The sequence below is a fragment of the Conger conger genome, chromosome 14 (assembly GCF_963514075.1).
Source record: "Conger conger chromosome 14, fConCon1.1, whole genome shotgun sequence".
Taxonomy (NCBI): domain Eukaryota; kingdom Metazoa; phylum Chordata; class Actinopteri; order Anguilliformes; family Congridae; genus Conger; species Conger conger.
The window spans coordinates 24730196-24874374 of NC_083773.1; the positions used below are offsets into that span (position 1 = coordinate 24730196).

The window sequence follows — 144179 nt, forward strand, 5'->3', positions numbered from 1 at the left end:
ATTACTTTTATTACTATCAATGCCAAATTTTGCTGCATTAGTTTTATGAAGAGGCTACATTGTGATTAATTTTTCCAAGGATTTATGTATGTTAAAAGTAGAAAGACAAGATGATAAAAAATAGTTGAATAGTTTTAGCAGATTTATGCATGACATTTAAAATCCCTTTATACTGTTTTTTTTACACACAGAGGGCTGGTTAGGCTAGTCACACTGTGACCTGTCTGTGAACCTTAAGAGAAGTTTGTTCAACATGAAAATGTATCAAAATAAGGGGAGCTTTAGGTTCAAAACGGTGACCTCCAATTGCCCCAGCCATGTTTTCTAAACAATCTTGTAGAAAGTATCCCTGCATTGTAGCAGGCAACCAAATAACTAATGCATTTCACTTTGATGTGTTGCAGTGCAACCAGGAATTTCTACCTTTGTATTACAGACGCTTAATTAGATGACGCCTGGTGCTAATGCCTCTCTTGTATGTGAGTGATATTTGTAAATGTTTTTTGCCCTGTTTTTTGGCTATTTCAACATAAGATGTGGTATCTCCCACATCTGTGGCCTGTTCATTGCCAGTTCAGTGTGGCAGTGGCTACCAATCACCAGTCTGGGCAGCCCAAAGTTGCAGCTGCAGCCGTTTTCCTTGAACCTTGAACCTCACATCAAACCATGGTACAGTCTGCATTTTTACCTCAACAGATACAACGCTACAGGGAGAACTGCATTCACACTCCATCAGACAACATAACCACAACATGAAATGTATAATTTTCTTTTAAGTCTGAACAGAGGAAGAACCACTGTCTTTCCTCACCACAAAATAAATGATGTTCTGATCTAAGAACCACATTACAACACTGCATCTTCACCCCCACTCGCAACTGAACCACAACACACTAATGTCAAAGGATAGTAGCTATGTTGCATAGTTCACAGTGTGATCATTCCTATCACTCAACATATTGTTGTATTTTATTTTAAATTGTATTTTCTCATTTCTTCATCTCAGGACAGAGAGGATTGTGGTTATACAAAATAGATTAAATTCTATATAACCACTCTACTATACTTGGTTGAATGTGGCTGAGTTTAATAACCATAATTCTATTTAATTACTGACTGTACAGTCTGTCATGGTAAGCTTTGAAAGAACCAACAAATGTCGGAATTGTATAATTTGACCTTTGTATGGATGTAGAAGTCTTGAAACTTGCATATGGAAACTTTCATGTGTTGCCACCATTCAGTTTATATGAACTTTATAGATTAATTAAATATTCTAAAAAGAAATAATAAAGACATTAAGTAATAAAGAAATAAATCAGAAATGGCACAAACATTTCCTCTTTTTTTTTCCTCTGGGAAGCCAAAAGGGCAAGATCAAGATTAAGGTTTAGTGTTGGGTAGACTATTGTTGCCAAAATGAGAAATTATAACCTTCGTCAGACAGTGGAATTACAACTGTGTGACTAAACCCACCCAGTACCTTTGATGTGGAGGAAATGATCCAAAGCATATAATTGGACACGGCAGGTATAAACAGTCAAGGGAAATAAACTTTAGTGTTAAGCTGTCTATATGGATGCTGAATTAATCCAAGTTTAATCAAAGCTAGACAATGTTTTCATCCAAAAGATTATTTTTTGCCATGAGAGCATTAATAATGATGCTTCTCTTTTATGTTATTCCTATTAATCAGAAATGTTCGTTGATGCAGTCTTGATGAGAGACAATGGTTGGCAGTTGCTCTGTTATTTTAATTTCTCTTATTTCTGTCATCTAAAAGGCTATTTACATATGGCTTGGTTTCATGTTTCCAGGGCTTCTTTTCTATTCAGTTGGATATGACTGTTGATTTCTGAGAAATGGGCTCATCACTGTCTGCCTGAAGCTAACAGTAGAAATATTGCAACACCTGTAGCTGAATATACCTGCAGCTTCAGATAGTCCCAATGGGCCCCTGCTGTTCTGGCCTTGAGGAAAGTTTACCCGAATTGCATCCATATACAATATGTCAACCTTCATGAATGGAAGTTATATAAGATAGAACCTATGCAATTTAATGCAAAGTACAGTAAATTATTGCTATGGGTGAATCTCTTCATAGATACTGCACCAAATACTTGTGTATTGTTGCTAAGGAAGGTAAATGCTCTTGTTGTAGACTTCAGTTCCCAGCTTGAAGACACAAGTATGCTTGGAGGTGCATAGGAGGACCAGGGGGTGTCGAGGAGAAGAAGGAGGTGCAGGAGGTGCAAGGGGAGGAAAGGACAGCACCCCTGAACTGAAGGGCAGGTGTGCCACCCACCATTCACATTTCACCTTCATATTATGTTTGTTGTCTATTTGACTCCATTCAGTGTTTGACATCTCAAAAAAAAAAGTTAATCTTTTTTCAACCTTTTTCTTTATGATTTTTCTCATTTTTTAAAACATAAACATGAATAAACCATGCTATGTGTAATAAACTTTGCATACAAAGGTGTTGTGTGGGGTTAGTTTTACCCTCTGTACTTGTATAAAATGTAAGAAAATATACAGTATATTCTGGTGGCACTTTACCATGTCAAACTTTCACTTACCTCAGGCTCTAAAATGAGATGTTACTCAGATGTTTCATATTTATGAAAGACATAAATAAGAGATAGGAGACAATAAGAAGGCGACAATCTTTCTATTATAATAATTTTGTGTCAATCCAAACTGTCGGGTTCAGTTTGAAAAAGCAGTCATAAAATCTTAACATATAATATGAGGGTTAAACAGATTAATGCTTGTTAATATTATTCCATGCAGTAGGGCAGCATTCTCCAGGCCACTGTGTGAGTTTGTTACTCGGTTCCAGTTACAATCTCATCTCAGTGTTTCCTGCATTGAAAAAAGGAATATAGCCTTGTATGGATTCATTACTAACTGGCCACATTTAATTGGGATTTATTGACATATTTTCTGTTGAAGTATCAAGTAGTTTGAATAATTATGAATTTATGCTTTTCGACAATGTTTTTTTTCTGTATACTCCCAGAATAGAATGGGATGTGGAGCTGTCAAATAATACCCTGTGACCCTGAAAATGTGAATTATGTAATGAAAGCTTTAAAATGTACTACCTCAACAACACAAAAGTGTATCTGCTGGTAATATACCACACTGTAAAATAACTAACACTGGCAAATTGGACTGACATAAGCTCATCGATTAGCACAGATCTTCGGGTATCTGATGTACTTAAAGGATTAAGTCATTGATTAAATTAAGTGCACACATGTAATGCGCATTAGTTTCTGACTGACCAGATGAGCCAATAACATATCACCCAATCCTCTTGGCAGCTCTTGTTGAAGTACCTTGAAAAGAGGCTGGATTGAATAATATCTGTTAACATTGTTTTGAACACATACTGACAAGCAGGAAGTAATCCGAGTCAGGCAGATATTCTGTTTGGGCTTGTAAGAGAGTGATTCATAAACAGAACCAGTTGAAATTCTTGTAGTGCTTTATCCTTATCTAATTAACCATTTTTTATAGATGAAAAATATTCTTTACTCCCTTAACCAGCAATAATGTTAACAAACCCACAATGCACCTTCCCAGAGCAGCAAACACTATTTAAAAGACACTGGAAGGTACTAATAAAGGCACAATATAAAGGTAAATTAAGCCGCAAATAGTATAGTAAAATATACATTGCTCAACAATACTAGTAACCATGATTATTATCAAGTTATTTAGAGATGGCTGTATACAGGGGGACCAGTATACTAAAATCCTTCTACGGGTTAAACAGAGAGGAACAATAGAGAGAGGTCCAGTCTTGAGGCTAAATTGCTCAGTGCTAAAATCTGCTTTTGCAGTGTGATTTCCTTTTACAATGGTTCAGCTCAGCTACTTTTTCTTCTATTCTGACATCTGATTAAATGTTTACAGCCTTCAAGCATAGGCCTGTTGGTTTTGCACAGGATTAATGAAAGAAGGAAAATGCACAGCTTTAAGCTACTGATATCTCCAAAATAAGTTATTATTATTATTATTATTATTATTATTATTATTATTATTATTATTATTATTATTATAAAGCCTTATGGGTCTCTGGTAAAGAGTGTTGAAACATTGGCCTTTTAGGAATAAATGTATTTTTGTAGCTGAGATGAATCGGTGTATGATTTTATGTGTCAGTATATTGTAAAATTCATGCAAAATGACCCATGTAAGCATTTTGCCTAGTCCAGACATGTACACCTCCTTGTCCAAATTGCAAGAATGCATTTCAGTTCTTTCTCTGGCGACCCTGACACAGGTTTTGCCTGTTTTTTTTGTTGTTGCAGGTCTTGTGGGTGCATTTCTGTGGCTGGGCCTCTTGTGTGTCAGCCTCACTGCCAATCTGGTTTTCACCTCCTTCATGTGCAGTTGGAGGTGAGCCAATAAGGGAAGCTGAGGGATGAAATGAGGGGCAGAATTGTCCCATGAGCCTCCACTGATGTGCAAAATCAAGGGAGAACTATTTATTTGTTCATGAAAACTAAATATCTGTGTGCACTAGACTGATGTGTACTGGCATTGATGTAATTAATTAAGGTTCTGAAATATTAATGCTGTAATTTCTCAAATAATATTCTATAATATAATATTATAATATATTATATTCTATAATATAATATTTCTATTCTACACATGCATGCATAAAATGTACATTTATGATCTAAGCACTTCACAGATTGTGTAATATTTTGAAACATATACAAACCTGGCAATTCTATCTTTATATATCTTTTTATAGGCCAACACACTCACAGCAAAAACTGTAATAGGGCTTTGGTTGATTTGTAATTACTCCATGTGTGCATTGCAGACTCTTCTGTATATGAGTTGTATATGAATGGCATATGTTTTCAAAGGGCAGAAATAAGTAAAGAAAATCCAATAAGCATTTTACTTCCCCAAAATGTTTTCAGTGTAACCATACATGTTCCTTAAAAGATATAAAATTAAATATTTATATTTTTAGTCTGAAATGTATTCCCCTTCAGAAAATAATTCCACAAATAATGTCATGGTGTGCCTTTCACAAGATGACCCAACTTTTTATGATCTTCAAATACAACTTCCTTCTGGGAAATGTAAACAATTAGATTTTTTTTTTTTAACTACTCATCATTTTGGTTATACTAGCAGTCTTTTTTTGTAAAAAATTGTTTTTTCTTCCGATGCCAAACTTCAATCAAATATGTTGCTTGAAAATATTGAGGTTGAAAAGGTTGAAAATCGTTAGATAGGAATTTTGTCTGAATGTATCAGAGCTTCCAAATGTAAATGGATTAAATGTTTCAGAGAGACTTGCTCACACTATGTAATCAGAGGGTGTTTATCTTCTCCTGCCCTTGATATTGTCATGTGTCATTGAATGACAATATTGCATTTCACTAAATGACATTGGTAGTATTAAAAATAATTTCTACATATTATTTCTTAACCATACTGTAGTTTTTTATGAAATTCAACAACTAAGTATTTAAACTGCATTACAATTCTGTACCTTAAAACATGCAAATATCAATAAGTTACCATACAATCTACCTATAAAATCAGGAAATGCAGAATTCACCTGAAATAGAACTGTTACATTTTTCTTTTATTAAGTTCTTGCTTATTTCTCCATTGGTGATAGGTCATTCAGGAACTGTTGAGCAATGTCATATTAACTAAGAACGCTTGAACACAAAATAAAATCTGAATGATGGTGTTCATATATATAGTGGTTTATTGCTTATTGTTTTCTATGGCATATTCACATAATTCCAAATATGAGTTTTCTCACCTCATCCACTTCTGTCTTCTAATGCCTTTATGGGAAAGGCTTTGCAATTGTACAGCAGAATCAATTCCATACAACAGCTGAGACTTGAGATGCAAGAATATATTTATTATGGTTTACCTCCACTGTCAGTTATTCTCAGTATTAACTGGAGATCCTTCATTCACTCTGACCGCATTATGAGCTGTTTAGAGTGTGCTGTAATATGAACTTCAACGTTTTATTGGGAAGACAAATCAAAACAAGCCAAATCTTGAAATGGCTGTTACGCTCCATTAAACAAAGGAGCTCCACACAGTTCATAAAAGGTTACATGTGAACACAGAAGTACCTTATCTCTCCTCAGTCCATAGTGTGCAGTGTTACTTGACATGATGGAATTTATTAATCATAGTAATTATATCTACACGCACTAAGCACTTTTATTAGGTAGATCAGCTTTTTAATGCAAATAAAATATTGAATCAGCCAATCATGTGGCAGCAACTGAATGCATACAAGCATGCAAACATAGAGGTTCAGATGTTTTTCAGACCGGTGAATGGTGAAGAAATGGGATCTAAGTGACTTGGAATGATCGTTGAATGATTGTTGGTGCCAGTCAGAGTGGTTTGAGTGTCTTAGAAACTGCTGATCTCCTGGGATTTTCATGCACAACAGTCTCTAGAGTTTGCAGAGAATGGTGTGAAAAACAAAAAACATCCAGTGAGCAGCAGTTCTGCAGGCAAAAATGAGAGAGGTTAGAGGAGAATGGCCAGACTTGGTGACAAGCTGACAGGAAGGTGACAGGTATGCAAATAACTACACATCACAACAGTGGTATGCAGAAGACAAATAAGTAAAAAATAATAATTAAAAAAAAAACCTAATAAACCTTTATCAAACCCAAGGTCACTTTGCATAGAATATATTGTGGGTAAAAATATATTTTACCACAGAATTTAGGGTGAGAAGCAAGTAGATAACCTTTATGTTTTTGTCATTCAGGTAACATGAATTGTCTCATGTCATCTCTTCCGTGATGCCTGGAGATTTTCTTTTCAAAAGGAGAAATGAACTTGGCATGAAGTAAGTGACAAGTGACGTCCTGTCACAAAGGTATTTCACCAAGATTGCATCACTCTTAGGTTTTTCTTTTTTTATTCTATTGAATTACATTGCAAATAAAAACAAAACAAGCCCTAAAAAGAGATTTTGATAACTAAAACCAAATACATTAGCCTTCCTGACAATTTGAGATAGTCTCTTAAAATGTGAACTTTAGATATTTTAATTGATCATGCAAACAACTTTTGTGAAAAGGCCTTTAAATTATATATGCAAAAGTATAAATTCACTGATTCAAAAGCTGCTTTTGCTCTCACAACTGTGTTCACATGGTTCCAAAATACAGAAATATTTTCCTGCCAACTGAAACCCGCTCTCCCTTTCCTTATTGTTTTGTTTTATACATACATGGGAATAAATAATTTCCTGCAAATCAGTTTTGGTAAGTGAAATTCCAAAGTAATATTTCCATGTTATTGTCTTCAGAGAGAATGATACTGATTTGTGATACTAACATTAGCTGTGGATAGGAGACAGATAGAATCAAATGTAACAGCTCTGTAATTTAACTTCTGAAAATCTGTGTTGGATTTCAAGTTTGAATGAGTTTGCTTCATATAAACTGTACCACAATTAATATAAATATTGTGCAACTGTAATAAAAATTAGAACACATATGCTACCAGTTTCAGGTGGAATTTCAGCACAATGTGAAACTTAATACTATCTTGATCATTGAAAACATATTTAAATATGAATTTTATTCATGTATTTATTTGTCACACAGAATAAATTATTTTCTTTTATTTATTTATTTTGTTCATGTCCTTGTAAAATTGCTTTTTGGAACCTGTAACTTTTCTTACTAGATTGCTTTACTATCTTTTGCTATACCTTTGTTTTAGTATGCCACTTTTCTAAGCACTTTTGTAATCTAGAGAATCATACATATATCCTGACTGTAAGTAATTGGGGTTAATATTTGTGTGGGGGAAATTACAATAAATATTCTGAATAGAAAATAAAATTTAATTCAGCAGCCAAAGGAAGTCCGCAGGAAGGAGTGGTGCTGGCGCACTGAATTCGTTATTTGCAGGGTCTGCTCGGTTCCCTATCACTTGTTCGAGGGAGACAGTCTGTCTGCTGAGGCCAGGTTATGATTATCTCAGGTCTTCCACAGCCAGGGTTTGCATGCCTCACGGTATGTGGGTGGAGATCCCAAAGCTGCCAGTTTAGCATTTATCCCCCCTCAATCTTAACGTAGAGTGAATTCCCCTTGTAGACAGGAAGAACACGATTGCGCAGCAGTACTGTAACATTACAAAATGACCACAATAAGCACCTGATTGAGAGACTCAACCCGAACCACCAATTCATTTCAGCTGGTTATTGCTCCACTGTTGAGAGTGGATATGTGGTTTGTTTTGCCGACTGTATTATGGGCCAGTCAGAGGTATATGTAATAGTTTCCTCATCTAGATTTGTGAATAGATATATGTAAATCCTGCTAGGGGCTATATAAATGTTCTGCTTACTTAAATCAACAGATCGATTCGTTTAAAAAATGCCGTAATCAACTTGGCGGCATGATCTTCTAATAAAAGTCGAATTTAAGGGCATTACCAAGAAGGCTCATTTAGGTCTTGCCGAATGAGACGCTGGCTCATTGACCCTAATTGCCGTTTGTGGTCGGGGGTAAACATAATTCAGTTTAGCTCCTTCTGTCTAAAGTATAATGACACATGGGGATACATTTAGAGATAACTGTGCCCAATATTAGAACAAACCAACAACAGTCAACAAATGATAAACTACAAGTTTGTGATAGTGCCTAAAGCGCAATTTTGATACATTTTGTGATTCTGTAACCTTGTGTGTGCGTGCGTGCGTGCCTGCGTGCGTGAGTGATTTCTCTTGAATGGTGATACATGATTACTGACTGGGAATTTCCTCGTTGCGAAATCAGCAGGTTAGTACTTGCCATGTATAGTGGCTTTATGGATTACGTTCTTGGTCAGATGTAAAAGTACTACATACAGGTTTTCACAATTCAAACAAATGGCATATGCCAAAGTAAATGATTCTGTGATTCTGCGCATAAAATGCGCGCTTCAGCGACATGACATAAATCACATAACTGCTTTTAATGCATTGCTCAATAGTATTAACATTCGTTACAACAAAAAAAAATTCTGTTTTGCAAGTAAAAACAGACGCTTCTCCCTTGCGTGCCTGCAGTAGTCTTTTCCATAAAAAAAACGTTTACTGATTATTGATATTTTATTGCAGGTAAATGCTATATTTACGCATTTACAAAATGTGCATGTAATATTAACATATGTCATAATAATGGCACTACTACGACTATAAAATAATAATAATAACAATAATAGCCTAATAATAATACTAATAATAATGACTATGATGATATTAATCATTATATATTTTTGTTGGGGCTTTTTTTATTGAATGCACCTTTGAATGTAGGTCGAACGTATGGCATATGGCATCAGTTATAGTGTCTGTGGTTTGCGTTCTTAAGGAAAATATAATTTTCTCCAATCATATGAATTAATGCATTTGATTACGGGGTTCCCAATCTCTAGGAGACCGATTCAATGTATTATATTAGTTTTCTGTGACCCAACCGTCAAATCAACCGTGTGTATTGCAACCCACTGTCTGGGAATCGCTGAAGAGTCCGGTAAAACATGATACACACCAGTAATGTAAATAGGCTACGACTGCCGATATAGAGGTCACTGAGGTACGAGCACGTACCCAGGTTCAAAGTCAAATATTCACTTCGAAAAGAAGACGTTTACATTCCGTTGTGCAATTATTTCCATGATACAGCGTAATTTGTTTATTGTACATTGCAACGGGAGCACAAGCAATGGGCAGTGCCTTGTCATAACATATGAATGACCGTCGCGTGAACCTAAACAAACATTAAAGCGTCTTTTGACCAGAAGGATGTCGAAAGTTGAATGAAACACGTTTTCACCTACTCCGAGGATTTTCTGTGGGAGGGGTTTACCCACTCCAATGTAACCACCGGGACGTTGTTTGATATGCCATTCCATGCAAGTGTCTCTTACAAAATAAGCCGTCCTGCTGGCTTGCTGCCTTCACTGCTGTTTGAGAAGAAAGATGGACAGGTTTCAGGACAGTGAGGACTGCTGTGGCCAGCAGAATCCAGACTGCACTGAGGGCACCCAGGATTTGGACTCCATCAGTAGTCCGGGCTCAGGCGATGGCATAGGGCAGAAGGGGGAGGAACTGCCCGCTTCTCAAAAGCCCCCCTATTCATACGTTGCCCTTATCGCAATGGCTATCAAGGAGAGCCAGGAGAAGAGGCTGACACTCAGTGGGATTTATCAGTTCATCATCACCAAGTTCCCCTATTACGAGAAAAATAAAAAGGGGTGGCAAAACAGTATCCGGCACAACTTGAGTCTGAACGAATGCTTCGTTAAGGTACCCAGGGAAGGTGGTGGGGAGAGGAAAGGAAATTTTTGGTGTTTGGATCCTGCTTTTGATGATATGTTCGATAAAGGGAATTACAGACGCCGGAGACGAGTTAAGAGGCTGTACAAATCTCCGTCTGTTCCGTTCTTGCCGGGGAAGCCGTATCTCAACTACCCCGATGGCTACTACTTGCACCAGAATCCTAAGTACTTGCAGACGCCCTTCGTCGGCAGCTCATGGTCTCTTCCCCAGGCCACTCCCTTGGGCCAATCCACATCTGTGAACTACCAGCACTTACAGTCCGCCAGCGGAGACACCAGTCCGGCGTCCTCAGATGGGTTTGCCAATTCTTCAGTGAACTGTTACCACAGCCATCTACACTCGTCATACGGTTCTTACTACCGGCACCCGAATGTCCTCGTGTCTCACAACAGTAGCCCGTACACAGGCATCAACCAGTCAATCAGTCCAGGCGCAGGGTCCGCTGGTACCTATCACCAAGTATCGTGTGCGTGGCAGCCAGACATGTCGATAATGCATTACTAGTTGGACTTGAATTTTTGAGTTATTTTGTGGTGAATATGCACTCGGTTCTATGTGTATTTTGTGTTAACTGTTCTTTTGCGTTCATGTCATAACTGGCTTTCACAGAGCAGAGGAGGAACTGCCTTGCACAAATTGCGATGAAGTTTAACATTGCATTCACTAGTTTACATTAGTTTTCTCCGGAACTTGATTCGCATTAAGGACCGACTTCTATTGTTCAGCAAATAGTTTCTCAATTGGCTGCGACATGCATTTAATTACTTTAAAATGTGTTTAAAATGTTATTGTGATTCGTAGCTAAATCTGTTTTACAGAACGCCATACAACGTTGTTGCATCGTTTCCCGTCGATTTCGAACTTTATTTTATTTATTTGACTTCAGTGTAACGGCTACATGGTTTGTTTTATTAATTGTAGCAGACAGTCAAATAGTCGTAAAGTTGGCAATTGTGTCGAGTTTTCTTTTTTAGAACCAAAAGGTCTAAAGATTTCTTATATTTTTAATAAAATAAAATAAAATCAAGGTTTATGCGCTACTGAGGTCTGCGAATCTTACCGCGTGGTAGCCTGTCTTGTGAGATTGAGATTGCAACGGTGACAGTTTTCTTTGTTTGTACAGGTTTAGTTGTCTTGGCATTTGTAGGCGATTATAATTGAATACTGTACCATTTTCTGGAACAAAACGTTTGTTTTAAATACATTTAAAATGTTTACAGGGTTCCATTTATACCATCGGCTATTTGTAATAAAATATGTGCAAACATATTTTAACGGATTACTGTTTTTATTTAGAACTGTTGGTTTATATGGTTTCTTGACTCATTTAAACTGTGCCTGTGTTATTGTTATTGTGAGTGTCAATGCTCACCAGTTTTAGCGGCGCTTGTGAGTTTCGGTTCTACGATAGAAGTGATAAAGTTGGTTTACTCATTCAACTGTTCACAAATGCAGAATATCGCCGGGATATAGGCTAAATGAGATATGATAATCAAGATAATAATCCCAGTCAATTATAATTGGACGCAAAGACATTGTACAGCTTTCAATGGAAATGGCAAAATACAATTATCTAAAAGAAAATCAATGTTAAATGCTGATTAAGCTCTACAATGTCATCGATTCGTGAAATTCTTGGTAGGTGAATGTATTAAACATTTGTTTGAGCGCATATCCACAGAAGGAGGGAAGCGCCACCTGGTGCACAATTTTTAATTGTGCAGCCAAGTTCTAGCTTTCATAACAGGGCTCGTCGTGACTACACCGTATATTTCCTAGGCAACATTACAACAATGTATAACTTATCATGCAATCTAATAATAATAATGAAAATAATAATAATAATAATAATAATAATAATAATAATAATAATAATAAGAAGAAGAAGAAGAAGAAGAAGAATGCGTTGTTCATAATACAAAAATGCCAATTAATTATTAATTGGGGCAGCCTATAATCTAGTGGCTGAGGTGCTTGCCTGGGACTCTGAAGGTTGGTGGTTCAAGCCCCAGTGCAACCACAATAAGATCTGCACAGCAGTTGGGCATTTGAGCAAGGCCCTTAACCCCTCATTGCTCCAGGGGGATTGGCCCTGGCTAAGTCTTATCAACTGTAAGTCGCTTTGGATAAAAGCTAAATAACTGCAATATATATAATGTAATAATTTGCCGATTTAATAGCACTGTAGCATACTGTAATTGAAGTAAATTGCTTCAAAGCAAAGGTCAGATACAACTAAAAGTGTAAGTTCATCATATGGTCTTGATTGACATTGTCCAGAATCTGCCTACTAACAACATGAAGCAGTTTTACATGTGGACATGTAGTCCACTCCACTGCGGGGAGGAGACGAATGTACGAAAGAAGGATGTATTTTTCGAGTATTGGGACGCACCCCCACAGTCAGTATTAAAACTGGCGGTATATACAGACATTTTCACCAGGTGGCGCTGTGGCACGACTGAGGCCGGCGTGATGCAGCCTATTTCCGTTTGGTGGCACAGTCAGACTTGTTTATCACAACGATGGGGGTTACTGTCGCATGGGCAGTTCTGAGGTTTAATGAGGAACTAGGTACACATGCAAAGGTAGGAAGTTTGTAATAGTAGTCATCTACAAGCAGTCGTTTTTACAAGGCAGTTGGTTTACCTGCAGGAAGAAAATGGATAAGGTGAGTCTTTTCTTCAACTCAAATATTTAATCTTAGCGAATTAATGTCATGTTTAGCTACGTAACAATATGTACCTGAAGTAAATATTGATCAGTAGATATTCAATTCCATAATTCCGCTGCTACTGCATCGCGTGATGCTGCACATGCATTTTGCACAAACAGAGTGAATGATGAAATGTTATTTTACCTTACTAAAACCATTAAAGCCATTGTTCTTATATCTTGTTGCTTTTACACGAACGCATAGGTTTCACGAAGTACTTTTGTCTCGCGAATTTGCAAGAAACCCCTAGGGTATTTCCCGCAGGAATCTTTAGGGTACTTTTACTTACACCAATAACTTTAATTTGTTTGCAGTTTTTTATGAATGCATTATTATGACCGAAAACAAGTAGTAGCCTTCTACATAATTTGCCCTTTGCCTTTTGCTATTCCTTATTACTGATGGCATAACACCTGCAGGAGTTTTGGGACAACTGCATTTATGGTTACAGCTAATACCGTGTCATCATTCTGTCAGTCAGCCCAGCAGGCTTTGTTCCTGCAGTGACACTGCAGGCTGACAGGATATACATTTTCCCATTGTTTTCATTTGTTGAAAATGCATTCTTTATTCCTTGGCAACATTTAACTGTGTACCATTCACCGAAACACTGAAAATGTTTTTTTTTTAAAGTTTCTTTACTGAAGGTCAGTAGTCTCTGCACTGAGGAAAAAGCGTGCAAGAAAATAACATGCCATACTTGCATTAGATATGGAAAAATGCCACTTCAGGTTTGAAGGAATGTTTTACATGATGCTCTCAAACATTTACCGATCAGAGGTGAATTTGTACTTTCAATAATTCAATCAAAACGTCTGTAACTGCTATAGAGTTTAACAGGCACCCATGACAGGTATGCGTTACATCTCTGTGGATTTGTACTGGAAAGATACATTTCTTGTCTAGTCTTGTTCTGTATTATTGTATCTTAGATCACACTGTGGTTCACAAAGATAAAGTAAAAAAAAATGATTTAACTAATTAGTAAAGCACGTAGGGATTCATGTCTTCTTTGCTTTACCAAAAATAAGGTAACTCACACATTCACGACCAAGGGGGGCCAAAAGGTTTTCCAAAAAGTTGGAGTTTTCCAAAAAGTTGCAACCTTCTGTGAACATGCAAGTGTATCACAGTCATCACCCATTATTTCCTCAGCACAGTTATTTGTACATATTTATATATCACATCCTGTTGAGAATACAGTTCCACATTTAGGAGACAAGCTGAGAAGAGTGATAAACACAGCATAGTTATAGATGCAGGGGGAGGGGGCCAGTGCAATGTAAAAAATACATGGTACAGCAAACACACCCAGCCCTTCCACTCATTACCCATATGAGCCGTGTGTTTACATTGCACAACTGCACAACTTTGAGCCTTTATGCCTTTTCTTCTTGAGGTTCTTATTTGCCTCTCATTATTGAGGAAAAGATATGATTTCCTTGAAACCAATCAGGAAATAAGTTGTCATCTCATTGATATCACATCATCGGTGTTTTTTCACCTAGCAAGTGCCAATCTGCCAAATCATTCTACAAATTGGATTCTTTTTTAAAACATTTCGCAGAAAGATATTCCATCAGTGTTCTGTTAATGTGTTGCATTGCACAAGACTGAAATTATCAATCCTAGCAGTAACCAGTTCTATCTTAGTCAATCACAAAATGAACCCATTACCTTAAATGGATTATTCCTTTGCCAATTCAAGTTTTAGTTGGAATTTTAAAAATATGTTTTAAGCTTTTTACATTGTTGCCAGCCTTTTAGATTTTAAAGTAATTCATATCAAATAAAAACAACGTTATGCATTTCCACGGAAATCATCTTTGGCATTATGCGGTCAGATCTGTATAAAGGGTAACATTCTAGTTTTGAGATTAACTTGGAGGAAAAATGTGTGCTTGTACGTTTCATAAGCATTCTTTAGATGTAATGATGTAACTGAAATGTTTTACTTATGAAGAAAGAACATTAATATAATATGTTACTTTTTTGTGTAGTGGTCAACGGAATGGTATGCACAATATATACAGAATGATGGTTAAGGGTGTTTTCAGAATAAGCAATGCTACTTGTATTTTATCATGAGAATTCATATTTTAATGATCGTTACTATAATTTGAATAAGGGTTTTACATAGGCTGTGGAAATTGTGAGGATTTTGGGTGTTCCCGATTAAATACGCTTCAGTAGGTCAAACAAATGAATTCAGATCCAGAAGCTTGTATTCAGAAAATAACATAAATGCCATGGGTGTTCTGCCATATTTGGTGAAAAAAAAGTACTAAATAACTAGATTGTAAGAAAATATTGTTCATACTTCAAAAACTATTGGCCAGTACTGAGCTATACAGTGAGATCCCAGCATGTGGAATGCACTTTACTTCATTAATGATTCAATGAAATCAAACAAAATGACTCATTTCTCAAACAACACATTTATTTCAAAAATATGTGTGATTTCAGTACTTTGTGTAAAGGCACTAAGCTTTCTTAAATAATGTCTTATTATATCAGCACGCATTGCACATTGGAACAGATTTTAGACCGTTCTTTCAAAGATGATCTTTCCCAGTCCTCTGGATACTTTGGTCTGCTCTTATGGTCTGTCCTCTTCAAACCACAGGCTTTCAATGAGGTTCCAGTCCAGAGATTGCAAAATGGTGGTTTTGTTGTCAGTTGACCATTTCTTCCATGTTTTACCGGTGTGTACTTGGGAAGCCATTGTCTTTTCTGGATCATACGTTTCAGCAGGGGCAGCTAGGTTTTTTACTAAATGTCCTGGCACTGCTAACGTTTGTGTTGCTTTTGACCTTCACAAGCAAAATCTATTTATCTATCTATCTGTAATCCCTAATCCATCTTCCTCACAGTGCACAAGGGCAAGAAACACCTCTAATGGGCAGGTGTACAACTGTTCCAGTCATTTTAAATATTTTAATGATTTGTCTAATAGTGTTGGTAGTATATTTAATTTATTTGTATTTAATTTTGTGCCCGTTGCCTAATTTGTATAAGGCATCAGCCATTTGTCTCATTTAATTTGTGTGATTTTTGCCTTTCCATATAGTGATTAATGAATGGCAAATTAATTTTACATGTAGGGGCGACATGGCTCAGGCAGTAAGAGCAGTCATCTGGCAATCCCCCGCCCGGGCTGTGTCGAAGTATCCCTGAGCAAGACACCTAAACCCCAAATGCTCCTGACGAGCTGGTCGGTGCCTTGCATGGCAGCCAGTCGCCATCGGTGTGTGAGTGTGTGTATGAATGGGTAGATGAGAAGCATCAATTGTACAGCGCTTTGGATAAAGGCGCTATATAAATGCCAACCATTTACCATTTACATGTGCGTTACCTCTTTTCTATTCCTCAGTGAAAAATAAATCCGTGTTAGGCCTTAATCCATTTACTTAGGACAGAGATGAACTTTAAACAGTGGAATGTTAATGCAGATTTAATTTTGTTTGATTTATTTGAAATAAAATAATTACTTGCTAATAAAATATCTCTGCAGTTTTATTAGACTGAAATAATATCGTTTTCATCATATCAGTAAAAGATATAGTTCATTGTCTGTGTTTATTATTTTACACAGTCTTTTTTGCTCTTTACCAAGAGTGCCACTAATTGACTGTATAATAAGGATAATTCTGCTTTTACAAAATAATGCTCTTAATTGGTTTGTGTAGTCTCCTCTCCAAGTTTGGAGTCCAAGTTTTCAAGAAAAAATAAAAAACATTTTAGGGAGTAAGCCCCTCAGTGTGAGTGGGAGTGGATATTAACTTCACTGTTCAGAAGTGTGCATGTTTCTTCATCTCAAGGACAGATAAGTGGCATGTATTGAAAGGTGTTTCTATGGTGATAGGAGTCCATTTTAGGGGTCAGGCAGGTGATACTGGCAGAGGGTCTGATTTTTAATGGGTTCTTCTTCTTTATATTATTTCAGTTTAATTGATTCATTGACTTTTTGTTGGCTAAAATGTGAGGGCAAACAGAAATGATAGGGGAAAACATGTACTGTGTTTGGTTACACCGCTAATGACAGAAGTAGTTTAGCAATAGTGACACAGAAAAGAGAGAGGGCTCATCTTGGTTTCTTCTTGCTTGGGTAGCAGGAGATGAGTGGGATGAAGTAGTAACCACCCTGTGCCTCAATCCCATATATTTTGGGAAAGCTCAGAATCCCTGAATAGGCACTGTGAGGAACAGCGACACTCTCTCTGTCATTTTGAATGAGCGCCACCATTAATCCAAGGAATGTTTAAAACTAAAACTGTGTTTTGTTTGTTTGGGTTTTTTTGGGGGGGTGTGGGGAGGAAGGGGGTGCTGACACAATTTTGCACAGAGTCTGTGCAGTCCCCTGGTTTCCCCCTCCAGTGCTGTTTGTTTCGAAACTTGTGTGTTACCGTAAGTGGCTGTAGCTCGTCTGTGTATTTGACTACTCTGTGGTGACTGGTGGGAGGAGTTGGGCATGGAGGGTGTTGGGGTGGGGGGGTGGGGGGGGCTGCAGCTTTATTTGGCTGTGTACTCTGAGTTTCTGTTCTGCACCCTGACTTCCTGTTTTGTTTTTCACCGGCTATGCTGTTGCTCTTTCTGACTGTGCGCTGCTCTGAACACCTGACCGCAGACTGACGGTCGTGTCAGAAGGACAGCTTTAAGCGCACAACAGTTGTGGTTCGTGGCCTTTTTTTCCACTTACCATGAACAATGCATGAATTACCTGACATTTTCAATGGGGTTTGGCATTGAAACCTTGATCTAATCACCCCAGGTATAACCTGCTTAGTGTTAATTACAGATACAATAGTGATGGGAGGCCACCACCAGGGTATGACTAAATTCCTCAAGAATGTTAGAAATGTAGCGATACCAGGCTCCAGAGCTGGCAGTGGTAGTGCAGAACTGCACTTCTAGTTGACAGCTGAACTTAATGTACAATAGGTCATTTCGGACAAGAGAGGAATTGCAGCAACAAACACTGTTTATCCCACCCCTTCCCTGTGAACGCACTGCTGTTGAAACACCATTGGCTGTGGCAATTAGCACCAATTTTCAACCAATGAGCTTGAATTATTGTACAGCTATACAATGTTCATAAATATATGTTCAAAAACTGCATATTTTGAAACCCGAATATAAGGACTTTAAACGCAGGCAGAGGGGGAGTCAACATGTCAGTGAGCGTTTTTCAATGATAGAAAAGGATTTACAATGGGGGTGACATGGGGGCGACAGGGACATGGTCAGGGGGATTGAACCCTGTTGCCGGTTCAATCCCCCGCCCGGGCTGTGTCAAAGTGTCCCTGAGCAAGACACCTAACCCCCAAATGGTCCTGACGAGCTGGTCTGTGCCTTGCATGGCAGCCAATCGGCATCGGTGTGTGAGTGTGTGTATGAATGGGTGAATGAGAAGCATCAATTGTACAGCGCTTTGGATGAAGGCGCTATATAAATGCCATCAAAAAAAAACAATGGTCTTGTAACAATGTGTTAACACAAAAATCATGTACATATTGTACCTTTAATAACATGTCTCTAGGAAAATTGTAAATGGAAGTAATTCCATGTAATATTTGAAAGTTTAGAAGTCAGTATCAAAGTAAATGTCAGACATTATCAGCTTGAGTTTTCGTGCCACTGGACATGGGCTTACAGCTATGTTATGAAATATCAGATATTCAGATTGAGGTTAATTTTGATGATAAAAAACCCCCAAAACAAAACAGATTCAGAAATATTTTTTAAAATCTATCAGTTGTTATGGTGTTTTCCCTTAACGGCCGACACACATCAGCTTTCTCTTCCTGGTTTTAGTATGTAAAACACCAGCAAAATTATCGCAAAGAGTAGTGACATCGTTTAAAAAAAAAGTCCCTAACCCCACCCCCAGAGTGCTCCAGAGCCCAATGGTCATGATCAACATTAGCAATCTGATCATTAGCCTCAACACAGAGGTGTATTAAGGTGTATATCTGATAATGAGACAAACACATGCATCATTTCACGTTTAGCTTGCAAAAAACAGTTCTTTGACTCTAAAATATGGATACTTCAACCAATTTTTTCTTTACTTGAATCAGTATGGAACACAAACCAAAAGCTCCAAGATGAAAAGCTCAAAAACACGATAACTATGTGTGTGGGCCTTTAACTGAGTGAATAATTTGCAGGTCATTTTCTTCCAAGGTTGAAAATCGAACGTATTCTCACATTTGAAAATCAAAATGTGGAGTAGGTCATAAGAAGGTAAACTTTGTTTCTGTTTTTATAATTATTTACTTTGAAAGTAGTTTGGTCTTCTGGGGGTATGATTATTCATTAATAATTCATTCATATATATCACTGAAAAAAGTATACATCCTAATTCCATGGTTTCATTGATATTTTCTTGTGGATTTTGATATCCGCTCTGTCAGCATGTCATGTAGACAATGAGAAACATGTGACCCTGGTGCAAAGATCATAAATGTTTTTCAGATTGTTGTTGAAGTTGTAAGTGGGTGGGGATGGTAGTTATACTTTTGAGTGGGTAGTGAGAGGCATGTGGGTTCATTGTGTTAATTCTAAGTTCTGCCTTTGGCAACAAATATGCATATCAGTTTTATACATGTATGTATATGTAAATCTGTTGAATGAAGACAGACAGCCTTTAAGTTAAAGTCTGAATCAAATGACGCTCACATGCGCTTGAAGCTTTTTAGGGCAGCTGTGACTGACAAGATCATTGAGAAGATCATTGTTCAATTCATGTTTATTTATATGTTTAAAATAAAGGCCATGGTATTATATTCAAAATGTTGTTTTCAGGTTTAAAAAGAGTAAGCCCTAACCCATCTGAAGGGCAGATAGGACCTTCATTCCCACATCCTCTTGAAGTAGTAGTTACAAGCTGATGGCTGTTTCTGTCATATAATAATTATTATGCTCACTATGGAGCTACTAAATCATGTTGTAATATGCAGGTTCATTAGACGAGACTGGCTAATGCCGCATTGAAATAATAATTTTGAGCAGTTATTGTTTGTAAGTAATCTGTAGTTTGCCATTTTGAGTTGACTGCTATTGACCAGTGATGGAACAGGTGCGTTCACATATTTTCTAGCTTTGAAGGTGATATCAAAATACATTAATTTCAATATTTAATCCATTGTAATTAGAATCAATGCTTACATTGATGTGCCAAGTGTGTTAATTTATGAAAAGTCCAGAGGGAGTCTTCCCTCATGCCATGAAATGCAGTTACTGATTGTATCGCACAACTCGCATACTATTTTCCCTAAAATAAATAATAATTAATTGCAGGTGAATTATAGTTTATTGTCCATTTAATGAAGTACATTTGTAAATTAGAGTTCACAGTGTCACAAATCCAGATATTTCTGATGTGACTGTTTCAAATGACCATTTTAGAATTAAATTTTTATTCTTTGTCATGGACACATTATGCATTATCTCTCCTGTTAACTTGTTCATCCTCCCCATAGGCTATGAAATTATGTTAAAAAGATAAAAAGCATGTTAAAATAAAACTGGAAGAAATGTCACTGTTGGAATAAGAGTCCAATCATGGTTTCACTTTCAGCTACTCTGATCAGGTTCCTCTTTCCGATAGATGGGTGAGAGTAACTGAAAACAGCCCGTGTTAGAGAAAGAATGTGAAAATAGAGTTTCAGCTTTTATGTTTGGCAGAATCATTCAGTAAAATGTGTACAGTAAAATGTGATGTTTTTACATCAATGTAAGTAACATTCACCTTATAGTCCCTAATATTTATATGTAAAGAGAATTACAAAGAATATTATGATGTAAAAACTCTTACTATTAACTGTTAACTGTTTGACCAAACATGCCTGGACTGCTAACTGTCTACTTTCTACTGTCTACAGAATATTCAGAGAACCATTGATTGCAGCACAATTGACTTGTACTGTATTGAAGTATACAGATATCTGTTAGACACCCTCTAGACCCTTTCAACTCCCCCTGCTCAGAGAGAACCATCTGCTGCACTGGGTTATTTGAACCAGATAATGAATCAAGCAGGGATGACATGCAGAGAGAGAATATCTAATTAATGTGTCTTTCTCCCAGAGCACAACCCTGCCCTGTATCTCTCCAATCAGAGGGATCCAGGGACGTGGTAGGCAGTCTGAGAATAGCACAAGGGACTTGTTCTAAGGGGACACTGTCGCGGTTCTTATACATAGAGGCATTACTTAATGATTAGTTGTATTTTATGATGAACAATATTTTGTTGCTATTTTGTTCTATTTTGTTGCTATTTATCTGTTGCTAATTTCTCACAATGCCAGCTCTGTTATTCTGACTTGTTGCAAGTTAGGAAGGTGTGTTAATTCCCTTAATACACCTCTGTGTTGAGGCTTGTTTGTTAGTGCACACACTTCTGCACCAGCCGGTTTGTGTAAATGTTTAATCAGAGGTGTCAGTTCTGTAGTCTTTTTTGTAACAGCTGTGGATTTTAGGTTAATAGAGACACACAAAGCACGTCCAGGCCATGTGGTTTACAGAGATGCTAAAGGCACATTAGGGGACACTAGGCTCATCAGCACTAGTTGCTTTGATAGTGTGTTTACTATATCGCCCTGTAATGGTGTCACGGCTTCCTCTGTCATCTTGTCTCATGCGCTGCTGCTGTCTAAGCTCATGCCTTGGCCCTTATCAGCAGTTAGGCTGTGCAACAGGATGTGTGCCCTGAGGTAAATAAGAGACATCTTGAGGTTTTTTTGTGAATGAAATGACAATTATATATTAATTTAGAATGGAACAAACTGGGATGGAAGTGGGTTGGGCTGTTTGTTTGTAGAATTGTGTATTAAGAAATGGCAAGTTATGTGGGGATGTAAATGAAAAAACTGCCAGTATCCACCTGAATCTATGCATATTGTGGTAAAATGTATTTTTCAATATTGCCTGTGTCGTGGAACTTTATACATAAGTTTTGTTTTAAAAATTGACGCTCCAGTTTGCTGATATGTAAGTTGGAGACTGAAAATATATGGCAGACTGAGAGGAACGTCCACTTTTTTATGCACACATCAGAACCACTTCAGCATCACTGATGTACATACAGTGCTGTAGCCATACCGCTATCCAATAAAGGCTTGGACTGGAGCTATGACTCATGGGAAGGCTTTTCCCAGAACATCTATAAAAAGGCACACGTTGTAATGCATTAGGGCACTGTTATAGATTTTCCCTCTGTCTATAGACCTGTGCCAAGGGATTTCAAATGCTGGAATTAACAACATGACAAGTAAAGAAAACCCTCCATAATAAGCAAATAACATATTTGCTTGTTTGAAAAATGTGTGATCACTGTCAATGGTGAAAATTGTTTTTGTTGCATGAAATTTAGTGTCTCTTATGGTTAAGCATGTTTTACTTTATCACATCTGAATCATAATGTCCGGGAATTTTTCTTGGTTTTAAGTGGAATATTTTATTGTAGCTTACAGTATATGTGGTAGTGCTTTGCAAACAGTAAAATGTATTTTGCTTGCCACAGTATGCAAAACATTTATATTTACCATCCCATATAGGCATACTGTGTGGGTGTAATGCCAGTGTTTAAATGGGGATGTGGCAGACACACTGCCTGTTATGTGGTGATAAGACGGATAGCTTACAGACAAGATGGGAGAAAGTCATAGGAAATTGGAAAATATGATCCCTTATGATCTGTGAAGACTGTTGTTGACGTACAATGTGAGGTCAGGCTTCTTATCTGTTCTGGGGCATGGGCTGTATTTCATTTGTAAGGGATCATCCTACATCTACATTTTTAAATTCCGTTTTTTGTATTGCATGGGGTGGCGCCAAAATAAAAAAAATAAGTAAATTAAAAAAAATAATAATAATAATTAAAAAAAATAATATAATTTATATTTACCATTTAAGAATCTGTAGTCATTTGTCATTTATAATTTCTGTGGTGTTTTAGCACAAAATTCTATTTGTTGCGACAGATTTGAATATTGTCAAAAATATACCTTGTTTATAATTTGTATTGTGTCCAGAATGATAGGCTTTGTTTTTTTATTTTGACAGTAGCTCCAGTCCGCAAGGAGAATTCTCTTGGCCTTCACTCATGGATTTTTGCATATTTAGAAAAAGGTGTCATTGACACACAAAAAAAGTTCTGGTAATTCTGTCAGTTAGGACTGCCAGAGAGCCCGTCTAATCTGTCAACATATTTTGTCTCACTTGGGTATTTTTGTAACCGATTTTGTCAGATCTGCTTAGCCAGTTTCAGGTTATTGTTTTAATGCATGTTTCTGTATTGGGCCAGACAGTTATTATGTGCAGTGAAAGGTCTCATACTTGCAGAAGTGACTGACGACCAATACATACAATTCACAGTTACAATAACTGGTATATAGGCATGTGGAGATTTGTGGTCAAAAGAAAATAACTCCAAAGCACCTTTACTATCCATTTAACTCAATTATTATTGTAGTACTATTATGCGGTGTATATGTGGGTGCGTGCGTGTGAGAGAGAGCAAACATTTTGAGACGGTCCCTATGCGTTCGAAAAGTCAGGTCTATTGGGTGGTTGCAGCAGCAAAAGGAGGCAAGCGTTGTGCAGTTTTGCACTTCTCCCCTCCCGGTTGACGAGAAACGAAACGCCATCGCCAAGTTCCTTCTATCACTTTCTTGGCTTTAGAGTCCGACAATCTACAGGAATTCGTCCGTTTTTGAGGAGTGTGAGAATCATATTACAGCGAGATACAGTGGGCCGTATCGTCTGAGTTTATACTGAATGCTAAGCAACGGCAGTACTACTTGCTGTAGAGAGATGGGTAACTAGCTAAATGGACCGTACGGCTAATCATCTTGAGCGAAGGCAAGTGACAAATATTCTTATTCATGATTAACAAGACGGTGTTTTAACTATTTTAGTGAAATGTTGATTATTATAGCATTATATTCATTGCTTTGAATATTGATGCTGAGTACTGACATTTCGATCAGACGAAGAAGCACATTGTTTTTATTCAGCGCAGTTATTTCAATAGCTAAGATTCCTGTGCTCTATTCGGAGCCAAATATGTCGCTTCTCGGTTTAATCCGTGCGTTTGTCGATTTTTCACATTCATTTGTTTTGCATTAAAATGGAACTTGAGCCCTTTGCAGTGATGACGGTTCATTGTAAAGTTCAAATGACAGTATATTTCCATGTGCGGTTTATGCTTCGGCTATTCTGGGGACGAAATGGTATACTCGCAGCAATGCAAAACTCTCTAAATCTTAACCTGTGTTCCATGTAGTGTCTCTCAGGCGTTGCAGTTGATATTGCCATTGGAGGTCATTGCTGGTGATGTGCAGATTATAATGTAACCATTAACTTTCCGAGTTGTATTGAGTTTAAAACCGAGGTAGGCTACACAAGCGTTACACTTTTCTTCCTACACACTATATATATATATATATATATATATATATATATATATATATATATATATATATATATATAATGCTACATTTCCTGATGATAATCAGCACGAAGTCATGATGACTTCGTGCTGATTATCATCAGGAAATGTAGCATTATACATTTAATTGTTTTGCTTAATTTTGAAACTTTAATGGAAGGGTCGGTATGTAACAATCCCTTGATTACTTACATAGACAACTCATCTACGTAGTAGATTTATACAGTATCATTATATATAGTATACGAAAGAGTTACTGAAGGAAGGTTACCCCCTACCTCGGATTTAAACCTGTAGCGGCAGAGTTGGTTAAGTTCACTTCCTTAACCACCGTGCTGCTGTCTGCATTGGCTTGCCGTCTTACTAGACCTCAGCCATGTCTTTGCATGTGAATGATCCTGCAAATAAAAATAACGTGGATGAATCTACATTGTTTATTAAGAGGGTGTGTGGAGAGTGAAATTAAACTGGCTTCCTCTTCTGTGGAAGAGAGGCAAAAGTGGGTGATTCTTCCTCCATCCCTCCTCCTTTTATCCAGTCGTTCTCCATTTGCCTTCTGCTGTTTTCCCACCAGTCTTCTTATCAACTCATGCACTTCCTCTGCAAATATTTTCTTTATGATTTTGGGGCAGAAAGTGTAGACTAATGTTGCAATCAGAACAGACAGTTACCGGTAAGTCATGCACATGTTGCAAAGGCACGGCTAAAGAGGATGTAGCTTACTGCACCTTGGATAGCAGGTATGGCTACAGCACTGTGCATGTATGCTGGATGTGCTGGAAAGCTGAGGAAAATGTTTGCGACAACAGAGGCAAATAAATGGCTCTTTAAGTGGCATTGAAAGTTCACCTGACGGAGCCAATTGTCGCACCCAGATGGGAAAGAACATTGGGCACTCATTTTTGTCTTTTTTGATTTTTATTTTTGCATTTCTACGGCATCCGCTTGATAGCATCATTGCAGAGATCTCTATTCTCCATCTGTAGATTTGCAGTTAATTCTGATGTTTTTCAATGATAGCCTTTTGTTTGTTTGTTAGGGAAGATGAGGACACTCATGCCAACTTGTCCTTCGTCAGAGCTTTAATCTCATAGCCTGGTGGGAGATCTGTGCACTTGTTGTCTGCAGCAGAATGTCAGCATTGTCAGCAGGAATTACCCCCCGGATTTCTGCTTTTTTTACAAGCAGAATTGCAAGCAGTTAAAATTAATTGTTTTAGGAGCCACATGATTAGTTTCCCTCAAAACGGAGGTTAATGGAGAGCACTTCCATGGCCTGAAGACCTGTCCTGCCTCTTCCATTTCAGGAGATGCTTTTCCCTGTCATTGATTTATTGTGTGGGCCCCACATTATTAAAGAGAAGAGAGATTCAGGCACCGCAGTGTGGGTGTAAATGGTCCTTTTTATTATGGTCATGAAACGGCAGCTCAAATTAGTTCTATAAGGAAGTGTAACCCTGATAGAGTGTTTGCGGTAACATTTGGCAAATCAGCCTTTTATACCTTGATGTTTTTGGGTGTATGTTATTGGCGTGTCCACCTACAATTGCTTTAATTGGAGGCCTTTTTTTCTGCGAGTCTGAATTTCAAGTCTCAGTTTGATGTGCTGGTTAAATGATAATGGATTAATGGGAAGTGAACTCAGATTTTGGGGGACTGTCCTTTATGGTATATAATGGGTTGTGTATTTATCAGGTCTCGAGGCTCATTGTGCTGGGATGTGATTCTTTACCATGTAGTCCCCCACATACCTGGGCCAAGTACATGATTCTTTTGGATTCTCAAAAGGTGCAAACCCTGCCTTCTGGTTATCTTGTTTGCCTCAGTTGCACAAATCAAGCTTAAAAATAAAAGGATTTGAATCCAAAGTAACTACCCTGGTCAGGTCCCCCCTTCATCGATTGGCCTGCCACTTTGTGAGTGACATGGGTTCAGTTGGCTGGTGTAAGCCTACCTCATTGGTATGCTAGCACATCTTTAAGAACTAGAATTATGGCTGTTGATCTCCTCGTGTGTATTCGCTCTCAAACTGTGCTGTTGCTGTAGTTCAGGGAGCTGCAGTATGGACAGTGTATGCCTCATCCTTAGCAAGTATGTGTTGTGAACTGGGAAAAGTCATTACTCTAATATAGCTTTACTCCTATTGGCAATTTAGAATACAGTCCTTCGGTTCATTACACAGGAGAAGGTTACTGAATTGGGTTACACGTCTCTTTAAGAGATCACCATCCGTGGGTTAGGCCTAGTTTGTCAACCTGCCGGTCGGTCCCTTCTCTGGTAGAGATTAAATTGACGAATAATACCATGAAATTCGATCCAATGGAATCACAAATAAGAGGGACAATCATTGAAACAGCAGGAGCCAGTGTAGAGGACACCACAGGCTGTATTATGAAACTCAGTGTGAGAGAATTAGGCTAATTCAAACAGGATCAAACTTTCTCAGAGGAGAAGGGGCAGTTCTGGTTACCTCAAGGTAAGCTGTAGCCATCTGTTCTCTCTCCCTCCCACAGAAGTGTTTAATTAACCAGGAATGTTCTGGAACAAGACCATTGATATTCCTGGAATAGGGTCCACTCCCTGACTGGCGTCTGTGGTATTTCATCCAAACATGGACATTTGGGCTGTGTGTCCCACTGCTTATCTATGTCCCTGGGTCTCTTCTCCCACAAGCAGATCATGTTTTTTTTCACCGGCGGGAGGCTCTGAGAGAGAGGTGCTAGTAGGGCATGTCCCTAATCTCACCTAGGTTCTCGCACATGCCCTAGCCCTACCCGTCTGCCTCTTAAGCTCAAACATGCCGTTTCCCACAAGCTGTTGGACTTCTGTGAAAGTTGAAGAAAACCCCCACCTCCCTGTATAACGCAAATGTTTTTCTTTTGACAGATTATGATATTGGTATGCTGTTTGAGTTTGGAAGTGAGACAGTCTGGTTTCCTTTGTGAATACATTTCCATTGGATGAATACATTAAACACTTTGAGGCATACTATACAGGACTTTCACTTTGAACCTACAACCTGTGTCTGTGTACGCTTCTGCCAGTCCTTGCTTGCCTGTCGGTCTTTCTTATTCTAAAAAGTGGGATGTTTCTGGGTGTGACCCTATTTTCTTTGTGGTGCGTGTCTGGAAAGTATGTGGATAATCAGAGATGAAGAGGAAACGTGTGCATTGGCCACTACCATGGCATATTTTCAGCTGAGTTAGTGCTGGAGCAATAAGGTTGCCTTGGTGGCTAAACTAGCACAAACCAAGTGTCTGGTCCACGTTCAGTAATTTGTGGTAGCTAGCTGCCATTATTAGCAAAATAAATTCAGTAATGCTGGCTGTTATAATTACAGTAGAGCTTGAGTTTTACAATGGGAGAGGCATATGACTTTGCGGTAATAGATGGACTATGTAAAGATGCAACAAAAAAAAAATTAAAGTGACAATGAAATGATGTACAGTACTTGTGAATATGCATGCTTATGTTACAGAATTGTTGTGCTTGCAGACAGGCTAGAGCAGAAAGCCCCATCAGTGCAGTGCTAGCAGTGGCTAGAGTAGGTCAGTTTCATCACCGCTAAGCTAAAGCTAGCTACCCCATGATTTTTCTGCAAATGACAGTTAAGTAGGAGTTGTTGGCAGCAGTTGCAATATGATGTTACAAGGCTACCTTCATTGCTTGCCCGAGCAAAATATCTTGAAATTTTGTCGGCGCGTGAGCCTTGTGATATTGGGGGTGTAGACGGGGTTGAGAACAGATACCTTTTTGGTTGTAAACACAGGAGCGATGGAAGGGAAGAAGCTGCTTAAGTAAGGTTTCCCTTTCGATTCTTGGGAAAAAAGGTGTCTTGATGATATGCTTCCTCTTTGTATAAGGAGAACCCACACATATGATAATAGTCCTTTCACGAAACCGTGTGAATGATTCTCCTGTCTGTCTGTCCAGCAGCTGACCTGGTTGTAGATGAGTGGCAGTCACCATGCCGCCAGGGGTCCACGCCATGCTGGATATCTGGGAGAACGAGAGCCAGCAGATCCAGGTGGACTTCCTGCTGCCCACTGGGATCTACCTGTGCCTCCCCGTGTCACGCAGTGACACCATCAGCACCATCAAAAAGGTCAGGAAGAATCTTCTGGAACAGCAACTCCCTGCTAGCAGTTGGCCCGAGGCTCTCACCATTGGTTGGTCCTTTAGCTGACAGTGCAGTTTCAGGCCTGGGCTATATCATAAGCCCACTGTGACGGGACTTGGAGTCTGTCCACTGGCAGGGCACAAGGAGAGGGTTTCAGTTGGTCAGGGTTGCTCTGTAGAAGCAGAAAAATGTAGGAGCATGCTAATGCAACCCAATTAGTAGATTTAATCCTAAAGTATATTTCCAGTACACATAGTCAGAGCTGTACACTGTAGAGCCCTGCTGCGGTTTGAGCTGCTGTCAGCGGTATGCTAGGTGCCCACTGGGCTCATGTTAGGTGCGATGTGCCTCCCCTCAAGTCAGGGCTAGCTAAACCGTCACTGGCTCCCAGGTGAGTGTGCTGGAGGTGGTGGACCTGTCCCGGCTACAGGGAGGTACACCGGTGACTGGAGGGACAGTTGCCAGTTCCAGAGTGGGAGGGGAGAAAAGTTAAAAAGTAATGTGTCGGCTGAGTGCTGCAGGTGAAGCTTGTGGTGGTGGAGGGGATGGAGGAAGTGTGTTCGTGGGGGGAGGGAAATGGGTGGTGTGTGGGTGGGGAGGGGGTGGTAGCAGGCTGCATTTGATGTCTGTTTGATGGCTGAATGGAGTGGTAGCTGCAGAGAGCAGGGTGGGGGGAAAGGTTATTGAATTGACATTGGGTCCCAGACTGCATTTCCTGATGGGTTTAATGTGAATGGTTCTTTGTTTGTTCAGCTTGATCAGGCAAATAATAATAGGGTAAAAATAGTCTCTAAGTGACATGTTGCACAGAGTGCTGGCATCGCTGCAGGACAGATTCTGTCTTTGATACCCACTGTCCTGCCTTTACCATCATCTAATTTCACTCTAATCAGACAGGAAGCGGTGTCATGTGCTTCCTTTTCTGATAAATGATGAATGGGTCTGCTGCTGCTCTTAAGTTCTGTTATTGTTGTTCTCTGTGGAAGGCTATTGGGCTGTTTGACGGTTCCGTGATTTGGTATCACACATGTTTTTCTACATGTGCACATGTGAACAGTTATTAATGTCAAACTTTGTTGTTCCTGTTCACATGCAACGGCATTCTTCTCTTTTCCACTTTTGAAACAAGAAAACGTTTCTGAGAATACTGCACACAATTGTTTTTTTTTTAAAAGGTAGAAACTTTTGGTTTCTATTATTAAGGAAGTGTGTAGAAACACATTGTTGCATACCAGCCACACTTACATTTTGGGGAACTTTTGGGAGAACTGTGTGGTTAAGTACAATAAACCACCAGCATAAGTTACCAGAAGTTATTGTATGTGGCTGTTATTTTCTCATGCACTTGTTTCAAATTGCTGCATTGTACACTAGTATACAATGTAGTTTCAAATATTAGTAGCTTACAGTTCAATATAGTGCGGCCGAAATATTTTTCTCAGTGGTGCACTGACCAACTTTCCTCAATGAAGAATGACTAATATGATGGTGAATCATATTTACCATCCACGTGATTTACAGATAATTTTTCTGGAGCATCTGTACCACAGCAATCAGACAGTACTTGAGACATGGCAGTGTAGAGGGTACTGGCATGGCAGTTATTTTAAAGGGATAAGGAAAGTGTTGCAAATGACCCTTTCCCCATCTGCATGGCTTCCCTTAGACGGTATGGCGTAACGCGAAGAGCGAGCCCCTCTTCAGCGTGCTGGGCGATCCAGACGCCTACGTCTTCACCTGCATCAACCAGACGGCCGAGCAGGAGGAGCTGGAGGATGAGCAGCGCCGTCTCTGTGACGTCCGGCCCTTCTTCGCCATCCTGCGGCTGGTGGCCCGTGAGGGAGACCGCGTGGAGAAGCTGATCAACTCTCAGATCAGCCTGCTCATCGGCAAAGGTCTGCTCCCCCACCCCTCCCCACCCCAAACTCTCAAGAACACAAAAGACCTTTTATCCAAAGCGCTGGTCACCAAAGAGCTGGTCACCAAAACGCTAACCGAACCACTAACCAGAGAACTGTTCACCAAAGAGCTACGAACCAAACGGCTGCCCTGGTGTAAAATTCAGCTGTGACCAGCCTGAAATACCAGCTACCAGCTATTTGAAAACATAGCTTGAGCTGGGTATGGAGCTGGTTTAACTAAGCAAAACTTAAGCTACCATAACAGCTGCAAACCAAAGAGCTTTTCTACTTACTGTAAACGTTCACCCTTTTTGTATGCATCTCATTTGAGGTTCAACTTCCTTGCGTATCGAAAATACAATCATTAAACCACAGGGGAAAGCATGCTGTGTGGTGGTAGGTGTGTTAACCATTAGTTTAATGTAATTCAATAATTCTATGTAATTAAAATACACTAGAAATATTTGTACATTTGTGTAGATATTGGTGCATCATTTGAGATGTACTGTAAGTAATCTGATTCCCGTCTTATTGATTTCTATCTATGTCCTTTTTAATACCGTTTTCTTGTATGAATAGCAGTTTTTGTTGTAGTTGTCCAGTCCATTACCCTTAACTGCTTAATATGAAGCATAACCTTGCATTCGCTGTTGCTATGGGTGCAGCTGCTGCAGTGTCGTCTGCTCCAGCAGTCTCAAGTGGAAGTGCCGTTGTTTTCATTGCTGCCATATTTCTGCTTTTACCAGGCCTGCATGAGTTTGACTCCCTGAAGAACCACGAAGTGAACGAGTTCCGCTCCAAGATGCGGTCCTTCTGTGAGGAGCAGGCGCTGGACCGCCAGCGACTGCACTGGCAGCAGTGGATGGAGTACAGCTTCCCCTGCGACCTCGAACCCTGCGTCTTACTGCCCCAGACCGGGAGCCTGAAGGTGCGCAGCACCAAGAAGATCATCATCAACGTCAAGTTTGAAGGAAGCGACGTGAGTCCTCCTAATTCTGCCAGCTGTCTGGGTCTCTTGGGTGTTCCTGTAATACCGAACTGAAACTTTCATGACAGAACCTTGTTTCCTGATTTAAACCTGTTTCTGACTGCTTACAGGCTGAACCATTATTAACGTTATGTCTGTATTACTGCTTATTCATTTTGAATGGCCCTGCTAGGAAAGCTTCATGCTTCAGCTGGACCCTCAGGATGCTCCAGTGTCTCTGATGCGGAGTGCACTGAAGAAGAAGGCCACTGTTTTCAGACCCATGAAGCAGGAGAAACCGGAGGACTACACGCTGCAGGTCAGCAGCAGGTGGGAGTTCATGTACGGCAAATACCCCCTGTGCCAGTTCAAAGTGAGTAACCCAGGACCCGTGCGCAAAACCTTCTGTGTGTGTGCGTACGCATGTGTATGTATGTGGGTCTATGCGTGTGTGTGTGTGTGTGTGTGCATGTGAGTATGTGTGTGCGTGTGTGTGTGCGGAAGTATGTATGTGGGTGTGTGTGTGCGCCTGTGCATGCGTATGTGTGTCTGTGTCTGTCTGTATGTGTGTGTGACTGTGTGTGGCTGTGTCTGTATTTGTGTATGTGTGTGCACACTTATGTGTGTGTGCCTGTGTGTCTGTCTGTGCTGTGCCAGCTCAGTTCTCTGTGGTAAATTGCGCCAGCCAGTCGAGACATTGCTGAAATTGAAACAGCAGTACCTGCAGTGATGAGTCATATATTTACCAGCTTGGAGAAGTGGTGCAGCCTCATTGGTTGGCCCATTTACGCTATTGTGCTCCACAGCATTTATTTTTGCATTTGAAATCTCACAAGAATGTTTGAAAACATTTGAAAGGAGTTTATCAGGAATGATGTGGATAGTAATGATTATTACTCATGCTGATTGAAGAACTGAATTCTGAACTTTGCCTTATTAAAATCCATTCAATTTCTCCCCCTCTCAGTACATATTCACCTGCTTGCATAGCGGCCTGACCCCACACCTGACCATGGTGCACCACTCCACTATCGTCAAGTACCAGGAGGAGCAGGGCGGCCTGAATGGCCAAGTCTCCAAATCCCGGTCTTCATCGAAACCCCCCCCATTGCCCCTCAAGAAGGTGATCACCATGATGTTTTTCCACTTGTTCAAAGTTTAACCAACATTCTGGACTTTGAAATAGCAGAGTAACCCGTCAGTCCATCCGGTGGAAACGCATTGCGTGCTAGTTTACTCATTTACGCGTCTGCCATCACCGGGGACAGGGTTTGGGTCAGGCGGTTTTCTTTGGCCTTTTCCTGGCCTCCTGAAAAACAGGGCTGCATGTCTGTAGGATCATTGATGGCTGTCTTCAGACGAAATTTCACATGAGGTGTGGCAGTGGCATACAGCAGATGGCTCTGAGCGGCCTCCCACCGGCCTTACTGATTATGTTATGCACTGTGGCACCATGGCAAAGTAACTGTAGAAATTTTATTTCTAGCAGAACACTGAAATGCTCGATTGTGAGCTTAAATTGTGATAACTGGTGAAGCTCTTTGTTCTTGAATTTTTTGCTAAATGAACCTCAACGGTGTGTATTGTATAGTTTGAATTTGTGTCATGCCATGAAGAAATAACTGAAAAGCCCATCTTAAAAGCCTGTTTTGTTTAGGAGTTTGCACTGTTCCTCATTTCAGCTTTTCACTGGCTTAGCAAAGCTCAGGGGTGTCAAAACATATCTCACCCTCTGGTTTAGTCTGGTGTAAAAAATATAAGCGTTTATTAAAGACAAAGCCAGTCTGGTTCTGCAGTGATTTAAGTTATTTAAATGTGCTTGTAAGGTAAATAGAGTCCGCTCCAAAAGTAGAGGAACAGCAAGGCCAATTCCTTTCTTTACACTGAAGACAATCGAGTCTGTTGTCGAAAGATGTACATGAGATGACCGATCTGTATTTCAGATTTTATTTCCTGGTATTTTTATCTAGATTTGTTAAACATATTCGAACATATGACCTTTCGTTCATCTCAACCCCAAAGGTATTTAGTGTATGAAATGAGCAAAGGAATCGGCCTTTTGGACGGTACTGTACATGGGGAAACTGTCATTGATAATCCACCTTGTTTTCCAAACAGCAAACTACATCCTCCCTCTGGTCCATTCAGGAGCCATTCTGCATCCACTTGGTGCAAGGCAGCAGGGTGAACGCGGATGAAGGAATGAAGGTGGGTGGTTTTGCTCGCTCGTCGCCTTCAGCAAAGCTGTTTACTGACACCCTGTCTTTAGAAGGTGGGAGGAGAAGATGCACGCTTCCGATGATATGGTCATGTGACCCGACCACATATTTCCCATAATTCATCAGAAGCGGTTTGTTGAAACTTTTCAAAACAGGAAGTGGGGAGAAGCTAGCCTTAGCACCTCCCTGTTAGGCCATGATTCTTAGAAAAGGGCAGAATTTTTGTCACTAGTTCTCCGTACCACTCTAACCCCTCTTCTGCGGTTAGTCTTTTTTAAACTGTTTCTTTTTTTAAGATAAAAAAGGGGCGGGGAAAGAGTGGAGGAAAATGTGAAGGCCGGATGTAGGGGTTGTGCATACATGCTCGTATGTGCTGAGAAAGACTTGAGAAAGCTGTTGAAGATTTACAATGGGAGTTGTAGTAGAATGGTTGCACCCTCCCCTGTCTTACAGTAGTAAACCACACAGCATGGAGCTGCATCTGTGAAAAGTGTGTCAAAAGGGAATCTGCACACATGAGCAAAATGGAGAAATTAGGCTGACATGTCATGCAAAGTTCTCCTCTAGCTTGGTTGTAAGATTGTGTTTAGTTATCATAGTCTGCCTGTTTTTTTTTTTTTTTTTACATGATGGTGGGGTCAATGGGTTTGTGACAGTGAGCTTCCTGCAGAACGCTTTCATTTTGCGCAGGTTTAGCCCTCCCAGGTTGGTATTGACCAGATTGTGCCCCCAGCCATTTTCAGGAGGACTTCCGCCATTTGCCGCATTGGCATTCTGTTACAGTCCCCTCAGACCTAGCCGCAGTGCCAGCCAGACCGCGCAGCCAGACGACCTTCAACTGACATTGAGAGCAGCATTCAGGGCCTTCACGGTCATAGAGATTTTAATCAGTTCACAGAACTAGCAGGGCCGATGGGATGGCGTGATCGGAGGGGAGGGGCTTTTGACGAACGCACTGCCACGTGTGAACAGTGAGCTTCTGTCCTCTGTAGACCACAACGGACTCCCTTGACTGGAGGCCTTTAAAGGCCAGTTACTGATCGCTGTATTGTTAATGCACAGACTAATGGTTTTCATCAAGCTCCATTTCATAAGTTATTTGGCTGGCACTTTTATCCAAAGCGACTTGCAGTTGATTAGACTGGCAGGGGCCAGTCCCTCTAGGAGCAACGTTGGGTTAATGGCATTGCTGATGGGTCCAGCAGCTGCACTGATTGAATCACCAACCTTTTGGGTCCCAGTCAAGCGCCTTAGCCACTAGGTGGTATGCAAACCACTTGGCTTCACAAGAACATTTCAGGAGACCCAGGAAAAGATGTGGTCACCCTCTGGAACTCTCTCCAAAACTCTTCCTGTCTTTCCATTTTCAAAATACCTCAAAATTCACCTTTTTAAAGCTGCTTTTAATGTTTCATTTAATGTCTCTGTCTATACTTTGATTTAAAAAGAAATGTGTGCCATTTTATTGTATTTTAATCATTGTATCACTTTTATGTAAAGTGTCTTTGAGTACCTTGAAAAACGCTCTATAAATGAAATATATTATTATTATTATTATTATTATTATTATTATTCATGCCATCCAGGAAAAGGCATCCATTCCCAGAGTTGTGTACTGCGGATTGGATGGCGGAAAACAAATGCCACAGCATCGTGCTGGTTGATGGTTGATGGTGATGGAGGGTATTGCCTGCCGGTTTGTCTGTAATGGCTAGGCTGCTGCTTTAACGGTACTTCTCTTGGATCTTGTCTCCAGTTGGTGGTCCAGGCAGGCCTCTTCCATGGCGGCGAGCTGCTCTGTAAAATGGTGACCAGCAACGAGGTGAGCGTGTGCTCTGAGCCGCTGTGGGACCAGAAGCTGGAGTTTGACATCAGCGTGGGGGACCTGCCACGCATGACCAAGCTCTGCTTTGCACTGTACGCTGTCATCGAGAAGAGCAAGAAGCCACGCTCCACCAAGAAGAAGAACAAGAAAGCTGTGAGTCCTGGAAATAATTGTGAATAATAGCTGACGGAGTGAGGCGTTCACTGAAATGCAATCTGTTACCGTTTCATCTACAGATCTTATTGGAGTTCATAGGGAAAAAAACTCCTGATTTTTCATACATTGAACAATAAATGTGGAACAACCCTTTGTGCCTTTCAAATGATTCTGAGAAGAGAAAGATGATATATTAATTTAATGTAAGTTACTGTAGTTGAAAGCAGAAAGACAGGCAGTGGGCATTTGTATTGTGGAACATTCAAGCCTGTACAGTCTTGTTAAGAGGGTAAATGCAAAATATGTCCTCACAAGTTCTTCATAAGCTTTAGCAGATAAAGTGCTTTCTGAATGTTTTGTGTGATGCACGTATCGTCACTCAGTGTAATACGCAGGCATAATTGCGTAAAATAAGCATTAATGGTGTCAGGTCAGAAACACTGCCATGGCCTTCTGAGCAGTTATATAATGTGATAGTCCCAGAAGCTGTCAGTTTCTGTTTTTGGTTTGTGTCTTTTTTTTACTGTATGAGTCTCTCTTTCTCTCTCTCATTCCCCTACTTTCTCAGGCATTCACTCTCTCTCTCCCTCAGTCTCCCTCTTCATGTTTGTTGTTCGGCCGATGAAACTGCCAGCTGCAACTGGGGTCAAAAATGTTTGATCCGATAGAAGCCAGCACCTGCCCTTACTAACACCTGCAAATGCTTTTCCTTAGAAACAGTTACTAAGTGTTGAGGATTGTGGAATTTGTGAGCAACTTAAATAAAGTTAAACATTGATCTGGTTCAGGCGGCAGAAATGAAAAATATCCGAAACAAGAGGGCGAAAGTTGAGCCGTCACACATTGAGTAACGAGGCTTGGGCCAAATAAAATAAAAAAATAAAAAATAAAAAACTACCCCGAATTAGCGTTTCCCTGTATATTAGCAAGTGGTTGCTCGGAAGCAGGAGATTGGGGATGTGACAGAAATGGCACCTTCTGATACCGCAGATGCCGGTCTGCCAGTGTTCTGACTGGCTCCACTTCCCCATAATGTGAGCTAAGTGGAGAAGTCTGGGTGAAACCAGTGCGAAGGAACAAACACATCTCAAGACGTCAGTGACAGTATTTTTCTGTTTTGTAGGCTTGCTTTTGCTCTGTTAGCACACAGCTGCTGTCTCTTGTTGTCTGGAGTTGTCTGGCATGTTTTGTACAGTTCCAGTGTATCGACAGATCTCGTTTTTACTCATTTACTCAAACTTAATTTGATATGATCTGATTCATTGGAACATGATTATTTTTGGTTATTTGGTATTATACTCTCAACGCTTTACACTTTCAAAAGACAAATGAAAATAAGTTATTGCAATATGCTAGGTTTAGATATTTGATGTCTAAGATGTTTTGAATGGCTTGTAAGATTAACAAAGTCTACTTCATCACAGATGAAGGGGTCACCTTTGGGGTTTCATATTAAACAGTTATCACTCATAGTAGTAGTACATAGTAGTGACGTGAGCTGTCCAGGTTGTTGTTTTGAAAGTTTGCGCTTTGATTTTCATCTTACTCTTACTCATTTCACAAACCGTTTCTGAACCTCGTTGCCATTCCTCACTCTAAACTTTCATGTGTATTAAAGGAAAAACTATTTTGCAAAACGTAAATGACCGTTTGACTCACAGTGTGGACATTGAATAATTTGTAAAGCTGCAGAGGCGGACATGTTTCCATGTTACGTTTTCTTTGCCGGTCCCTGCAGGATTGCTCTTTATCTTGGGTGAACACTATGGTGTTTGACTACAAGGACCAGCTGAAGACTGGAGAGTACTCCCTTTCCACTTGGCCATCAATTCCAGGTACTTTACTGAGGGAAGCCTCTCCCATGGGTAAAAACACCAAGGCATCCCCCGTTCTGTCACGAACCCTACATCTAGGATTTAAAATTGGCTGTATTTATAAAAATGTGCAAAACTAGACACTGAGACTTGGAGCGGCCACATGTGTGAAGTGGAACATTATACGGGACTCGAATAAAGAGTGGAGACAGTTTCTGAGTGTGCTTGATGAGTATATCTTGAACCTATCCTGAAAAAGTAATCTTGAGCTGGCCAGTTGAGGACTGCTGTGCCCTTTTTGTGTTTCAGTATATGTAACATGATGAATTAATTTCATCCTCATTTAGATGTCAACCTGGGGTTCTGGTTATGATGAAGGATATTTCAGATTATATGAGATATACATTACTTGAATTCTGCTGGTGAACTTTAGATAATGATACGATATGACCTGCTATTATTGTTGGACAAGCAGCGTACCTGAGGTTCTGGTTTTTCATTCTTATGGAGGGGGATATTGAAACGTGGGTATATTACTTTATTAAAAATGGTTATGTGAGAAGCAATGCTTAAGATTCCTTTCTTTCCAAGAGGAAAGCTAATACGATCAACAGGGGAAATGGAGAAACTTTGTTTGATTTGAAACTTTGATTAACTACGTATACACCACTTGCATTGACTAAAAAACTGAAGTTCACTGATCTGTTGGAGCAGTTGGTATTAGGACACAGGGAGTGCTGTGATTCAGCCCTCTGGTGGAGAGAAGTGACCATATTTAGAGATCTGTGGTGTGTTTGCAGATGATAAAAGTGACCTGCTGAACCCCATGGGCACTGTGGAGATCAACCCCAACACCGACAGCACAGCTGGACTCTTAATCCGCTTCCCAAATATCAGACCCCATCCCATCTACTACCCTCCCCTTGACAAGGTAGGCCCCATCACAGCGGTCTGCTCATGCTCACCTTCCTGTGATTCTGTGTGTCAGTGTTGCAGTTATCTTCATTATCTCTGTTCTCACCACTGATTAGTTTATTTTCATTTTGTTCTGTTGCACTTTACGTCTCTGTCTATCTTGCATATTTGAGCAGTCCGCAGACTAAACTAAACTAAAATGGTAAAATCTTAAACATCCAGTGTTGTGATGCACTCAGTGGCAGCGTGTTTGAAAGAGTAACCGACTAAAAGCTGTGTACTGTGTACACTGTAAGCAAAGGCTTTTGACAAAGGGCAGTGTGCTATAACTGTGAGCTAAGTAACACTGTAAACATTGTAACACATAAAAAAATTTGTTAGCCAGAGCAATAAAAATCTGTGGTTCCATGTTAAAGGCTGTGGCCTGGTGGCCTATATTTATGGTCAACATAGGTGAAAAAGGAGACCTCAATGACTGTTGAGAGGGGAGATTTGTGTTGGGCATGTTTGGTGGGAAAGTGACAAGTGCAACTTTCAGGTGTTTCATGAGAAACTCATAGACCTCTGATGGAAAGACATTGTCAGCAAAGGTTAACCGTGGGGGGGGGGGATATCCTTCACGATTGTGAGATACTATATTCTATGCATATAAAGAGATATTGCACACTAGCAGTGGTGACCCTTGACACTGTGTTCTTGGATGCAGTATGCCATATATATGGTTTATGGTGGCCTGGAGTCAGCCAAGCAGAATTTTGTTTTAATCAGAGCCACTTTGTAAGTGTGTGTGTATGTGACAGAAATTATGAGAGTTCATTTAGATATTTGATGTACAAATATGAAATTATCTATATGAGTGCAACTGATTTCTTGTTAAACCTCCTCTGTTTTGGCAGATAAGTGACATGGATAGCAAGACTGTGGTCACCAAAGAAGAGGTAATCAATTTCATGATGTCATCCAACAATACTGTGTTTAATTTACAATATCAGCACAGTAAAATGGCACTTTGCCATCGTGTGTCAGCCATGCACATACAATGATATAAAATGATGTACTTAGTGATGTTAGAGACTTATGCGTGGGTTATGTCCAAGTCACACATTTGACCCAGTAAGAGTGTTTGGCCATGGCACTGCAGAGCTTTTAGATTAGTTCAGTAAGTTTCCATCTTGATCTTCTAGCACTTTTATGTATCACTTGTATCTTCATTTTGATGTTGTTCTTTTATTGTCTCTCATACAGTAATGTCCTGTAATTGTGCCTCACTTCTAGCTTAAGACTATTGCTAAAGCAATAGTTTTACTGACTTCGACTAAAGACTTAGCCATGGATTTTATTGTGTGAACCAGACTTGATGTTTCTTACGATGACATTTGGTATGGACTTATTGTACATCACTTTGGATAAAAGCGCCTGCCAACGATAATACATTTGAATATAATGAGTCATGAAGACTTAATTCATTCACACTCATGTTTACTAGAATAAGCCGACTGCCAGTTCAATGGAAGTGTCACAGATGGATGTACAGGCCATAGAACAGTAGAAGTAGGGATATTTACTTACTAGCTGAACCATCCCGAGAAGTCCATCATTTCCTTCAGTGCACTATCCTCTTCACAGCGCATGAAACTGACTGAGATTGTGGAGAATAAGAACTACACAGAGTTCTTTGAGGACGACAAGGAGGTGTTGTGGAAGCTACGCTACGAGTTGCGTGACAAGTTCCCAGAGAGCCTGTCCAAACTGCTCCTCATCACCAAGTGGAGCAAACACGAGGACGTGGCACAGGTGGGGCGTCTGCAGCTCACCCACCGGGCAGCCTCTTTCATTGGTCAGGCGGCCATTTTGCACATTCAGAAACTAACACTTTACTACATATTCGCTGTTCGCTGGGTTTAGCCTTGCAGTTTTCTCAGCTCTATGTGTGCTATTACTGTGTATATAAACTGGGAAAGGTTCATGCATACTCCTATATGCCTATGAGGCTTTAGGCGTTCAGGATTTGGCAGGGTGTATTCTACCTCATAAGGCTGAATTAAGTTAATTATGTTCAAATGATTTTTATCAGGGAAAAAGGAATAAAACTGTAAAAATCTGCCTTTGCTCTCAGCATGAGCCCAGTGTGTAGCTTGTTCAGAGGACCGACCAGACTAGATTAACCTGCTTTCTGCAAAGTTCACAGGCAGCAGTCATACTGCAGTCCATCCAACATTAACAAGTCTTTAATGTTCTCCGTCACGTTTGCCTCCTGCCCAGATGGTGGCGATGTTGCGCAAGTGGCCCGACCTTCCTGCCCTGCATGCGCTGGAGCTGCTGGACTACAGCTTTCCAGACCGGAATGTCCGCTCCTTCACCATCAGGTGTCTCCGAAAACTCAGGCAGGTTTATCTGATGTTTCAGTTCCACTGCTGTACATTTGAACAGGTCCCTCATATCTCCCTATAAACATCCTTCATTTTCCCATAAGCTTTTCTAATAAAATGTCTTTCAGGTATTCTTGTGAAAGTGATTTGGGGATAGTCTTGTTTGTATTTATGTTTGCTCAGCTCAGTCTGCTTTTTAAATGAGTCAGGGTTATTCTGTTCCTTTTCCTCTGCAGTGATAAGGAACTGCTGCAATACTTGCTGCAACTAGCTCAAGTTTTGAAATATGAGCCATACTTGGACTGTGACTTATCAAGGTTTCTTCTGGAAAGAGCCCTCTCCAACAAGAAAATTGGCCATTTCTTGTTTTGGCATCTCAGGTACACTTTACTGCTTTACAGTTGTGTGGATACATTGTGTTTGATACAGTAGCAGCTCTACCAGGACTGGAAGTGAGCAGTTGCTCGCTCTGATGAGACAGTGAGTTGCAGGGAAGTGATGCTTCCTGCAACCTGCAGGTCACTCTTCAATCTGACTGTGATTACCTGTCACATTACCCGGGAGTTTGAGCTGGAGGGGTGAGGGGGTTTCTTCTAGTTTTACTGTGGAGGAGTGATGTCTTTGGTCACTAGAGTCCTTCCCTGCAGTCTCTCTGCCTGTGTTGACTGCGTAAGTTTACCCCTCCCCCAAAAAAAGAAAAAACTGTGACTGCAACTCAGATAGTAGACTGCTTTAGAGGAGGGCGGTAACGTGCTGCCAAAATTGACAGTGCATGTTTCAGCAATGGGTCAGGCCTTCGGGAATACAAGTTGGGACTCAGAATTGGGTGGGGAAACATTTCTTTTTTTCTGTTGAGACAGAGTAAGGTTGCACCAGGTCCGTGTTTTCCTGCAGGTCAGAAATGCACGTGTCCTCCGTCAGCCTGCGCTTTGGACTCATACTTGAAGCCTACTGCCGGGGAAGCACCAATCACATGAAGATTTTAATGAAGCAGGTGAGTCACAGGAAGGGCCAATCAGGCCAGGCGTAGAAAGCACCAATCAGGTGAGGTTCAGAAATGGCCAATCAGGAGAGACACAGAAAGAACGTATTGGGTGAGGCACAGTAAGGGCCTGTCAGGATTGTGCCATTACCAAATCTGGCAAGCTGGACTGCCAATTTACTTAATGGGCCAGAGTATCCTATTACTTAGAGTGGGTGCAAGTTAGACCTCTGCCAAAGTGTGTTGAAAGACTCTTAATGCATTATTTTTATTATTGTTATTGCACTGCAGCCAAAATGCACTGGTCCATTTACAATATAATTTATTAATGTATTTATTTATATCATATAAATAGAAGTATATTAAAGTGTTTATAAAATATTATTTTATTAAACACAGTTAAATGGTACATGTGCATAATGCCAGGGGTCCTGTATACTGCATTACATTACTGGCATTTTTATCCAGTGAGCTTTTGCATTTGGTGCATAGTATTCATATATATACAGCTGGATATATACTGTGTCAATGCAGGTTAAGTAACATGGACAAGGGTGCAAAGGCAGTGTCTTACCTGGGAATCGAGGTTACAAGGTTTAGGTTACAAGAAAAGTTGATTTACCATTACAAGAGGTGAACAGTGTGGGGGCGTTCCTCAATCCGATGTGGCTCTTTTCTCTCCATTTCCAGAACGAAGCCCTGAACAAGATGAAGTCCCTGAACGACTTTGTGAAGTCGGGCTCTCAGAAGAGCTCCAGCTCTCGGGCTCTGATCACGGGAGACATGAAGCAGTGCATCAAGCAGGAGTCCTTCCAGGAGGCGCTGTCCGACCTCCTGTCCCCCCTCAACCCCAGCCTCATCCTCTCCCAGATCTGGTGCGGGCCCACCTCCCTCCCTCACCGCTAGATTTACACTTCCTCTGAAGCTCCAGTGTCTGTGGCCTCCAATATAATCATTTAAGCTATCGTGAACCTTCGTCGTACCGTATATGATAACCCGTTTTCTTCTTTTTGTAATTTAATAAGCATTTGAAATCTGAACCAAGTAATCAATTTGTGATCTTAGGTTGAAATTTAGTGTGGACATTTGAATATTCAGTCCTGCTGCAACTCTACAACTCAGCCATGTGTGGTTTCCACTGTCCCATGTTCCCCAGCACCCTGCCTGTTCACACAGGTCACTGCAGCCTTAGTGCTGAGTCACTCATTAACTGCGCTGATCTGCAGTGCACTTCCTCAACATGTCCACACTTTTAGCTGATGCAGGTTAGTTTCAGGTTCATTTCAGGAATTCAGCAAGTCTGACAGCTGGGGTGTGCCTTTTGTGTTATCGTGGTGTACTATCAGCCAAGGCTGGGTGCATCCCTCTTTCCACGCTATGAGGAACTACACGCTATGAGGAACTACAAGATTGAATGCTTGGCTGCCCTGTAAGGTTGACTTGCGATTTTTGGCTTTTTGAAAGCTGAATGTGATGGCTTCATCTGTGAGTGACTCACAACACATGCAGAGTGTTCAAAACACTGATTCCTTGATGACCATGGTCAGAAAGTGCATGTATGGCTGGCACTTTTGGTAGAGAATGACAGGGACAGGGACTCTCCAACTCAACTGTACAAACAATCAATATGCCAGCCACTCTCAGATCATATCAGGGGTTATATGCTGATATAGTGCATTTAAAACAAGGAACTTTGATGCTGGCAACATATTTTAGAGGTAGGTGGATAAATAGCACAATAATTATGGTACGTTAAAATATATAGGGCATTTTGCTCTTAGTCACTTAAAACATTGAGTTTGCAGATATATAGTGCGTGTTGGTGTGGTGAGTGACCTGCTGAGCTTCTGTGGTTTTACACTAGCCTTGTTTATGAGATTTCTCTCGACACATCCGTGGTGAATTTGCCGTGCGTGTGCTTCAGTCCGGACAGGTGCAAGTACATGGACTCCAAGATGAAGCCCCTGTGGCTGGTGTATAAGAACGACAGGGTACAGGGGGATCCTGTGGGCATCATCTTCAAGAATGGCGATGGTGAGAGACACTGTGAAAACCCAAGAAATAAGTCTAACCTTTATTTAGTATTTTAGCCTCATAATTGGCTAAAGAGCTAAATGAGACAAAAAATATTGCTAAATGAGATGAGACAATTTTACTCATTTCAGGATTTACCAACGGGATGAGACAATTTCACTTTTCAACCAAAACAACTAGTGAAAAACAATTTTTTTTAAAAAGGTCTCATTCCAAGACTGAAAGACACTTTTTTGCAGTATGGCAGTTTTGCATCTTCCAGAAATGAATCATGGATGAAAATACCCAATCCTGCACACATGACTGCCAGCTTATTTCTTTAAGCAAATTAAAACGAGCAGCAGGGAACAACAAAACCGCTAGTAGTAGAAGTAAACAGTTAGAAATACAAGTGCTTTTGTGTCGGTAATTTATTTAAATTGATGTTTTATCGCAGTTTATCATCACACGTGGTTTTTTCTGTGACTCAGATCTTCGACAGGACATGTTGACGCTCCAGATGATTCAGCTAATGGAGGTTCTGTGGAAGAAGGAGGGGCTGGATCTGAGGTGTGTGTACCTGACGTTGTGATGTCATTTACGAATGCGCTCAAACTGTAAAGAGAAACGTGGTGCCATGTCCGTTTCTCCTTCAGGATGTCGTGCCATTAGGCGTGGCACTGGGTTTGGCTGCTGCTCAGAGCAGTTCAGACAAACAGAATTACCCTGGTGGTGCTACACCTGAATAAATTCCACCCCCCTCATTTGCCTCTCAGTAAAGTTTGTTATATTCACTGTGGGGGTTTGCCAGTGTGCTACATTACTTTTTGCAGTCAGCTTTCTCTTTAATGCGCCTGAATGCTCCAGGCCAGGAGAGGGTGTGCCTCCGTTTTATGGGTGTCTCGGTAATTGCAGGATGATCCCTTACGGCTGCCTTTCGACCGGGAACAAGACGGGCCTCATTGAGGTGGTGAAGAACTCGGACACCATCGCCAACATCCAGCGCAACAACAGCAACAGTGCTGCCACCGCGGCCTTCAACAAGGACGCCCTGCTCAACTGGCTAAAGTCCAAGAACCCGGGGTGAGTCTGATATAACCCCGGGGTGAGTGATATGACCCGGGGTGAGTCTGATCTGAACCCCGGGTGAGTCTGATATGACCCCGCGCTGAGTCTGATATGACTCCGGGGTGAGTCTGATCTGAGTCTACACCTGGTCCCAGATCTGTCCTCCCGGGTGCTGCATCCGGGCCACTCCACTTCCCCGCTTTTCCCTTCGAGGGGGGAAATCCCTCCCCCCATCTGGAGTGACTAATCCGTCTATGTCTGTATTAATTCCACAACAGCAGAAGCTGTTTTCGTGTGAGCTGAAAGCGCTGTGGGGAGCGGGTCTGTAGCTCATTCTCATGGAGCTGCAGTGGAGTATTATTCATGCGCGTATAGATCAGCCCGGGGCGATTAAAGCGCTGAGTCAGGGTGCTGTGCAGTGGAAGCAGGCTGTGTGTGCTCTTTGTGAGTGACCTTTCTGTGAGGAGCACACTGGTGTGCAGCTGGAGGGGGCTCGGCTGCCCTACACTCTGGCCCCCGTCGCTGGACTTTGCTGAATCCTCGGGGGTAAATTATAAATTTGGCCGCTCTCTGCGGTCACGCCTGCTGCTCCGGTTTCACGTCGTGAGGAATGAAGTGTCGTAACCTCGTCCTCACAAGAGCGCTTTTGTTATCGCTGTGCGGGTGAGCTCGCCGGCCGCGCGTCTCGCGTTTCCAGGCTCTTCTCAGAAACGAGCCGTTGGTGTTCCGCGTGCAGGAGGGCGGGCGGGCGCTGGGACGCGGGGGCAGCCTCTGCCGACTCCCGCAGAGGTCAGGCTGGGAAACACGGGGCCTGTGATCCATAAGGCTCGTATGACAATGTTCCAGTGCGGGCCCAAGATGGCCGGCCGGGCTTGTGGGACTGAAACCCCAGCCAGTCGATAATGCCGATGAGAGGCTACACAACAGGGAGTGTGTCCTGGGGTCCTGCAAGGGCCTGCAGTGTGATTACACACTGAAAGTGACGGATGTATCACAACGCGATGCTTCAGTCCTTATTGTTTATATGCATGCGATAAGTTAACCGTTATTGCAGATTTTAAAAAAAAAGTACACAATCCACACAGAAAATGTAGACCTTTCCTACCATTTTATACACTCCACACACACATATCCACTCATACATATAGAGAGACACACACACACACACACACATAGATAAACCTTTGACCTTTTCCTTATTGTGATAAAGAGATTGAAGTTAGTCACTCAGCATCACCTGAGCAAGGAAACAGGGTGTGACGTGTCCCTCTTGCACCTTTCTGCCTTCAGGGACAAACTGGACCAGGCCATTGAAGAATTCACTCTGTCCTGTGCTGGCTACTGTGTAGCCACTTATGTCCTGGGGATCGGAGATCGGCACAGTGACAACATCATGGTCAGGGAGACCGGCCAGGTGGGGGCGCTATTTTGCCTTTTGTTGAAAGGTTTTTTGGGGAGGGGTTTAGTTCAGGCTTGTTTTTTGTTTTTTTTGTAGAGCATCTTTGTGATGGTGTCTGTAAGAAGCAAAATTTAATTTGAATTGATTTATGCAGATCAATGTAATGCACGGTCGTGTTTTGTAATGCAGACTCTTCTTGTCACATTTCCATCTGTACATAGGGAAGTAGATTTGTTTGACCTTCCCAGAAATACAGCAGTGGCTGTATTTCTGTTGTACATATATTAACCACAGTGTAGTCATGGAAGGGCGTTGGCTTGTGTGTGTGAGTCGCCTGATAACCCCGTTAGCCACCAATTGATTATTTTGCTAATGCAGTTACTTCAGTCACCATAAGAGGGCTGTTCTTCTATTTAATTTTCAGTTTCCACCCTGTTCTGACACTGTACATTCTTATGTTTCAGCTGTTCCACATAGACTTTGGTCACTTTCTGGGAAACTTCAAGAGCAAGTTTGGGATCAACAGAGAACGTGTTCCTTTCATCCTGACATACGACTTTGTCCATGTCATCCAGCAGGGGAGGACCAACAACAGTGAGAAGTTCGAAAGGTCCTTTGAAATTTCTCCACTTCCCAAGTTTTCGGTTGATTTCTGCACCCCACAATGATTTATATTGTTACATGTTATCTTTAAAAAAGGAATACATCTTCAGTTCTACGCAGTACGCAGATCTAACACAGTAGAAGTATGTAAAATATCATTTCTGGATGCATTCTAGAATTGGCCTCCCGGTAGCGGAATAGAGCGATGGTACCAGAGAGTTTTATGAACAACAGTGGCAAATAGTGCTGGATGTAAAAACCATCTGGGTCTCGGCAAGTGACGCTTGTTAGGATCAGCAGCACTGAAGTTCAGCATCTTCTGTGGAGTGAGCTGAACTGTGTCGTGCGTCCTGTGCGTTACAGGTTCCGTGAGTGCTGTGAGCAGGCCTACAAGATCCTGTGTCGAAACGCGACCCTGTTTGTCAACCTGTTCGCTCTGATGAGGGCCGCAGGGCTCCCTGAGCTCAGCTCCTCTAAGGACATACAGTACCTCAAGGTAAGCGACTCACACATATCCCCTGCCTATTTCTGACTGCAGGGGCCTGTGAGAAAAAGACCGTCAGTGAATCACTGAAGGCAGTGCGCCTAAAGAGGATGTATTTTTAGGACACACTTTGAGCAGTTGAAACGCTTAGGATGAGGTCCCCAAGGAGGCTCCTCCAGTGATTTTGGTCTCCGGTGATAATCATTATCAATGACATGTTGGAGTCATCACACAGACGTAATGAACACAAACCTTTTTCCTGGTGCAGAAGTTAGATATTAGTATGATTTGAGTTAAACTGTTTCCATTGCTCTACCTCTGTCGTAGGACTCCTTAGCTCTTGGGAAGTCGGAGGAAGAGGCCCTGAAGAATTTCAAAGTGAAATTTAACGAGGCTCTGCGGGAAAGCTGGAAGACGAAGGTGAACTGGATGGTTCACAGCGTTGCCAAAGACAACCGATGAAGGACATTTTCCAAAAGGTGCGGGCCGGCGTGCTCAGAAAACACACCGTGCTCCTGCCACCTGGTATTAGGACACCTGCAGTGTTGCCCTGTTTTATTCATCACACTGTACCATTACTCACTTTAATAATGTCTAGGAATGTTTACATTGGCAATATGTGTTTAGTGGTTGACAGTGTTGTTTTGTTCATGAGAAAAGCAAATGGATGAAAAATGACCAAAGTTTAAATAAATTATCACTGGGGTATTTAAAAAAACACTTGTGGTGTTTGATATTGTTTACATCCGTTATGGATGAAGTCATTTTTATTCTCTATTTATTTGTACCTTTGTTACTGTTTATTTTTTTTTGTGTTTTTTTTTGTTTTGTTTGTTGTTGTTTTTTACATTTGTTGCCATTAAAATTTCATACTTAAGATTTTCTGAAAAAAACGTTGAAGGAAACTATTTTAAAACAGTTTGTAAAGGTGCACTTAATCATATTTGCAGGCATATCAATATGTTTTTGAATATGCTATTAATACGATTTTTACAAAGAAACAGTTGAGCCAGGCCTTATGAAGCTATATTGTATTTGTGTGAGAGACTTGAAGTCTCAGATTGAGTTTTCTCTGATTTCTGCCTGATCTGCATGCACAAACTGACCCTGCGGATCCTCTTTGGGGGGGGGGGGGGTTATTGTTACAGACTGTACTTGCAGAGCTTGATTATCCCAGGTCAGTTGAAATGATCTTGGCTTTGTGTGGTGCCAGTTATATACTGTAAATGCTCCAATATCATTTATTTCTGTGTGCTAATAACTGATCCATCTGATGAAATGATATTTATTGATATTGATTTATTGATACTGTCATGTTCTTAGACTTTTTTTAGCCCTAGAATCACTGTTGGATAAGCCAAATCGTATTAAGGATGGTATTTCAGTTGCACTGTATTGACATTTGTTTTATTTTGTCATATTACTTTCAAATGTTTTTATTTGTATTCATGTTTTATCCGGTAGGATGTGTGTGCATGTGTGTGAGAGAGAGTGAGAGTGAGAGTGAGAGTGAGAGTGAGAGTGAGAGAGTGAGAGAGTGAGAGAGAGAGAGTGTCGAAGATCAGGATGAGGATCAAAGCCAAAATGTAGTATTTTAATGATTTTTTTTGTTGCCAATGAGACCAAATGCAAATGTGAAAACAGAAGAAGGGAGGTGGTTGATACAAAGTAGCATATTGTTGTTGCATTAGACTGGCATTGAAATGACCACAGCTCAGTTTCATTGCTAAAAACACCACACGCATTACCTGCGTGAGCAGGCCTCCAGGCAGTGTCTCCAGTACAGGGTGTAATCCCAGCCTGGCTCCAGGCGTCTTTAAACACTGTGTCTTTTGCTAGTTTGCTGCAACGGTGTAGTTATGCAGTGGAGCATGACGCTTAATTGTTGATATTCTTGTGAATTTATTTGTGCCTTTGTAGGACTTTTTGACAAAATAAAGGAGTCTTCTCTCGACCACTCCTGACCCAAGGCCAGCTTTGAATTTTGAGCAATGTTTACGAAGCCTGTACTGTATGCAGTGGTCTCAAAGCCGGGTGTGCGCTCCTCTCCACCACCTTTCTGTACATTTCACTGCACCATTATTCATTCCGGATTGTTCCATTACATTGTGTCAATGCCATGCCCTCGAACTGAAGTGTAACGTGCATACAACGATCAAATAAAAAGCATCTGGTTTTTAACGTTTTTACTCATGAGACAAGAACAAGAAACATGTTAAAACCTGGTCAACGCTTTTGGCTTGCTTTATTTGCCCATGTTCTTGTGGCAAAGTTTGTGTTGCATCAACGCAGTGAAAGGTTTTCGGATGCATGTAGGAAAATAAGGTACAGGTACAGTTCAAACCGCTAGAACTGATTAGGTTTCAGAACCAGAGAGCCACGAATCTGTGCTCCATAATTAAAAAACTCCTATAAATGATGATACTTATTGTGCACATTATTATCAGTCTTGAAGTTGAAAACAAAGTAGGAAATTTGGCAGCATTTAAAATGTTGATTAAAATGAATTTCAGTATTTCCAATAAGTAGTGATATTTTCCTAAATTAGCAGTCAGATTATGGTCAGAATCCAAAGAATATGTATATTGCAATCATATTTGAGGCTGACCTATTATACATTGGCCAATATTAAAATCTCTTCCGCACCACCTGGTGGTTGACCAAGCACATGACCTGACAAGTTCCCCATTTTAGTTGTACCACAGACAATCTCAAGAACAAATGTCTAACTCCCATCTCGGGCCTGTTTTTACTGGCTGATTCAGTTACTGGCAGTTAACAGAGATGTGAACTTGAACTGATTTTTCTTTTTTTACATGAAAAAGCTGGGGTTTTTAATATAGTTTATTGTGATGATATTGCATTTTATTAATGCTATAGAAGTATTTTTGTCTTAAAATAAATTCACCAAAATGATCCATCCAACAATGGACCAGTCATTTAGTTTAGAAATCAAGAACATATGTGATTGTACAGTGATCATGACCACTTTCTGACCATACAGTATGTGACCAAACTTAAGGCACAGTCTATTTCCTTTCCTGATCAACTTCCGAAGTCCAAGTATAGTGTAGACTGAGATTGTGGGGTGCTGACTAGTATTTATGCAACAAAATGGTACTTTGGTCATGTGAATATGTATATTCTACACTTTGCACTAGCATGAAATGATTCCAGCTTGTTTTAGTCTTATGTGAAAGAATCCTCAGAATAAAGCAAATGGGTTCATGATGACAGGATAGAGATGTGGTCTCTGCTGTATCAGAATTTGAAAGTGGATGAGTAGGAGTGTTAAATATTTTTATATTGTATCACTTTTTATATTGTATCACTTGAAATTGGTGTGTTGCACATCGATTCCTTATGCATTTGTCTACCTTATAACGTATTAGTGCGAATGCATTAAATATACATCCATTTCTCAACGTGACATAAGAAGCATGCACAAAACAGTTTTAAGGACACTCATTCAATGATGATACACACACATGGTTTAATTTCAATTGCTTTCATGCATCATGCGAATGGCTGGAATTTGACATTGTGTGCACTCCAGACTGCAAGAATAGGTTCGAGATCGAGAGAAGGTTTTAAATCTCAATTTACATCTGACTTGAATTTGCATCTATTCGTTTGGTTAAACTTGAAAATCCCGTCACTTCTTCCGGACATTCCATCACCGGAACTCCTTAGCTGCTCCTCAACAACAACCGGTACTCATTTGCGTTAGGAAATATTTTGTCCAAAACAGCTCTGGTTTGCTCGCAGGCCAAAGGCGGACGTACACCGAGTCAAACATCTGGCAGCATTACAATATCTACCCGGTCACCACACTTCTATTTACCATAGAATTGTTCTGTGCTCTTAACCGATGGTCGGGATGTGACCCCGGAACAGGACGCAACCCCAGAACGACAACAAACCATTCAATCTGGACCGGGAGAGGTAAGCAGCTTGATTGCTATTGTCTCGATGATCGGACCATTTTAATGCATGGAAATCTCTCCCATGAGGGAATTAAGTAACGTTTGCATTGAATCTTACACATGGTCATTTCACCGAGAACGTTTCCACTGCAACAATGCAGTTGCTGTGTCGTTAATGGTAACATTGCCTGTCATGGGAACTTCATTCAGGCTTTTCGTCCCCTATTGCCTGCCAGCTTGCAGGCTTTGTTGAAATGAGACACGCGTATACTTAGCTAGCTAGGTAGTTAACACTAACTAGCTCGCTGTATGTAACATTTTGACTGCGTAGACACGTAGAGATGATTTGGACGATATTAATATTTTGTGCCATCTACCCACTTAAACTACCGGTAATTGTATCGATTTGATCAACTACCAGGCAGTTGGGAACCGCCTGTGTTGGTTAGCTGTGATAGCTAGCTGAAAGCTACTGAGCTACCTCGATAACCTCATTGGTTTGCGTGTTTCACTTGTAAAACTTGCTTGCTAGCTAACTTGTCGGATTTACCTGTGCGCTCAGTAGTAGTCGCGGTTTTTTTTTCTTGTGCTAATAACTAGCTAACAAACAAAAAGGCAAAAACCTAGCCGTGCGTCTGCTAACTTCTATTTCTTGGCCAGAAATTCCACATATTATGCCTGTGTTCGCAAAGCGCGTGGATGTTCTACATTTTAGCTAGCTTACGGGAACTGTTAACTATAATTAGCTACTATGTTTGAAGAATCTTAAGAAACTATGATTGGGTGATGCAGCTCGCTATATTGATTTTGAAATGAAGTTAGCATTGCCACTACACTTCGTGTCCACAATGCCCGCATTGTCCACCAAAAGGAACCATTTAGCAAGTTTGCTAGCAAGATGGCAAATAGGCTACTGTTTGTATGGTTAGCTGGCTGTATTACAAATACAACACAGTCATGCTAGCATGCTAAGTAGGAAATGTTTGGCCGTGATGCTGCTGTGTGGGGTACGATTTTCTATGGTTAACTAGAAACTTTTCAGGAAAAGTGACTGGCACTGTCATACGTCCCCCCGAATAAGATGTTTCAGGCCTGGAAGTTGTCAGCGAGCAGAATGAGTTGTTCACAAACTGCTGGTGCGAGCATTTCTATTTTCGTCCTTCCACACCTACAGTCTTCGCAATAGCCTCCTCGTTCCCAAGATTAGAATACTTGGGAAGTCACATTTTTCCCCAAGCATGCCTGTGGCTTCATACTAATACAATCTGTTGTAGATTCTCATATAATAAGTATCTCGTATCTAAATATAATTATATTGTCAAGAAACTATGAAAAATGAAATTGGTATATAAAGAGGTCATACCATAACAAAAATATTACGTGTGTTTGGATGTGCAGGCTCATCATTTTAGTTTAATGATTTCACATATATGTAAAATAAACACATCGACAACATTAATCCAAGAGGAAATAAACCTATGTATTTTAATATTATCAAACAAAACAAAAGTTGCCTGTTGTCAATTGAGTTTATGCCACTACCCTAAAGCAGAACCACCGGCACCAGGAAACCAAACTTGCTATCACACATGTCTAATTTATTGCCAGCCTTTGTGTGCCTGGCTTATTTTGCGTCAGAGCCTCCTGCCTCACTATTAAGGGATTTTCTTGTGACAACATTGTGCTGAGAAATAGAAGTAGAGGTATATTTTAGTCCCTGTGCAATTTGCATATGTACTTGTCTGATATTATTGTTCTGTCTTTGATTGTTCTTTCCTTTCTATGTCCGGGCCAAAAAATAAATAAACGAGTGGGGTCATTTGCGATCAAAACAACAAGTGAAGCAACTGAAATGGATGATTTGCCACCCTTTCAACTGAATATTTGTCTGAAAATGAGCAGCGATGTGGCTCATAATGTGTTTGGAAAATGTCAGTTCTGATTGCATACCCTAGCGCATCACTGTCTCTGTGGTAAGAGGTGATAGTTTTTCCACTGAAGACAGGCTGGTGATGGCCACGTCATTCACAAGCGGACCATTGTGTACGAGATGTTTGACCGCATACCACATGTCTTGTGGAAAAGCTGTGATTAGCCTCTGATTTCCTGAATCAGTCCCCAGATATTGTGCGGTTTATTTAATTCTGTACCTTCTACAGCTCACATAAGTGTGTACCAATATCTCCAGTTTTGTACTTTCTGTGTACCTTTATTTTCCAGTGTATTCCAGGAGATTCCATGGAGCAGTCAATACTATGCTTATGTAGTCCCTGCTCCGTGTGTAATATAACCTGTTGAACTCAATTTAATAACATTTATTATCGCCTACTAAACATCACCAGACTGTTTTGTTATAACCACACAGTATTTTGAGGTATTAACAATGAGTCGTATGTTAAAATGAAGCATTCTGTTGCAGGAGGAAAATTTAAAAATTATGTTGTGAATAGGCTTTTTTTTCCCCTCTTGCGGGGAGATTAATAATTCAATTGGCCCTTCAGCTGTGACGCTTGTCCAAAAACTTTGTTAGTAAAATACTACAATTTCAAATATTCCACAGACTATCGTACAGTATTTATAATGAAATTAATAATGTTAAAAAAAAACCTACTGTAGGCCGACATTTTACATAATGATGAAATACCATTGGATGAAATGATCATAAATAATTGTCCAAAGTTTACTGTGCATGAGTGACAGGATTATGTTGCCTCTTTAGTGAGGTGGTGATTGTAGCTCACCTCTGACGAGGCAGCTTTGGAATCAGCATTCACAGGCCATTCTAGCCTCAGTGCCCTCTCACAAAGTCACACAACCTTTTTGAATGTCCTGTTTACCTGTCTCATTGTGGTTTAGAATTTCAGCTGGTCCTGCTTCCAATATTGGGCCTGAACCCTCTTCTAATATTTTAACTCTACACTCTCAACACTGTTTATCGCTAATACTAATCAGCATAATGAAGTTGGCATTGCCATATGTGATCAATCACATGTCAGGATATCTACTACAAAAGAATGGTTGTGTTCCTGGTTAATCACTGTTTAATAACTTGAATATTGAACATACTGCCAAATTGGTATACTGTGCACTGTGTCTACTGTCACAATTAAAATTTAGTGGGAAAACTTATGTTGACTGTAGTACACCCAACACCTAAACAACAACAAATGTTGAGAAGGAACCAAAACTTCACAGGATCCTTGGGAGATTGCAAATCATTTGAGCATGATCAATAACCTTGCAGACACTTGGTTATCAGTCACTTGGAAGAGCAATTAAATGACATATTTTATTTTATTTTTTTAATTAAATGAGCTATTGTGGTTGATGTGATTGGCTGTATGCATTTCTTATTTTTATGTTTTCCTTTTTATTTAATTCCATTACATTATTGGCATTTGACAGACGAACAGTTGATTAGAGTAAGCAGGAGCAATGCAGGGTTAAGGGCCTTGCTTGAGGGCCCAACTGCTGTGCGGATCTTATTGTGGCTACACCGGGAATCAAACCGACAACTTTGCGGGTCCCAGCCATGTACCTTAACCACTACACTACAGGCTGCCCCAGTGTCTTGATGAGAACATGCTTCAGTGAAAATATAATTAATGAAATGTCCCTTATGTTAAAATAAATACAGTATAGTAGCCAAAATGTAATGGATCTCTGGAGGATATTTTGCTCTGCCCTGTTTGGTCCCACCAAAAGCAAAATAAAATGAAATGGCCTGGGATGCTAACGCCATCATATGCTGCTTTTTGAACACTATTTTGTGACTGAAAACAGCAGTAAATCAGGTTGGCCTATATACTGGGGAGCAATAGCCACATGCTAACCCCGTTTACTTCCCAGGGTCAATCACCAGCTTTTCTGGTTTGCGGCCTTCGTTCTTGTGGCTTTGGTGCGATGTAGGCTAGCACGGAACTGCCTTGGTTTCAGAAAAATGTTTCCAGCATTGACATTGATGCCTTTACAGTCTTAAAGCATTATCTCTTGTAAGCCCTGCACTGATCCTAAATGAAAAACGTTAGGCCTGTCTGGCATCGTGTGGCAGGGATTCACGATTTAATGCTGTATAAGCCTCGGTTTAAACTGCAACCAAAGTCATGCTTGAGGGGGACATAGATTTGCTTGGGTGCTTTTTATGGGCTGCAGAAGTAACTAAGGACAGCAAGGCAATCACAGCAGATCAAAAGGGATTTATGGGTGATGCGGAAAAAAGAAACCACTTTATTGGTTCTCTCGGTTTTAACCCTCTTTGCTGCACTGACTCATGTATTTTCTCTTGTGTGTGCTAAGATGCAATGAAAAGAAACTTGTGTGATTCATTTAGTTCGCAGAGGTTTATGGTGGCCAAGAGTAGTCTACACAAAAAAATGGTAGAAGTACCTGGTAGAAGTAGAAGTTTTGCTGTGCCTTCCTATTAACGTAGTTTAAAACAATAATTATTTTAACTCTTCTGTAATCACGAGGAACAGAATCATAGTAATGAGATGCTAACAAAAACCCAGAGGCTCATGTATGATGCATTTTAGCAGTTGGCCTTCCTCAGATAATTTGTGTAGCAAAAGGTAGCTTACATTTAGGATCATATTCATTTTTTCTGAGACATTTGTTTTCTAGGACTGCTGCCTTTTCCATGCAATTTTCTGCAACACCATTTGTCAGTTCTGAAACATGCAGCCAGCTAATCCCGATTCCAGCAGCCAGTCCAGGACTTGGCAGTTGAGGCTGATTACAGATGGCCGAAAGACCAGAAGAGGCCATTTTAATCGATCAGGCGGGCTGTAACCTAGCAGGCTTCCTGGGTGATGCTGTGCTGTGGCCATCTGTGTGTCACTGTGTAGAAGCCAGCAGTTGTCGAATGGCTGGTGGAAAGGGCATTGATTGGTTTGTGGTGTAACTCAAGAAAGTACACTTCCAGTAACTCCAAAATAGCTGGTACAGCTGTAATCAGTTTGAACACAAAGTCAATGATTAATTAGCATTTAGCCTGAGACATTGACTCGAACAAAAGCAAAACTACAGGTATACATGGGCAAGTTTTATTTACTGAAGGTATCTCTCTCTCTCGCTCTCTCTCGCTCTCGCTCTCGCTCTCTCTCGCTCTCGCTCGCGCTCTCTCTCGCTCTCGCTCGCGCTCTCTCGCTCGCGCTCTCTCGCTCCCTCTCTCATATATATGCACATACACGCACGAACAGTAGATCTGATTATCTATAGGAACAGGGAAAACTCCATGTATTTTGCCCGTCAAGAGCATGTGGCGAGAACACCATTATAGGCCTTTTTCTCTGAAGGCTTTTCCCTCACTTTCAGCCCACTTAAATTCTGACAAGAAAAAAAAACATGCGCCCAGACAGCAGCTCTTTATCTGTAAGCCGCCTGTCATAAGAGGATCTGTGCTTTATGCACGCTTTTATCACCCCCCCCCCACAGACAAACACACATCCACACATCCACTGCTGTCAGCAGCACCCTTACACGCTCCGCACGCAGTCTAATTTGGACGTCAACAGGTCAGTTGGAATTGCATGCATGCAGGGAAGAGAAGGAGAGATCGCACAGAGAGGCGTGCGCTGAGAGCTGGCATGAAATATTCATGCTGGCCATTAACCCTGCTGAAGTACCACATTCACAGCATGTCGCTCAGAACATTTCAATTAATGAAGCCACTCTTTGCTAAATTAAGAAGTTATATTTTGAGTATATGTGTGTCATGGTTCAGTGTGTAAAAAGTGATTGAATGGAATGCACGCTCAACCTTTCCAGGTCCCTACACGAATATTCTATCCATGGAGTTATAAAAATATAGGCACATTGATTCCACCCAATTAGTAGATTAGATGAGCTCCTAAATTATATTAGTTGCCATGCATCAATTTTCTGCAACATATGGTCCTAAAGTGGTAGAGAACCCGTGCGATGGAAGTGGCACTGTCGCAGTCTCCCTGTGTGGGAGGGCCCGCCTGTAGCCCAGTGGCAACGGTACATGACTGGCACCCGGAAGGTTGGTGGTTCAAGCCCCGGTTAGCCACGATAAGGCCCCTGAGCAAGGACCTGAACCCCACATTGCTCCAGGGGGGATTGTCCCCTGCTTAGTCTGATGAACTGTAAGTCACTTTGGATGAAAGTGTCAGATTATTAACAAATGATTCTGAATTTTTATTGTTGCTGTTCCAGGGCAACGGGAGCCGGGGGGATGAACCGCGAGGAGGCCCCGGGGAAGTCTCCGGAGGAGATGTATGTGCAGCAGAAGGTGCGCGTGCTGCTGATGCTGAAGAAGATGGGATCTAATGTGAGTACCCCTGAGAACCTTCCCCAAGCCTCACAAACAGGGTTCCACGTGCCAGATCTATCACTGTACAACTGTAAGATGGGTTCAGCTGCACGGATATCCTCTCGCACATTTGAGTTGATTTTTTTGACAAAGTTTTATTGTGAACGGCAGTGTACTTTTCTGCCTCTTGGCTGCATTTGTTTGTTTGCTTGTTTGTTTATTAAAACAATTCATATTAACTGTTCTAGACATTAGGTCCATGGTAGTGCTGTTCCTCTTAAATTCTGTCAAAGGTTCACATTCAGTACTGTGACCATATAGGTTTTCTTTTTTTTCTTAAAAATAAGAACTTTTTTTAACAGTCTCTAAGAGAAACCAAGAAACAGGTGTAGGACCCTGTCCTGGTGTAGGACCCTGTCCTGATGGAAAGGCTTTTTGAAAGGCTTGAGTGTGAAATCTACCCTGCCATGACTAAATAAAAAAAATGAAAGCCCCTATACAGAGAAATGGTAAGAAAGAAACAACAAAATTAACCCTGTATGCTTCTCTTGTCCCCAGCTGACCCCGAGTGAGGAGGCGTTTCTGCGGAACTACGCAGGTGTGGTGCACAGCCAGATGAGCCAGTTACCACAGCACCCCATTGAGCAAGGTAGGCCTGACCAGCTGCACCCTGGCACTACAGGCCTGATGTACTCCACACCTATGGCTGACTACTTGAACACTGATATACGCTTTGCCCTGATGCTAAACTGAACACTGGGAAACTCCTCATTAACCCTGTTTACTATGAGTCCTCCCTGGTGGCACATCCAAATAAAGCTCTAGTTCTTGGGGCTGTGATTTGTCCCTCAGTACTTAATTAAAGCTTGTTCCAGTGCTGAGAGAGACGGGGATTCCCCCCCAAGGAAGACGTTTTTTTGGTCTGCACTGAGCTGTCTTAACTCGTCTGGCTGTGGAGGGAAAAGAGGTGTGGGCTGGTGCCACGCCCGCCTGTATTAAGGACGGGGTGGGGGGGGGGTTTGCAGTGATGCAGTGGGCCTACAAATTCAATGGGACTTCCAAATATGACAACATTTCAATCAGTTTACAAAACTATGAACAGCGGCTGTGTGGACCACTAACTATGAACGAATTACTTGCAGCTGTGGTGGTTTTTTGCCTTTGCAGGGAAAAAACCACCATCCAGGCATAATTTCAGCTGATATTTGTGCAGGTTAAATGCCATTTATTTTTTATTTGGCATCAGACCAGTTATTTTGTCATAATTCTATGAATTCATGGCAAGAAGTTTTTAGACCATGAAGCTGGTGTGTAGCTATATTTGTTAAGTATAACTAATGAATGAAAATATGTTTTGAATTCCTCATTAAGTACAGAAAAAAAAAAAAATAGTAGTCAGTGCAAGATTCTTCATGTGCATGAAAGGCTATCCTTTTCGATTACTGAAAAGAAGCTGGAGATTGTTCAAGAACATTCTCATCAGTATGAACTAATTCAAGAATACCCAACATAATTAATTGACCTACTTCTACAGGAGGAATGGGTTTGACTGGGCAAGATAAATTAACCATTTATGAGTATTTATGTGGTCCTTTTGAGGGAAATGTTTGAATGTTAATAAACCCACTGTGACCCTCCCAGGACTGAATACACATTGTCAGAATAAATCCGCAGTGCCCCATTACCAATTAGCAAAGGAGTTTGCACAGGAAAGCCTGGTTGTACTTGGGTCAAATTGAAGTGGAGCTTCTTGTTTAAAATTCCCATCTCTTTTCTAGCCTTTTTATACTGCCATTTCATCTTAAATGTTGCTTTTGGGGCTTCGCAACACAGTAGCATTGGGAAGTAGAGCTGTGCTGGGACTGCTGTGGTCATTTTCAGTGCAAATCGGCCTTGTGATTGCTTACTGAGACTGCAGACCTCGGGCAGCAGCAGTAAAGGCCTAATGAGCTGTCCCCTCTCCCGATCGATATCTGGGCCCTGCAAGTCTCTCTGCTCAGTAATAACCCACAGTCTGCACTGTTTGAAGCCGGCTCGCCCAAGATAAAAAAGAATACATCAAGATGGAAAAGGCCACTGTAGGAGTCAAACTACTTCCCTGTGTGGTGTGTGTGTGTGTCTGGTCGTCCAAGTACATGTGCATGAAGCCATTTCATAGGCACACACTCGCACATAATATCTTCACTCAAATATACCACTCTCAGGGACTTTCCTGCAGAATTGAGTATTGTGCTTTAGCTGACAGGTATTGGCCTGTTTATTGTATTTGATCCAAATCCCACCATCAGGTGGGCTGAAGAGCTTTGTTGTATGGTGCCAGTGTTCAGAGCCACTCAGTCTGAGACCAGCCCCTTTGAGGATCATGCAGTTGGATAGCCCCCCTGTCTCATCTCCCCCCTGAGGAATCGGACAGATTAGACTCCCTGTTGCTGCTTTCGCTGAACATGAAGCCGGGCTCTCTGACTGTAATTGCAGTGCGTCGCACACCGTGCCATTATATGTCCATTACGGCCCTCCTCTGGGACCAGTGGCTGTAAGATCACACATGATATGCACGTATCATATCCATTTCAGCGTGCTCCCCTGCAGATCCCTGTGCTTTACTCCTCTGCAGTACTGGGGTTATCTGTTGTCATTCGCTTCGATGAAATTCAAATGAACACAGTTTTGTATTTTCCCTCTGTTTCTTGCAATATTTTTTGGGGGCATTAAATGGCGTGAGCCTTTGAGAAACAACAGTGTTTGTCTGGGGGAAAAAAAAGATATGGTAAGCTTAGGAATCAGATGTGGGGTTGAAAGTGGATACAACCACATATCCACGAAAATGCTGTAAGTTCATGTCTGGGGAAGCTTTCTCTACTTCTCTTTATGCACCGCTATGCTCCATTCTGGGCACTAGGGGGCAGCATATGAATAGGAATCTGTGGAAGGTGTGCCTGCACTGGGATCACATTGCAATAATAAGCTTCTGTAATTTCAGTAGGCTTATCGGATACTTTGCAGCCTCAATAAACACTAGCCGAGGCAATGGGGTCAAAACGTTGTGCTGTGCTCCACGAGTGTCCCTGCCAAGACATGCCTCTGTGGGTCCGCCCTACCTCTGCGCACCCTTCTCACTGCCCCAGAGAAATACCTGGTATTCAACACTCTGGCCTCCTCTATTCTCTCTGCTTCAGACTGGACACTGCTTCAGGAGGTAATACTGTCTGTGGGTTAGTCCATGGCTACAATTACTTTACGTCTAGTACTGTTAGTAATGTGTCCATTGCAGATGCCTTTGAATAAAAGGGTCATTTTCACGTGGGCTGATATCTAATATTTTACTTTGATGGTCCTGGTTTTTCCACAAACATGGCATGAAAAGTGCTTGTATGGTGCAACCATGGATGTGGAAGAACATGGGAATTAATTCCTTGGTTAAAATTGTAAAAACGGGGTCATGACTTGGAAGTGAAGTTGGTCTTGCTGCCTTAATCTTTTCACTTTTTGACATGTCAATTATTTTCCGACAATACAATTTCATGCTAACTTATGCAATGCATTTGCCTCCTGTTGATCTTATACATTTCAGCTTGTTATCTGAGAGAACAATGACTAGCATGCAGCAGTCAAGTGGGCAGATTTAGGATGTACCTCTGCAGGAATTTTAGCAAATGTCACATTATTTGGATCGCATACATTTCCATAATTGCTTATCAAGTCATGCAATACTGACGGTTTCAGTACCTTTGGGAAGATTACTGGGGTTTTTTTGTTTTTTTTCCTACTCTTAAGTGCATTGCGGTATTCATTTTGATTAATAAATCCGTGTTTCAGAATATTTGAAGACACGGGTGGCTGGAATTAATTTGCTGCCCTTGTGCGAGTTGTTTAGGATAAACAGTCCTACATCAATTCAGCCTGTCCTCTCTCAGGACCGCTGGAGCTGTCCAGAGCACCCACTTAACTGACAGAGGACTTGTGCCAGAACATTCCGATGCAGAATAGAACATTTTTATTCATGGTTTGGAGGTCAAAGCCCCTCTGCATAATAATGATGAGACAAGGCCAAAATCATTTACTGGTACTAAGTTGTGTCTAAATTCCTGTCTTTAGAACAAAAGCTGCCCATTCCCCCCCACTTGTAATGTTGGCTTGTAATTGGGCTCTCCCCGCCACTGCACCATCCTGGTGTCTGGACTGGATTGCTGCACCATGAGCTTCGATGCCTCACTCCGGAGGCCATGATGACTGTCTTCACAAGATGGCTACCTTTACGACAGCGCAACACTTAAATAGTCATTGTGTTGTTATTGTTTTGTGAAGGAGTCTCCTGTGCTTAAGTCTATTACTTACTCTCCAAGCTTCCTCTCTCATAGTGTAATGTGTTTCTGAGTGGGGGTTATCCTGCGTTACAGGGTGACATGAGGGGCCGGTTTTCTCCATGGGCTCCGTGACCTCCCTGACACTCGTAAACACAAACATCAATTTTTTATTTTTTTTTCATAATCATAAAAGAAAACCAAGCCGGAATACTCACTCTCCAAACGTTTTATCTCCTCTCATTAAGCGCTCGAATTTGAGGCCCAGAAGATGGTGCCCATTAAAGACACTTTACGACCGCCCGCACGGCTGTAACTCATCCTGAGAGCCTCGTCTGTCCTCGGGAGGGTGAGGACCAACCGTGTGGAAAGCAGGATTGTGGGGAGATAATTGTCTCTTTTTCTAACTCGCCGTTCATTTGTCATGATTGAAAAATGCTAACCTTGCAGAAAGACATACGGAAACAGAAATGAGGTTGCTGCTGTTTAGAACTGAGTACTCTTTGATTTACAATGTGACATATTGTATTATATCCATATAAAGCATGGATAATGGATAACGGCATAATCAAGATTTCTTTTCCACATTCGCTAGTTTGTTTGGCATTTTCCTTCTCTTTAAATCAGTGACAATGCGTTAAGAATAAGAAGCGTGAATCCCTGCTGACTGGTGATGAATGAGCAGAGGAAAAACTGTCGGGATAGTTTCAGGTGTGGTGGAGAGAAGCAGAAGAGTCTGTGCAAACTCAGGCGTCCGTTGAGTATCTGTTGATCTCTCAGGTCACTGCTCCACCTACGGTTCTACCCTGTGTTCACAACACAGGAAACGCACTTGCTTCAGTTTCACAGTCTTGGGGCACCATGGGTAATGGCCATATGGAGTTATTTTACTGCACATTGTTGTGAGCACATTAATTGAATTTGAGAACACGATTCCTTCAGCTCTCGTGCAAAAACACTGGAAAAATATTTCATCAGCCAGTGTCTTTGCCCTTCTCTAACCAATGAGAAAGTAGGAGAGCAGTAGACCTAACAATTTCATTGGTCAGACCCCGTAACCTGCTCTCATTTGTTTAGGACTTCTGGCTGTGTTTTTGCACTGAAAATCCGTGAGCAAGGCAAAGGAACATTGAGCAAAAACACGGTTGATATTCACAAGGGCGTGGGATGAATTTGAATGCATGCACATACTCTCGCGGAGAGAACAGCAGTGACGAGCAGAATACACAGAGTGTGTGCAGAGCCAGGGTAAATTTGAGGGCAAGCATATATATTTTTGCAAGAGTGAAAAGGAAATTGCGTGAGAGCTGATGGAACAATGCTCTCGCATTTAATTACGCTCTTGAAAAACCGGCAGTAAAATAACGCCATATACTGCACATTAACACCCGGGGAAAGGGTCTGCTCTGTGCCGGGTCCAACCGGCTGCCGCTATCTTCATCCGTGCCTCATGAATGTTCTTGGGCTGGAGAGTCAGCAGGTGGGCTGCAGTCATTTTTCAATAACCGGGGCCTCGGCTGTACTTAAAACGGAAGTGCTTTCGGCCTCACGGGGCCGGCGCGCACTCATTATCCCACTATCTCCGCCTCATCGCCGGTCCGGGCCACACTCGATTACCGCAGTGTCCTGCGAGCCCTCTGATATTGGCCTCTCCGCGCTGTGAGGCAGAGCGCAATAAGACTGGTAATATAGGGCTGAGATCTGCTGGCAGCCGCCGGTGCCTTTGGGCAGTGTCCTGTGTGTATAATGGAGGAGGTGTCTGGCGGTGGGGGTGGGCTGGCTGATTAAAGCGCTGGTAGACGGGGCCCCGGGTCCGGACGGGGGCCTGCGGCAGCGTAATTGGGACGTGGGCTCATTGATCCGAGCGGGGCTGTGATTTATTGGTCGGTGGGAGGCCGTGGAGCGGAGGGCTGGTCAGGACACGCCGGGCCTCTGCAGCACAGACGCACAGCGAGGCTCCGTCCTAATCCCCGTCTGATCGAATCGCAGCGGGTTCATCATGTCCATTCACGGCTTGGAAATTGAGGCAGTGGGAGGCTTGACTCCGACTGAAACAAACTTTGAATATAATTTTGTGGAGGGAATCAAATCATTTGTATTATTTTATTATTATTATTATTTATATATATGTATACGCTTTTTTTTTCTTCTTCCCCTTCTAAGACATCACACAAGTTGAATTGATCGATTGAGTTCGAAGGCCAAGAGTTTCAAATGATATTTGAGAGATATTGATCGTAGTCGAAGGGAAACCATATAAGATTGATCTTTTGTCTGGATTGTCCCACAGTTCTATTCTAGCTTCAGAAACCCTTTGCACACAGTTCTGCTCAATTTGAGTCGTTTGGCTGTACTGAATCCAACGGTGTCACAGAGGCCATAAGACGACCGTGATCGATGTATAAATGTCTTGATTATCGGAATGCTTCAACCCCACGATAAATGAATGTAGAAAGAAGCAAGCTGCTTCGCCCTCTGAGTGATGGCTCTATAAGCAGTGAGTGTGTGTGTGTGAGCGCGCGCGAGTGACTGCTATCCTGGCCTGGTTCATTGCAGTGTAGAAGTTTTTTTTGTAAATAAACTACAAATTTCTTTAACTGTAAACCTGTCAAATACTGAGTGTTTATGAACATGTTAATTGAGTTCACTGCCCAAATGAGCATGAGAAATCTTTTCACATATTTATGCATGTGAAACTGTCAGGGGCTGCCTAGCGTAGCTATTTTGGCTCCCCTGTGTTGCCACGTTGCTGGAATAGAGGTGTTGTTCCAGTAACAGAGGAACAAAGCTCATTATAGCTGAGGACTGCACACCTGTTGTGCTTATTCTATCACAATGGGAAGCCATTTTAGGGGGCAGAAAATGCTGTTTTCTGTGCCTCTGTGCTCTTCTTGGTTTCTCTGCTGCTGGGTGACTGTATGTGGTCTTGCAGCCCTGTGTGTTGCAAAAGAGAAATTGTAGGAGGGCTGGAAATCTGATATGAACGTTTTGCCTTCGTATTCCTGTGTCATTCCTTGCCATGGCTAATTTGAGAAATTCCATGGCAATGCTTCAGTGCCGTTATGTGAAACGTGAGATATAATATTTACATATTTACTGCCAGATAAGTCTGATAACGCTCCTTAAGAAGAAGTGAAACGCTCAGATGAGCCAGATTGTACAAGCTCCAGAATTTGCATCTGCGATAGTCTTAATGAGGAAATTAGCATCGATGCATATGATTAAATAAAAGCAGTGGAATTTAAATTAGAGCGGGGACTGGTGCCCCATTTTGGGAAGGGGTGCTCTCGTTGTTTTAACGGCAGTCTCGGGGTGAAACTGCACTCTGTGTGGAGTCTGGTGCAGGGAGGGGCCTGGGTGGGGAGAAACCTTGTTTACTTGGGGCAAAATAAATGCGGGCAGATTTCAAAAACAGAGCTGGTGTGAGCTGAAAGGTTGTTTTAGCTCATTAAACCCACCCTAAGGAATATTAGATTTTACTCAGTTCATACATGACTGCTTGGAGAAATGATCTTACTTTGTGATTTGTATGCAAGAGGCCTGTGCTCCCTGTCCCTAAGGCTCTTATAGTCATGTGATTAATGCAGTTATATTGTTTCATTTATGAAATATTGTATTATTATTTATGTCACATAAGCTATGTCACAGAAGTGAATTATCAATATAGATTATATAGATATAGATTATGGGTTGGGATGCATGAAGTACATCATGCACTGAAATATAACAAAGTATCTTTTCACCCGAGTTAAACTCTGAACAGTTATTTTAAAACGTGTGTAATGGATCAAAAATGTAATATCTTAAAACCTCCAGCCGAGCAGCATGACATGATAAATGTTCCCCTGGCTGTGTTCTGTGGTGCCTGTGCAGTGGGGTTCTCATGAATCATTCTGTAGTGTGGCCCCTCGTCTCTTCAATAAGCATCCCTCTGTGGGGCCGGCGTCTCACTAATGCGTTGGTTTCAGAGAGCTGCGCCCACACTCTGCTGTCGAACGCTGCAGAGCTTACTGAGGGGCAGTGCTTACTGAGGGGCAGTGCTTACTGAGGAGCAGTGCTTACTGAGGAGCAGCCCTGCGGGTGGGGGTGCAATAGCACATACCATCACATAGGGGGGGCTGTTTCACTTTTGCCAGGTTGTCCACATTTTATCCATGGGAATGACTCTTCAGTTATGCACCTGCCTAGGCCTCGCTAGTGACTGCAAAGTTCACAGTGTGTGAAAACAATGGCAGCTGGCAGAATGTTTTTTTGAGTGAGAGTGCATCCTTTTTGTGCTGCAGTATGTTGCAGCAATGCGATGGGTTCATAGAAGTTGGATTGGGCATTCCAAATTAGAAGGAAATAAACAATAAGTTGTATTGTTCCATGGGCTCTGGAGACCAACACATTTTGGGATCCTTTGTTCATCCTTCTTCATATTGACACGTATGACATGGGTGAGAACTTAAACCGATAGCTATAGCCAGGAATTGATTTCTCCTCCCCCTTCAGAGATGTCAGCTTTGCTCTGATAATCTGTCTCTGAATAAAGAGTTATAACTGATGAAATGCGTATCTCGTGATTCTTTGTGTTAAAACGGAAGACTCCGGGTGCTGTTCTGCAGAAACTCCCAGACGCCAAGTGTGCAAACCTGTTTTGCCAGCTTGAGGTAATGTGATTATCGAACAATTGCAAGCTGGGCACCGGGCCCTGGGCCCCCCTGATAAAGGATCGAGTAACATCATTTGGAGCAGAGTCCTCCGTGAAATAGCTCTCAGGCCACAAAAGGGCCGTGTTGATGAAGTGGGCCGATGGAGAGAGAGCGAGGGGCCCTCCTCTGGGTGCCAGGGCAGGGAGAGGCGCGGTAGCATGTGGTTTCCATAGCGATGCTAACGGTTGGCGGAGGAAGCGGAACCCCGCGGGGTAGGATGCCGTAGCGCTGCGGAGGGGGCAGAGCGAGCGGGCCCCTCGTTACTGCGGTGCGATTACGAGGACGGCTCTACCACAGGACAAGCTCCCTTCTCCTCTGCCCTGTTCGTGCCCCCGCCCTTCAGCCGCACCGTGTAGTCAGCAGGGTGTTTGTACTGGTGGCTCGGACTAGAGTCCTGTCATTGTTACGGAGCTGCTTCCCTTCCACAAGCCGGGAGACACCGCTTGTGCCCTGCTGCAGGAATATCTCTTGGTCTTGCTGATGCTTCAATTCCTTTTCATTCCCCTTACCACACACAGACTTGTCTTGTACTTTGTTGCCCTGCCAGTGAGCAAAATTAAATGTCATATCTCTGTTCAACAATTTGGTGTGCTATTTTCAGTGTCTGGAATAATAATTGCATCGGATTGATGCCCTTCTGAAAACAAATCTGCTGAAACCAAGCTGTAGTTTATTTGACAAACCTGAAAAGTCAAGTAAAAATTGGCAAGGGACATAAGTTGAATATATTGGATTTTAAATTGCAGTATTATAGTTAAGTGGTTATTCTGTAGTAATGGAATGGAATGAAATGTATCAGAAATGGGGCCATGACAGCCCGGTGCTGTCCACCACATTACCGCCAATTACATTACATTACATAACCTCTCCCCATCTGGATCTCTCCATTTCCCTCGGGGATACCACACTCACGCCGTCACCCAGTGCAAGGAACCTCGGCTTGGTGATGGACAGCAGACTGTCCCTCTCCGAGAACATTGTGGCGGTGACCCAGTCATGCAGGTTCTTCCTATACAACATACGGAGAATCCGCCCCTTTCTCACCCCCTACTCCCAGCTCCTGGTCCAAGCGATGGTTCTGTCCCGCCTGGACTACTGCAATTCCCTCTTGGCTGGCCTCCCAGCGTCTGCCATCAGACCCCTCCAACTCATCCAGAATGCAGCAGCTCGTCTGGTCTTCAACCTTCCCAAATACTCACACGTCACCCCCCTGCTTACTTCCCTCCACTGGCTGCCTGTCATGGCTCGCATTAAATTCAAAATATTGGTGCTAGCCTTCCAAGCAGTTAAAGGGTCTTCCCCAGCTTATCTACAAAAAATCATCAGACCCTACACCCCTGCCAGACCTCTTCGTTCAGCCTCCACAGGCCGCTTGGCACCTCCCCCTCTCCGAACCTCCACATCACGCTCACGACTACTGTCTGTTCTGGCTCCACGGTGGTGGAACGAACTCCCCGTTGAGGTCAGAACTGTAGAATCTCTCCCCACCTTCAAGCAGCACCTTTCCCCATCCCTCCCTACCTCCCTGTGAACCTTAATTGTTGTCTCTGTGACTTGCTTTGTGTATCGGTATTTTTAGTTGGCTAGGTAAGCAGTGTTTGGATAGTTAACTTTGGTCACTTTTGCTCTGTTTGTTTGTTTCTTTGTTCTCAAAAAAAACAAAAAACAAAGGGCCCTCGTCCTTATATTTGTTGTACAGGTAGCAGTTGAAATTGTACTTCCCTCTAGGGTCTTTCAGCGAACTTATCCCTGGTTATGGGTATGCACTTTGTTAAAAAAAAATGTAACATTAAACTGACGCTTTTATCCAGAGCAACTTACAGTTGATTAGACTAAGCAGCGGACAGTCCCCCCCCGGAGCAATGAGGGGTTAAGGGCCCAGCTCCAGGGCCCGACAGCTGTGCAGATCTTATCATGGCTACACCGGGGATCAAACCACCAACCTTGTGGATCCCACCTATGTTCCTTAGCCACTAGGCTACAGGTGCCTCTTTAACGTTAAATAATTCCCATCATGCCCCTGCGAGCAGCAGCCTGGAGCTCCGTACTTCAGGGAGATTACATTACATTACATTATTGGCATTTGGCAGACTCTCTTATCCAGAGCGACGTACAGTTGATTAGACTAAGCAGGAGACAATTTTCCCCTGGAGCAATGCAGGGTTAAGGACCTTGCTCAACGGCCCAATGGCCCAACGGCTGTGCGGATCTTATTGTGGCTACACCGGGATTAGAACCACCGACCTTGCGGGTCCCAGTCATTTTACCTTAACCACTACGCTACAGGCTGCCCTAGATGGCTTTCAGTCGTCGGTGGGAGAGTAGGGGTGCCTGAACCCCACTATGCGTCCCACTTTATCATCGCTAAAGCGCAGTGGAGCGTACAGAATTCGCCATGAATGCAAATCGGCTTTTTACCGTGGTACGCGTGGTCATTTGGACTGCAGCCGCCACCTGGACACCACGGCAAATTACTGCGGGTGACGCTTTAGTAAAAGAAGATTGCCTTTTTGATGGCATCAAATGGTATTTAAATATTTCTGTTGCCACATCAACTGCCACAGCTGACAGCTGCACCGTCCAAAACAGATTGACTGGGTGCCAATAGAAGCGTTTTTGTCTCCAGCCGTGGGATAAAATGGGATTTTTATTTGTGTGTATTTTCCTATAAATGGATTTTATATTATTATAAAAGTAAACTTAGATCCTTACATCCAGTAGTGTGACCAGGTGTTGTAGTTGTAGTAGTAGTAGTAGTAGTAGTAAGTACTAGTAAATAGTAGAGATGGCAGCATCAGCGTTATTGTTTTTACTGTTATTACTAATCGTTTGGTTCCTATTGTTAGAGCAGTGTGAGGACAGCATGTTTGCTCTTGTACAGTGGAAGCTTGCCCATGCATATTTAAACCCGAAGGGTGTCGCTACGCTTTTTCATTAAACGTTGTTCTCCACTGGAGAGCTGTGTTTTTCCTGTGTCTGAGCTATCAACCCAAATGTCCAGTTGCGTAATTACTCAAACAAGCCGTGCAATTCAGTTGCTGAGTGAAAAGGAACAATCTCAATTCTTCGGCCTGCCAGGACTGCTGCTCTCCAGACTGGCCTCAAAATGAAAGCACATGGGCTACCACGGCTAGAGAAAGCTTGCTTTTGACACGATACCTGTTAGCTTGCCCTGTACAACTGCAGCAGGATTTACAATCTGTAACTTAGGTGAGGGTAGTATATCACCCCCCACATCAGGTGTACTGTACATGATTGTAGCACAATGCTGCAAGTCATTTTGTTTAATGGTTGTTAAAAACCGCTACTGGGAATGACCTGCTGAAACTGCTATTGGTTAGTCTGCCTGCTTTGTCATCTGACACCAGAGGTGGAAAACCCACGTTCAGAAATCCTCCCTAATCTTCAGTTCCAATCGCCTGGATTTGCTAATTAGCGCAGGTCTTCAGCCAGGAGCTAGAACTAATTGGTGAAACCAGCTGGCTGAGTTCATCAGTCGAAGAAAAACAAACCAGGGTGGTGTCTCAAATTTTGTGGACTAGTTGGTGCGGAAATCAAGTGAGGACGTTCAGTCTTGTGAATGAGTGCAACGCTACTGAATGGAGAACTCATTTTTAGTATATATGTATATTTTTAACTTTAATATACATACTGTTCAGCATTTTTTCATGTTTACTTTTTAATAAAACTCTCCTAACATCTGTTTACCACAAATTTATATAATGAATACTTTCTTCTGCACTCGGCTTCGCTTGGCTCACTGTCATCTTAGATCAGTCAGTGCTGCCTGTCTAACCTCCACCGGATGCATTTCTTGTTAAGGTCAGAGTCATCATCACATTATAGTACAAGTGGGTCTCAGATTTTTGTGTTCTTGCATTCCAAGTGGTCTTTTTAGTGCACAAGTGTGCAATTTGAGAGACTGCCGAGGACTTTTAGTTTCTGACCCCTGGGATTTTTAGAAAAGGCTTCAAGACCATGAATTTCAGCAGAGGGTGTCCGAGTCTGCATTTGCAGGCATTTCTACAGCAATTCAGGTTAAGCACCTGTGTCAGTGGTATACCCATGATGCCCCACCTAGGAATTGAGCCTGCAACCTGAGTTCTGAACCCAGTTCCCTCGCCAATATTCAACACCACTGCCCAAGGGCAAATAGCTCTCCTTTCTCTAGATGCAGTCTCTGGCTCGCATGATCTTTGGGGCCACAGGAAGAAAAATAATTGCCCGAATGTAAGTTTATGTTTTCAGTTCCTTTTTTGCAGGATGAATATCTCTTTGCCTCTCCAATCACAGAATAACAATTTTTGAAAGTGCTGAAAAAGTATTACAACACTTAATACACACACATACAGTCCACATAATGTACATGTTGATATTGAGGTGTGGCTGTTGGAGGAGGCATTGACCTGTGGAGAATCATGTCCCATCTTGGCGAAGGCCCAGTGTACCAGGGTACTGTGTGTGATGCTTTTGAGACATGTGGCAGTGCGTCAATATTATTCTCTACCTGGTACGATCAGTCAACTGGATAACTGCCTGCTCTGGACTGCTGTAATGTGAAACACTTAAACAGAGTATGCTCATAACAGGAGTAAATAACACGAGTGTTTGCTGTGCAATAAAATGCACTATGAAATTATCCACATATAATTATTGAAGATGAGTGCACTGTTTGTGTCCTGTGGTGTGCATAGTCCTGTGATGTTGCCAGGCAACGGGTTGATATTGACAGTGTTTAAGCTTTTGGATTTGAGAACAATTTTAAATAATATTGATTATCCCCCACCCTCCTCCCCCCCTTTCATTGGTGAGTGGTGTATTTAAGTTAAATATGTTTATAGACGGCTCATCATTGTGCGCAGACATAAGAAGTGCCTTTAAAGGCGAACACAGGAAAGCAGTCCTCCTTCTGCTCTGTCTCTAGGCAACAGGCCTGCTCTGACTGCACCACGGTCCCTCTGCCTTGTGTGCTATGGGTGGTGTGTTCACATAAGCTCCGAGAATCCAAATCACATAGCCATTTGCCATCATTATGTGGCACAATGTCCACAGCTGAACTGCCATGGATGGGAAAGCAGTTTTCCATTCTTCCATTGGTTTTCATTTTGATTTTGTGTTCTCTAAATGGGAGTGGGGCTTGCACCCATAACTGGTCCTTCTTTCCCTCCCAAGTCACCGCCTGCATTGAGTGGGCCCCATGCAGATCCACAAACACTTGTAGTATGCATGCGTGTCTGAGCACCTGTGTCTGTGATCAGAAAATGTTCCACTTTACAATACCAGAGTGTAGGTTTTTCAGCATTACAGCGTCATGGCATTGGCTCCACAGTGAAAGCCTCTGGTGTTTACTTCTGCTAGAAGATGATCACATCACCCCGAGTGCATTCCATCTAAAATGGGGTTCATGGGCACCCTTTTGAACTCTTGCTTTGTAGGAGAATGTGTCACTTGATTTCTGCTCGTCTGTCTGGAGGCCGTGGTGACACTGGTGGCCTTGTCTTCTGTAATATGCAGTCTGCTTCTGCTGGGGTGGAGATGGAGATGGGTGGGAGGGGTCGGGGCTGGGGCAGGCGTGTAGAGCGTGATTCTTTGGGGCTGAATTAGTTGTATAGCTCTGGTCTGGTTACCCATTGGCTGGTGTCACACAGTCAGCCAATCTGTGTCCTGATCTCAGCACTGTCCATTGTGGCTACTCATAGGCTAATTAGCGGTGGTGTCGTCCGGAGTGAAGGAGAGCTGCATTCAGCAGGAGTTTCCGAGCTTTAGTAAGCTGCTTTGGTCATTCTGATGCCTGCAGTGTGTCAGCAGTCGGCCATTTCCTGCTGACTCTGAGCGCAGCCCTGCACAGAGAACCCTGGATGCCCCTGTCTGGACAGAAGCCCGGCAGTTCAGCTTCCTCCCCATCCATTTTTTCAGCCCTTTGTGAATTTCAGATGATGAACTGATTTTGTGGCAGCTAGCGAAGCCATAGTTTTTTTTGGGACTCATATTCCAAATGAAATGTCCTTGAAGAACAAAAACGCCTCAGGGATTCACCTGCTGTTGTTAGGCTTCTTTCTCCCTCTCGCTCGCTCGCTCTCTCTCTCTACCTCACTCTCTACCTCACTCTCTCTCTCGCTCTCTCGCTCTCAATGTCTCCGATTTGTCTCTGTCGCTCCCTCTCTCCTGAGCAGTCCTGCGTAATGAGCTTTATTGCATTTCCTCTGGCCTTCTCTGCTGTTGTGTGGAAAATGAGCCTGCTTTGTTTCTCCGTCCCGTCTCTAATTAAATCCATCAAGGTGCGAGGTCCTCCGGGGGTCTTTTATAGTCGAGGCGAGGCGGGCGGGGAAAATAAAGGCCTTATCTTCTCCGCCTCCTCTTCAGTCGCTCACAGACCGCGTTCGAGAGCAGACGACTCGCACAAATGCCATTAGAGTTTCACTGTGGCTCCGCAAATATGAAATGTCACGCCAGTGGCCGATAAGGCGTTGACTGAGGAGTTCACCCGATCCTCCGGGGTAAAATGCTAATCCTGGCTTTTCTTGCTTGAACCCGAATGTGTGAGGACAGGAGTAGTGCCGCAGGCCCCCCGCTGTCTGCGCCAGACTTCCGTATACAAAGCAGACACCTCCACTGCTGTTGGCAGGCAGAAATACTGTGCTGCTTCCATTTCAAAATTTCACGAAGTCATTGTCAAGCGATATATGAGATACTGCAGAGGAGGACAACTGAAAAGCCTAAAAAAAAAATCAACAAATCCTCCTCCAAAATCTAGAATTTCATTTCCGCTGTAGGAGGTTGGCTTTTCCATCTGGCTGGCTCCCTCCTGGGGTCGAGAAGCTGTTCTCTCCTCTCCATTTTATGTTCATATAATAATTGTATTGTAGAAACCATTTCATGTGCTTTACTTAATTGGAAACCACCACCACATTTGGTTCAACAAATATCTGTCTCACAATTAATTGGTCACTTCTGTCTTGAAATGAACCTAAAATGAAGTGAGGCCACTGAGACGGTGAGCATCGGGAGGATATGAAGGAATTTAACAGATTCAGAAGTTCATTTGGCAGCTGTGGCATTTTTGGCCCTACATTTAGCATAACACAACAATAAATGATGTGAATGATGGCAATCTAGCTGTAAAGCTTTAGTTCTTAAAATCACTTGAGGTTGCTATAAGATTTAAATCGAAGGGACTGTTTGACCACTGCAGTGCCATTCCATTCACATTTCATTACATTACATTATTGGCATTTGGTAGACGCTCTTATCCGGAGCGACGTACAGTTGATTAGACTAAGCAGGAGACAATTCACCCCTGGAGCAATGCAGGGTTACGGGCCTTGCTCAAGGGCCCAACAGCTGTGCGGATCTTATTGTGGCTACACAGGCATTCGAACCACCAACCTTGCCTGTCCCAGTCATTTACCTTAACCACTACACTACAGGCCGCCCCATTTCATGATTTGTTTGTTTCACTGTACAGTTCTAGAGCTACTGTATTCAGTGGAAAATCACTGACTTGTATATGGGCTGCATGTGCATTTTACAGACCAGAATCAGGCCAACTGAGGCACCAGGCATGACTTTGATCGTTGTTTGACAAGAAAACACTTGAAATTTATTTAGATAATTAGATTGTATGTATTAGGTTATTTGAATGAATAATTGTAATGTGATAATTGCAGTGCCTCTGACTGCTGTTGCAGGTGCTGAGGATGGGGTGATGGCCTTCTCCAGATCTGAGACGGAGGACCGGAGGCAGTGACCTCCATCAGCACTACCCCCCTACACACCCCAAACCCCTTCAACTACGACTGCGTAACTACAGCTGAGCCTCAGACCGGCCTGGGACGCCGTCAGGAAGAGGCTCCTCCCTCTCTTCTTTTCTCCCTCTCTCTCCTCCTCTCTCCCCAAACACAGCTGGTGCCCCGGCTGAAGTGCAATAGGGACAGGTCCGGGCATGAGGAGAATAAGAATGAATCGCTGAAAACGGGCTGTTTTACACTCATATTGGGCTCCACTTGGTGTGGATTTCCTTTTGTTTCCCCTATTTTTTCCCCTCTTTCTCTTTTTGGAAATGACTGGAAGCACTCAGGCCGCCCAAGTTGGCCTGAAGAGGAATTAAGTCAGGAAATGATTTTAACAAGAGCCTGTGGTTAGTCGGGATTCAACCGTCCAAGGTGAACAGTCATGTTAGCGCCCATTTGTTATTTTTTAATACCATTTTAATACACTGGGGAGATAGATTTTGTTTTAAGTGCGTTTTAAAGCTTTTTTTAAAAATAAGTTCTTGTTTTCCCTTTTGGTCATCTGCTGAAATCCAGTGGCAGCTGCATGCTGTCCTGTCCTCTTGCCTGCACTCTCCTGTAAGCTGCCCAAAATGGTGTCCAGCCCATTCAGTCAAATAAGTGGACTCCTTTAGCTTGACAACAAACTCAGATTTAGATGATAGTTATGAATACAATTGGTTTCACTTAAGTTGGTTTAATTAAGGTGTGTGAGCAGACTCATTGATGTTGGATTGTGTTGTGAAGTACAGACATATGCGACTATTGGCACTGCTGGTCTTTGTCTTATTGTAAAACATTGTGCAGAATAGACAACTACAGAAACTATGGGTGTAACAATTTGTGCCAGTTGTTTGAAATTCCATTAATGAGAAATTTTTAATGAAGCTCAACATTTGGTCTAATTTATTGTTTGTTTGGATTTACTATCATAGATTTTTTCCTTTTTATAGATTTTCAGTATGTAGCTAAATTGTTGAAATGTCGTACACCGTTCAATTGAATGAGAAATGAACTGAGATTTCAAATTGTTTTTATTGTGCATTTATAAACTTTTCTTAGGTCCATTGTATTTGTACCTGGTATAATTAGAAATGAGCCAAACAAAAAAAAATCCTTTTTTGACAACTTAATCCCCAGTAAGAATCAGCCAAACACCAATGCCCAGTTGTGAGTGTTTATAATTAGGCATTTTGGTTCTATTTATTTTAATACTGCCTTCAGCAAACACAGGAGAACTGAAGATTTCTCATTTTTTTATAAATGTCTTTTGTTTACTGCACATGGTAATAGCCAGTTTTCTAATACTCAGTATTTCATACGTGTATGTATCTTTGCTGCTTGTGCAAGTTAATTATTCAATAACAGGCATAACGGACCTGAAGACCTCCTCTGCAGTTAAAAGCATATATTGGTATTGATTTCTGACAGTGTTTTGTGATTTGACAGTCATTATTACAGTCATAAGTCCAACTGATTTTAAAGACCGTAGACATTTACCATCTTTCCAAAGGCATGGCATTGAAATGTTTTTGGGTTTTTTTGGATGGGGGGGTTTAAACTGACAGACAGTTGCTTTTATTCCATGACTAATTGTGGGAGATCTTGAAGGTTTACTGTAAATTTCACATTTAAAATAGAATTTCTCTTAATTTTACCTATTGCAATATGTAAAAAAGAACTTCTAAAATTGTATTCATGTTCGGTTTATGATATGGCTGACATTTATGGTGTGTTTGTATTCTGTTTTTTTGGCGTATCGTGTAATGAGACTATGGTTCTTCAACACTGAATTTGCCAACGTGATTAACAGCATGCCTTTTACCACTGCAGTGGTGTACCTTTTGATGTAATGGACTGTAGAGGACTTGTATGTGCTTATATTTATGGGTTTTAAAAGATTGTATTGCTTTTTGCTGTTTTATCCCCCTTCGCTTAAAATTACTGTTAGTAGTGATGAAATTGTTTTTTTCTGGATGGCTTCTGACCTCACATCGATGAATAAATGCTTCCAACCCTACCCGATCAAAACCATGACAGAAACTTTGAAAAATTTCATTTGTAGTGGCTTAACATTAAGCTGCAGAATTTCACTCTTTACTGTTGCTTATAATTGGCACAAGAATTATATCCATCTTGTTAAAAAAAGTTAAAAGTGCAGTTTTTAATGCCGGTCTCTGAGACATACATGCTGAAAGGCAGTATACACTGATCATTCCCTTTTAAAGTTTTGGTGATTCCTCACATTTGTTTTTGTCCTGGACTACATTAGTCTTTATGTAACCCAAATCATTCTTGAGTCGTGAAAATTAGTCTCTAAAATATGCCATAATCTCAGCCCTGCTCCTGTGTCATTAAGAGTCTCTGGTCTTAATCTAAAGAACCATTTCTTCTACTTTGCTGAAACATACACTACAAAGGACATTCAATAAATATAAAATAAACAATATTTAAAACATTTTTTATTCTTATCTTCCAAGGCCCCTGTATTTTTGGTTTGTCACTGTTCTCATTGGCTGAAACAGGGTCTGTTTTATCTGATTGGCTGGATGTGTACCTTACATTACTTGTGTATTTGATAAGGGGATGTTCGAGGAGCTACTGGAATGTTCATGTGCAATGAATATCTGGGGGACAGAATAAGTGAAGGTAATGTTCAAACCTTGAAGTACAAAGATAAGGCAGCATGTAATGATTTCACCTGGTTGTGTCGTTTATGTTCCTGGTACAGGAATACAATAACCCTCATTCAGAAAAGTACTGGGGCTAAAATACAAGATGAAGTGCCTTTGCTTACATATAGATTGTCTGCTCAATATACAGTAGTTCCCCTTTCAACTTGAAAGTGGAAAATGACACCTTTCACAGTGTGTGACTCCCCTTGGCTAAATGTTTCTTTAACTTAACGCAACAGGGTGTATTACACACGGTGAGATTGTCTGTCAGAAAAGTGATTATCACCTGATTTGCACTAGATCTGCACTAGATCAACATCAAGTGATGCAGTTTCAGAAGCTCGTAGCAGGAGAATAGACCGACAGCAGTGTGATGGGAATAGTGTCAGTCCAGAAGGAAGTGCACCCAAGTCTGGACCTGAAGGGTGGAGGGGGAAATTTCTTTCCACGTTATACAGGAAATACTTGCACAACTAGCTTGCTGCTCTAGACTCCTGATCATGCCAGGGTAACTGCTCATTCTCAGGAGTTTGGGGTTTAGTAGGCAGAATTTCCCCTGGATATTTACAAACCAATAATCTAGCCAATCGGATGCCTGCACATATGGACTCTATTTAATAGACCCTTGTCTGGAAGATGATGGCACGTCTCCGTTTATTGAATAGAATGTGGGAACACAGCTTTCAAAAGCTGTATAATACACACAAAAAATCTCAAAATGCGATATGTTCCACCCGTCTTCCCTTAATTGGCTGCTAATTGAAAGCCAATGACAAATACCTGTAGACACTGTGGCCCTGGCGTTTGACACCTTTGAACACAACACCCCTACTCAACTTCACTTACTACAGGCCACAGTGTCTGCAGGCATCTGCTTGAACTATGCACTACACCACCTAAGTGGCTTATTTTCTGAAAATAATGGATGGTTGAAGTAAATGCCTGCAGACACTGCGGCCCACAGGAAGTGGAGTTGAGTAGTGCTGCACTAGAGCTGCTTATAACAAATTACATTAATTCTGATGAAATTGACTATATGTTCTTGTTTTGCTGTATAGAATTGGTTGTGAGGAGTGGGAATTAATTTTGTGAGTGCAGTTTGTGTTCTTTCTTGCCTGATGACAGACTTCTCCAAGCTGAATGGATTTCAAGAAAAGGAGAGATATAAATAGTGACCTGTTTTAAATAATATCTGCTGTTACTTTTATCACAGTAAGAAAATACCAATCAAGAAGAGCCAAGGGAGTCATTAGGCCGACTGCTCGAGACAAAGGAGCTAAAAATAGGGAACATTTCCCTTCAAAAACCTTGTTGAATTAAATATGAGTCTATGTTGAGGGATAGTGTGACTGCTGCCTTATTTGCGAATGACTATGTTGCTGGTTCACCCCAGCTTTCCTGCTCATATTCTTCATTGTCTGTTTGTGTGTCTTATAGGAGTGATTTTTATTCATAACCTTTATTTAAGGTCCGCAAAGTTTGTATTTTTAACTCTGCTGCTCTGAAATGGTTTATTGATGGACTTGTCTTGTTATTGGGATAAGTAGAAATAAAAATGATGTACTGTATTTTATTCAACCGGGATATTTATTTTTTCAGTCTAATAAACTGTATAATGCTTCATTTCTGTATTGTGTTTACAAGTAAAATATGTTTTTATCACAATACTTTGCAGTATAACTGTACTGCGTATTCTAAAAATGAATTCTGCATTTAAAATATACAGGTCGCTGTTTTCTCCTGCTAAGCCCAAGGCCTGCCACACCTCTGCTGGTTAGCTCCAGGGTCATCAGCCAGGGACCACCGTTCTTTCATGTTTGATTTCCTGGTGGTGGGGCAGTGAACAGGCAGTCTCCCTGACACCCCCTGCAGCTAACCTTCTTCAGAAGTTGCTCTGCCTCTTCCGTCACTTCCCTGGTGGCCTTGTGCAGTCTGCCTCCCCGTCATCCCAGTTCCCTGAGTAGGCGTGTTGTTGAGCCTCCCACAAATCCTCTGGCTCCCACCTCCACTGGGCAGAGCCTTGTGTTCCATCACACTTCCACTTCCTTGCGGTCACGACTTGGGTCTCAATGTCCTTTATTGTTTAATCAGAGTCTTTCAACTGCCATCAGCAGCCTTGCCTTCTCTTGCCTCTACCTGAGCGTGATGGATTTTAGGGGCAGCTGGAGTGTATTCTGCCCATACAGGCTTCCATCTTGCTCACAGCTGATGATGTGACTTCACACAGCTTTAGTAGACACATTACACTTGGGTACAGAGTGAAGTGATAACACGACACCTTGTACTTCCCAGGTAACTGGCTAGAGTGGATCCTTGCCAGGCGAACTGAAAGCTGTTGAAGGATGGTCTTCCCCATCTCTGGATGAAGTCTTCTTTCTTTTAGTTTTTTGATTTTGATTTGACACTCACTGCTGTGACGTCACGCAGTGTTTTTTGACTGTGGCCTGGGTAGAAGCTTCACGAGATAACAGGCTAATTAAGAACTGGTTTTGGGTGATGGCATGTGCCATTGCTGCAACATCTGTCACTGTCTAATGTGCCAGTTACAGCACAGATAGGCCGCACACCTTACAGAAATAGTGCCAGCAGAATGTGCAGGGATAATAAGCCATGGCTGAAACAAGTTAAAATTCTGTTCATGTGACCCAATAGAGCAAGTCCCTCCACTGAAGACACCTCTTGGAAGCCTTAAATGTGAGGATGTTTTAACAAATCATTTAAGCAAATTATTTCCTCATTATGAATCATCAGCACGGGATCATATTTGACATTCAGTCTTTAAATAGAACTGTAACTATACAGATTGTAGAGTAAAGCCAATAGCCCACTACATCCATAACCTGTTTCTTTTAGCCCAATTCTTAGTCAGTGTTCCTCAACCCTGTTGCTTTCAATTACCAGCTATTACTACATCCGCATAAGAATATTCTAATAACATATTAGTGATCTCACCCCTTAAAGGATTAAATGTAATGTAATGTAAAGATGCAGCTCCAGGGTTGTACTGCATTGCTTTGGTTTGTCAGCAGTGTGTATAGGGGTATGTGTATGTCAGGGGGCTTCTTTCCCCCCTGAAAAATGCTGCTGATATTGGCCGTGGGAAGTGCAGGGGAAGTACAGGAGCTCCACTGGCTCCTCTCTGTGGGGCTGCAGTTTTCTGTTGTGATGGCTCATTACCCCCATGGCAGACGCATTGCACTGTCCCTCCGGCCCCGATATAACTATGAGCAGAGCAACGTTTCCCTGCTCAGGCACCATTTCTGCCCATGCATCTCACACTCGCTTCCGTGCATACTGCCGTCTGTGGAGGTTTGTGTACACAATACACTGCCTCTGAAACAGCTTGATGTACTAGGTTGTGGCCCACACCAGATAATGTGGATTTGGTTATGCACACCTTGTGCATTACTGCACTGTTGTTTTTTTAATTTTGATATATATATTATTTCACATATGCCCATGCAAAAGCTATTTTCAATCAATGTAGTGTGATGTCATGTAAGAGAGATATCCACTTATGTATGTGTGCTCATATCATTTTGACTTTGTGGACAAAGACAGTGAGAGCTAGGTTCAGAGGGTTTTGGGAAAATACTGTTTGCATTCACTGGGAGATTAATAGCTCCAGATGCTGACAGATGTAGTGGCTTTTTAGATACTCCATAATAATACTGCCTCAGGGTCCCAAGAGCAAAAGTCTGATGCAACCTCACTGACAGCTTTGTCTTATTCTGCAGAAGAGTATGTACAGTATCTGTTTATGTATACTCCCTGTCATGCTTTATGTTCTAATCTTAGCAATGCATCCTGAGTTCATGCATTCTAAATGCCTTTGGTGTTGATTGATCAAACCCTGTTTCCCACTCCTAAATCTCCCTCATGTTTGCTTTTAAAGTGAATGTAGGGAGGTACCTTGGTTATTAGTTTGCCACAATTAAAAAATAAATGTAAATCTTGGGGGAGATGGGAAGAGGGAAGTCGAAAAATGCCCAGTCAGCAGTTGCTATGACAGAAAATAATGAAAGTGACAGTTCCAAAGTTAAAATAAGCATTTAGTTCCCTTCTATTCTCTGACAAAGATAAATTCTGAGAAGCAGAACAGCACCACTTCAGTGCAGTGTAAGCACAAATTGCTACAGGCATCTAATGAAGCAGATCAGGCTGCATTTGATTAAATGAAAGGCCAGAAATAAATTATTGAAATCAGATGTGATGAACCGCAGGCTTCTGCTTGAGTGGTGAAAGCCTTTTTTTGGGGGGGGTTTTGGATTCAAATTCCAAAAGTAAGGCAACAGGTTCACTGAGTCTGGAGAATTAATTATTTTTTTGAATGCTCTGAATGACTCAGCTAAATCTCGGTGTGACCTGGCAGGACATCCATCAAACCAGTGCCTCTGCCGGCACACAGACGCCCGCTGTTCCTTTGACCGGTGTCAGCCGGTTCTCTGACCCGAGCTACAGTCACGGAGCGAACAATGCAAACTTCCCACCGTCCCATAACACACTGGTGCAGCCCCAAACTGCTCAACTTAATTGGATTTGTTTAGAGCCTTTAACCTATGATGGCTAAGTCATCTCAATCTTCTAATCCGTCTTGCAAAGACAGGGCCTCGCTTCTAATTTGGGCCTCGGAGCAGGGCGGTCGCTCCCCTGGGGGAGGAACGCAGACTGGTCCACAGCTCCCTCCCGGGCTGCGGCCGCACCTCGTCTGGTGTCTGCGGGTGATGGAGTTTCATTCTGCCGCTCTGAAGGTCGGATCAGAGCTGCGAGGAGAAGGTGGTAAACCATTCGCTCCCAGGTTACAAAAAGGATATTCGGAGAAACCTATGATATTATGTTGATGACTTATCCAGGAAAATGGCGACAAATAAATATGTAAATAAACAAATGAAGCATGTCACACCACTGAGGCAGCGAAGATAACAAAAGCGCCGCCGCGCTTTTTGTCCGGGGATCAGCCGGACTTGTAGACACGAGCAGCTGCCCCTCTAAGTCACGTGACCTCTCCAGGGAGCAGATGGTGGGCCCTAGCCTCTCCCTCACTTCTAGATCTCCTCTGTGAAGCAATCAGCGGCCGAGGGAGAGTCAGGACGTGCGAGTGAAGTGCACTGATATCGCTGTTCTCTGGGGAGTGGCTTCACAGAGGAGGGGTGGAACCGTGAGCTACAGCACGTCACAGACGTTTGTCACAGTGATGGTGAGGGAGGAGGACGGTCAGGCAGCGTTGGGCAGGTGAAGGTTGGTGCAGAATTAGAAATAAAAAAAACTTCTCTCCCACTTCAACTTTTCCCCTTTAACTCTCTGCAGGTTGAAGCTGTGTTGCCATGGTTACTACATTCACTGGGATAGAGCAGTCCTATAGCAGCGCGGGGTACAAAGGTGTGTGGCTGCGTTTGTTTATTTATTTATTCATCTTTAAAGGCGTGAGGCTCATTCTGCTGTTGCCAGGTGCCTGTTGTCGGGGAGATTGCTGCCAGCATGAGAGCTGGAAAGCATAGTGTCCGCAGCCAATCTTTTTAAACTGTGTCCATGTCCTCTGCCACTCTGGTTAAAATTAGGGGGCAGCTGCCCCCCCAGTTATCCTTTTCTGGAACATCCTAATCTATCCCAGCTCTTTTTTTCTGTCCTGTGCTTGGGTAACTCGTGAAACAGGACCCACTACGAGTCTGTATTTTCAGAAGCTGCTTATTTTACAACCTCACCCTGTGAGCTCAAATAAGCCTGGGCCAATTTGAGACCCTGGCTGTGACCAATGGGGTTTCTGAGAGAAGGCAAGTATTCCTGTGCACCCTGGACTGACCGTAAATGACTATCTGATACAATATGTCTCAAAATTCATAATTCATACATAATTCATCAGGGAAATGGTCATTGGTGGCTTCAGTAATTGCCAGTTGCATCCCTCAAGTTAAACACCTTGGTCTAAGGAGTGAAACCAGTACCCCCCAACTGGTACTATAAAGTAAATTCAGTTCAATACTATATAAAGCTACAGAATACAGCTACAGCTATTACATTTCTGGATACAGTGTACATTCAACAATGTCACTGGGTCTATAAATGTACAATCACATTACAATTAAAAAACTTTACAAGGCAACAGTTACAAAGTTTTAAGAAAGCGAACATCAGGATGAAGATACAAGCGCAACATGAATGTGCTCACACAGGACATGCCATACTGTTGTGTGATAATATTGCTGCAGTGCTGCAATCCCACCACCCCACCATCCCTCCACAGACTTCACAAGACCTATCATCCACATTCCCCCGATCCCCGCGGTTACGGTGCTGACACTGCAGGTTTACAGGGGCCAGAAATAACATCAGCCTGAGGTGGGGTTGCAGGGTCAAGAGAGCGCAAGGTGACAGGGTGACAGGGGTGATATGGGGTGAAAAAATGCACAGTATGTCTTGATTGCTATTGTGCTTGTAGAGATGAGTGGATGGTGATAGCTGGGCTCCTCTGTGTTCTCCACCCGTTCCAACAGACAAGCTCAGTGGCAGACCACTAACAAAGTGATGCCCAGACTTCTTCTGCGGTGCTGAATATCCGCTGAGAGACTGCCACAGCCTGTGGCGTTTGAGATTCAGGTTTGAGCCCTCGTTTGTCTGCATTAATTCCCACTGTCACACTCATCCCACCCCCTGCATACCAGCATATTTTTCATTGTTTGCACTGTTTGTCAAAACACAGAATTAGTATTACTGTTTGCTTATGTGCATCTACGTATGAGTGTGTGGGAATGTGCATGTGTGAATTTAAAGGTAAATGTATGTGTGTGTGCGTGTGTGTGTGCATGCATGTGTGTGTGTGCGTTTGTATGTGTGGCACAGTGTGTGTGTGTGCGTGTGCGTGTGACACAGGATGTGTGTGCGTGTGTGTGTTTGTGTGTGTGACACAGGGTGTGTGTGTGTGCGTGTGTGGGTGTCACACAGTGTGTGTGTGTGTGTGTGTGTGTGCGTGCATGTGCAGGTGACACAGGGTGTGTGTGCGTGTGTGGGTGTGTGACACAGGGTGTGTGTGCGTGCGTGTGTGGGTGTCACACAGTGTGTGTGTGTGTGTGTGTGCGTGCATGTGCATGTGACACAGGGTGTGTGTGCATGTGTGGGTGTCACACAGTGTGTGTGCGTGTGTGTGTGTGTGACACAGGGTGTGTGTGCATGTGTGTGGGTGTCACACAGTGTGTGTGTGTGTGTGTGGGTGTGTGTGAAGCAGAGTAAGGGAGAGCCCTGTCTGATTGTATTTGGTCTCTCATCAGGCGTACTGAGCTGTAAAATCAGCTGCCCCTGAGGTCCATCCTCTGGGATCTGTGAAGAAGTGAGCCTCATTCTGAGTCCCAGGGGCACAATGAAAGCAAACGAGCGATGCTATAGGGTGACAGCAGTTATGGGGACTCCCCTCGCTCATGGGATTTGGGGGAAAGCAAATGCTAATTCCAGGACCGTGGCAGAGAGGGTTCAAAGCACCACAGCACTGCATGTCTTGTGGCAGGGGGTCAGGGTGACACTCAATCAGGGTTTCTGGTCAAGGTCTTTAAAAGAGGACTGTAGAAATGGAATCCCTCTGTCACAGGTCCCCTGTCAGAGCAATGTCTTCTCCATATGGCGGCCAGAAAAGGGTCCACAACAATGTGTTAATCCTCTGACCCCCGAGATGGGGATCCAAGGGGCCAAAAGAGCAAAGTGATGTAACATGTTCTAAAATAAGGTATGTCTACACAAACAGAACCTATATAGAGTGTGGTATGCATGCTTCTCAGATGACCTCCATTATATTTCTTTCGGCAGCTTAATTAACAGCATCCTTTCAGCAGTTTTTTGGAACGTTTTTCTCCATTGTGTTCAATGAGAATGTTCACAAGTGGACGGGTCAGGGTTGGTCGAGTTGGTCAAAGGACAGTCAAAGTGGGAAATCCAGATCACTGTTTCCAGATCAACCATCTGTTCTGTTCTATCTTTTCTTCATCACAGCATTCCCATCAGGGTGCACAGATCTTTATCATCTCCTTGGTCCCTGAAAAGATGGAGGATGGAAAGATGGAAAAAAGTGGAGGTACTATATAGCTTTCCTTTCTAACTGGTCCTGGATCACAATCAAAATGAAACATTGTATGGAATGGTGGAGTGAGTCTTATATGAGCTGGTCTCAGATCTCTGTTGATACCTCTCGGAAGGTGATTTTGACATTCCCAACAACAGTGTCCATATGTCTCTCATAGAGTCGCAAGCATCAGTTGGATGTTTTGTTAAATGCCAAATGCCAATAATGTAATGTTTTAATCTATTCTATCTGATATGAAACCCCTACATTTCTGTTTTTTGATTGAATTTTATTAGTTTTTCCTTGTTTCCTTCACAAATATTGTTGACAACAGCAATAATAATAATAACAATGTACTGTAAAATATGGCAGAAAATGTTTATGCAGCTCAGCGATATTTCCAGCACTTTTGATACATTCTGTCACATTTGAATAGAGTAGAAAGCTTAAGAGCAATCGACAATACACCAGAGCACCTATAAATCAAAAGATATGGTATGTAACACCTGCAGGGTTAGATGCTAGGAAGTGTCTCTATAATTAATTAAAAACTTTATCAGTTTTGCTGTCCCATAAACCCCTCTAATGAGAAAACAGTATGAGCCCAGATGAGGTGAATGACTTTGATGAAGGGATAACCGTTTCCATCCCTCCGATTAGGACATTTTCCTAATGAGATTATACAGTCTGTGGCTCATAGCTCCAGCTTTGTGATATGATCTCTGAATTCCCTTCCTGTTATAGGTTTCAGCCTCGATTTGGACCACCTCCAAAATGCAGTTGACCAGTGGTTGTTACGGTCAGACTTGTTACAGTTCTGGAGCTCATTAGATGCAGGTGTGGATTGGCTTGAGGAAGGCTACAAATAACGGTCAGCCAACCTTGACCAGTAATACCCACACTTTATGACAAACCTTTTTGCCTGGCTTTGCCCTGAACAAAAAAAAAAAGATTTGTTGATGTATTTTTGTACGTGCACAAAACTATGCGGAAATTTTTGACATTTAGAACTGATTAGGTCACAGTGAACAGGAGCAGACCTACTTGGTGAGAGAGGGTGATTCATACAGCTGTAGTCTGCAGCAAAACCTAGCTCCTAGAAATGATGGAATCACTCTCTGTTGCCATGTTCTCTGAAGAAAACATAATAAATTATCCTTCACCCACAGTGAACCGATCATACAAAATAGCCTGGAAAGCACAATAAGAAAATGATTGCTTCCCAAGGTCCCTTGGGTTGTTCTTTGAGAAAAGGAAAGCCCATTGCATGTTTTCTTCTTCATTAAAACTGGGGCTGTGCATGCCCAAGTGGCTTTGACTGTAATGTAAGTGGTGACTGGAACACATGAAATGATCTGACCCATTTAATCAGGCCCAACCAAGAACCCAAACTGACAACCGGGAAACAGAAAGGGGATGATGCCCCCACTTATTCATATAATACATCCATGCTATTAATGCAGTGGAGATTAACACAGAATATGTTGCTTATCTTCTTGTATTCACAGACATCCACTTACCTGCAACAAACTCAGTCTCTGTCATAAAAAATAACTATATTTTCTTTGCAGCAGGTGCTTTTGTTGGTGTTTTGTTGTATTTTTCAAAGGCCTACGTAAATCAATATTTCCTCAGTTTACATTTTAGATGATGGATAAATTGCTCATATGTGTGATACTTTATTTAACTTCTACAAGTAAGCTAATTATTAAACCCATTAGATAGCAATCACAGATAACATAAACACAAACTATTAAAATATTGTGTTTTTCTGATAAATAAATTAATAAATGAACTGACCAAACAGATTAATAGGAAAAATGACCTTGAAAAATGAATCATAAAAAAATAAATTTCTTCATAATGTCCAGCCAACATTTGCATCTGTCTCTAGTAGTGGCTTTGTAAAGCTCCAGAACTCTGATATCTCGTTCAAATTTTCCTGTGAAAATTATAACTCTGGTTAGATTTTTAAAATAATCTTCCAAACTGAGGATGTCTTCTAGGCATATTTTAAATAATGGAGAATACCATAATCATAAATATTGTAATTGTTTTATTTTTCCGGCACTTCATCATACACTAATCAAATCATATTAATTAAATCACATCTAATAACTTCACATAATCATGTGCCTTTGGGCTCAGACAATAATGAGCAAAATATACACTGTGCTTTTAATGAATTCATTTACTAATTCAATGCAGGCCGATGCAGCCATGTGATAGCCATTGAAGGGGTATGTCTTGAGGGGCCGGGCAGGGCTATGCCTGCTTTCTGGAGCATCATTTCTGATTGATCCCTGATCACGGCAGGCACAGATGGTGGGCAGGAGCGGAGATACACTTCTGCACTGCGGGGGACCATAAAAGAGAATATCATCGCCATAAAGAAGCGCCGTTTTATTATCGCAGGAGGCTTTGATACAAGAAATACTCCAGTTTCGTTATTCCCTGTCTGATGTTAACCAGCACCTTTGTTGCTCACCATGTTTCCTGCTGAGACGTCTTGTTCGCTGAAATGTCAAACCTGCGTGCCAAGATTCTGAGTATGGCACTGCCTGTCTGTGCAAGAAGTGAGGGTGGCCCACCCCTCTCCTGAATGCCATCAGACGCTTCCAGACTAACCCCCCAGGACATTTCAGGGCATGTGACTGGAGACAGCACGAGCGGCTGCGGACAGGTCCAGCAAAGCACATCTGTGCGTGAAAAATTAGTAGTAGAGGAATGTCACACTCTTGCAGGCACTCCTCCTCCTGCTTCAGTGTGTCAACAGATGGATGATCTTCGAGGCTCTCTGTGTCCCCCTAAAGAAAATAATACAGTGCTCAAGGCACCTCATCAGCTTCTGCCCTGGCCACCCATGTCCATTCCAGCAGATTGGGCCCTCCTCCTGTCCCAGAAAGCCCTCACAATAGCCATTCTGTTCCTCATCACTTTCTCCCAGCAAGTTCATATCTTGCCAAGGAAAAACAAATGCTCATTGTGCTCAGCTTCTGTTCCTAGCCAAAGATAGGCTCTGTTGTTCAGACCCATCCATTTATTGCACTTTCACACACTGATGCCCTGCTCTGTTATGCATGACAGTAACTCAGTGAGGAAGAGACATTGCATTTCTTGCCTGATCACGATTATGAGTCAGCTATTAGTTTACTCTCAAGGGGTATGTGTTAGGGATAGGGTGGGGTGGATTGTGTGAATGGATGTAGGGGGACAAGAAATAACTGAAAATAATGAAAATATAACATCTGAATTAGCCTCTGAAAATGGATGCAAGAAAATCTGTTGCTTCTTAATTTGTGGAAAGAAGCTTTTTTTCATTACTTTGTGAATCTGAATTTTTTTTGGCAGTTTGAATGTTGTGACATCAGGGAACATTTAGTCTAATGGCGTTTATAAGGGCAAGAGAATGGTTAGCTCCTGGTGGTATTAAGTGTTGTGGCTCTCTTGGTTATGTTCAGTATTTTGGGTCAGTGCACTGGGGAATAAATGAAAACTCAATCACTGTTGTTCTTGAGGCTGAGAGACACAGACTGCATTAATCAATGTCTTTACTTTGACTGAACCAAGGTTTTTTCCATCCTTATTGAAACCTGAGGACCTTCTGGATTCATTTGCAAATATATTTTAAAAATAAAAGTGAATATTCACTTTTCAGTTATTTAAATATGTATTCTCAAGAGATCTGACTCTTTGTTGTACTGGAAGCAGTTGAAATTGTACTTCTCTCTAGGGTCTTTCAGCGCACTTATCCCTGGTTAAGGGTATGCACTTTGTTGTACGTCGCTCTGGATAAGAGCGTCTGCCAAATGCCATTAATGTAATGTAATGTAAAGATCTGGCCACAAATTAAGTTCTGCATATTGTCATATTGCGTGAACGTCCACAGTAGTGAGATGCAAACTACTCCCAAGAGCAAAACCTCATTTACATGTAGGATTACTAATGATTATGATTGGGTCTGTACACATGTTCATAAATACAACTGAGAGACAATCCGTATTAAGCCCCTTTAATTCCCCGCATTTAAAAATCAAAGCAGAAATTGTGACTTGCTATATGGACACATGATTAAACTGCTGCATTCATGTGTGACAGATTGGATAATGGTGGATGTCATTAAAAAAAGGAAATTGTTGGTAATGGCTGGCTGAACAGTCTGGCAATCCAAGGTTACTGTATGTGCTTGTATTTAGTTTACTTCGCTCATGATGGAGAAGGAGATTCCTTCACGTATGCTTGTTGAATTGACATGGAAGCGAGGCGGGAGACAACCGCTTGTAGCACATGCAAAACGCCCGTCCCTCGCCCTTACCACGGCAATTTATGCGCTCTGTCGTCCTGTGCTTAGCAGCAGGCATCCAACACTCCCACAATAACATCCTTGACGTCATAGTCATCACTCCCGTCGGAGATGCAGCTGCGAAACTGCTATAGTGTGGATTGAAGGGGATAGCGAAGCGGCGGTGGCAGCCATCTTACAGACCGACCGTATGCGCCCGGATTGTTTTGTACGGTTCAGTCAGGCAATACATTTGTATCCATCAGAATAAATAACTCGATTCTAAGTTTTTGTTTTTCTGTAGAAAAACGGCATGTATTGTCGAAGATACAAACCACCCTCATCTATAATGGGGTTGGTCCTTGGAATAATATGTGTGGTGGAGGCAGCTAAAGGTATGTCAGAAAGCAAGGATATCTGTGATGTGTCTTTATCGATATAATTTTAAATGTCATTGAAAATGCGGATTTCATATTGACTGGTAAATAGTGTTGTCTAGCTGGCCTAGCTGGCTCAAAAACAGATTGGCTATATTTACCTCTGTGGTGATTTATTTGGGGATGCTGCGCGAGCTCATCCAGCCTCAGAGAAAATATGTAAATATAGCTTCAAAACAGTGATTCGATGGTAGAAAGTTACACCGTACTTTAATCTTGTATAATATCCACAATGTTTATCAGTCATTATTCAGTTTTCTTTGCATTTTTAACCACCCATTAAAATAAGTACATTCATAATGATCTATTTTGCAACTGGCCCTACGCTTGCATTTTGGCTTACAAGGCGATTTGCATTCTCTCCCTTTTCATAAAATGTACAAGCTTTTTTTGTACTAATAAGGAATGAACTTATGGCACACTGTTTCACACTGGAGCCAAATTATATCAAATCATTCAAATGCCTTCGAGCACCTGCCACTTCAGTGCCTGCGTAGTCTGCACTGACGAAGATAATTTCATAATGTCCTGACAGCATTTAAACACACGTAATAACCCCCACCGCCTTCATTTAAAATACGCAATATCTGTTGGCCACGATATGTATAACCCAATGCATTTGTTATCAACTGTGACTGTTTGAGCATTGCTGTGTCGGCTAACATAACCAATGTTCTGTCGTTGTTTGCGGGTAGGCTGCATGGGGGTAGCCTATAAGATACGCATTGCAGATCCTCTCACGTTCGGCTGCTTGGAGAGGAATTTAAAATGAATGCGCCAGATATGTGAGACAATGCAAATATAACCAACTTGAAATATTTTATAAAGGGGCAGTATTAGAGATTTACATTTCATTTTCGTTTCAGTGTAAAAATGAATAAATGCATATTGCATTTTATATTGGCTAACGTTACCTTGACGTTGGAATAAACTGCCTATTCCGGCCAGATATCGGTGAAATAACTCAATTTCGAGGCTAACTCCTGCTGTGCAAAGCTCTGTAATTTGGAGATTTGGCAGTTTGACTGGGATCATTATTTAGCTAGGTCCGTAGGTGAACATCGGTGCAATGCAATTGCTTCAACAACTGACCGACACCCTGGCCCCGCTCTCTGCCATCAAAAAGTTGTTAATAATAGTCTTTTGTGATTTTTCGGTTTGCACAGTGAATCAAACGGTATTAACCCAGCGCATATAAATACTAATATATGCGTTTCTAAAGCCGTTGTTAAAAAGCGCACGTAGTTCGTTTGACCTTTTGTATTGCTTGGGTGAAGGGAAACTGGGAATCAATTTTCTCGAATCCCGTGTACGTTTGCTCGTGCTAACGCGGCTTTATGCAGGAATTATTTCTCAAACATCAATCAAATAGGTCTAATATTCAAGCTAGGTACGTAGGTGAACACAAAAGGATGTGGAAAATTACCTTAATGTTGTCAACTATATAGGCCTACTGAGTTATATCAAACAATCCTTAATGCTTTTTAAATTATTGTTTGCAAGTATGGTGATATTGCTGAATTCTGACACGAATGATGACTTGTTAGGAACACAGCTGGGCATGATCGTTTTAAAGCATCACCCAGAGGGCATTTTCTATGCATCTTTTCAATAACGCAACCAAAATTAGTTAAAGGGCGTTTGCCTGATGTTTTAATGTGTGGGCCCTACATTTCACACAGTATGCCACAAACCTTTAACACAAAATTAAATACTGAGAGTCTTCCTCTGAGGGCCAGGGCAGCAGATGAACATGACTCAATTGGGGAATCACTTCCAGAATGTTACAGGAATGATGTTTCCAAATGGTCATACAAATGCTGTTCCCTGACATGGTGGTGCTGTCCCTCTCACTGCAAATAACCTGCTGCCAGTAAATAGTGGGTTTACTCCATGTTAATTGGGGGGGAAAGACGCCTTTAAAAATGTTTTATTGACAACAATATTGCTTTTCAACATACAGTACATTATCTTTAGAAAAAAAAATTACTCAAACCGGCAAAAAATGCTTGGACTTGTTTACTATATGGAAAGAACTGAATTAACTGGGTTACTGTAGTTTTTCATATTTTACATAGCATAATAATACTGCAAAATTATATGTCAAGATTGTGCATGTTGTATTAAAAGCTACTCGCAATGCAGTGTAACTACGATGACTATGTCACTGTCGCTTAAACAGGCTTTCCAGTTTAGGCATATAGTTGTGTTTCTTTCACAGAAATGACAAAATTGCAGGTATTATTGCTGCACACATGAGCAATACTACCCATTTCCCAAGACTTGTGTTTGCTACGTAATTGCACTAACCTATTCTGGAAATATCCTTTTCTAAATATGTTTTTGTATGTCACTGAAATAATAAGCCGTTAAAAGTGCTTTGAGCCTGCTTGACCTTTGGTGCTTTTCTCATTATATGCTTTGCTGTTTTTGCACATGGACTTGTGAAGTTTGAAGGATAGGGAGTGATGAGAGGGATTATTCTAGCTACATCAATGAAAGGTAAAGGTTACCGTGTATTAATGCACTGTGATTTCACCATGCATTTATATAGCCTATTCACCAGGTGTGTCATCTTCATCATGACTGCTTGTAGTTGAATACTGTTCATTACTACCCTGGAAGGCAAGGAAGAATTTATCTACATTTTCCTTTTTGTTCTCAAGGTTGTTTGCAGATATGAACAGGTGTGTTTTGAATGGACATTTCCCATTATTAGGAAACAAAGAGCTTACAATGGCCAAATTTCATTTTACTCTGAATGCCTATGTGGCACACTCTGCCCCGACAAAATGATACATTTTCTAGTAAATGTGGTTTAGCACAAGGTTGGAGCAAGGGGTCAGCCTTAATGCATTATTGTTTTTCCCTCTCTCATGACTTTAGTCTGCTTGAAATATGAAAGGACTGTTTCATTCAGTTGAGGCAATTCTAATATCTTGAGGCTTTTTCTTCTTTCTGTATTGACACTGATTCGAATATTCCATCACCTTGCATAGTTTGATGTTACTTTTCTCAAAGGTATTTGGTCTCATGATGATGCTACTTCAGTTTTCCTTTCCAATGTATAATATTTGTACCTTTATGTTGAGCTAAACTGTATCTGTATAAGTGTTATGCCTGTAAGGTGTGCCTGTTAGACCCTCTGCAGTTCATTTACATGCATCTGAAGGGAACTACAAGTGACATATTCAGTCAGAATGTATGTTCTCATGTTTCTGGAATATTCAGGTCTGTTTTAGAGCTGATTAACGATGTAAGTTATATTTAAGTTTGTAATCATACAGTATCTGCCATTTTGCTTTGATTTTCTTTAGATAAGACAGACCAGTGGAAAAAACAGGATCTTTTTTTTGCACAGCATGTGACACATTTGGATCAGCTGCATTATAATTAGCACTAGTGGTTGATGTGATATACAGAGAATGTGTGAGATTGAAGCAGAGATTTTTTTGGTTGGAATCTATCCTGTGCCACAGCTGAAGAAGCCTTTCCCTCTGCATGCGGTCCTGGGAAGCAGCAGGCTTAGTTTGTGCTGGCTATGAATTATTCAGTTGTGTCAGTTGTGTCGGATGTCCGTCTTCAATACCTTCATAATTCATTGCCTCCTATACAGGGAAGAATGGGTTTTAAAAATGTAGTATCTGCTCATACTGTATTTTGTATACAGATTATTTAAAGCTTTCTTTTTAAAGTTCCTTTGGTTTCAACCAGTCTTTGTACTGTATTGAAGGAGAACTGAGAGAAATCAGTAGAATGGTTTGGCACAAGTGCCATGATTGACACCTTACTCTCCCAGCCTCCCAGCAAAATGCTGTGCTTGGCTCTACCAGGTCTGAGCATGCAAGCAATGTGGCACACATGCAGCCCATTACCGTATGCAATGCAGAACACAGGATCTTAACACCTCATTGCGAACATAGGCTTCAAGACAACACTGATATGTTTACTGAGGTAAACTTGAAGTTTTCTGTTGGCAGTATAAAGTCCTGAGGGTTTGGTGTTCACTAATTCTGTTCATGGTGTGCACTGGCGTGATTGCTGTTTTGTCACTACAGCAAAGATTTTAACCACGTCTGCATATTTCTCAATATGGCAATCCAATCTCATTAATAATGTATTATTTTGTATATAACGATATTGTTAATGTGTGGTTAATGATGTTTTTGTAAGTTCAGTGCTTCACAAAACTGCACCATATATTCCAAAATGGCGCCCAATGTTTGTCAGACCGGAACAACAGCAGTGTTCACCTTTGAATTGAAGGTTACATTGATTATCAGTCAGCAGTTGTTTTGTTCCGTTTTTTTGTTTTTATTGCTATGGTTTTAATCGCAAACCATGAGTCCTTTTCTATATGTCTGAACTGACTGAGCTTTCCCATGGTCGTCTCCTTTCATTCAGTTCTGTTAAGCGGCATTGTGCGTGATTACTCATTTTAAGCTTTGTCTCTAGGCAGAGTGCCTATTCTCAGCCATACACTTCAGACTCACCCTCTTCATATTGTTGTTACTCACGCTAATGGTAACTGGGAGCCTGTGGGAAACTGGCACGTAGTTAGCAGAAAGTGGTTTCACTGGTAACCTGAGGAACGCAAGCCAAAGCACACCCCTGGTGAAGTTAGCCAGTTTATCCACCGCTGTTGCCTATGACCACAGTCTGCTAATGACCTCACGGTAGCCATGGTCTGAATCATGGTCTGATTTCTCGGCACCCTTGATTGATGCCGGTAATTATATATCTGTAGCATTTGTTTTGAAAGCAGAACATCTAATTCTATCAAGATTTGGGGACAGGCAGTAAGGTATGTTGTTCATTTATTTATCGTCCATGGCAGTACATTACCCTCAAGTCACTCACTGACCCAAACCCACTTATTACCCTCACCTTGTAAAATTACTGGGAGAAATATTTGTTTAATTTTATTCATATTGAACTTGAGGATAACGAAAATGGAGTCAGATCAACACAATCAAGCATGAAAGCCTTCAGCTTTCAATTGAGTCTTTTCTCAAGCATTTGCCTTGCAGCTCTTCAGTCATTCGGCTCCTTTCACATTTGACTGAAATGGTGTCGCTCTTGCGTGGGCTTGCAGCTTGCTTACTCAGCTCTGTTTGCACAACGTGAGCAACTGCCTGTGAATAGGTGCATGTTATCTTCTCAGGTGAAGACTGTGCAAACAGTACAAGCCAGACAGTCAATATACAGTACTCACACGAGTCAATAGCTGCACGTGCAAGAGCACGCAAGTGACTTGGGTTGAGGTTAAAGCAGCGGTAGATTGTTTGTTGTTGTCCCTGTTATTATAATTCTCACCTTATTCTTTCCCCACCCTACACTAAACTATCCAATACCAGAGATGGACTTCATGAAACCCATGGTGGGTGAATCCATTGACCGTCAATCATTGGTTTAAACCATCAAAGTGATTTGATCGCAAGTTGGTGGTAGGTCCATCATGTGGTTGGTCCATCCATTATGGGGCCTTGAACCCGCACTTGAAGCGCTGTCTCACTTGTGAGACTACTAGTTCTCTGATAAGAGAGACCATTAAAGCAGCAAAGGGAAACAAGCTTAAAAGTAGTCGCTGCCTATTGAAATCATAGATTGAGTGGATCTCATTTTATTGTTTGATTTCTTTTATTTGATTTTACATAATCATTTTTGTAATAAAAACGTATATTGTATGAGTGTGAAGTTGAAACAGTGAAAATCACTCCACTGTCAGGTTCCAGAGGCCACATTGAGCCACCTGGCCTAACCTCCCATTGACAGTTCAGCCCAAATAAGGAAGTATTTGCCTTGGTCATTATTATCAAATTATCAAAAAAAATTTCCTTTTTATTTTCAGTGGCTGTTCCTGCTGCTTTGCCCTGCTGGCCAACATTGACACATCAGCTATCACTTCTGATGTTCTTCGCATGTCAGATTGGAGGGTGGCAACAGTAATAATTGGCGAGGACTGTTCTTGTTCACGCCATGCGACTTGCTAAATCGCGCCTGGGTCTTCGTCTCCCGGAAATGAATCATTCACCGATCACCAAGCCAGGCACAGAATGGGCAACTACCATGTAAAGCAATCGCAAGGCTGGGTGCATTTTTGTTTTTTTGCAACTTAGTTTGAATGTATGCCTTTGGTGCCTTGGTCAGGCTATTTATATTGTCCCCATTAGACTTAAACAAGAACACAATCCTGCATTACAAATCTAAAATGGTCCACTTTAACATGAGTGAGCTTATGGAGCTTATCAAGTCGTAGCATAAATCAGAGTTCAGATGCCTAGGTCTCATACAGAATACCTGCACATGAGACCACAACACCTGCAGTATTAGTCTAATGATAAACTCAATGACCGTTGTGATGGCCATAGTGACGACGACAATATGCAGTGAGAGTTCACGTGCGAGGCTTAAATAAAGCATAGCTGATAATGGGGTTTGCCGAATCTCACTGAGGGATCGTGTTACAGTGCCAGCCGTGTGTTGTTCCAGTCTCCAGTTTCCCGACTAAAGTTTCTTCCCATCCGCTCCTTCAGTGTCCCCCCCCCCCCCCCAAACAGTCACCTAACATTTTTTACCCCTTCTTTTTTTACAGTTTTATATACAGTCTTTACCAGAAGCAGCGTTTAGGCAAATGAGCCGTGCAATCAATTTGGCATGCCAATGGGGCCTAGCCCATTGTGCAAATGCTGAACTGTTGAAATGACTCATGGATTACTGCACTGCTATAGAAGATTATTACTGAATCATTTTTGGAGGTGATCTACGGTTAAAGCACCTGTGTGTTGGCTCAGAAAAGCTGTCCCCGGAACAGAATGAAATTCTTCCGTCTGTGTTTACTTCATGATATTTTTAAAATTCCTGCAATATTTTTCTGCCAGCATGCCATTCCTCACTGTTTTCTTTTGCCACTTGAGGCTAAAATAGTGACATCAGCACAGATTTTTCCTTTATTTTTGGTAGGAAAAGCAGTTCATTACATAATTCTGCTTGCCATTAAATACAGTTTAAGTTGCACAACTTACACTGTGTTACACATTGTGATGCATGCTGTTTATGCTGTTTATACTGTTTATTCAACTGTATTTTGTTCAGTTTCATAGGAGGAATCTCTTGTTCAGTAAAATCAGTGTGAAATTACTAACATAACAGCACGCTTCCTGATAATTAAATCCTTAAATTCCTTACTGATTTGGCAATTCCGTGAGTTCCAGCCTGTTTATTTGGAGAAGACGAGCAGAAGAGCGCAGGTGTAAAGCTGTGGATAGTCAGATGTGTGGGTGCAGGATGTGACAGGTGTGTGGTAAATCACAGGCTGTGCTGAGGCTGGACGTCATGAGTGAGGCTCCCCGGTGTGAGGCAGTGCTGCAGGGGACGGCTCTGCCACCTCAGCCTCTCTGCTTCAGAACAGCCTCTCTGCTTCAGAACAGCCTCTCTGCTTCAGAACAGCCTCTCTGCTTCAGAACAGCCTCTCTGCCTCAGAACAGCCTCTCTGCTTCAGAACAGCCTCTCTGCTTCAGAAGAGCCTCTCTGCCTCAGAACAGCCTCTCTGCCTCAGAACAGCCTCTCTGCTTCAGAACAGCCTCTCTGCTTCAGAACAGCCTCTCTGCTTCAGAACAGCCTCTCTGCTTCAGAACAGATGCTGCAGACATAAATCTGCGTCCCCGCCAGCATACGCCCCATACCTCTGCGCTTTGTGAGCGCCGTCTGGCCGGCCCCTGGCCTCGGCACTGAATGAAACGGGAGCTTCCCATTATGGTATGGCATGTCACTGGGAATCCATGACTGGGAACGAGGGGAAATTCTTCAGGCTTCGTGGGTGACTCAGGTGGTAAAAGATATTATCTGTGAAACAGGCTGGGCATCTGTGTCACCGCTCAACTGTGTGCCAGAGTCTGCTGCGGCAGCCTGTCCTCTTCCTGCCCAGGGAACGGTGGGTTCAAGTTGGTCAGATGTCCTTGGATTGATAGGAATATGGGAGCGTGCTTTAGCTGCTTGGTGCATGTGGGTGGTGTAACAAACCCCTGAGGCACAAATATGGTGGTTTAATATGAAGAACAGAGCACTGGTGTGCTGGGCAGTCTGTTGGTGACGTGTAGACATTTATCCGGAAATGCTGGAAATTAAAGGTTATTTTAATTAAACCTGTCATATAATCGTTCCTTACAGACATTGGTTCAGAGATGATGATTGTAAATGATAATAATCAGCATCAGGATTACTGCTTTCTGAAGTTGAATGGTATAATTTTGTCATCATACTTACTACTGTGTTGATTTTGCAATATCACTGCCAATTGCCCCATGTGAAAAATGCAATTAAGCGACAGATCCGTTCACCGAAAAGCTTAAAATGTATGTTTTTTTGTGCTGTTGGTAATGAATTGAGATACAGAATGTATGTATGTGTGCTGTGCATTTGTGTGAAGTACAGTGCTTGTTTACCCGCTCTGCAAGTCACCTGTGTGGCTGTTGCTTTCTCCCATTGTCTGATCTTCCACTATCGCCATTTCTACATGTCCATTGTCCATTATTGTCCATTATTTTAACACCTTTTTGAAAATCTAAAGAGTGTTTGGTCACTATTCACATGGAATTTATTTTCAGCAGAGATGGGGTGGGGTGGGGTGGGGTGGGGTGGGGGGAAATTATGAGGGAGGCTTCTTCCATAATAAATCACAACCCACAAGACTGCAACAATGGGGATAGTTACAGAGACTGTACTGTAGATGTCTGAACCCAGCAAAGCTCTTGCCATAGGTGTTTACCCCTGATTTAAGCTGATTTAATCATTTAGCCAATGATTAAACCTCATATCATTTTGGTCTGAAATTATTTACATTTAAATTGTCATAAATTGTGCTTAAAAAACAACAATATACATAGAGGCTAAATGTTCTGCTGGGTGTTTGTATGTGCATTAATACTTGCTGATTATGCTTTGAGCACAGAATGAATATCAGGCTCAGATGCTGGACGCAAATATGCATGTTACTGTTTGTATGCGCTCTAGATGGCGTTTACATTGGTAAAGTGCATAGCCGCTCCAGGTGAAGTGCATAGCCATTGTATTTATTTCATCAATTATTTTGGGTCGATTCAAATCCTGTGAGACTGTGCCAAGGCTGCAGGGCTCTCCGAAATGATATCACCCACATGAAAGGTCATCAGTCCCATGGCCATCTGATCAGAACAGCTTCCCCTCACAATGGGCTTACTGCCAGCTCAATAGCCATGATAAGCAAGGGTGTACAACTGATAACGGAGTTGTTTTAAATGGCTTATTTGGCTGTTGAAACGGAAGATGAACCGGATAACATTGTATCAGGGCAAATGCATATTTATTTATTTCATTTTATTTTATTTTTTCATCCCACTACTTCCCAGACTGGGAAGTGTGCAACTGTAGTCACCTTAGTATGATTTATATGAACGACTTTGCATGAGGAGCCTAAATCTGATTATCCTGGTTCTGCACTGATGTGGACCTTGCAACCTGAACAGAGATGTCCTTCCCATTTTGGGTCATGTCGTGGCTGCTGTTAAGAAGGTTTTACAGAATGACGGGCTTTGCTTCTGGCTTACAGACGGCACAACTGATGGACTGCGTCCAGGTCACTCTGACATTGTCAAAGAGTAGCATTGGCCTTGGATGTCATTCTCTTAATAAGCAGTATTGGCATATTCACTGCAAGCCAAGAGATGCACCATTTTATTTCACTCTTATGTCTTATGCTGTTTGACAGGCATGCCGGAAATCCATTTTGGATGTGAACTGAATACATTATTTGAGGCATACTACTTTGCTAAATTTTTGGGTGGGACATGAACAAGTCCATAATTGTCCATACCTGTAGCTGAGCAGAGCCTTTTTTGTTGTTTTGAAGCTTTTAGGCTCTGATTTTTAAAGTGATTTTTCTTCCCAATATGGAATGTCCAATCAATGCACACCCAGTGCTCATCACAACCTCTCGAGAAAGCAGATTAACTTTCCTCCGAAGCAAAGTTAATCTGCCTCTTCTTATTCTACTGCAGAGTCAGAGGAAGACTCTTTGTGTGCCACTTATTCGAGCATGATGATTTGCCATCGTCCCGCCCGCTGCATGCTCACCGCTAACGTATTGTCCGTTAGCTCTACTCATGGTTTCCAGTTAAAATGGCGACAGACGGAAGAATAAAATCCTCTGGCCGTGCTCAGGGAAGTCATGTGTTGCTGCCGCCCTGTCAGGGATCAGCTGTGTTCCTGTTTCAGCTCGGGGGGTTACACAGGGGCTTATTCCGGCAGCTCTGGGACAAAGAATCCCCCAGAATTCCTGTCAGTCACAGACCGTGCTGGCCGCCATCAGGGCAGGCCTGGGAAGGCACAGCCAGGCTCTTCATTCGTCTTTCCACCCTCCACTCAGCTGCATTCCTCCTCTTTCATCTCCCTATCCTGAAAGATGGAGGGATGAGGGGTGTTCAGAAGGTCTCCTCCACGCTTTTGGGTTTGAGTTAGTCTTAAATAATAGCGGGGTGTTTTAAACGTTTTAAACTTGGCAAAAAGCAGAGTGACCATGACAAGCAAGAAAACCTCTCCGCTTACGAAGATGAGAACATGTTAAATGTAGAACTTTTATGTCTTGAAGGGACAAAGAAACGAGCACAACTCCCAATTGTGGAACTGTCTTCATTGTTGTCACCTTAATTATTTGCGTCCGTTTCGTTCTGGAGTGCCGTTCCCATGTGACATAAAATGATTACTGTTGCCAATGTCAGGCTCACAACTCTACTATTTAATTGTGCCAATATTATCTCTGTCTGCTGCTCATGTCTTTGTCGACTGTGAAAGAAAATTCATTTTAATTACTGAAGGAATGTGTTTGGTATCATCTAGTCATTCAAGCTCAATTGTCAGTTTTGTCTCTGCCTGGTAATGTATTATGTCTAAGGTGCAAAATGGGTGCTCTTTTTGCCTCCTCTTTGCTACTAGACGGCAGATGGCGTCATTATTGTAACCTCCAAAAATCACCCGTCAAACACGAAATGTGTTAATGGTGTGCACAAACAGTGGGATTATGATTAGATTTGTCAAATTTTGGATTTATTTATTCTATGAATAATGAATCTGCCATTGACAGTGAAGAGAAGTGAATCTGGCAGTTTGAGGGGCATCACTGCGTTATGCATCGTGTAGGAAGAGTACAGGAAGCTGATTGGATAGCGGACGAGTCGGCATCACTTGTGTCGCTGTAGGAAATTTCCATGGCTGATGAGGGACAGGCTGTTTCACACTCTCTGATGTAGCCAAGCTCAATCCCCCCCCCCCCCTCCTGTTTCCCTCGCTGCCCATGCTGCAGTGGGAAATGCCATACTGAGAGCTGCTTAGCAATCTGCAGTCTGCCTTTGAAGCCCAGCACCATGTTCCTGCAGCTTTTACTGCTGCGGCAGCTAAAAGGGGAGCTGGCAGAGGCAGTGCTTTTGTCTCTTAAGCTGGGTGAACTGGACTGATGGCAGATGTACTGGTTCCGGACACTGTCTGACCTATAAGATGAAGCAGCGGCCACTCTTCGATCACTAATTGCTCCTCATCTCTGATGCTTCAGTGTTACCTTATGAGCATTGGGTCACATGGACGCTCATATCTTTTCTTCAGGCTTGGTATTTGCTTAGACCCACTTACCATTCAAAATGACCAGAGCTGTAATGTATCTGAAATGATACCAGTTGCATGGTGACATTGCAGTCGTAACGGATCTCTCAAGTACAATGAATGGTGTAATTCAAATCCTGTTGTTGCATACGCTGTACATTCTTGAGAAAATCAAAGTCATCTTATGAGGACAATAAAATTATGAGAAAAGTGATGAATTAGCATTGCTAGATTTGGCTCCTGGCCAAGTGCAGATGTTTTGAGCTGGTCATCCAGTTGATGTAGTAGGGTCTCTGTATAGTGACTATGGAATTGGACTTAAGATTAAAAGGCACTGCTGTTCTGGAGTTTTGCCCTTTACCATGCGCTGTGTGAACTGCATCATGCATGTTGATCATAATTGATCCGTCTGCTGCTCTCCCTTTCAGTTAATAAGCACAAACCCTGGATTGAGACCACGTATCACGGCATCGTAACAGAGAACGATGACAACGTCCTGCTGGATCCTCCTTTGATAGCACTGGATAAAGATGCTCCACTTCGCTACGCAGGTAAGAAGGGAGTTCTCTTTTCTTCAATCGGAGAAGTGTTCCTACTGCCTTTTCATCTCCATTGACTCACTGCCTCCTGAAAAGATTCGCTCTTCTCATGAGGCAGTTAAAGCTGGCCTTCACGCAGTTTTCATACAGATATCTGTAACGTATGTTTTCATGTACCTGCTCATGGATGTATCGATCACTGTATGGATAATGCATTACAAGTACGTTATGTATATATATATATATTTGTTCACAATTTTGCTCATGAAAAGGAAGTTTCACAGTTTGTAGTCCTTTGATGTGTCCATTCATTGAGAAGCTTTAAACTATTCCTTTCATATCCTATTTAAAGTGAAATTCAAGTCAGTGAAGTTCAGTAATAAGCCACCATATGACAAGCCCTGTAAGATGAGAGCTTGGTTTTCAGAGATGTCATCTCTCTGCTGTCTGAGCAGACCAATCCCATCGACACAAATCCTTGCTGAAAACTGCCTTTTCCTCTCATTGTGACCAACAATCACATTTGTTTTGTTAGACACTTACAATATCCCTAGTCTATTCTTTAACTCTGTTGTTGAAATGTAGGTTTGTAATCAGTTATAATAGTAGCATAAATATACTCAATTTGTATTGCAATTCTCATATTTTTATCCCCAGTAGTTTATCAGTTGCAAGTAAGCAGTTGGTATGTTATGTCATGTTGATTTGCCTCAGTTGCAAGCTGAATTGGATTACAAAATGCGCTCAAATCCATTACCAGCCGAAATCTATGATATGCTAGTGTGTAAAAGCAGGGCTGGGTTTGGTTATGCAAAACGCTACATCATGAGGATTAGCACAGCTATATACTAGATGGTGCTTTTACACATTTACTTTGTATGTGCATAGAGCGAATGCAAGCTTTGAATGGCTGTGTGCTGAACCTAAACTCAGGAGAGGACAGGGTTATATTGCCTTCATTTCATAATCTTATTTATGGAGCTGTAGTTGCTCTCTTGTGTGGAATAAGGTATTGATTTTGAAATCTGTTCCTGCATTTAAGTTTAATTGCAGGCTATCCCTATATGGAATCATCTCTCTCATTTCCACATCAGATGAGTAGCTTATTATCTCATTTAAGTTCGAGGTGTAACAATTGATGGCCCCTTGTCAACCACAGAGGTTCTGATCTTCACCTCCCTTCAAAATACGTTGAGACTTAATCGCCATCAGTACATGTGCCATCTTCCCAGAGCACAACTGTCACTTTAATCTCTGTTACTACATTGTACTTGAAGAAAGTGATTTAGAACAACTCTCCATCCTTCCAATTCCTGTAGGGGCCATTAGTCTCTGGTCTTAATCTGAAGAACTATATATTATCTTATCTTAATTCACCCTGATGAAGGCCTGTGTGCCGCAACGCATCGGCGCGTGTTTTTCATCTATGCATTAGCCATATAATAAAGGCTTTTTAACGCATCCGTATCAAGAGTGCCTTGGTCACCATCCTTTTCTCATTATATATTCTACTGTGCTGAAACCTACAGGACAGAGGACATTGATTAAAATCACATAAGAATACTCTAATATCTGTAAGGCCTGTGTTCATCTCTGCCAGGTCTCAGGAGGATTTCTGGGTAATTCTTAGATCTCCAAATTATTTAAGGGCTTTGCTCAAAAGAATTCAGAATTGTTTGGGAGTACCAAACTGTTTTCCCGAACCAGGCATGTTAGGAATAAGTGTTTGCATATGCAGTGGCAGACCCAAAGGGAGGGGAAGGCGTTTTGGCACCTCAACCCAAGCCCATTTTTGGCATTCTCACTGCAGATTTCCTGGCAACATGTGCCGGTTGGGAGCAAATGGACACTATCTGTGTGTGCCTCACTTCAGCCAATCCCTTGTTGGCATAAGGATCGGTCCGCTGCCAGGGAATCATCTGCTCCTTGTCCTTCAAAGGGTCTTCAGTCAGGGCAGCTTCAGAAAAGGAGGTTTCCATCGCTCCCTTAGCTAAAAGATGAGCCACTCCTGTCATGTACAACTTTTGCTTATGCTTCTGGGCTGAGACCAATCAAGAAACGTGGAGCTATTGTGGCTGAGTGTTGTCCATCCAGCCTTTTGACATAAGCCTCAGTGCGTTTTTCAGACAGTTAGCTACGCAGTGGGTCAGGGCTGAGTGGTCATGGAATATTCTGGATTTCCTGAAAGGATGGCACTGCCAGAGTTGCACAGCTTGATCTGAATGACAGCAACCAATGGCAGAGCCATGTTGGAATGTCCACCAGAAAACCAGGAGCATTACTTGAGCAGGGAAACAAGCCAAGCTGCCAAATAGACTGGATATTTACTCTGATAGGACCGTTGATGGGAGAGCATTTCTGTTGTTTTGCAATAGGATTGAAAACTAAACGGTGATTAGGGATTTGAGGTTTCAGTACTGGGGCAGGAGGAACACCTTTTCAGGACGCCACAAATGTTTCAGTCATTACTAACACAGCAGTGTATAAAATGCCCCTCAGCGTTCATATTGCTTCATATTTTTCATCATTTTGGCTGTCACGCTGTAAATGAGAGTCCCGCATTATGGCAGCCAGTGTAAGTGCCTACTTATGACAGGACCACTTGCCCAGATGGTGATATTTTTTAATGGATACAAGTTCGAATGGCTGTTGCTGTAGAAAACAGAGTGGTACAAATGAATTCATTTCCCCTTTGGTGGAAAAACGGCAAGCTGGGCACAGAAAAGGAAATTGTTTTTCCTGTGTCATTGAACCTACAGGAAGAGTTTAAAATGATGGCAAAACAGATGGATAGGAAACCCCACTTTTAGACACACAAACCTTGTCCTGTATATTTGCATAAGCTTGGAAAGTAGAGTATAGTGCTTTGGATATTAGATGGTTTTGACAAAAGATATGTCTCAAATTCTTCCCCTCTCTGATGCTGATAATTTGCAGACCTGGGTGGTTTGCTTAGTTCTGACCTGCTCCAGAGTGTCTTCTGTCCACATACACTGTTACTCTGAGTCTTCTGTATGTGAAACTCTTTTGAAGGTTTTTCTTTGTGCAACTGACCTGGGTTTATCTTCTCTTCCCTCCTGTAGAGAGTTTTGAAGTGACCTTCACCAACGAAGGTGATGACAGGTTATTTCTCCTGCCTGTTATGCAGTTGTATTAACCCACTAACTTCAGGGCATCGACACTTGACACAGACACTCCTGCCATGCTTTGTAATCAGATGCTCCCGGTTTGGTTATTTTCTTTTTTGTTTTTTTGTTTCACCCAATATTGTTTGAAAAGACCCAACTGGATGAGAAAAAGGCTATGATGTGGGTTTGGGGGCAAGGATTGTTAGAAATATCCGTGCATGAGACATCCATTGTACTGTGCAGATACTAACACTACATGAGTCACTTTAAGGAGGGAAAAGATCAAGCTGGGCTCCGAGATAATAATTTATAATTGATGGTGTAGATATTAGAGATCAGACATATTACATTGTGCCACATACAGTATAACCTTTAGACTTAATTCTGATGTCAGAATGTAATTTAGCTGCAAGGCCATTCTGTTAATATCCACAATGCTGACAATTACAGCTTTTTAAAACATAATTTATTTAGGTTTTCACATGCATTTTTAAAATCAGACTCATATTCGTAATGGACAGCCTTCAACGGAGGAATTGCCCCACAGATGACTCATGGCATGATCAAGGCTGTTTTTTTATTATTTTTATTTTTTATTTTTATTTTTTTATGGATGTCGACCAAGTTGATATTTCTAACCTGTTACCATCCAGTGCTTTGGTTTGACCCTCCCCCCATTCGTTTAATGTCTTGGGTTCGATTGCTTTTGTTGTTCGAGAGCAGTGGGGGAAAGCAGACAACATTGCACAGGAAGACTGTTTTCACGGGGGGAAACAAATCTAGAAATCAGGAACAAGTGATACAAATAGTGACATTTTTATATACGACTTTTACTTAGATATTGAAAACATTTACAGGAATTTTTAATGCTGCTTCATCAAGCCATTAGCTAGTAGTATAGCAAGCTATCTCTCTGAAACCCCACCTTGTATACATCCAAATATTTGAGATCCCACTGAACTTGGCTCTATACTGGATCTTATTCATGTTCTATTTTCTTTTAGATATTGGGTCCTAAGTTCTCCTGTGAAATGCCTGTCCACATCTTTCTCTGTTTCTTCCTGTATGACTGGATGCAATGTGAACAAGTGGCTTTGAAGGGACCCCCCCTGTTTAACCACGTTTTCAACCCCCCCACCCCACCCTGCTCCCTGCTCCAACCCAGTACTTACTCCCTCCCAGCACAGTGCTTCTGGCTCTTTCACAGCCTCACTACCCCATGGCTGCCAAACGATCTGGCTTTTTCTTTTTTATTTCTTTATTTTTGTGTGCGTTTTGTTGATGCTGATGGGCTGCTTTGTCTGCGTCTCTAATCCTTATGGTTGCGATTCTGCATAAGCTTCTCCTCCCCGTCCCCGCTGTGCGCAGGTGAGATTTGTGGCTTCAGGATTCACGGGCAGAACGTCCCGTTCGAGGCGGTGGTGTTGGACAAGTCCACGGGGGAGGGAGTGATTCGGGCCAAGGAGAAGCTGGACTGTGAGCTGCAGAAGGAGCACACCTTCACCATCCAGGCCTATGACTGTGGAGAGGGTCCTGATGGAGAGAACATGAAGAAGTCCCACAAGTGAGTCTGAAATAATATTCATTTCGTAAATGGACAGCAGAATTAGATTATGTCAAACATTTTCAATTATCTGTGGAGAAACACAAATCATAAGCCAAACTTATTGCTCACTTGGGCTCATCTTGGAAAACCAGACCTGTTACTGAACATGTATGGGTGCCAAAAGAGCTCTTCCTGGGGAGCTGAGCCATTACATGCTCATTACATTTCATTTATCCAAAGCCAGATGATCAGATTCACTGAAAGGTGTTGGAGTAGACTCGACAGAGCGCATTGCACACTGTTGGTTCATCGTGATGAATGACGTGAGGCACACAGTGCCTGCTCCACCTGTCTGTCCCAAGCCTGTGATAACACCACAGTCAGGTGATGCGCTTTCGAGAGAAGCTGGTCAGGAGCCTCGCTGTATAGCAAGTGCAATACATCCATCCTCATCAGCCTGATATCATTTTCTCTCAATTACAGCAGTGAAGTCATGCGGATGTTGGTAAAAAAAAAGAAGATATTGATTGCTTTGTTGTTTGTACATTGTCTGCTCTCAAAAACCTAACAAATTAATAAATTTCTAAGCCATGGATGAATGCTTGCCTCCCTTTGGACAACAAGAAAAGTAATCACAATAGTACTGAATATGCATGTTTTATCATGAGTTTAGTTTATTTAATTTTATTTAAATGCAATTGAACAAACACCAGCTTGTAAGGTGGGACTTCCATAATTACTCATGGCAGTCACACATATTGAAGCCACCGAAGGGGAATGCAGATGAGGGTGTTGAGAAATGATTGCACCAATGCACTATCAATACATGGAGAATTATGATGCATTCTCGGTTTCAGAATCATCGCAAAGCCCTGTATGCTGTAAAGTGCACAAAATGATGTAAAGAGTACTCTCTGAACCAAGACAACATTGTAATGCTTAGACTGTTCATTAAACATGAGACTCATTACATGAGCCTTTTTTTGCTTTTAAGGAAAAAATCAATAAAGGAAAAAACTGTGACCAATCCAGATGTCTGAAACTCAGTTATATGGTGAGGTCATCATAATGGAAAGCAGAGAGCATTAGGGCCTTGGTCTCTTTATTTATTAAGGCCGACAATAGATCCTCCCAGTCACATTTATTACATCCAGTTAATGTCATCTTGAACTGGCTTATTTGCCCTTGAGATTCAACATGAGCTTATTGTGTTGGTGAACCAGCAGTTAATAGCACAAGTGGAACATGCACCATCCCGATTTCTGAACCGTCTATAGTTTTTGCCGTTTACTTTGTAATGCTTTTTCTGGTGTTAGTGAAAGCCTGGTTGTGAATTGTCCTCTGACCCGTCCAGGGCCACAGTCCACGTCCAGGTGAACGACGTGAACGAGTACTCGCCCGTGTTCAAGGAGAAGTCGTACAAAGCCACGGTGATCGAGGGCAAGACCTACGACAGCATCCTGCGAGTGGAGGCCGTGGATGCAGACTGCTCCTTCCAGTTCAGCCAGATCTGCAGCTACGAGATCGTCACCCCCGACGTGCCCTTCACCGTCGACAAGGAAGGTTAGACCCTGGAGGGAGTGCCTTACACAGCTAACTACCCCCACCTTCTTCTCACACTGATTCATCAGCTCTTTTGGCACTGATGCATTGTTAAATACAGCACTAAAACGGGCCAAATACAATTGATCTGTGCGAGCGAGAGATTTCCAGTAACTTCATACCATCTTTAATATAGCCACTTTATTATGTTATCTTTATTATTAAGGTTTCCCCTCTGTTTTTGCTGGTGTGATGTAATGTCAAGCATTTCCCTGGTTTTGCTGGTGTAATGTAATGTCAAGCATTTCCCTGGTTTTGCTGGTGTAATGTAATGTCAGGCTTTTCCCGCTGGTTTTGCTGGTGTAATGTAATGTGAAATTGAGTGTTTTTATGCTGCTCCAGTCGGTGCTTGCTCAGCTGTGGGCTCTCATTGTTCTTGGGCAGTGCTGCAGCCGGGGCGTGTCGCTCGACACTGAAAAGAGCGCTAGGTCATTCCCATTGTGGCTTTTATTCCTGCCCCCAGGCTTCATCAAGAACACTGAGAATCTGAACTACAGTAAAGAGCGAATGTACAAGCTGTCGGTGACGGCCTACGACTGCGGAAAGAACCGGGCCTCCGAGGACGTGCTGGTGAAGGTCGACATCAAGCCCACCTGTAAACCCGGCTGGCAAGGTGACAGAGGAGCATTTACTTTATTTCACTTGAGCTATATTTGTATTTTGTGTATTTATATATGTATTCGGACCATAAAAAAAGAATAATAAAGACAATAAAAATACAGAAAGACGTGCTGGAGAAGTTATGAAACCAAAATGGCCTGAAACCAAAATTCTGAAAAATTGCTTGACCTTGGTTGGGCATTCCCTGCGTTATTGCTCAGTGTGACTCAGAAGTGACTCGTCTGTTATGTAGTCTTCTGGTCCCGTAAAAGCGGTGCCTGGGTTAGCACATTGCAGACGAGATGTGTCGCGCATTTTTGTGGGGAGTTGAGCCTGTCGGTTCATTTAATCATCCAAACATGGGAGAGAAATGAAAGATGGGGAATACAATTTAGCTCTGTTATATACCTCATTGAGAACAGGACATTAAACCCCCTTATGGGCTGGTGTCAGCTGATGAAATTGTTAATTAACACCCGACTGGCAAATGAGATTTGCGCTTGATTGCCCTCACACTTCTCTGTTCTGGTATGATGACATTAACTTTGACTTGAATTGCACTGCGATAACACAGCTATACTTGGCATCATTCATGGACTTCTTTGCGCTGAATTCACTCACTGCTGGTTTCTGTTTGGGCAGGATGGAGCAAGAGGGTGGAATATGAGCCTGGAACAGGAAGTCTGTCACTGTTTCCCAGCATGCACCTGGAGACCTGTGAGGAGCCGATCACCTCAATCCAAGCCAATATTGAACTGGAGACCAGCCACATTGGAAAGGGCTGTGATCGAGAGACTTACTCTGAGAAGTCCCTGCACATGCTCTGTGGTAAGCAAGCACTTTCTTTTACTGGAACCTAAGAGATGCAGGATGGGGATGGGTTGTAATAAAACTAAAGGAATTGTAAAAATGTTATTGGTAAAAAGAGTTATACTCTCCCAGTAACATAGTTAAAATAAATTGTGTGCAATTGTAACAAAAAAAAAACTTTTTTCTTATTGCTTTAAAAAACTGTAGACCTCCAAGTCCTAATATTAAATATGTTTTCCCACATTTGAAATTGCTCTGTGCTGCTCACTTCTGCACTCTTGCCTTTGTTGAATGATCATCAGGAATCGTTAAGTTGTTATTATCACACTGTAACAGGCTGAACTAGTTCATTGTCGATTTTAGGTTTTCACATTGGTCTTTGACTGTTTACCTCCCACCTCTAGGGCTGCTGTTATTCATTGTATGTTCATTGTAAATGTGCCTGAGAGCCTTGGTGAAAGGCAGTAATGTGGTGGATGTAATGTTGTGACGGACAGTAACCCTGGGTTGACTGCAGGTGCGAGCTCTGGAACCGTGGAGCTCCTTCCCGCCCCCAGCAGCTCAGCCAATTGGACGCTGGGCCTGCCCACGGACAACGGCCACGACAGCGACCAGGTCTACGAGTTCAACGGCACCCAGGCCATCAAGGTCCCCGAGGGGGTGGTGAGCACCAGCCTTAAGGAGCCCTTCACCGTCTCCGTGTGGATGAGGCACGGTCCAGGCGCCAAGGAGAAGGAGACCATCCTCTGCAGCTCCGACAAAACAGGTACGGGAAACATCCATACTGCACAGCCTGCGGCTGGATCTGGCCAAAATTACTTATATTTTTGTCAGTAGGTACATGTACATGTACATGTGGATGTGGATGTGGATGTGGATGAGGGTGTGAGGTGTGTGTGTGTGTGTGTGTGTGTTTGTGTGCATGGGTGTGTGCGTGAGCGCGTGCAAGCTTTCGTGTGTGCGCGTGCATATGCGTTGTTCTCACACGTCCAGCTTAACTCTCCTGTATGTGATCTATTTCCCGCATAACGAGGCGTCTCCCATTCTGCAGCATGCCTTACTCATAGCACATGTTCTATTCCAGGCAGGCCATCAGTGTAGGAGTCCCTGCTGTAAGTACAGGCTTAGTGAAACACTCAGAGGGAAGCCAGTGGCCTTAAGCGCTCTGCATCGCACCACTTAACGTCTCTCAGACGGGAAGCCCACTCCGTTACGTGAGTGAAATGGGGCCATGACGTGGGCCCGGCCCAGGTTGTGTAAACAGGATTACAGCGCCGGGGTAGCCCCTCTCCTGGACAGGGGCAGCATGCAGAGGGCTGAAATAGCTGACCCACATAGTCCTTTGCACCTGCTTCTACTATTAGGATTCTCCTGTTCCTAAATCCTATCCTCTATGTTAGTAACACATTTTGTCACATTTTACTTTTCAAATAAATAGAATGGATGTAAGCTGTAGGTTTATAATAGTACAAATAGTACACTGGTTGGTGCAAGAAGTTATATTCTTTGGTGAAACCAGTTAAGTATTGCAGCTGTTATAATGCCGCTCTAGAATAAAACTACCGCCTAAGTCTGCACAGAAGTTTCAGCATGATTAATGTTGAATGCCTGGCTACTGATATCTTTTGCTATTTTAAAATCGAGCACTGTGCATTTAAAATAAAGGCAGATGCTTATCACCTTAAATGGAACTACTATTCCTTTCCTGGTAATTGTGAAAAGACAGTGCTGGTTGGGCTCGCTACCATTACGCATTAAATTCACTGCTTCAGTCAACATCTTTGACATCTTTTCCATTCCTTAAAAATATATGTTCTGAATAACACTGCACAGTGCAACTGTAGAAGTACAGCACGGCTTGGTACTACTAAATTGAATCTACAGGTAAACTGTCAGTTTTAATCCAAGCTCTAAATGGCTTTGGTATACATGACACTGCATATAATACCTGGAGGTTAGGAACACAATAAAAGTTATGTGCGGAAATGAGTGTTGTTTCAAGGCTGTTTAATCAAATCTACAACCTAAATTTTGATTGATGGCATTCGACCTCATTGCCCTGGCAGTGTGTCATTTTCAGAAAACTACGTTTCAAGGCATTTTGTACATTAGGAAATAGCAGTCAATGATTTTGTGACCCTTCACATTGCACCTCAATGTAATAGGACATTTGGCTGAAGTAGAAGCCATTTCCCATCAGACGGACTGCTGAGTGTTTAACTGCTGTCTCCTCCCTTTCTGGCAGAGATGAGCCGACATCACTACTCGCTCTACATGCACAACTGCCGACTGATATTCCTCCTGCGCCAGGACCCGTCCGAGTCTGAGACCTACAAACCAGCCGAGTTCCACTGGAAACTGGACCAGGTCAGGAGACGTGTTATACACACGCACGCACACGCACACACACACACACACACATACACACAACGTACCCACAACATACACACAGCATACACACACACACTCACACACTCGCACACAACATACACACACATTCACGCGCAACACACCAGCAACACACGCACAACACACACACTCACACATTCACACACACACATCACACGCACAACACACACACACACCTACTATACCCCACTACCATGGTGTACCTTGACTGCTCACAGGCTCACAGGTACAGATTTGTTGAGCCAGTGTTCTGACCACTAAACTTGGCCTTTATCCTCTAGTCACCTTTCTTACCAGATACCAATTACAAGCAAGAGCCACAACCACAGCTGTGAGTTATCAGAAGCCTTTTGTAGCTCGAAACATGGCAGTGTCCACGTTGGTCTGGTATGTGGTTAGGCATGTTGTATTTATCTCCTTGAGACAATTCTTTTTAATCCCAATAATCATAGGGTAGTCTTCACAAACTGGTGTTTTTATATCTCCTTATGTGTTCATTATTGTTAATTTTATTTGATGTGGATATAAGGAAATCATAGTTATTTTCCCTGAAGACAAAGGAAGGTTCATTCTAAAGATGGACGGTAAGTGTTCTGCTGAACCCTGTGAAAGCTTGTGAGACCACTTCAGCCCTGTGTTTGGGTAAAGGGCAGTTTACGGTTTCCTGTTTACAGTTTCCTGTTTCAGATGGAATATCAGAATTCTCTGCATGCCCTTCTCACTCTGAGTCAGTGCCCTAAATAATTAATGACCTTGCTGACATTCTCTTTCTACTCTGTGCAAGGTATTTCCAAGATTAAACAGTAAAAGCAATATATAATTAAAATGCTGTTTCAACCAATGATAAAATTAGTCTCCAATTTGTTCAACCCAGTCTGCAGCTTCTGCAAGATTGGCAGATGAGAAGCAATGGCTGTACTCATGCTCAGATCAGCTAATAGACCGCTTTCCTTTATAATGCCTATTTTTGGCTTTAAATAAAATCAACCTCATCATCTTTCCATTACCATCTGAGGGTATGTGCTGTCTCAACTGCTCAGGTTTGATTCTTTGAAGCTTGGATGAGTAACTGATTGGTTTGCCTTGCTTCCTGTCATGTTCAGAAAATGGTTCTTTTGCAAGTGCTCTGCTTTGGTTCTTAAAAGAAGATGTATTAAGTTAAATAAAAACAGAACCAAAGGGTTTTTTTGAGTGCTGCATCCTGCTAAAGCACTGCTTCCCTGTGTACTGATGTGCCTGTGCCAATGCTGACTGTGGTTGGCAGCTGACTGTGTGATTTTGCAACAGCGCCTCCTCTGGTCTGGAGGCTGTCTGCAGTCTGCCTTGGCCCTCTATAGCTGCAAATGGAGCAATGAACACACAGCTCCTCAAGTGTAATGAAATGGCAGCTGGTAGGATGCAGTCCAGAAGAGATGGGTGAACTGATGACAGGAATCATGAAAATGCTATTATGCATTCTGAAACGAGAAATATTATTGCATGTGTTACTGTCAGTGCTTTTTTGCAAAGCTCACACCACTCACACACCCACAGGATGAAAGGCTGCAAGGCACCAACCAGATTGTCGGAAGCAATTTGGGGTTAGGCGTTTTTCTCATGGAGGGACACTTCACCTCACTCAGGGTGGGGGATCGAACCAGCAACTTTCCGCTCTTACTGATGACCACTTTTACCTCCTGAGCTAACGATGCCCCCTTTAAGAGGGAAATGATGGAATGATGGATAAATTGGTTGAAATGAGAGCTGTTTTGGCAACTGTGTACAAAACATGCCGTTTTTCTCTTCAGGTTTGTGACAAAGAGTGGCATCACTATATGCTGAACATCGAGGTCCCCACCGTGACACTGTTTGTTGATGGTGTCTCTTTCGACCCCTTCCTGGTCACAGAGGACTACCCCCTACATGCCTCCAAAATTGAGACACAGCTTACCATTGGTGCATGCTGGCAAGGTATGTGGAAATGTATCAATTGCTGTTAAAAAGTGGCAGCACTACATAACATTTAAAATAGTAGTACAGATTATATCTAAAACATTAGGCTTCAAAGCTTATTGTGTTCTAAGGTCAGCTGGTCATCGTTTTAACAGATTATTTCTCAGCACAATTGACGGCTAAAATCAAAAATAATTTTTGCGATCATCCCGTCCCCAGCTTAATTGCGAGGTTTGAAGGCTAATAAATCATTTAATGAAATGTACAACATAAAACTTGAACTTGAACCTTATTGACAGTGTGTAGCTTCCCTTTTTCAGAAAACTACTTTTAAAGGCATAATTATGTACAGAGAATGTAGGAATTAGTGTTTTGTGACCCTTAACATAGCACCTCAACTTAATAGGACATTTGGCTGAACTTCCTATATTTCCTGTCAGACTGCTTTTTAACTGCTATCACCTCCCTTTTTCTTTTTTTTTCTTTTTTTTCAAACTGTAGGGATCAATATTTTTGTGCATGCAGAATTCCAGTCATCAGAATTTGCCTCTGGGTGAGGTAGTGGTGGAGCTAGCACCTTATTGATTGGCCAATAATCTGTTGTGCACTCTAAACATGAATAATGAACACTTCTGTATTTTAGCTATATTATCAATAATACATCCATTGTGTAGAATATAATTTTAATGGGGCCACCGAGTGACTTACTAAAGAATATTTCGTATACTCGTGTCACATAACTGACCGTTTGGACTGAAAACAAGGGGGCTGGGTTATGGTGAGTGAGACATTGATAACGGCTGATGATATGATCAGGACAAGCAAAATCTGTGGGGGCATTTGGACATTTTCCTCAATCAGATCAGAATGGGATGCATATTTTGGGCAGTTGCAGAACATATGAGTTGTGTAGCTACAAAAATTTGACTTTTTAAAAACCATAATGATAATGTGGGATGCAATACTGAGTGTAATGAAGCTGGGTAAATTGCTTTATTCAGCCTTTGGATGTTTGACCAAAATAATTAGCATTACATTCAATTTATTTGGCAGACACTCCTATCCAGAGTGACTTATAAAAGGGAGACCATAAAAGGGAGACCATCAGTGTATCACCAGGAAGGCACAGACGGCCCATTCACAATCAATACGTGTAACGTTAGCTGAAAGAAAACAAGTGTATTTTACTGCAGTATGATAAGAAGCAGGCTGGTGACATTTCAGAGGAGAATGTCGGGTGTCTACATTCTCCCAAAGCAGCGTGAACTGAACACGGCTGTGGTTGCAAACGGCTAATTGGACATCGCAAACTAGAGTGGGAAATGCACATGTTCAGCCCCATATTCGACATCAATATTTATGAACCAAAAATAAAATGCTCCACGGAGAATGTTAATGAACATAAAACTGTGAATTGAGTAAATGAAAATGTTTTGTTGTATTACAACATAACTGAGAATGATATTGCGAAGGATGTATATTTTCTACAGGTGGCGTATGACAGATTTTTTCAGCCTTTTTTCTGCAGGTCCATCCTATGAGTTTAATGGGTAAACTCCATAAAATAATCCACAATTCCTGTTCTCTTTGTCTTACCTCCACAGACAATTCAGGACATGACAGTGACAATGAGACAGAGTTTGAAACTTTGACAGGTTGATGGAGTCTTTCTCTACTTGCTCAACCAGCACTTATAAGCACAAGCGTGCATATGAAGTCTTTGTTCAGTGTTGTTTGGGTATTTTTTGCATGCGAACATGCGGTTTATGAAGCGGCACATTTAACGCATGCACGTTCCCATCACCCCTCCCTGCCAGCTCACAGCCCTCATTGTATCCCATTCCTGTTTCTCAGCTTTTGTTGTTCCAGAAATATTATATTTCAGTTTACAGTCAGCATACTGAGATGATGTAGATGGACCTTTGAGGAATATATGGCATCTTACAAAGTACTTGTGAGGCATTAGAAATGCTATATCTCCTGAGTCTGTAAGGCTATTGTGTTGTGATTTTTGATGTGCTTGCACATCTCTGTGACCTTGATGCGGAGAGAGGCACTCAGGAGTGTCATGTCACCCGACCTCTGCAGTCAATACCGAGCTCCAGTTACAAAGTGACCTTGATGCAGTGCGGGCATCTGCTATCCTTTTGGCTTTAGTATCTCAGAAATATGCCTGGATCTAAATGGCCACAGTTGTGTTTAAAATATACAAACTGGACTTGGTAACCTACGTACTATGAATCATCTGCAGTTCAGAATTGAAGGGCAACCATTAAACACAGGAAAATTATGGCGCGAAGCAAATATTTCAGGATTTACAGTATAATTATGTGATTACTCTTTCCACGAAATGAAGGTTCGGTAATAATTACTGGTAATTTTAGCAAGGATGTCCTTGCTATTCATCACCACAACACCTGCCATTTTATGTTTGTGCTTCTGTGACTTCATTGTGCTCAGTCATCTGAAAGTATATTGCACGTGGGTCCAGTGTCTGTTTCAGTTCATCATTTGTATTGGCATAGGCCTCCCCCGGACATTGTCAGGAGAAATGTACTAACCTGCATGAGCATGACTGCAGAAATACTGCATGCCTGATTTGCTGGAGAAGGAACTAAAAAGGCATGAGCGCGTGCTTCTGCTGACACTGTCCCTCTCTCCCTGCCTGTAGGGGGCAGCGCTCAGATGTCTCAGTATTTCCGGGGGAACTTGGCTGGCCTGATGATCAGGTCTGGAAAGCTGGAGAAGAAGAGGGTGATTGACTGCTTGTACACCTGTAAGGAAGGCCTGGACGTGGAGCTCCCAGAGGAAGTGGGCACCACCGTCAAGGTGAATTAGCAATCAATGCCTTTCAGCTGATATTCCTCGCAAATTCATCAGTTCACTGGCCTGTACATTAAGCCCATTACCAAAAGCAATCAGTAACAACAGCCAAGAACATCTGCAACTATGTACCTGCACATTATTTTGAAAATGGTGCTACTCAAATAGTTTCCCCATACAATTCTGTACTTTTTTAGGATATATTTTTTGTGAGTCTGAACTAGAAATGGTATAAATAATTGACAGTGCCACATTCAGCTTTGAAAAGTCTTTGAAATGTCATGAAAAATATAAATCCTCTGAGGGCCTCTCTTGCCCAACCACTAATGTCTTGGGTGTTCTCTGATGCACTGAGGATTTGGCTCAGGAGTCAGCATCATCCTCCATCAAGTACAATGTGCTGGACTCTGTGGAAGATGCAAACATATTTTATTTGATGGTTTTGATGGGGGTTTTTTTTGTTTTTGATTTTAAAAACCACAAACTCTTGTTCACTTGTCCCTCAATGTGTCCTTTCCGCATACAAATAAAGGTTGATTGATTGATTGAATATGAAAAGTCTTACCACTGACATTGAATCTATGCGGACGCATTGCCAACACTTGATTCGGTTGATCTTCATGTGGATTTAAGTGAAGATGAGGCTTGTAGACACATATGATATTATCCATCCTCTTTGCAGGTGCAGTTTAACCCCAGCCAGTCATCTCTGACCCTGGAGGGGGATAACATCGAGAGCTTTGAGAAAGTAATGCAGCACGTCTCCTACGTCAACTCCAGACAGTTCCCCACGCCCGGCATCCGCCGCCTCCGCATCTCCACTACTGTCAAGTGCGTGTCCGCCTGCAGCGGCCATTTTGTGTTTACGGAAGTACAGGCATCAGTGTACGGTTAATGCCATAGCTGTGGCATGCATTTCAAAACACTTTACACCAATATATCCTTTGAGGTATTTGTCAACAGCACATTTTATAATTTGGGGACCATCGTAGTTATACCGCTGTATTATTAGAAACAATTGATTATGTGTTCATTATTCCTGGGAAGTTTAATTTAATTTCACTCATTGATTGAGATTAAAGATTCTGTGTAATCATAATGTAATACATCAGTTAAATGCTGTCATAATGGGGCCCTGGCATAAAGACAAACCTACTTGGACACAGGAACAGAGTCTGTGCTTGACTGAATTAGCAGAGGAAAGGATATTCAGATTTTCTTTTTCGATTTTTTTATTCACCAACAGGAAAAAGGCAAGCCACCACAGCATGTTAGCAAGAAATTTTGTATGACCTAAATCGCTTGAAATTATGAAATGGGGGCTGTCCTAATATTGTCGTTTTCCATTTCTGCATATTAAAAAAGTATTTTTCTTCAGACAAAATCCCACTTATTCAGTGCTGCTCTACTTACATCACATGCCTCCTGGCTTTTTTCTCCTGACACAGCCACCCAAATCTTTTTAAAATACAAGCCCTAGTTTGCATAAATTCAGTTGAACAACAGGCAGCAGGCATCTCTGGCTGGACTACTTACTGGTTTCCCTGACTGTCTGCTGGTTTCCCTTTCCCTGGTCCCCAGGTGTTTGAATGAGGGCTCGTGTGTCTCGGTGCCAGACGTGGAGGGGTACGTGATGGTCCTGCAGCCCGAGGAGCCGAAGATCAGCCTGAGCGGCATCGACCACTTCGCCCGGGGCGCGCCCGAGTTCGAGAGCCCCGAGGGCGTGACCCTGTTCCCTGAGCTGCGCATCGTCAGCACCATCACCCGCGAGGTGGAGGCCGAGGGGGAGAGCGAGGACGACCCCACAGGTGCCGAAAGGGGTACAGGGGGCAGTCTGACAGCAGTTTCACCCTCTGGGTTATCTACGCTAAGAGCCAGGGTGATCCAATAGGGCAAATGCTGTGCATTATGTCGGCCTTTAATATTCTGAAAATGTCCACCTATCTGTACATTGTATGGGGCAGCATGTAGCCTAAGGTGCATGACCCGGAAGGTTGGTTGACCAGAAGTCCCGGTGTAGCCATGATATAGCCATGACAATCCGTGCAGCTATTGGGCCCCTTAACCCCACATTTCTAATCAAATATTGCAGTGGTAAATCCTCAGCTAAATAACTATAATGTAATGTTGTCCCCAGTGCAAGAGTCAGTGGTGTCAGAGGAGATCATGCACAACCTGGACACGTGCGAGGTGACGGCGGTGGGGGAGGAGCTGGACGGCGAACACGAGAGCCTGGAGGTGGACCTGGCACAGATCCAGCAGCACGGGCTGGAGATGAGCTTCTCAAACATGGGCCTCATCATCACAGGTTGGTCCTGATCATCACAGGTTGGTCCTGATCATCACAGATTAGGTCCTGATCATCACAGGTTAGGAACCGTTCACACACTGTTCATGTGAAATGGCCGTAAAATTTTCCTCAAATCTTCTTTTCCTCCATGGTTTTTCAGGTGTCAACACAATGCCCAACTATGAGGAAGTTCTGCATCTCATCCGCTACAGGAACTGGCACACCGAGGCCCTCTTTGACAGGAAGTTCAAGCTGGTGTGCTCCGAGCTCAATGGCCGTTACATCAGCAACACTTTCAAGGTTGAGGTGTGTGGAAAAAGCATTCATTTATTTTATCTCCTCCTAGAGCTACATTCCATATTCAGAAGAAAGATCACACCCAAAGGCAGTGGCTGGGATTGAATATGTGAAAAATAATGGCATTTTTATGATCAAATTTAAGAGTAAAATAATATGTGAAGATATTCCAGAATAGACTTTTAAAAGTACTGTACTGTAGAACGTTGTTGTACGTCACTCTGGATAAGAGCGTCTGCCAAATGCCAATAATGTAATGTAATGTAGAACCCTAATTCCAGATTCCTTTGTCAGCTGGGTTCAGGAAAACAATTGTTTGTTGCAATGCAATCTACAAAACACAAGATACCAAGCAATATCATGCAATAGATGTAAATGTCAGCTACATTTTCAAATCTAATAAAACTATTGTAAGCTAAAAAAAAGGGTCCAAGCTATTAGTTATCTTGTATATATTCTTATAGGGTGAAATTGCATGGATTTATCTGCTTGCATTACATGTGATTTTGTGTTGTGCTATGTGTATTCTTGATCACAAGCTAGTATGATCTGTTTTGGGTATGTATATGCTACTTGCTAACAGACACAAGGGCTACATGGTCTTCATTTACAGATATCCTATATTTAAATGATTTGCTGTACAACATACTTTAAGAAAGTAAGAAGTGTTCACATTTGTGTGCACGCTGTTTCAGGTCAATGTGATCCACACTGCCAACCCCATGGAACACGCCAACAATGCCATGATGCAGCCACAGTTCATCAGTCCCGTTCACCACGGCTCCATGGACCTGTCGGGACACACCCTGGCCAATTCTCACCAGGCCTCAGGTAGCCACCGCCCTCGCCTTGGGCTTCAGCTCATTTTATAGCACGCAGAAATCTGCAGCTGCCCTGGATCATTGGACATTAATGCAAAGATCCAAGCAATCTTTTCTGTCTCCACAGGAGAATATTTGTGAAGCTGATATTCGATCTGAATGTGCCTGTTTGATGCTTGTTGCTAATGTTTTGTGCAGACATAATTGTGAGAATTGTGTGGAATCACTCAAGCGTTAGTTCATTAATCCAAACCCAAAACTCTTTACTTTTGTGGCCTTCTTATTTTCTGATTAGAGACATGGATGACTGCACATTGCATGTATCATGAATAGGACCGTACCATGTCTGTGAACACTGATCACGTGACATGTACTTGCAAAATGGGGGAGTAATTGGCAGTCCATTAGAAACCTAGATGTATATATGAACAATATGAGCTGTCATTTTAACTGTCCACATCTTAACCTCCAGTTAAATCAGATTATGTGACGAAGCTTTCATGTAAATTAATCTGACCTTTGTAATGTAGGTAATCCTCTTAATTTATGGTCAGTTTAGTCCATCAAAAGTTGGGCAGACATGCTTTGTTTTTGTTATTTAAGGCACCACATCTGAGCACAGGAAGTGTGAACTGTATCCGGTGCAGCATTTGTCCTGTATGCTCATTTAGAGCTATTTCAGTCCTGTGGTTTGAATGTCCTGTGCATTTACTGCCATGGTCTTTAACGTGACAATCAGACACATGGTCTAACAGAGAAGGAATTCATTCAGCAGGTTTATAAGAGTGATAGCCTGACTGGTACATGACTGGGACCCAGAAGGTTGGTGGTTCAAGCCCCGGTGTAGCCACGATAAAATCTGCACAGCTGTTGGGCCCTGAGCAAGGCCCTTAACCCCGCATTGCTCCAGGGGGGTTTGTCCTCCTGCTTAGTCTAATCAACTGTAAGTCGCTTTGGCTAAAAGTCAGCTAAATAACAAATTATTTATTATTAACGAAGAATAATTCACTTTGAATCAGAATAAGAGTATAACAGTTATGTGCTGACCTCGCCCATATCGCTCCCTTCTAGTGGTTCCCAGCGCTGCCACCATCGTCATCGTGGTGTGTGTCAGCTTCCTGGTGTTCGTGATCATCCTGGGCGTGTTCAGGATCCGCTCTGCCCACCAGCGCACGGTGAGGGACCAGGAGAACGGCAAGGAGAGCGAGATGGACTGGGACGACTCTGCCCTCACCATCACCGTCAACCCCATGGAGGTAACCTCCTCAGCCGCAACCTGCCCCCACGAGCTCCTACTGCCCCGCCCCGCAGGTCTAACCAGCTGTCTGATCTCCCCCCTCACAGACATATGAGGATCAGCACAGCAGTGAGGAAGAGGAGGAGGAAGAGAGCGAGGACGGCGAGGAGGAGGATGACATCACCAGCGCAGAGTCGGAGAGCAGCGAGGATGAGGAGGGTGGGGAGCCAGAGGACCAGCAGGCCGCAAGCAGACAGCAACAGCTGGAGTGGGACGACTCGACACTCACCTACTGAGAGTACAAAAGGGCACCTGCACGCACACGTACACACAAACATACACGCACACGTACACGCACACACACACGTACACGCATACACACGCACACACACCCTAGAAGCTATGGGGCATTCCATGTTCCTTTTACAGCCGCTCTTAAAAGGACCTGTAGTGTTGAAAAAGAAAATGCATATCCCTTCGAGCAAAATAAATACAAATCTGGTGTTTGTAATGGCTGGTGTTACTGCTTCTGGCCAAGAGTTTCTGTCGTCATTCGAGTAGTAGTGTTCAGTAGCCATAGTATGGTAATCACAGGCCTTTATTTTTTGATCGCTGTGAAACTTGGTCTCTAGATTTGCATTTATTTTAAGCTACGTAAGGAAGCAAGCCTGCACTTTTTGTGTTCTTCACTGTCAGTTCAGCTGTGAGACTTTTAAAATGGAGAATGAAAATGTGGTAGCACATGAATTTCAGACTAACAGAACAAAGCTTGGGCTCTGTACTATTTTTCCTTTCTGTTTGTGTTGTCTGGAACGGGGGAAAGCAAGACGATACATCACAAGCTTTTGGTTTTTTCCTCTTTTTATGCATGAGAGAACTCGAAAAATCATAGGCGTAGAAATAAAGAAGAAGAAATAACTTTTTCATATTTTGTAAATATCATGAAGTTATGTAATAAGGCAAAGTGGTAGAGAACAAGAGTAGACAACAGGGTCCAAAAATATGAAAACATACAGTATGCGCTGTAGTATACACAACGGGGCATAGCATGTTCTGTAATTGGGCTCTTCTTTCATGCTTCTGTAAAATGTCTGCTGTAGAGACAGAAACCCATGACAAAAATGATGAGGTTTCTGTGATTTATTCACTTTTATTCTTTTCTGGGGAGGAAGGGAATGAACTTTTGGGCTGTGAAGGGGTTGCATTTTAGTGTGATGGCTACTCTTGTTAATAATTTGCCAGGCTTGTGTAAGTACAATGACAAACATTTGTGAGATAATGTTGTATCTGAAGCCCGCAATAATTCAGTCGACTGTCTTAGAATCCAGATGAAATGCAAAGGATTTGACAATTGTTTATGAAACGCCTGCTGTACAGTTTTAGCACACTGAAGCTTTTAAATGGTCTTTTTTTCCATGTTGATGTTTTAACTATTGTGCTCACATAACCTATAGAAATCCATCATGAGCCCACGCCAATTCCAATTGCCTGCCATTCCTTTACATATTGTTCAGAAGATGGCTAAACAAAAGGACAAAAGGAGAAGCAGGTATTTGCGTGTAGTTGGAGCATTGCAAGGACCAGGTAAAGTAGATTTGTATGGGAGCTGCTTGTCTTTGGGAGAGCTTTTGGTTAAAAAAGCGAATTTCAGAAACAGCCAACAGACTTTATTGCACATGGGTTTGTACTGTATTTTTTTAATATTTGTCTTCGTTTGGAAACCTTCTTTTTGGTTGCAGTATAAAGAAATTATACAAGGAATTGGATGTTTTTTCTCTTTTCAATGTATTATTTTCTCAGTAACTTTTGTTTTCATTGCTGAACGGGTACCTAATCATTTAAGATATCAAAAGGAAGCTCCTAGCCTATCTGGTTTGCAGATGTATGTAACATAGCAAATGTGATTCAGGGCACAAAAAAACAAAATGGCAGGTCCAATTCTGAGAGACTTCCTGCTGGTAAATGGACACGTTTCATCACAAGTATTGTAATGCTACATTTCCTGTGGTGGGAGGCTTGATTGTAACACATTCACCTAATGTTTTAATGTGCTGTCACTGCTTCCAGGTCACCTCATGTGATGTATTGCATTGTGTGGAAATGGGAATTGGAAATGCAGTCACTGGAATTAAACCCCAAAATTGTACAAAGATGATCAAATGCCCATGATCAAATGGTTTATCATTTCACATGTAACAAGGTGTTTAACTTACGGAGTCAATATAGTACATTCTCACTTTCCTCAAATATAGCAGCACTGACTCACCGAAATCTGCGGACAAGATATTTGGATAATGAGTTTGGTCCTTTGTTACACAGCTTGTATATTGCAAAGTAATAAAAGCAGTTTGTTATTTAAGACTGTACCTGGGTGCTTAGAATCCAGCAAACATATATGGAACTTCTGTGTTAAGGCACCAAAGATAAGTAGGTTCAGCAGGCATGTTTAACATAAGGGTTAACTGAAATGGCAGCCATGATAGCCATGGTATTTATCAGTGACATTATAACATGGCAATGGTTGGTCAGACTGCTCCTTCATTCTACTGAGACCTGTGGAGAGGCCCAAATGATCACAACTCTTAGTTTGGTGGGGTTGGGAGTGCCTTTCACCTATCACAGCACATTAACACAACTAACAAACACTCATATACGCTGTTTTAGTTGTGGCCATGTTTGTGGGTAATTTTGTAATTATAAAATGCTAGATTTCTTACCAGTCAGGGGAAGTGGTTTTATTTCATTCCTTTTCATTTGTTGTAATAATAATAATGGAATAACTGCTAGTTTTCTCTCTAGTGAAAGTTTGTCCTACATTGATGTTTTGTGCTCATGTGATGTGTAGACAGAATAGGTCTTTCATATATCATCTAGATATTGTCCTTAGACTAATTCATGTTTGGGGGAAAAAAAACAATTCTACTTCAAAAAGGATGTACATTGTTAAAATGCTATATGTAGCCAATGTGGGTATAAATTTACAAATGTGTATATGGTGATTGGTGAGACTGAAAAGCCTTTAACCCTACAATAAATTTTCATGTATATGTACTGTGTAGGTGCTTTTCCCTACATTTTTAACATTGGAGGCAGAGGGGGGGTCAACATTGAATTGTCTGTTAGTTTAACCTCTTCACTTTCAAAATTGCCACAGCTCTACTTGCCAATCACAATGGATATTTAAACTGAGGCATAAAACCACTACCATCTCATTTCCGGAATGAGACTCTTATAAAGGGTTACTGTCAGGTTCTGGAATGCAAAGTCAAGGAGTTTGGTTTTGTGACCAGGAAATGGGATGAATAAAAATGTAAACTGGGGCTCTTTGTGAAGCATTATTTCTGTACGATTCCTAACAGAGTATACCTACTAGAACAAAGTGCTTTTCACAAGAAATTTGTGTAATTGAGAGGAGTGGGGGCAAAAATGTTGTCAACCAGTTAATTATATAAACTGCTGATGGTGAAATAGTCGGTTGCACTCATTTCATGTTACAGTTGCACCACCAAAAATAATTGTCTTCCGTTTTTGCATTGTTCTTTTTTGTTTTTCTTTTAAAAGTGAAAGGAAAGGGTGTGTTAAGAGGTGCAGGAAGCTGCCTCAAACTTCTTGGGGCTGCACTCACTTTCTGACCAACCAGACTCATAGTGAATGGTTATAGTGAAGTTGATGCTTACTCATGAACAAAAATAAAGGATGCTGAGATGGATTCCCAAAAACAGGTGGACTGTCATTTCGGTGGTGTGTTTGTCACAACTGTTGAACATGATGGGTCGTATCAAGGGTGCACATTCTTTTGAATATGTTACCAGTGATTAAATCATACATTTGTGAACATTCTCCTCAATTTTCACATCTAGGTCTAGTATAATTGACACTCATTAAAAGAAAGGTGTCCATCTGTAGTTTGTTCTATTGTTTCTAATTAATAGAAAAAGGAATTCTTGATCCTTTAACAACAGCATGATCAATTGTGTGTACTTGGGTGCCCAAGCCCCTTGGTTCTTCCTCCCAACAGGACGTGAAACCCATATTGAGAGCATAGGGAGGACTGTTACTCTAGCTCTGAACATGTCTGCTACCGAACTGGAGCAGGGGTTTCCAATCCGGTGTGCTTGGCTGCCCCCTGGTGTCTACGTAAAGAACTCCAACTTGATGCTTTTGCTTTGCCACACACGTCATTTTTCACAAGAGATCCATTAGTAATTACTCTGAAGGGTTTTCTCCTCAAATCATACTAACTTTCACAGGGAAAATTTGTAAGCAATCCTCACATTCTTGTATATGTTTTCTATCACGTCAGATAAAATAACGGCACTAAACCTGAGCTGAATGAAAGTTCCTTCAGCAGATGCTCTAAATTTTAATCATTTAATCATTCGGTTGTTCTAGTTATATTAAGCACATAGTGTTACAGACATAAATATAATTTAATGTTATATCTGATGTTACCATCCAAAAAATAATTCAATTTTATCCATAGCATACAGAGGGTCTGGGACTATAAAGGAATGGAAATTTAATTAAAAGAAGCACAATGTAATTCTAGAGTTTATGAAAATTTCCAGTTTACGTAAGAAAGGTTTCACTTTTAGAAAGATGCTATTTTTCAAGCATGTTGAAAAGAATACATGTAACAATACTCAAGACTTAAAGCTGTCAGTGCATCAAAACCAGCACATTTGTGAAAGATCTATTACTGCTGGATGTATAGAACTGGAAATCCTGAGTGGAACATTGTAGAATCTTATTAAAACGGAATATCATTTCGTCACCCTGACAGGGCTTAGTAGGCCTACTGTTTGTGAAATGTTAAGAAATCGCTAAATCCCAACCTTGCCAAATCTCGAATTTCTCTGCAAGAACGAAGTGGTGTCCCAATAGTGCATGTGCGCAGCGTTTCCCTCACAGTAAAATATCAAAATATTGAATAGCAAAGGGCACAAAAATGGATACAAATGTCATACTGAAATATGAAGTACTTCGTGGATACAGATGGTTACATCCTGACAGCACGTTCAGTCGTTGATGGCTCTGACAACGCAGAGGTGAAACATTTGTTTAATAAATAAAACCACAAATCAAGCGTTATACCCTTCTTGATGGACAGCTCCGTGAAGTTGGCAAATGTTGCTGGCCACAATTGGAGACTTCTGGTTCGCATTTATCAAAATAAAAGTTCGTTGAATAAAATTATTTATGAACTGTAATTTTGTCAATTTTCATTTTTAAATTAATACAGTTGGTGTAGGGGAAAATTCACAGAACGAAAGATCTCCCTCCTAAAAGCATGATAACCAATCACAAGTCAAAATCAGACTCCGTCTTAGTGAGCAGGCTGGTTCCTCCAAAACTCTCGACGATGTGTGCTAAAAGTTTATCAATATATCTGTATTAAAGTATGATATGTACCCTGTATAGTTTCAAACTGATTAACTGCTAAATTGTGCTAGGATTACACAGTGAGCCCAGCCAGCTGGCAGGGGGGGGCCGTCTTGAACTGTGTAGACCAAACTGTCAAGGACACGGATATGACTGTACAGCTGATTTCTCCAGGACTCTCGATGTTTTATGCCAGGAGTGTATCTATTTGACCTAGAACATTAATTATAGCTGAGCTTATGAAAACGCAAGAAACCACAGTGAAATCTGTCGAAATGAGAGCAAAGAATGCTACGTACATTTACTCCCTTAGAAGAGAATAATTAATCAAATGTTTAGTATGTCTGTAGATTAGAAAAGTATATTAGAAGTGAATATTAATGAAATGTTTAGTTTGTCTGTATATTTTCAATGATTACTGCTGCTTAGTTTGTCTTATAAAAGCGAAAGATACAGAGTGACGTGTATGGATGACGTGTTAGAGGGAGGGCATCCAGAACTTTATGAGGTCTGGTAGTTTGCCAAGAGCAGGTGCGGGGTGAAGTGAGGACACGTAGTTGGCAGAATGCCCTGAACTTTGTACAGAGTTGGCAGAGCATAAGGACCATTGGCAATTTGCCACAATGACGTTGTGGGAGGAGCGTTGGGAGGAGTTACGATAAGAAAAGTGTGGGTGATTTGCCAGAATGAGGTTCGAGGAGGAGTTGTAGGTGGAGTAACTGTGTATAAAATGGGTGTACAAATGCCAGTCGGGGTTCAGTTCTGGAGAGCTGATCCGGCTTTATGCACGTGTGCTAATAAAGTCTGATTTTCCTGAAGATCTTGCTGCCTGGTGTCGTCTTTTCCCTCGCGAAGATGTTTTTCGACAAATTGAAGATTTGGACTCTGTCGTTTCCTAGACACGACATTGGATGTAATTGTGATGTATTTGCAGAGAATATAAAATTGTGCACTAATTTCCATAAAAACTGCTTGCCACCAGTTGTTGTGTGTTTCCAGTGTGGGGCGGCCAAGCATTGCGATGGACTGTGAGTTGCCAACCAGCTCATTTGCATAGCTGATAACTTAAAAACTATAAATTGTTACCAAATGAAAGGGGGTATACTTTTGTTAGCTGGACCCATATCTTTAATATTCTACAGTCCTTTCTGTGAAATCATGTTCAGAGCAATTGTTGCTGTGTTTCCAGTGTGGGGAGGCCATATGTTGCTATGGACTGTCAATTCACAAGCAGGTCATTTGCATAGCTGATAACTAAAAAACTATAAATTGTTACCAAATGAAAGTGGGTATACATTTACTCAATAGACCCATATCTTTAATATTCTACAGTCCTTTCTGTGAAATCATGTTCCCAGCAATTGTTGCTGTGTTTCCAGTGTGGGGTGGCCATACGTTGCTATGGACTGTCAATTCACAAGCAGCTCATTTGCATAGCTTATGACTCCTCTCCAAGGAATTCGCCACCGTAACGTGGTGGAGGGGTTTGTGTGTCCCGGTGATCCTGAGAGCTATGTTGTCGGGGGCACTAGCGTTAGCCCCCAGTAGGGTCTCCCAAGGCAAATTGGTCCCGAGGGAGGGGCCAGACTAAGAGCGATTCAGCCACCGGCTGAGCACCACTGTGTTGGAGTTCCACCCGGGGAAGGAGAGGGTCGCCCCTCTGCGACTACGTGTTGCTGGGGGGAAAGCTCTGACTGTTGTTTGTGCTTATGCACCAAACGGCAGTTCAGAGTATCCAGCCTTCTTGGAGTCACTGGGCGGCATCCTGGAAAGGGTGCCACCTGGGGACTCCATAGTTCTGCTGGGCGACTTCAACACTCACGTGGGCAATGACGGAGAAACCTGGAAGGGGGTGATTGGGAGGAATGGCCTGCCCGATCTTAACCCGAGTGGTGTTTTGTGATTGGACTTCTGTGCTGGTAATGGATCGTCAATAACAAACACCATGTTCGAGCATAGGGTAGCTGATAAGTGTACTTGGTACCAGAGCACCTTAGGCCAAAGATCGATGATCGACTTTGTGGTCGTATCATCAGATCTGCGGCCGTATGTCTTGGACACTCGGGTGAAGAGAGGAGCAGAGCTGTCAACTGATCAGCACCTGGTGGTGAGTTGGATCAAGTGGCCGGGGAGGCTGCCGGACAGACCCGGTAAACCCAAATGTGTAGTGAGGGTGAACTGGGAACGTCTGGCGGAGGTCCCCATCCGTGAGGTCTTCAACTCCCACCTCCGGAGGAACTTCTCACGCATCCTGGGAGAGGCTGGGGACATGGAGTCCGAGTGGGCCATGTTCAAAGCCTCCATTGCAGAGGCGGCAAACTGGAGCTGTGGCCAGAAGGTCATCGGTGCCTGTTGGGGCGGCAACCCACTGGTGGACACCAGCAGTGAGGGACGCCGTCAAACTGAAGAAGGAGGCCTTTCGAGCTTGTCTGGCCGGGGGGTCCCCTGAAGCAGCAGAAAGGTACCGGGTGGCCAGAAGGGCCGCGGCTTCAGCGGTCGCTGAAGCAAAAACCCAGGTATGGAAGGAGTTCGGGGAGGCTATGGAGAAGGACTTTCGGTTGGCCTCGAGGAAGTTCTGGCAAACCATCCGACGACTCGGAAAGGGAAAGCAGGGCTTGTCTCAGGCTGTTTTCAGCAGGGGAAGAGAACTGCTGACCCGGACTGGGGATGTTGTCGGGCGGTGGAAAGAGCACTTCAAGGAGCTCCTGAACCCGAACAACACGTCCTCTGTGGAAGAGGCAGAGCCCGAAGACTCGGGGCAGTCTGCACCTATATCCCTGGCGGAAGTTGCTGAGGTAGTCAAAAAGCTCCTCAGCAGCAAGTTGCCGGTGTGGAGGAGATTCGCCCTGAGATGCTGAAGGCTCTGGACATAGTTGGGCTGTCTTGGCTGACACGCCTCTTCAGTGTCACGTGGAGGTCGGGGACAGTACCTGCAGTGGCAGACCGGGGTGGTGGTCCCCATTTTCAAGAAGGGGGACCGGAGGGTGTGCTCCAATTATTGGGGTATCACACTCCTCAGCCTCCCCGGGAAAGCTTACTCTAGGGTGCTGGAAAGGAGGCTCCGACCGATAGTCGAACTTGGGATTCAGGAGGAGCAATGTGGCTTCCATCCTGGTCGTGGAACAGTGTCCCAGCTCTTTACCTTGGCGGGGTTCCTGTGGGGGGTACTGCGGGAGTATGGGGTACCGGGCCTGTATAACCAAAGTGAGAGCTGTGTCCGCATCCTCGGCACAAAGTCAAGCAAGTTTCCAGTGGGTGTTGGACTCCGCCAAGGTCGCCCCTTGTCACAGGTCCTGTTTGTGGTATTCATGGACAGGATCTCAAGGCGCAGCCGAGGCGAGGAGTGTCCGGTTTGGTGACCTCAGAATTGCGTCTCTGTTTTTTGCGGATGACGTGGTTCTGCTGGCTTCATCGGACCGTGACCTTCAGCATGCAGTGGAGCGGTTTGCAGCGGAGTGTGAAGCGGCCGGGATGAGAGTCAGCACCTCCAGGTCCGAGGCCATGGTTCTCTGCCGGAAAATGGTGGATTGCTCCCTCCGGGTTGGGAACGAGTCATTGCCCCAAGTGAAGGAGTTCAAGTATCTTGGGGTCTTGTTCACGAGTGAGGGTAGAAGGGAGTGTGAGATCGACAGGCGGATCGGTGCAGCGTCAGCAGTAATGCGGGTGTTGCACTGGACCGTTGTGGTGAAGATTTACCGGTCGATCTACATCCCAACCCTCACCTATGGTCACGAGCTTTGGGTAGTAAGGGGGTATACCTTTGTTAGGTGGACCTATATCTTTAATATTCTACAGTCCTTTCTGTGAAATCATGTTCCCAGCAATTGTTGCTGTGTTTCCAGTGTGGGGTGGCCAACTGCCAGTCAATAGTAATGCTTGGCCACCCCACACTGGAAACACAGCAACAATTGCTGGGAACATGATTTCACCAAACATACTGCAGAATATTAAAGATATGGGTCTATAGAGTAAATGTATACCCCCTTTCATTTGGTAACAATTTATACTTAATAAATACTTGATTAATCAGCTATGCAGTTGAGCTGCTTGTGAATTGACAGTCAATGGCATTGCATGCCCTCCCCACAATGTAAATAATGAACATGATTTTAGATAATAAATGTATAATTTTATAGATATTATACATAGATTTAATGTATGGCTCTTCATATTTGATAACATTTTTTTCAAACAGTAAGCAGGTATGCAAATGAGCTGTTACTGAACTGACAGTGTCAAGCAATTTATGCTTGGTCTACATTATGATAACTAGTCAAATAGCAAGCTAGTTGCTTGCTGACTTTTATAAGTTGTATCGCAATGAATTTAAACAATGGTAATTATGTGAGTAAGTGCAGAAAACTCAGCATCTCTTATTTTGACGGAAAATCACAGGATTTAAAACCGGAACTTCTGTACAGGAAGTCTAATTGTTGCTAGCTTCACGGAGCTTTGATGGACACACCACATACCAGAGAGCGTAAACCAGAAGACATCCGTTTGTTCGCTTCCGGTATTTATCTTAAAGCCTACACCAAACTAAAAGTTGCCTATTTTTCTTGTTCATTTCCAGAGATTAATTCTGATTCAAAAAACAGTTGACTAAAGTGATGATATATCGTTACGAACGCCTGCAATCATGTTAATTAAAAAAAATATTCTATTTGAAGTATAATATGTGGAGATACCGTTCGTTTTAGTTTACTGATGGTGAACAATTATGAGATAGCGTAAATCCTTTCTTTTATTTTGGAAAGTCCCGCACTGATGATTACCGCAAGCATTTCCTTGTTGTGCGCGTGAAGATAATTTTTAGTTTCACACTACGGTTCTGTTTCAGCTGCTTTGGTATAAGTTTTCGAAAAAACTGATTTTTGAAAATCGGGTATTTATTAGAAATGTAAGTACACTCTTATTAATGATACCAGGGGATAATCATGGGCTACAACGTACAATCTTGTGTAAATGTGGTTTGCATTTAATTGTCTGTCAAGGTAGACGGCTTGCTGTCTGCGAGACAGTGAGTTGGTTAACATTAAGTTACTTGGATAATCTAAAGACTTAACTGGCTAGCTCACAAAGTTTGACTCGAGCAAGTATCACACTGTATTTGGGATAACTCACTATGTTATTACAGATTGCTACAGTGAACACAGATTGCACGTCTTTCTGTACGGGAAACGTCAGTTTATAACACGTTGCATATAACTGGCAAACGCGTCAAATCAAAATTTCTTGCGGATTAAACAACATTTTGACAAGCACCTTCGTCCCGCAATCATGCCATCTTGTGGGTGATGCACACTGACAGCTGTGTGTTATTTCAATTACAATTACAAAAAACTCTTATGCAATGTGATAAATCAGTCAGAATAAATGTCAACCTTTCACATTTGTTTGGACGCAAAATGTGATATAGCTAGGTCTACAGTCGCCTGTCGAGAACAACTTTCATCCTGGAAAGCCAGAACAAAGTCATATCAATATGTGAGATGTTTCTGTCGGGGGAACATCCGTTTGATGATAGTTTGTCTATCAAAAGTAAATCTTATTATTTAAGTTTCCAAATGTGATCTACATTCAGTGATTAAAACTGTCTTGGCCTAAGTCAGCAATGAGCAACTATCTGTTTCTGGATTTCATGCCTAATTGTGCTCTTCAGCATTTAAATAGACTATCATATGCTCAATTTTAGCGACATTTATTTTTATCTCGCGAATGACAGCTGTTTCTTGCCTTGAAAAGTTTTATCTATGACTGAACTGGTGCTGGTGTTCTGTATAGAGCTTTTTAGCTGACACAACCAAGGTAGTTAGTCTTTGTCTTCAGAGCCTTTCAGCAATTGGATATTTAATGTAACCAAGCAGAACTCTCCAGCTTTCAGTTGCTGAGGTGTGAATGCATCAGAATGCATTATAGATGTAGTGTGGCTCCGGTGCGCAGTCAGACATGCCACAGGCAGGAGCAGCTGTGGACTGGTTCATAACACACCCCACTCTGGGAGCACCTGTCCAGGGCCCAGCCAGGATGCAGTGTGTTAGATACCCAGAACCCTCCCATCACCAGGAAGAATGCTGAAAGGAGAATTAGCAATTGGTACTGGTCCCCTGACATTATCATCAAATATGGTTTAACATTTTTATTTGACATTTTCAGGTAAAAACTAAATAAATAAGAATAATAGTTTATCCCCTGGCAGTATTGATTTAAACCACTGTTGCTTTTTTACCTGTAGTCAGGACACACGCCCAGGATAGCAGGTAGGACAGGTAGTACAGCTCAGGAGTTGTTTTTGCCTAGGAATACAAATCACTTTCATTTTTATATATTCTTCTATTTGTTGCATCTGTTCAGTTCATAAACGTGTGTGACAAGCTGCTATTTTGCCTGTCATTCCTCTGCGACCTTGCTGTGTAAAGCAGTGGAATGTGACTTCACTTAATGAAATTCGATTTGGGATTTGCCTTTGCAAACCTGTTCTACTTACACAGGAAGTTGCTGTGGCAATTAGGACAGTGGTACAGAGGCCCTCTGTGAACGACACCACTCCGAACACATGGAAGGCTGCCTTGAAGGCTTGAGGGACTGGGTCCAGTAGTGTGAACACCACTGCAAAGCCTGAAACAACACAGTCCCATTAGTCCAAGGCTGCCCAAGCCTGTTCCTGGAGATTGACCATCATGTAGGTGTTAGGTTCTCACTCCAACCCTAACAGAGCAGACCTCATTTTCAACAGCTACAGATGTTTCTGAGCTGCTAATTGGTAGAATTGGGTGTTACAAATTAGGGTTGAAATGACAGGACAGCAGATCTCTAGGAGCAGGGCTGAGCAGCTAAGCCTCAGCTAAAACATGGACATTAGGGCTATTTGTGTTTGCTGCCAGCAACATACAACAACCTATATGTGAGTTTAAAGAGGCATTTCTTATACTGCATCTTATACTGCATCTATTGATGGAATTGAAATGAGTTATATCACACACATAATGAAATGGTAGAAAGTTAACACACAGGTATTTTTGGACTGAGCAAATAGTTTACCGTGGTATCTGCTCGTTTCTGCGCTCAAGGACGAGGACATTTGCCACAGTGAACATTAAGTTAGAATCTCTACTGCAGTTTTTGAGAATCACAACACTGTTGATATACTGTAAGAAGGTGTAACCTAAGTATTTGGCCATTTGAACCTACCTGTAGCCACAAGAGATAGCACAATGAAGCATGCAAGGTTGTTCAGAAGAGGCTGTTGGCAGTATCGGGACGATTTAGGCCTGCTTATGCAGGAAGAAAACCATGCGATTAGAACCGGGGAAATGGTTGACAAAACATCATTATCTAATATGTATTTTGCAATTCCTGCAAGCCGTAGGACACATTTTCACACATTTAATTCCGTTTTTTTGTTGTGTTGTAGTTTAGTTTTGTGCAACTTGCCTTGTTAGAACATACAACTGAGGAGCAAGGATAAGCGTTGCAAAAATTGCAGTTATGATTTGACTGGAAGAGAAAGAAATGCACAAATGATTATTGTTTAAACTGTTAAAGAAAAGACCAAACTATCTATACACATTGTGGCTTATAACTTACAATTTCAACCTCTGATGTTTTGGCAACCGCCTGCTTAAATGATACGCCATATGGACCAAGCAGTAATGCAGCATTATGCGCTTTGATTAAGTTGGTGTATCTGTCCCTGAGCAAATGCAAAACATACATTTTGTTAGACTTAAGAAACCAATTTCCTGGACATTATTTATGCGTTTAAGAATAATGTCAGCACAGCTATTCGTAAAGTTCTCACTCCTTTCGCTCACAATTGAAACGATATGTACATGTCGTCAATGTTGAACCTGGAAGTATTATTTTCATTTATCAATAGGTCCGTTGTGTTCTGCCGTATATCCATTTGCAACACGCTTCAAGTTAGCCTAGTCATTTCGGACCCAGCATTAAGAGAGCTTTGCATCGATAATGATGCACCAATATGCGCTAAAATAGTCTAAATGGTTTCGTCTCTCATCTCTTTCAAACCAAACCTTACCTTTCTCAGCTGTCGCTTGTACAGTAACATTAGAGTGGGCGTGTGTTGAGCTGACGACAACTCTTTACCCCATACAACAGGTGTTCAATAGACTACCGCAAGGTGATCCCCTGAGGAAAAAAAAAACGAATTATGCATTACACAGAGCCAATCCGCAATGTTTCACTGTAGACTCAAGCCTGCCCTTCGAAAACGGCTATGTTCCCCCGACTCCCTCGCAGTCTTTCACACGCGGAGTTGCGGACCGGTTCCGACGGTTGATTGTTTAAGGCCAGTTAACATTGCAATTCAGTTGTTATTTTTGTCGTTTTTAAATAGTAAAACGGCTCACCCGTGTCTTATTTCTACTATTTTGTGAACAGATCTCTAATGAGAAGTTATGGAAAATTCAGAGGTAACTAAAGTGGTTCTGCTGGCTTGTGGTTCATTTAACCCCATCACCAATATGCACCTGCGAATGTTTGAACTGGCTCGCGACCACCTGGAAGACACAGGTATGTTTGTAAATGCTATGTGAATGTGATATATACCATTAAGCCTTACCTGCTGGTTCAGCTGCCCCTGGTTAAGTTCCACAGTACTGTAAATAATGTATGAACATCAAAAAAACATTGGTTCTCATGGATCTTTTAATTGCTCTGTTCACAATAAAGGCATTTGTCTTGCATAAAAAATGGGGTTATTCCTATACATATTACAGTAAGAATATACATGCAGGTAGGACATCAGATGATGATAATAATATTTTATCATAATTGCTAAGCAGTTGCTACTGGGGCACAGGTCTAGGAATTCTGAAATTCACGTGGACCGCCTAGATAGTTATATTGAAATGCTTTATGGAATTTATTATCATTAGTACTTTTGTTATTATTAATAGTAGTATATTTGCTATATATTTTGTGTGTGCTATTTGCTCACTGCAAGGGAACTACAGAGTTATCAAGGGAATTATATCCCCTGTTGGTGATGGCTATAAGAAAAAGGGCTTGATTGAAGCCTCCCATCGGATCGAAATGGTAAAACTTGCTACCGAGACCTCTGATTGGGTGACCGTGGACCCATGGGAGGGCCAGCAAGCTGACTGGGTGGAGACTGCTAAAGTAATTCGGTGAGTACAATGCTAAAACATTATTCTTGTTGTTATTTTCATCCTGTCATTATGTAGCCTATTTAATTGTGTATTCATTTTGTATGCATGCTGTCTTATTCACTTCGGCCAGGCATCATTATCAGGAGCTCCTGGCAGCAGAGAGGAGCAAAGATGAGGTGGACACGGTGAGGATTGGGAAGAAGAGGAGGCATGAAGACAGAGGCGGATGTTCAAACGGTGGGAGGACAGGTAACAAATAGTTCAGATGAGGTCACTTCATTGTTTTTGCATCCTTTTGCATTCTTTTCATAGCTTTTTCTTTCTTGCTTCTCTGAAAGACATTGTATTCCAAATTAATGTCTAACCAAGCTTCTTCTTTCAGAGACCAAAATTGATTATTTTGTTTTCTTTGCATGCCATTTTATGTTGAAATGTATGCTTTGTTATGTAACTCAGAAATATGAACACACACTTTGTGTAAACCTGGGTAACATAGACTCAGTTAGCACTTTATTAGGTAGACCTGAACCCCAGCTTGTTAATGCAAATATTTTATCAGCCAATCATGTGACAGCAACTAAATGCATAAACACATGCACATGTTCAAGAGGTTCAGCTGTTTTTCAGACCAAATATCAGAATGTGGATGAAATGTGGCCTATGTGACTTTGCACATGGAATGATTGTTGGTGCCAGACAGAGTGGTTTGAATATCTCAGTAACTGATGATCTCCTGGGATTTTTACACACAACAATCTCTAGAGTTTGCAGAGAATGGTGCGAAAAACAAAGAAATATCCAGTGAGCAGCAGTTCTGCAGGCAAATACGTCATGTTAATGAGAGAGGTCAGTGGAGAAGGGCCAGACTGGTGAAAGCTAACAGGAAGGTGACAGTAATGCAAATAACCACACATTACAACAGTGGTATGCAAAAGAGCATCTCTGAAGACACAACCCGTCAAACCTCTAAGTGGATAAGCTGCAGCAGCAGAAGACCCATAAGTCTTAAAAATAAGTCATAAATACCTAATAAAGTGCTCACTGAGTATATATGTTTAATCCATATTATTGGGAAACCAGTTAAAGAGATTTAAAGAGTAATGATATGGATGCAGTGTTGACCTCGGCTTGGTCTCAGAATAAGTGGAGATGTGGTGAATATTGGGATAGTTGGTGGAGTAATTGATCATTGCAGGCGTGCCCCAGCTGAAGCTGCTGTGTGGTGCGGATGTCCTGGAGTCCTTCAGCGTGCCCAACCTGTGGAAGCCGGAGGACATCACCGAGATCGTGGGCCACTTCGGTCTGGTGTGCATCACCCGGGCTGGCAGCGACGCCTGGAAGTTTCTCAACCAGTCAGATACTCTGTGGAGGCACCGCAAGAACATCCACCTGGTGAAGGAGTGGGTGACCAACGAGATCTCGGCCACCCACGTGCGACGGGCCCTGCGTCGTGGCCAGAGCGTGCGGTACCTGCTGCCTGACCCCGTGGTGCAGTACATCCAGGAGCTCAGCCTGTACACCGCGGACAGCGAGGAGAAGAACGCTGACATTATCCTGGCTCCACTGCAGAAATATTCTCACGGAGGGAACTGAAAATCACCCTATTCAGCAGCTAATAAATGCAACAACAAAAAAATGCTGAATGAAAAAATCAACATGGTGTGGTCATTGTGTGGTATGTAGGCTGTAGGGGGACGTGTGTGCCGATAGCAATAAACCAGTATGCATTGTGGTGAACCTGTGTGGAATCACTCTATTTCCAAGACCTTAATGATGCACATTTTTTACTAAATGTTTACAGTATGTCATGTTGTGAATGCTGAGAGAACAGTTGCAAGATGCAGTACCTCGTACTTGTTCAGTCAGTCAGCCCTGATAAAGGATGAACAAGTAGATTAGCTGATTTTAGCGAACTGCCGTCGTTTGACAAACTGCTCGTATGTAGTCCTTGAATGTATGCATACCCTAGTAAGCATGTTGAGAATATTTGCTGTGACTGGATTTCAAACCTAGAACCTCAATGAATGGAACCTGTATTACACTCCTTACTTGCAAATGCTTCAAGTTTTGTTTGGGTGTTATACAATATTCATACATTTAATTAGCCTAAAATTAAAGTTAAATAGTTCATATTTTACAGTTTTTTAAAATGTGAAAATGTAAAGCCATTTTTAAATTGTCTTCTCTGTTACTGAATTGTGAAAATGCATTCCATGCATTTATTCCTGAATTTGAAATAAATTAGAACTTGTGCACTACAATGTGTTGTCTGTTGAACTTTCTATCCTAGTCCATAAATATCCCATTTGTCCATAAACAATATTTAAATGTTTTTGTCATTACATAGAGTGAGGTATTTCAAGCTGTTGTTTTTTTAAGCAAAACAAAACAGAAACACTATGCAAATGGACTATAGGACTTAAGTCTTTTCACCACTATTAGAAATGCATGAAAAACATGAACATATGTTAATTGCATTTTCTTGTTATTTCTTTTTCGGTATAAAGTTGATTGTCTTTGGTAACTGCAAAAAGGAAAATACCGCCCCTCATTTGGCTACTTCCAATGAGGTCACTGTGTCCAGAATAGCTGTGTGTGAGAGAAAGTTCAGCTCACATTTGTCTCTCCTGCCCTTTTCACCAGTTGTTCACCTATTGCCCACATTTCAAAACCCAGTTGAAAAGAGATTAAAGTGCACACCCTGTTCTCATTTAGTTGTTTAAATACCACTTGCATTGTGCGAACGGACTTTAGTTTGAAGACCGCTGGCGAACCTGCTGTTGCTTATTACGATTCTTCAGCTGTCCAGCTTCGCCATCAGAATGCCTGCGGACTACAGTGGCACTTGGAACATGGTCAGCAATGATAACCTTGAAGGGTACATGGTAGCGCTGGGTATGTGCATCTTTTGATATTTGATGGCGGTAGCACTTTCGATAATTTAACTGAAACAAAACAAAGCACACACTTTTGTTAAAGAAATCCTTACTTTTTAAAATTACTTTTTGCTATTTTATTTATAATCTAATTGTAATTATTGAAATTCTAATGTGGATTTCCTTGACACTTTTTTCACATGCTTAAAGGATAAAAATGTTTTGTTTGTTGATTTTTTAAATTGTAAAAGACCCAGATAATGGTCTTTTATGAGTTTAATCTTGCAATGATCCACCACAGCTATTAAAAACAAGTTTATAATGAGTGCTATCTGTGTTACCAACAATGTAAGTCCGCATGAATTCTTATGAATACAGAATTTCAATAGTGGATATATTTAACCTCCAGGAGATGGTTATTTAATTACCTCTGAGTTTTCTTGGAAAGGACTTGTTGACTGTACTATGGGGGAAAGAATGCTAAACAAATTATTGGCTTTTCCTGCCATTCAGTTCTCGTAAAGGTTTTTAAAGGGTCAGCCAGTGTGAACATTTGCTTAGTTGATAACTGGTGGTTTTAGTCCAGTAAAACAGCAAGGAAGGACATTGAGTTGAAATACCTTTGATCATTGATCATTGACTGCCTGTGGGGCTTTTATGACTGCCCTGGGGCTGTTATGACTGCCATGGGGGCTGTTATGGCTGCCATGGGGGCTGTTATGACTGCCCTCAGGATTGTTGTGTGCCCTCACAGGAATTGACTTTGCCACACGCAAGATTGCAGGAGTGCTAAAGCCGCAGAAGGTGATAGAGCAGGACGGGGACTATTTCACCATTAAAACACTCAGCACCTTCAGGAACTACACGTGCTCCTTCAAGATAGGGGAGGAGTTTGAGGAGGTGACCAAGGGACTGGACAACCGCAAGTGCCAGGTGCAAAGGACATTCAGTGCCCCTCAAACACACACAGTACTGCGCTGCTTCAGTCACCTCAAATGACCACTGCTTTACTCAATGCATCCCAGCACTCATGACAAAGTACAACATTTATACTTAAATGCGTTAAAGGCCTGTCTCTTGAGTGGTTCCCTAAAAGGTATTGATATTGTACTTGTGATGTGAAATATCATAGTCGATATATTAAACATATATTTGCACATAGTATGTGCAAATAAAACAAATGTAGGCTGAGGTCTTGGTTTAGTGTTTCAGTCGGATGCATGTTAAAACAGTGGAGGAATAGCTGGGTATTATAGACAGTACACAAGTGTGTGACAGCAGCTTATCAGTGATTTATAACAATGGACAGTGCTGTGCATGGATATATTAAAATGAATGTCTTAAAATATATGTCAAAACTGTCCAGACACTAGTGAACTGGGACAATGGCAGACTGGTGTGTGTGCAGAGGGGTGAGAAGAAAAACAGAGGCTGGACCCACTGGATCGAGGGAGATGAACTTTACCTGGTAAAGCCTTGTTCATTTTACTGGGAGATACCACCACACGGCATTTCAAATGGTAGTTGTTTCCAAGACTGCTGAGATATATTTATGTTTGACCAAATGTTTATAGTTATCAAGACATAAGAATGAAACATTTTTGTAATTGCCAACTCATGCCTTTGTTTCTACATTGCTCTTTCAAAGGAAATTTGCTGTGAGAATCAAGTCTGCAAGCAAGTTTTCAAAAGGAGTGCCTAAGCACATGGGCCAATTTTAGTTTAGGCTTTAAATAGCAGTGCAGCACATTATTCAAATACACTAAGGGTATATATTTGGATATAGACCCTTCACACTGTTGGATAATGGCTAGTCTTAGATAAATAATATAATGCTTTGGAAACGAGATGATTCATATTAAGGGGCTATCCTTCAATACATAATGTTTTCTCAGTAGAATGCCCCGTCTCTGGGTAATTGTTGCTGTTGCTAAAACATCGATGTCTTTCCTTTTGTGTGTGTTTTGAAGTGATATTTTAATGAACATGGAAGAATTATGCTCTGTAATCTACTGTAAGGGGCCAAAGCCACAACTTCTTTTTTTTATTAATGCAAGAAAAATATTTGTTTTGAAAAATATATTCACAATAAATCTTTCTTGCTACAGAACACTTTTCATCTGAAAAGGACATTTGCATTATTGCTCTCTGTGTTTTACAAGCGGAAAACATCTTGTCACTTGAGACTGCCAAGACTTGAAGACTCTATGTACCACTGAGACCTGAATTAAACATTCATCACATAAAGCAAAGCAGGCGTTTGAGTGAGTGTTAGTTTGTTAGTTAGGACCGCAATCACCAAAAACTTGCCGAGCTTTGCAAAACTCTTTAATATTATTGCCAGTGTGAAAATGTTGTATGACTCCATGCCTGAATGGCAGATATGATCAGGTCAGGGAATATCAATTCTTAAAGCTATTTTAAATGTATTTTTGGCCAATATTTTTTATCTTAATCCATACTAATATTAAAAGTATAATATTTGGATTAAATGTTTTTTTAATGCACTGTATGTTTTACAAGATGTTATTAATAATCTGTAAATGCATATGAATTTGTCGAGCTTGTCATTTATGAAAATATCATGGTATGACATGTAGGGAAAGATAAAGGTTAGTGGTTATTTGATTCTAGTGATCCATAGTAAAGCACATCTGTCTGTGTGAAGATTTATGTGTGCTTGTCATCTATTTATAGATCACAATATTGTCTCCAAAAATGTCTACCCAATGATCCTGTATTAGGCCATACTGAGCTCCCAACAAAGTGTCTTGGACATAAGGAACAACAAATATATTTCTTCAGGAATGTAAAATGTAAATAGATTAACACTGATCAGCACACAAATAACTGAGATTGACATTTTGCTAAATACTTTCAATGTCAAATTACTGTACCTTTGCTTGTTACAGCTTGTTTATATCCAAAATACAACACTTAGCATTTGAGAAGCAATAAATAAAAAAATTATAATGCTGTTTTTTAAATAATTGAAGCATGAAAGGGTTAAACCAGTGAATACAAACATGAAAAGTGATGAGATGGTGACCTGTACAGTCCAATATGCAGGAATAAATATTTCAGATCTACAGGATGGGGACACACCAAGGCTATTCAGTGCACACTTATTTCTGTTTTTTAGAAATAAATTAATCATAACTTGTGTAATTAAACTGGTCAGTATTTATCCATTTGTATCAGCTCTTGGCCCAGAATTATGTGTGAGTTGTATTATAATATCCTCTGTGTTTCCCTGCCTTGTGAATCAGAAATAGTTTTCATAATAATGCCTAAATATTGTGCCCTGCATATTGGACTGTAGAGGTCCCCATCTCATCACTTTGCCAGTCTGTATTCCTTGGTTTAAATCAAGCCTATGAGACACTGACACTGTGCGTTTCTATCACCCTTTCTCTGCAAAATCATTTTCTGGGGTTTGGACATCTGGAAAACACCCAGATGCACTGTATAGAAAATCTTTTTAGCCTAATCTTACAGTATAATTGGACTGTCATGTAGATATTCTCCTTGGAAGGTGACAAGCACCAAAGCTGCATATGAAAATATAACTGTTATAGTACAAAGTATAGTATAGATAAGTATAGTATTTTTCAACTGGAAATATATTTCACCATAGCATTGTTTGAAGTTCACATGACCAACTGTGAGTGTAGCAGTCTTTCATATAATTTCAATATACAACATATTTAGAGGTATGTGTATAAAGCTTCGTGCTGCGTAATCTCTCAACAAGTTAAATAATAATATTATAGTTTATCAGCAAGTAATATTGCAATTGTACTGGTGTCATTTGAAGTCTTTCGAGATAAGAAATCCCTTTTAGATATAAGAAAGGTATTCCCTGTCATTAAAAGGTATTTGTTATAGCATGCCCCAGTATGTTATACATGTAGTACATGTGGACAGAGCTGTTAGAATGATCTTAGATTATCTTTTTTATTTCAAAAGCCCATATGTAGAGGTGTCATGAGTTTAAATTAACCTACATAAACACTGAAAACAAAAGGTTTATCATCTGCTTTTGCGAGCATCACCATCAGTAATGCATCCAGTTCCTTGGGAGTAGAGAACTCCAGGAAGTCCCCATAGGATAAGGTGTTCTTTCTAATAGTGCCTTGTCCCCTGGCGATCTATTAGATTTGAAGTAGTACTTCGATATCAGAAAGATATTTCATGGGAATCCAGTGTATAGGTATTGCAGAATGCTTTATTCATTTAGTTAGCTTCCTTTTATAAAGATAATTCTTTCTTGATCCGCTGAGGATGCAACTATTTCCTCTAGTGTATAAGCACTAATTATTTTTTCTTTGCATGATAACCAGTTCATCAGTCTAATCACTGTCCTTTCTCATCTGATTCTGAGTTCCTCACTGATGATACCTCGCAATCATTCTGAATTGATCCATATTCACTGACTCATTTTCACAGCCACATCAACAAATTTCCCTGGCTGAGGTGCTTGCAGCTTTCACATATTTATCCAAAGACATTCAAGTCTGAATTATCTTCTAAATCAAATATAATACTGACAATTAATATGACAGATATTTTAAAAAACAAAACAAAACAAAACAGTGACTTCTTTAAGTTTTGGTCTGTCATAATATTTGCAAAATATGACAGTTATTCCTCTGCTGAGGTTTCAGACATATTTTGTCACCAGGGAAGAGAATTATAAATGAACTAAAATGACTGAAATGACTGTATTGCCATTGAATTGCCTCTTTTTCTGTATGTTTTTTTTTCCATCTTAATGCATATCTTTAAACAAAACGGTCAAATATAAAATGACAACAGGCACTTCATCCAAGAACCGAGTGCTTTACTTGTAGCTTGGGCATTTCATCCACTTTTGCTGCAAAATTATCTATTTGTGTTGTCATGGACACAGGTGGATCCATCAAAGGGACAGTTAGGTTTGAAGTAAGATGAGGGTATTGCTGGGAGATTGCTGCTTATGCTCTGAAAAGGGTAAAATATTCTAATCAGATTAAATCAAGTTTACTGTTAATTAAATCACATTTTGTGGAAAAAAATGGAGGACATTGCAGCAAACTATCTGTTCAAACCATAGCCTGTAGGTTCAAACCCCCCTCCCCCCACCACTACGACAGGAAACCTTTTCACCAACTGTACCCGCAGAATTGCTGAACTAGTCACTCCATGTGAGACCAAATGAACAATTTAACCTCATACAGTAGCTTGTTGTGGCTACAATCGGCAAAACACTACAACACTCTCAAGTGCACAATGACGTTCAGACAAAAACCCTCCAGTTATACTCGCTTTAGTTTACACGAGCTAGAAATTACAGCGGAAGCGCCGCCC

At 41.8% G+C, this 144179-nt stretch overlaps 6 protein-coding genes across 12 annotated transcripts; 5 read left to right on the forward strand and 1 right to left on the reverse strand.

Moving 5' to 3' along the window:
• The first annotated feature begins 9954 nt into the window (after window positions 1-9954).
• Window positions 9955-11530, forward strand: LOC133110621 (forkhead box protein L2-like). Its single transcript, XM_061220855.1, has one exon. The coding sequence runs from the start codon at window positions 10010-10012 to the stop codon at window positions 10871-10873; it is 864 nt and encodes a 287-aa protein (XP_061076839.1). The 5' UTR covers window positions 9955-10009; the 3' UTR covers window positions 10874-11530.
• A 1379-nt stretch (window positions 11531-12909) lies between these two features.
• On the forward strand, window positions 12910-49555 carry pik3cd (phosphatidylinositol-4,5-bisphosphate 3-kinase, catalytic subunit delta). 4 transcript variants are annotated; one of them, XM_061219471.1, is made up of 23 exons: window positions 12910-13040; window positions 28473-28644; window positions 30326-30554; window positions 31307-31539; window positions 31721-31900; window positions 32495-32650; window positions 33646-33735; window positions 35503-35724; window positions 37466-37562; window positions 38342-38472; window positions 39353-39394; window positions 40083-40250; window positions 40719-40840; window positions 41062-41205; window positions 41720-41819; window positions 42498-42682; window positions 43732-43841; window positions 44312-44390; window positions 44736-44903; window positions 46179-46302; window positions 46752-46897; window positions 47254-47386; window positions 47702-49555. In XM_061219471.1, exons 2-23 carry the CDS (start codon window positions 28507-28509, stop codon window positions 47834-47836), a joined length of 3132 nt encoding a protein of 1043 aa, XP_061075455.1. In that variant the 5' UTR covers window positions 12910-13040; window positions 28473-28506; the 3' UTR covers window positions 47837-49555. The 4 variants fall into 4 exon arrangements, with proteins under 4 accessions (XP_061075455.1, XP_061075458.1, XP_061075457.1 ...); XM_061219474.1 differs by having other exon boundaries at window positions 12938-13040; window positions 28476-28644; XM_061219473.1 differs by lacking the exon at window positions 12910-13040 and adding an exon at window positions 23673-23951.
• A 1503-nt stretch (window positions 49556-51058) lies between these two features.
• On the forward strand, window positions 51059-78581 carry LOC133110679 (beta-catenin-interacting protein 1-like). Its single transcript, XM_061220934.1, has 4 exons — window positions 51059-51319; window positions 57478-57592; window positions 58133-58223; window positions 74258-78581. The coding sequence occupies exons 2-4, from the start codon at window positions 57497-57499 to the stop codon at window positions 74314-74316; spliced, it is 246 nt and encodes an 81-aa protein (XP_061076918.1). The 5' UTR covers window positions 51059-51319; window positions 57478-57496; the 3' UTR covers window positions 74317-78581.
• A 10936-nt stretch (window positions 78582-89517) lies between these two features.
• On the forward strand, window positions 89518-125157 carry LOC133109887 (calsyntenin-1). Of its 4 annotated transcripts, none has more exons than XM_061219617.1 (20): window positions 89518-89568; window positions 89644-89734; window positions 101833-101955; window positions 105027-105056; window positions 106440-106635; window positions 107972-108180; window positions 108683-108832; window positions 109462-109647; window positions 110147-110395; window positions 111875-111996; window positions 113826-113988; window positions 115575-115625; window positions 116642-116799; window positions 117476-117624; window positions 118375-118601; window positions 118931-119101; window positions 119244-119389; window positions 120076-120211; window positions 121273-121457; window positions 121546-125157. In XM_061219617.1, exons 1-20 carry the CDS (start codon window positions 89551-89553, stop codon window positions 121732-121734), a joined length of 2949 nt encoding a protein of 982 aa, XP_061075601.1. In that variant the 5' UTR covers window positions 89518-89550; the 3' UTR covers window positions 121735-125157. The 4 variants fall into 4 exon arrangements, with proteins under 4 accessions (XP_061075601.1, XP_061075603.1, XP_061075604.1 ...); XM_061219618.1 differs by having other exon boundaries at window positions 89524-89548; XM_061219619.1 differs by lacking the exon at window positions 115575-115625.
• Window positions 125158-131586: 6429 nt separating this feature from the next.
• nmnat1 (nicotinamide nucleotide adenylyltransferase 1) lies at window positions 131587-140942 on the forward strand. Its single transcript, XM_061218735.1, has 9 exons — window positions 131587-131720; window positions 135224-135355; window positions 135789-135972; window positions 136085-136203; window positions 137150-137529; window positions 138714-138849; window positions 139585-139763; window positions 140197-140298; window positions 140479-140942. Exons 2-9 carry the CDS (start codon window positions 135241-135243, stop codon window positions 140530-140532), a joined length of 1269 nt encoding a protein of 422 aa, XP_061074719.1. The 5' UTR covers window positions 131587-131720; window positions 135224-135240; the 3' UTR covers window positions 140533-140942.
• Window positions 132272-134481, reverse strand: LOC133109411 (uncharacterized). Its single transcript, XM_061218734.1, has 6 exons — window positions 134408-134481; window positions 134255-134317; window positions 134012-134091; window positions 133308-133438; window positions 133050-133116; window positions 132272-132276 (listed from the first exon to the last, which is right to left on the reverse strand). Exons 1-6 carry the CDS (start codon window positions 134479-134481, stop codon window positions 132272-132274), a joined length of 420 nt encoding a protein of 139 aa, XP_061074718.1.
• Window positions 140943-144179: the final 3237 nt, after the last annotated feature.

Coding starts and splice junctions, on each gene's coding strand:
- nmnat1 (XM_061218735.1), top strand. CDS start 135,241: ATGGAAAATTCAGAGGTAACTAAAGTGGTTCTGCTGGCTTGTGGTTCA. Junction 137,530..138,713: donor TGGCTCCACTGCAGAAATAT/TCTCACGGAGGG, acceptor ACTTTAGTTTGA/AGACCGCTGGCGAACCTGCT. Junction 140,299..140,478: donor AGGGAGATGAACTTTACCTG/GTAAAGCCTTGT, acceptor GCTCTTTCAAAG/GAAATTTGCTGTGAGAATCA.
- pik3cd (XM_061219471.1), top strand. CDS start 28,507: ATGCCGCCAGGGGTCCACGCCATGCTGGATATCTGGGAGAACGAGAGC. Junction 33,736..35,502: donor ACGCGGATGAAGGAATGAAG/GTGGGTGGTTTT, acceptor TCTTGTCTCCAG/TTGGTGGTCCAGGCAGGCCT. Junction 40,251..40,718: donor AACACGAGGACGTGGCACAG/GTGGGGCGTCTG, acceptor CCTCCTGCCCAG/ATGGTGGCGATGTTGCGCAA.
- LOC133109411 (XM_061218734.1), bottom strand. CDS start 134,481: ATGCTGCATTACTGCTTGGTCCATATGGCGTATCATTTAAGCAGGCGG. Junction 134,318..134,407: donor AAACATCAGAGGTTGAAATT/GTAAGTTATAAG, acceptor TTTCTCTTCCAG/TCAAATCATAACTGCAATTT. Junction 133,439..134,011: donor GCTATCTCTTGTGGCTACAG/GTAGGTTCAAAT, acceptor GTGTTGTTTCAG/GCTTTGCAGTGGTGTTCACA.
- LOC133110621 (XM_061220855.1), top strand. CDS start 10,010: ATGGACAGGTTTCAGGACAGTGAGGACTGCTGTGGCCAGCAGAATCCA.
- LOC133109887 (XM_061219617.1), top strand. Junction 108,833..109,461: donor CTGTAAACCCGGCTGGCAAG/GTGACAGAGGAG, acceptor CTGTTTGGGCAG/GATGGAGCAAGAGGGTGGAA. Junction 109,648..110,146: donor GTCCCTGCACATGCTCTGTG/GTAAGCAAGCAC, acceptor GGTTGACTGCAG/GTGCGAGCTCTGGAACCGTG.
- LOC133110679 (XM_061220934.1), top strand. CDS start 57,497: ATGAACCGCGAGGAGGCCCCGGGGAAGTCTCCGGAGGAGATGTATGTG. Junction 57,593..58,132: donor TGAAGAAGATGGGATCTAAT/GTGAGTACCCCT, acceptor TCTTGTCCCCAG/CTGACCCCGAGTGAGGAGGC. Junction 58,224..74,257: donor ACAGCACCCCATTGAGCAAG/GTAGGCCTGACC, acceptor CTGCTGTTGCAG/GTGCTGAGGATGGGGTGATG.